This window comes from Arctopsyche grandis, chromosome 4 (assembly GCF_051622035.1).
Source record: "Arctopsyche grandis isolate Sample6627 chromosome 4, ASM5162203v2, whole genome shotgun sequence".
Classification (NCBI taxonomy): domain Eukaryota; kingdom Metazoa; phylum Arthropoda; class Insecta; order Trichoptera; family Hydropsychidae; genus Arctopsyche; species Arctopsyche grandis.
This window is the reverse complement of record NC_135358.1, coordinates 18833812-18970247: the sequence shown is the minus strand read 5'-3', so window position 1 is coordinate 18970247 and position 136436 is coordinate 18833812. Positions and strand designations below refer to the sequence as shown.

Here is a 136436-nt window from a genome sequence, read left to right as displayed (position 1 = left end):
AATTCGTTGAAGAAAAAGACGTATCATTGCCAGAAAAAAATCATAATATTGCCTAGGGATTTGTACGAGAAACAAATGTAACAATAACTGAAATAACAAATGTATAAAGTAAATAAAAGGAAATATTTTTCTAAAAAAAGAAGCAATAAAAGTTTGCGTTATAAAATCAATCCCATCCTGATTTATCGAGAACAAACAAAAAATAAGCGATATTTATTTTAAATCCAAATACCTAAAATTCTGCGAAAAAGAACCGTCCGTGCGCCCTATTTTTTACATTATTTATATTCTCTTTGAATGTGTATTAAACGGCGAAAGATGCGGAACTTTTCATTCGTCGATAGATTTTTTTTATGATGAAAAGAAAAAAAACAGTTATAAAATATAAACCGTTGACGGAAAAAATCAAACGTTAAATTTAATAATTGAAGATTTCTCCAATCTTAAGAGATTTAATTTAATATAAATAATAACGGACAATAAATAGAATCAGGATAACGTTCATATAAATTCACACTTACGATAAAATGACTTGCGAATCTCAAACTGTTGTATCACGTTTCATAAGTACATGTTTTATATGTAAGATTCGCTTTCAGCGTTTGAACCAATAGTGGTATCTGAAACAAATTAAAATAAAACAAATAAGTTTCTACATCAAGTACCCCAGTTCACTGACATGAAGATAAAAGCATTTTCAACTAAAAGAAAAAAAACAAGACTCATTAGGCGACAGCGTTGATTTCCACTGATATTGTAAATGATACAATTTTTTATACAATTATACAATTTTTTAATGATACGAAACACGAACACAATTTTCACTGCGATAATTCAAAACTTCCCCACGTATACGCCGAAAATTACCACGACGACAAAGAAAACCCCCTCAGATGAAAAACTACGATACGCCCAGTAATGAACACACCCACGCAAATTACAAATGTTAAGAAATTCCAACGGTTACATTAAACAGAATATCGAACGAAAAATATTTATCTACAAGTATATAAGAGAATGGATGTTTATCAATGCTGCTAATTAACGCACACTATACAGACATTCTCATAGATATAGAAGAAAACCTTACAATATAAATATATCTGTAAATAAATGATTATCTTTGTGTGAAAAATATCGTTCCGACATCATTTTCAATATTTTCTGGTTTATAAATAATTTAATAATCATTTGTTTTCATTAAATTTAAATTAAATAATAAATCTTGTAATGTGTTATAATATTTCAGTTGTTGAATTCTATATTAAAAATATAATGGATGTTAAATATGTGCATGTTACTTGAAAAATTGGACAACATCTTTTCATTATGTTTAAAATAAATAAAAAATCGTTTCTGGTACAAATAGCAACGGGTAGCAGTCAATCAGGAAACAAAGTTTCCCAAAATAGATAATTCTAAGATAATCTTCACAAAAACAATTCTGTAGCAAAAAATTCGACGCAGAATATATAGATATACAGAAAAAAATCAAACAACATAAAACTTACATACATATGTATGTACATAAAACTTTGATTTATGATTGAGACATATCTAGAAATAGATTTGTATATTCATATTTGTATTAAACATACAAATAATATGTACATATTTTCGATATAACTTACAGGCAAAGGAAAATCGAATTAAAGCGTTGTTTACTTTCACTAGGCAAACTTCAATTTTGACGAGTAATTCGATACTCGGAAAATGCGACGAAAAAAGACTGTTTTGACCTTCTACGTTAATGCCATTTCAGAAGTTCGCGAGATGCTGAACATCGAATGTAGATATATGTATATGTATTTATGAACATACAAACATACAAACATATATGTATGTGGTGTTAACAAACAATAGTTAAATTGAATTATATATGTACATACATTAATAATGAATCTGGAGTGCGTGGAGAATGTGCGTTATTTCACATGATAGCTATATATTGATAAATGTATTATGTACGTATGTATACATTTATACAAGGTATGTACATAGAAATTTATGTACGAGACGATAAATCAATATCAAGAAGGGTTTATCCGCGCAAGTGAACGAGTGTAAATAATATGATATACTTAATATACCAAGTGAGCTACGATGTACGAAGACGCTTATAACGAGATTCGCACTACGAAAAACCTTGACGAACAAACTTGTAAGCGTGAAAAATTTCAATAAAAATTGTGTAATATTAAAAATTATAATTGTGAAACACTATACAATGCAAGTGAATTAATAACATGTAATTTAAGCCGACATTATATGGAAATTATGCATACATAATTGACTGCAATAATTAAAACGATAGTTAAAGTATCATCAAGAATAAATAAAATAAAAAAACGGAGTGTAGAATGCAGTGGCGTAGCCAGGATTTTGTCAAGGGGGGGGGGGGGTTTGACAGGAAAAAAGGCAAGATAATTTATATTTAATTAATATAAAATCACAACATATAAAAGACATAGATAAAGTAATAAAGTAAATACGTAATAAACATATGGTATGAACAAAATTCAAATAAAATAAAAATAATGAATACTTTAAAAAAGGACGAAATTCACAGATCCAATCCAATCCAATCGCGTATTTATCTAATATTTTTTCTGCACTAAATTTATATTTATGAATATCTAATAAAGCAAGTCCATTTAGTCGATTTTCCGACATCGTATTTCTTAAATATGTTTTTCGTCATCGTAGTGTGGCTGTTGTCACCGGAAGTGTTGCTAGAATTTTTAGAAGTATGTAAATATTGGAAGGATTGCAAATTGCAATTGCAGCTAGTGCGTTTTTTGGTCGATTTTCACTAGTCCTTATATATTGCCACCACATTTCCAACTCTCCAGTTAGAATGCAAGGCCCACAAAATATATCTTGGTTGTAAATTTCCCCCGAAGTCTGTATCTTATTTTTTAAAACACTTTTTATTTTTTAAAACACTTTTTCTTTCTGGAGCTTTTTCCATCAGCAAGCAAACATTTGAAATTTTCAAGTATATGTTTACGTCCTAAAAATCTGTCATGGATTTGGGATAGAAAACTATCCAAAAATGGTACAAACGATCAATTGCGACAGGAGTGGGATATTTTGCTGCCGACTGCACTCCGCCAACGCTACGCCACTGGTAGAATGTCTGGAATATTGGATGAATTTTGATCATACTATTACATAAATGCATTTTATTATAAAAATGTTTGGAGTATTTAAATCGTCTATTGCTCAATAAAGCCATCGAAACAATATTTACAATTCGTGGCTCAAATATGATATAACATTATATGATATAAATTTCGCAGAAATACGCTCATGTATTTTTAGGAGGAATAAATAAATGAAAACGCAATAAATTTAATAATACGTACGATACGCCCACGTTTTACTACGGAGTGTTTAAAAGAAATCCAATAAAATAAATTTATTTAGCGAGATGTGAACGACCAGTTAAACCGATTCGCCAGTTGGAAGGAGTGCGAAATTGGCGCAAATGGTCGAGCACGCGATGAGATCAGTTCAATTAATTAACGGTGAGCCGATTAAGGTAGAAACTGGGTGCGAAAATAAAATTCATCGTGACGTAGAAGGAAAGAGCGGAAAAACTTCCGAATTTTGTTGGTCACGGGAAAACGAGAGTTTGGCTTGTGACCACACGACAGCCAGGTGGTTCATTTTTAGCTGACGCGCCGAGGAAACCACTGTAACAAGATGAATCAGCCACAAATATAAACATGGCAAAAATAAACAAACACAGTCGCCCCAGTCGACATACAAATCAAGATTTGACAACCATTTTCAACGTAGACGAGATATAAAATGTGGCACGCTACCGCATTACATTTACCTATGAGTAAATCCATACATATGTATGTACATACATACATATACTCTGGCTTAGTTGTTTCAAACATTTGAGAATGTGGCATTTTTATAATGACTGCGAATAAAAATAGCATATATGTGGAAAAAAATATACAACTGCTTATACATACTAATTACATTCCACAATATTTGAAGTATAATGTACATATGTAATACCGTTTGAGAAGTCGTGGGTTCAAATTTCAGCCGAAATCATTATTAGTTAAATTACATATATGTCGACCTACCTATGCCAGCAAGATTTGGATGATTATACGATCCATATCGATTTTTTAACCTAATTATCGAGAAAAAAGCAACAACAAGCCACTAAGGAAAACTTTTTATTGAAAAATAAAATGCACAGTATAGACTATAGAGAACTAACTTCATCACGTTTTTCGGCTCAACGGTTATTTAATAATAAAAAAAAAATTGCAGCTGAATGTAGATGTAAAAAAATATTCCACCAGATGTTTTTGTTAGTAGTAATAATAACCCGACACTTTTATACTCAATGGTCATCGGAAAATATCTGTTTATAAAAGAAAATTAAAAAAATTCCAGAGTGTTTACAATGTATATATGCATGTACATAAAAACATATGTATCTATGTATATAGTTTTATGTACGTGAAAATTTATTATTAATTTTTATTAATTTCTATAAGAAAAAAATTCAAGACCTACATATGTACATGCATACATAATAGGTAATATGTATGTACATACGTATTATTATTTTCAATACTAAATATCGGTTAACCGGGTAATCCATAAGAAAAATCGCCCGAAACCGGTTACCATTATTTTACGGTTATTTGGAACCTTAAAATAATGGTAATTATTTTAAGATATAAATTTATAATTCGAGATATAAATTTTTGCATTTTCCAACAGGACTATGGAGTATTCTAAATAAAAAAATATGTCTCCAATCTATACTCCAGCCCTGATTCTGGACTTCAATTTCAAAAATAATATTTTTTTTTACACCCGCTTTTATGTGCATACATGGTATGTAGATCAATTCCAATAACAAATGCGACGAATATTGCTGCATTGATGATTCAGTATCATCCATCATCATATTCGTTACTCATAAAACATGCACACAAATTATTAAACTCATTGAAATGCCATTAAAAAATTTAACTCGAAATTGGAACCTAAGTTAGAATGGTTGCGAAAAACTGACCAGGCGGACACATTTAATTTCATATATGCACGAGATCATATTAAACGGGGAGGTTGGAACGTTGCAATTGCATTTACGAATGCACACGCGTACGAGAGAGGTAAATATCTAATGCTATTCGTGTTATGAACTATTTATACACGAGATTAGTTGCATTCGAATGCTACCACTGGGAAATAGGTAAAACATCCATTTTACACACTCTCCAACTGCCGGCACTTGTGCATGATTTATGTATGTATGTATTTCGCTGTTTAAAAGTCACAATAAAACGTTGGCAAATAAAATACGAACGCCAAGTAGATGAGTGAATGGAAGTGCTAAAAATAATTAATACCGTCGTTGCCACACTCTATGTCTATGCAGTTTGAAAGACAAGCAAATGGCGTGTCGGTGATACGCTCCATTTTGCAATTGTACGAATGTGACAGTTTATTGTAAGTGACATTTAAATTTAATTGTGGAGTAGAATAATAAAAATATGCATGACGTGCATTTTTAAGTCCGTTGTACGAAGTTATAATATGTGGACTATATTAATTTGTAAGCACTGCGAGAAGAAACGTGATCAAACCTTTATAATACGTAGTCAACACGTGCTGCAAAATAGAAATAGAAAAAAACTAGTTGTTTGTCTGTATTCTTCAACTTATAAATAATATATAAAATTACATTTATATATGTATGAATAATATTAATACATAATTATTTATTTATTTTACAATTCTGTCATAGTGACATTACGGAGTAGTTCCAAGTTGTCACTATGGCTAAACAAAAAAAGGACAAAATAATAAGAATGAAAATGAACCAAATTAACAGAAAATATGACACAAATAAAACAATAGAACAGATCAGCATTCTTTAGATTAAAAAATCCAAGTTAACAGAAATTTAGTTGAGGAGCTTGATGACCCTTGCAACAGGTGACGAAGGCATCAAATTGATACGTATCACCGGAGAAGACAACAAACTGCGGCATCTAATATACCTGAGTTGGTTGAGTACTTGTATACTCTTAAATAAATTTCAACGCTATAAAGTAATCTAGAAAATATGTAAGTGAAATTTGAATCATCAAGAAAGTGTCACAATATGTATGTACATACATACCTACTCGGAATTAATTTAAATTTATTTTTGATTCCGATAAATATATAATCGACAAACGACAATATTCAAGATATTATATTATATTTTAAAATTCAATTTCTGATATATTAAAATTTTTAATATATACATATATGTACGTATAAAAACACATTGAAATATAAAAATAATGTTTGTATTAAAACTTAATATTTTTCTACAAAAATATCGCTTTTTATATTAAAGTATGTATGTAACATTGTTAATCAGCGTACAATCAATTCGGAAATTAATTGATGACATAATCAGTTAAAGGTAGTTTTTGCCATCAGTCAACGTAACCACTGATTGACAGTTATCACCTCAAACGCAAAATTTAATCAATGACTCGTTGACAACCGTGATTGCACAGGGTAATCCGTTTATAACCTGATTTCGACATGGCAAAAACTAGTAATCTCAGAATGATACATTTCTTCAGATAAATTAAAGTCGGCAATGCAATTAAAAAAAAAAAAAAAAAAATACATGCATACCAAATATAATATATACGTAAGCGATATGAAAATATATTGATGACTTCAAATGAACAATGTAAGTGGTCTTGGCACGGCGAGAGCACTTGGGATCATTTGTTTGAATTAATTCAAACCGGGACCGGTCGAACAAGACTGAGTGGGACTTATCGCACAACGCTTACAAATTTATTCACAACTTGTTTAAATCAAACTCGGCTATAATTGCTGCGATACGAAAGATTGATCGAATGACTATAGAAGGCACGAGAGCGAATTTCGAGTGGTTGCCTAACCTCGCAACGAAAACATTTATACGACGCAAAAATAGATACGGTTTAAAATTCATACGACTACTTTGTAAAAGAAATGCTTAATGAGTCGGCAACCAGCACGGGGAAATGCAGACTAGACAAAGGGTATATATGTACATACATATGTACGAATATACATACAATACTGGTGCATGTCTGCCAGACACGCGAGATATCGATTGTTCCTCGACACTGCAATATCTGAAGGAGTCCAGGAAAACTTGGAAAAGTAATGTAAAAACGTGCTCGTCAATAAGCCTAGTCTGAAGCATTCGGAAATCATTCCTTCCGAATCGCATTATTTATAAACGCATTTGAAGGTTCGACTTGAAGCATGTTGTTTATTGGGGAATTGTTTCCGAAAACACGTTGCGAAATATCGTTTTCTTCATTTCGGAAAACAATTTCACTGTGTCAGAATTTCACTTTGGGTGAACTCACTATGTGAAGATGATTAATGACCTACAGAAAAAAAATTGACGTACAAAAAGCTCACTCCAGTTTCGAACCTTTTATCAGTTGAATAAAGCACGCAGTACAAACATAAAGCTTGTAATGAAGATTGTATAATTTATATATATACATATGTATATTAAGAATCAGAGCACATGCGTATATAATAGTTAATAAAGAGTAGAAAACTCATCAACCAAATTGAAAATAGTAAAATTGAATCATGGCCAAAGAAATATTTAGAATTCATATTTAAAAATAAGCGCAATTCTCGAAAGTGTTTTGTAATTTTAACCGTTTTATATAACACCACCGAATTGGTGAATATTATTCGAACAAAAATTGATACAAATATAGAGCGACAAATTGGATTTTAAAATAAGATCGAAATTATAATTAAAATTCGTACAACTGTTTCATACCTCTTCTTAAATTACATTCGTTTTATTACATAATTCAATTTTGGGTTAAGGGGGTATTCTAGTCTAGAGGCATGAATTTTAGGTATTTTTTCAGGTGCCATAAAAAAAACAAAAAATATTTTTAGTAGCCATTATTTTACCAAATGTTTATTAATGTTTGAAGAATACATAGAAAAAAAAATTCAAAATTAAAAAAGTTACAGGCTGATGAAGTGAGGGGTCTCAAAAAAATGGTGCGCCCTGGTTGACACGATTCCAACCCTCCTAGTAATCCAAAATCAAAAAAGCAAATTAATTCTTAATCCAAACAAATGCTCCTATGGCATGAACTACGGAAAAGTCAAACAAATTTTTTTTCGCAAAATAGCGGCTGTCTGAAATAAAAAGTCTTTTTTTTACCAGTTTTTTTGACTTATCCGAATTTTTTAAAAATAGTAAAAATTGGAATTTTGTCATAGTTCTAGTTCATGCGATATAGGAATGTATAGAGAAGGCTCACACCAAATTTCAAGTAAATTGGTCCGGTAAAACTTGAGATATCATGTCAACCGTCTCGAAAAAAGTAGTTTCGAGAAAAACGCGTTTAAAGTTTCGGGTAAAGCGCCGGTCAGATGCCACGTCACTAAAGCAGCTATATCTCCGAAAATAATTTGAATTTTAAAAAATCCCCCCTTAAGTCAACTAAAATGAATCTTTATAATTAGAGCAATTATAAAGATTCAGACAAGAGAATCAATTTAATTTATTCAGCTGGGGAGTTTTAGCACGTGGTTATGAATACATTACAACTTTATTCGCGTCAGATAAGTGTAATGTTAGAGCGAAATTTATTCATATTTTTATCATAACACCGATATTCACACGTCGTGTGAATTTTCTTCGAAATGGAAAAGGAAAAGTCTGGAAATAAGAATAAGCTTGTATTAGCAGCTTAGATGAGCAATTCATATCAAGCGTGTAAATAAAATCAGAGTTAAATAAACTATCTTTGTTATATATGTACGTAGTATGTATGAATGGTATAAAACACTCGGAAACTGGTTTTTTTTATGTTAGTATACTATCTTATCTCGAAGAAAATAAATTAGTGATACCGAAGGTGACCAGAACACTGTCCGAGGAAATCGTTGAGGTGCTGAAGAAATTTGATACTGAAATCACGCACATTGGAAGCGTGTATTAAACTGAATTTAAAAAATAAAATTCATCCTCAAATTTCATAATAAAGAAATCAGAACAGATATTTTTATGTAAATAATACGAAAATAAAAGAAAATTTAAGGAAATACGATGAAGATCGTGTAATAAGTCTAAAAAAAATGTATACCAAAAACAGGTCTGTGTGAAAAATAAATCGAGCGGAAGAAAATATATAAAGGAAAAACAAGAAAAAGAGACCGAGGATGAAATGCGAAGCAGAGGCGAAAAACGATACTACGAGAAAGCGGAAAAGCGCAATTACTGTAAACTTTGAATTTTACAAGGAAAAACCACGCACGAAAGTTACGCACATACACAAATTGTAAATGAAATGTTTACAGTATTCGCATTTCGTACTAATTGGAGTATCCATCCGTAAATATTTTGTTTTAGATCACTAATGATTAAATTGTGTACATTCAAACAGAAAAACGTGATTCATACGACGTTACGAGATAACAGACACATTCCAAAACGTCACGACGGACAGAATACTACGATGAATGAAAGAAAACCCTGCCAAAAAGATAATGGAAAAAAATAAACAATAATGTTGCCGAAATTTGATAGGGGAGAACGCTGTTAAAAATTCAACTGGGCCATAAAAACATCTACGCACGAGAAAAACTTGAGTGGGCGTTTTGTTATTGAGAAGGAAAATAAGTCCAGGTAGAACATACGGTGTTAAATCTAATCAACGCGAACGTAATGAAATAGGATTATCTCGGGTACATCAACATTACCGCCTGTTTGCGCAATGATTTGATCTTACGGCTACGCAAGCTCCACGGTTGTTGTGCGAAACGTTATTTGAACATGATCGCGTAATTCAATGATAAATGTGTGCATAATACAATGATGCAGTAGGCCATGTTTCTCCAATTAATAATGTTGGAATACATACAATAATAATATAAACCTTGTAGTAACAAGATTAACTAAGGCTGGATCGAGGCAGAACGAAATGCTACTAAATTAACATAAAATACCCAAAATATTATGCATACATTATAATCCTACTATAGTGAGCTGAACTGAAGTGAACTGTTCCATTGTGCTTGTAGGAATGAATAACTTTGGAAAAATCACTACCGTGATCATCAATATATAAAAAGTGGTGGGAAAGAATCTCCGTCCTTCCATAAAATATTTCGCTTTGTTTGAAGATGATACATCTCTTTGATCAAAGAAATTTGCCTGTTACGACGTATGTATGATTTGATGTGGAGATTTGGCGTTAAATGCCAAAATACTGCAGGATTCAAAGAGAACATTTAATGGGAATAGTTAAAAATAGTCAATGCAGTAGTTTCTCGTTGTCTAGACGGGTTAGATAAAAATAAGGGGATGTTAAACAACAGAATCAATGTCAGATGAGATCAATTAACCATATGATTACCAATCTCACAGTTCTACAACAATGCTTTCAGCTATTGTAACTGAGATGAATACGCTCGAAAATTCGAAGCAATCATAATAATTTTACTTAATTTAAAATAACTCACATTGTACGTATTCATTTATACAGAGTTCAGCACTCATTTTAGTGATACAATTCTAACTAACTAATGCATTACAATTGCATTTTAAAAGGAAAAGTAAATTTCAAATCGTAATGCCCAACATCCGGCTAATATAGATAAGCGTTATCCAGACTTGCGAATGAGACCCACAGCGAATGAGCTCAATGCGTATTTTAGTGAATTCGTAGAACCAGAAAAGATATATAAGTATTTACATTAAAATACTACCCAAACATTTTGATTAATTTTGATACACTTGTGTACATATGTATGTATCTAGGCTTTATACAATATACATATTTGAATATGTGTAATTCATAAATAGACTTACAAATATGACAAATTTCATCATGGAAGAAAATTTAACGGCAACGCACGTGTTCCTATATATAAATTTAAATATTATACTATATTCAATACAAAACGTAAACGTTCCATATATGCCAGCAAACGATTTTCGTATATTTGCAATATGTCAACCGTCAACATTTTTCACGTATGAATTTGTATTCGTGAACAGAACTGATCGGCAACTGTCAACTTTTACGAAATCTCATATCGCAATGTGGGTGGGAAATGAAAAAAAATCACGGCGTTATTCCGCTCGCCCTCAATACAGCTTCCGGACAGAAGACAAATGCGTAGTATTAAGATGTACTACAGCCTTCGCAAACTACATCAATTTTCCGGAAAACTCGCTTTTCTAGAGCTTTCAATGCCGTTTGGCTTGTTCCACGGAGTATTCATTGTTTTCCAGTCAATGAAACGATCCAAGTGATGTAAGTTTTCTTCTCTCTGGGAAAACTTCGTTTCGGTATGTTCAATTTCGTAAAGTTGTATAATTGTATAAATATCAGTTCGAAAGATATTAAAATTCTAATCAAAACATGTGTTTGTACATATGAAAGAAAATTGGAAAATAAATGCAAAATATCCTATAGAAATATTCCGTTCAAACTGAATCAAGAATATTTTGGCAAGCCACTTTATGATTTCAGTACCTACTGTAGTTTGCAAAATAAAAAATTAAGCAAATAAAAAGTTACGCCCATTAATTTTCTGATAAAAACAATGCATGAGCTTTACATCGCGACCTTTCGCGATTTTTAGGCGACGATTTTTTCGTGTCAGCTCGTAAGACAAAAAGAGTAAAAAAATGAAATATTAACAAACGATATTTTCCAGATTGAAAAGAATCAATCTTTCCACTTTGGAGACGAGAACAATAAGAGGTGATTTAATTGAAGTCTATGAAATTATAAATAACCATTACAATTTTCCTATGATACACCTTCTTACGTTTAATAATAACAATCATCTGAGAGGTCATACTTTCAGACTCAAAAATTATTAAGGAATCCTTTTTTTGAAATAGAGAGTTCAAAAACCCTTAAAATAAATGGGTTTTTGTAGTTATTATTTTTCCAGTATATCTTTTGTATTTTCTCTATTTTTTTTAAATTGTTTATTTTATTTTCCTCCATTTTGAGTTTAATATTTCTTTTCGGCTACTTTGTTTTTTATTTTATTACATACTAGTGGTTTTACCCGGCTTCGCTCGGTATTTGTAATATAAACCGCTTAAACATGACTAAGCTAATAGTAAACATTTTATTAAAATTATTTGAATACTCATTTGTTTTTTTTATTAAATTGACTGTCACGAACAAGCAAACATATACTGTTTCTTTCGAAATTTTATGTATACCAGAATCCGGCGCCTGCGTCCCCGGAGCCTTCGCTCTAAGAGGCTTCACCCTCGGCGGCTGCGCCCCTGACGGCACCTGCGCCCCCTAGGGCTTCGCTCCCGGGGAAATAAAACTACGAACCAACGAACGAAGGTTACATACATACATATATGCAAAGTCTATTTCCAAATGAAATATTAGATTTATATCATAAATTTATGTATTGACAAATCCCTTGGGTTTATTCCGCCTTTTCCAAGTATTCTTAAAATTAAATAAATGCGAAATTTTAAACAAATTTTTTCTAACTATTCGTACGCCTCTAAGACAACTTGTACATACTTCAGGTCTAAATAATGTTCATCTAGTCGTCGTTTGGCAAACCAAAGATGAAGAGCATGACAAGAACAGCTATTATCAAATAAGCGAATCGACCAAACAATATACACGTTGACATTTCAACTTTTCGAGCAATGTTCAAGCAATTTATTACCATTGAACATTTGAAGTTTACGGAAAAATATCAGACTACGATCATGTATGCATATATGTATGTATGTACGTAATAACGTTACTTCAAGTCACTTCAAACTTCTTTGAACGAAATCAACATTACGCAAATATTAACGTCTTTGCAATCGGAGAACAGTACGCTACTACTATTCGCATAACATGAAACAAGCACGAGGTATTTTTTCAACACGTTTCGCAATAAAACATACCTATACGAACGCATACACACACATCGATAGTCATTAGTGCGATTTGTTTGGACGTGACCGCAACTGCACAAATGTACCTACATATGTGGTATATACTAAAGGTGATTTGCAACGAACAAGGTTAAGCGAAACCATGACCCGAATGGTTCGACCACTGCAATTTTGCACACTATCTAAAGCGCCATCGTCAATAGGAAATGAACCCAACTGTTCCGACTATGCATTTTCGGTCAGGCCGTTAATTTGTATGGATGTCACAGTGAAAACGATGAACCGTAACGTGCTCGGCCCCTAAAAAAATCAAATAAACAATACCGATTTTAATAATCGAAACACAGCTCGTCGGACCCCGAAGATAACGACGACGACCTCCGTGTTCAGTTGCATACAAAACGCACCCGGTAAATCCTTGACAAATCCCGACTAAATGCCAAAAAAAAAATCGATTTCGCATTTGGACACAGTACAAAGCCAGACCAGTCAGTGGCAAAGGATTCATTCGTTCATCGCCCACGTACATAAAACTTCACTTGCGTCTTCTAAGCCAGCGTTTTTAAAAATGCAGTGCGCGTCCGAAAATATCCCCCAAGTGGTCCTAATTAAAATTGGTGCCACTCGGTCGTACAAATTGAGGAATTCGAAGGCGAAGAATGCTTTTGAAAACTCGGCTATATACATATATTATATCTTGATCGCGATTAGTCTATCGCCGATCTATCCCGGATGAACATCTCCATTGAAGGTGTGATAATTTAGATTACCATCTAAAAGCAGTTATATAACCATATTGGTCAATGCTAAAGGAAAATTTAACAAATTGTATCTTTAGCATAATTGTCGGATGCTGCGGGATGATGAGGGTTCGAAGAGATGTTTGATTGCATATAATTTTTTCTTTTCATAAAACACAAATAATACATATATGTACGTAAAAAATTATATGTAATAAATGTATGTTTTATTATATTATGAAGAGGTCGATGAATGAAAAAAATATTTCGTAGTAGTAAAGTCGAAAATTCTTTATGATTTTTTTGTACCAATTTTGAGTCTATCGGTTATGTATTCTCAAGTATTTTTAAATAAATAAATACATCAAATATGTGTATTTGACCACAATTCACGATTCAAATAATGATTTTTTTTTATTTTATATACATATGTATTTATGTATACATACACACTAGGAACCAAGGAGAGGGCGGGGGGGGGAGGGTGACATGGTACAAATTCACGGGGTCTGGCTACTTTTAAGGGCCCGGTCCGGAATATTAAGCGATGTAAGCGAAGCCTGTAAATTCCCTTCTGCACAGCGGTGACGAATTCGTCGAAAAAATTCGCCATAAACAGCCAAGTATACACAATTATTGCTTATTTTTCTTTTTTGGTCACCAAATAAAATTTCCCGCCGGGCCCGAATTTTCTCTCAGTGCCAATGTGTATACATAATTATAGTAATTTTATCTCGTTTATTGCATAATAAGTTTTAAAAAAAATATTATTAATAATTTAGTAATTTTTTTATAGAGATGTGCTTTTCTTCAATTTTTTCCCCAAAAAGAAAAACAATTAAAATTAAAAGGGAGTAACGATTTTGACGGGTAGATGTAAAGTGCGATAAAATCATCAAATTGACAGAAGAGGATCGATCTGGATTATATAACCATGCAGATTTGGCTAGTAGCGATTGACATAATCGTAATCATCGAGAAATCGAGTAAATATTTTTGATTTCGACCGGAATTCTAGGCCACGATCTTTCAATCAGCAGGCGAATGCATTAACAAGTGAATATACATATGTACATATGTATATCGTGACTTAAAAAGTTTAGCAACACAATGCTTATACAATATGTATAAGAATATCAACTCCTTAAAAACACTCTCGACCTGTATACCCTTTTTGACTTGCTACTTATAACCAGAGAAAATCCAGATATGTACATGGAGCTAATGGCAAAGTTTCCCGCAAAAATATAAAACTTTGAGAAGCATCCGACAGCATAGAAAAACAGACGAAACCAGTGCGATGCATCAAGAATATAACTGCCATAATTCACGTTGATGTTCGCGGCACCGTGACACTCCACTCTTTACGGTCGCATTTATTCACACTCTAGTCTAAAAACAAACGAGAAAAATAAGAAAAGCTCAATCTTCTACCCAGAAGAAAGCTCACGAATAAAATACGAATACATTCATACACGTGTGCATTTAAATAGTTCATTGGTGAATGGAAATTAAGTTGTCTAGCACGTGAGATATCGGTGAGGTAACGCGTACAAATGCATAATGGCTAAAATGACACACGTAGAACGCATTCAGAATAATTAATATCGATTTGATATGCATATCAGTGTGGATATTGATTGAGAAACATCCATTCAATGCTATTATATTTGTGATGAGTTATTTGAATCGTAGACAGGACAGATTAATTCGGCAGTCGAAGCATTAGCGCGCAATAATCAAGACTAGACTTTTTTTCCGAGACTATAATGTATGTACGATCGTCACAATAATTCAACGTATGTATAGGCAAATATAAATTTGGAGGATTGCAAACAATGCATATTCGCGTGGATCTCAAATACCGGTTGTTGAGTCAAAGTCGACAGACGGGTAAATAATATTATTAATCCGACACCAAACAGCAGCGATTTCAAAATCCAACTGTCTATTAAATGCAAGTGATGATTGGCACGTATGTACATACATTTTATGTACGCGATACATTTTATCGGCTTGCAAACCTTTCGAGTTCAGGCTCGTAGTATGAGTCTGGAACAATTCGTAATCTCAACAGTTAAAATCTGTGTACATACCAGTGTCGTAACGTCATTGGACTAGAGGGACTAGACTACTCCCCTTAAATCTTTTACTTAAACATTTTAAAAATATCAACAATTAAATTGCAATAAATAAAAATCGTTGTCCATTTTGAAATTGTTCACTCGGATTAGCGAACTTCAGAAATCGGAATCGGCCCTACCTGAGGTAGTGGATTGTTAAGGCGCTCTTCCACCGACTAAGTTGACGCGCACGTATCGTGACTGATGACTAAAGAGCGGACCCAGAGCGCGCTGTTCATTGTTCACATGTTGTAAATGCATTGTTAAAGGTTTGCCGAACCTTTTTTACAAAGCATTTACAATAATGGAACAATAGACGGCGCGCTTCCGGTCCGACCTCTACTGATGACTGTGGCAGAAGTCCGTCAACGCGGCGTATGTGTATTCGTATGCGTCACCGTCCTGTGGCGGTGCGCGCACTCCCATTACAAACCACTTACGTAAGTTGCATACTTGGCGCAAATACGATACGTGCGCGTCAACGTAGTCGGTGGAAGAGCGCCTTTATAGTATGGTCCGCCACGTCGTTCGCATGCACGGACTCTCCGTCTCAATACTGTTCCCTTCGCGGTACTGGTGAATTGTTATGTATAGGCGATTCGTCGAAGACAAAACATTTTTTGACATACTCGTCTCTTCAAGCATTTATGGAATTTTCGCTAAGAATATTCTAATTATTTTGATTCCGAATGACTTTTTTTTTTTGTTAAAATAACATATTTACGCAGAATTTCTCGCGTACAAAAATGGTAAGGGACTCGGCTCACGAAACGATTCCCTCAGAAAAAATCAGTGCGGAACGCGCGGAAACAAATAACAAGGCCTTGGAATGTTACACTCTCTATCGATTGTTCGACAAACAATTAAGAATATTAAGTTTTTTAAACAAAAAATATGTCAATAAGAAATGTAGGCTACTAAGGATATATCTGTGAGCAAAAAGTGAAAAAAGTATACTCATCATTTAAAGACAGATTATAATTCAAACCTAAAAATATATTTTTTTGCCGTTCAGTTTCCAATATTATCCTAAACCTATTCACATTTTCTTAGTTGAAGAAAATCGAAAAAAAAAACTTTGCATCATGTTGTGACATCGCGTCACTACACTGTGCACTCAAAATTAGGTAGAAACTGTCCATACACTTATGGTTATAATTAGAGGTAGGTCCGGAAGCGTGCTTTTTCCAGGAAACAGGGCGTTTTAGGTCTATTTTCCATGAAAAAGGGCAAACTACAAAGCTATAGAGCATATAAAAGGTTCATAGTAAAAATTAACAAAGCACGGCGAACAATGAACAATGAACTGCGCAAAGTTGGTCCGCTCTTTAGTTGTAATATTTGAATATGGTTAAAAATTGAATTAATGTCTAAAAAACCAATGAAACCTATTGAAACACAGAGCAAAGTTCCAGACCCAACAGTCAAATTAGAGTACAAGTGTATTTGATTTACTGAAAGTATACCCATTACATAAATTCAATTGTGTACCACTTACACCCACTCGGTTTCAGGCCATCCCCACCCGAAGACCTAAATCCTCTTTATTTATTCTGCCGCTTTGTATTTTTTGACTTATTTTCTGAGTGTATGTACATATTTACCCAGTCATGATTTTGTGAATACGATAAGGTTCAACTCCCACTGGTCAGAAAAAATTGATTGTAAAAAGTTGTAATTGTAAAACGAAGTCGATATTTTTACACCTCGATAATAAACTTGTTTAATATGCATATGTACATACATATGTACAGTGGACCTTGGATGCAAGATCTGACACGGAATGTTTGATATAAAAATTGCCCTTACTTTTTAAGGTCCGTTTATATTATCCATCACTGTGCGTTAGCAGTTTGGCACAACACTGCATGGAAAAGACTACTTCTATTCATACTATACAGTACTATTTATGGACGAGTCCAAAGAAAAATCGGCTTGAATATACATACATTACAGAGCGTAACGATACGCTGCAATATTTCTTGCATCGCATCGTCGAGTCAATATTGTCACAATATGAGCCGCTATATTTGGAAGTGCACTTTTCTTCATTTGGGAAATATCTAGCAAAATATAAAATATAACTTTTTGCGTTTTACAATATTTAAAAATACTGGTGGTCTTTAATACGTTTATTCTGCTTTTTTGAGATTATGGATATATCGAATTAAAAGTAGTGATAGCAAATTAAGAATTAAGTATAATAAATTAATTAACAAAAAAATATTAACTGTAAATTGGACTTCCCCCATTTTAAAAATACCATCTCAAATAACGTTTCCGAAAATATTAATATGATCATGACAGAACTTTCATTAATGCGGGTGCACTCGCCACTATGACGTCACGCCATGTGTGTATATTCCACAGTGACCAAAGAAAACCAGTTCTGCGTGGTACGTTGCTGCTGAATAATATGAATATATAGTTTAGGTTTTGCTGCTGTTACGGATACGCCACGTACTACGAAACATATGCAAGTGTCCATATTATTATAGGGATTGCAATACCAGTATACCAGTAAATCGGCGAAATTTCACCATCGGTAAATACCAGTATTTTTTTTTAATTGCCGGTATTTACCGTAAGCTATTATATCGCGAATTAAGTACATATATATACAGGCATATTATTGCATAAAAGTCGATGCAAACGGCGTATTGTAGATTAGGTTATTTGGAATTTGTTTAATTTCTGTATTAAATGTGGCAATATCAAATTGATAAACTCACTGGCAACACAGACTAACCAAATCGTAATAAATTCGATCAGACGGTAGTGTCTATTATGATCGATACTTTCAAATGGTCAAAACTTTAAATAAATAAATATGAAATTTGACGGTAAATTGCAATCCCTAGTCGCCATGAAATATGGTAAACGTATTATTCCGCAAAAAGCGATCTCGCGCAAGTCACTAAAATCTCGATCACAGAATATCTGGAACTCGAGTTATCGTTAGTACAATATTTCGCGTGGATAGCTTTCGATTGATGAAGTTTTTGGATGCTAGATGTTCCGTGATCGAGATCGCTTTTTGCGGAATAATCACCGAACCATGGAATATACTTATGTATGTATCCAAGAATATTTTTCGTACGTGTAGTTGCCGATTTGAGCTGTAGACGGATTTTAAAAGAGTCATAGAAGGTCTTTATTTTCAACTCCTAGCAACAACCGTGCAACGTCAACTAGTGTTTAATAAAATATACAACAGCAAAAAAATGTTCAGTATCTCTGATCTTACAACCAGGAGGTATTCCGAATATCTGATTGGAAAACTAGAAATTGGCAAAGGATGCGCAGTAATTATTTACTGGACGTCGTACATCGTTTCGCACAAGCGTGATTTGTTTCGTTAATATTTCAAATGAATGACGCACGCATTAACTAATTATAAACGAAGTTTTACAGTTTATAGCGGGACATAATTTAACCGTGAGACTAGCACTAAATCGAGAGAAAATCCCATTGAATGCTTGTTCGACGAACATCTGCGTGATGGATACGATTAATTTGTGAATTTATTTGTTAGTCGGTTGTGTGTCGCTTTTATTTTATGGATGACGCACAACCCACTGAAAAAGTGCACTTCTAATTTATAAAACAACAACACACGTCACGCGAGCAGATTAACGGTGGAATCGCTAGCGCGTAACCATTGTCAAAAACCCATTGACGAATATACCTACCGCGCATGTCACACATCAGATCAAAGATAAAGGATAAGATATAATTGCGTATTGTTGTATGTACCTACAGCAATTCCAAGAGATTAAACGATGGATGCGTATCCATCATCCTATTTGATCCTGTCGCAATATTTGTTCTCAATGCGAAGACATCATTTATGCGATGTAATCTGATTAACAGCTTTCAGCGTGAGCTCGTAATTACCGTTGAAAACGTGGGATTTCAGAGCTTACCAAGTTGAAGCTTCAAGTTGCACGTATCATATAAAAGCGTACACATATAATATCTAAGCCAAATTTAATTTATATTATTATCTTAGAGGTCTGACCGCACTATACGGCCGTCGACTGCTGCAGCACGACACGACACGGCAAAGTTGATACAAAAGGCAACTCTGTCGCGTGACGCGTAGTGCGTTATATCTCATACAATTTCATACAAACAATATTTGGCCACACGCTGCCGTTCGTGTCGCAGACGCATAGTGCGGTCAGGCCTTAAAAACAGTCCCCGAGCGTAAAATATACCTTAATTTAAGGTAGAATTGAACTTCCATTATTGGCAGAAAACTGAAAAGGAAATGTGTGCGTATGTAATATTATCTTAATAATCCTTCTTCCAGGCAAATCAACAGTTGAAAATGAAGAGTTAGGAAATTAGAGTTCAATTTATTAGGAAACATGCAAATGAGCTACTGTAAGGTATAATTCACAGAATGGTGCTTAAATACAGACACCAAATTGGGGTGTCAGATTCAGGGCCATGCAACAGAGATAGATATCTCAGGAGAGTAGTGGGATTAAACAAGTAACATAGATAAAATAAATTCCTTAAATCAACTTGCAGTTTATATTGAGATACCTTAATAAGTTGGCTGAGACATCTAAGATTTGAATAAAAATTGGCGTACGGACTTGGATACTACATATGTTAACTCACTTATCGAATTTAGAGAAATTTCAGCTTAATACAAAATGAACAGCGTTGAATTAACAGCATATTTAATAAATCTTTAGCTGTGAGACGTTTCGCATTTCCAGAAGATTAAAATTCACATTTAATAATTTTGATGAACTAATTCAAGAAAAAAATTCTAAATAAAAGTGGCTAGATATAATACTAGTGGTTTTACCCGCCTTCGCTTGGTATTTGCAATATAAACAGCTTAAACATGGGTAATCTAATAGTAAACATTTATTTGTTTTTTTATAAAATTTATTTGAATCGAAAAAAAATAATATTCAACGATATCGATGACATAGGAAATTTGATTTCTTTTTGATGCTCAAACCTTACATACTTACAAAGTCTCTTTCGAAATTATATATTAGATGAATATAAATATATATTTATTTTTACCGTGGTGTTATTACGGGATTGTCCCGGGGCCACACCTATGACCAACTTATGTACATATGTACTATATATAAATTTATACTATTATAAATTTAAAATTAAATTCAAATGATGGTGAAAGGTGAGGGTAGGTGGCCAAATTGGAAGGAGCGGTTTCAAAAATTAAATCAGGTAAATTGGCAAACTTTGATAGGAAACGATCGACCTGGAGTCACATATAACCATGGCCGGTAACCCTGGATCAGGGCTCGAGCTCGTGATTCCTCAATTGTAAGCATTATACGCTTACTACTAAGCTGGTTTTGCTGGTTAAATTAAAATATCGTATTTAAATGTATCGAGTCAAAACTGTTAATGCTTCATAGAGGCAGCTGGAGAGTACTTAGAAGGGAATAGGAATATAATAACACGAAAAGAGTTATTTTTAAACAAAAATATATTTTATGCTATTGCTGGCAGTTATAAAGGTAAGTACATAATATGAAAATGAAATAGTAAGCGAAATGGTTTTTAAAACGTTCAATTTGGCAAGCGTTGTAGACTACGCTTCAATGAAACGTCTAGCGGCGGCCATGTATCACTGACAACGACGTTGTAAGCCAATGGAAATAAATATGTATGAATTGGGAGGACATTATGTCATCGCATTAGAAAGTTTTAAAATATATATGTATTAACCAATTATAAAAGTGATGTATCGTTTAAGCTTTGAACTTCGAGGGTTTCTCAAAATACGCGCTTGTGAATACTATTTTAAAATTACATCCGCAAGACTCATAATATTGAACATGTGTACATTAATCGTCTGTAAATCAGCACATACTTATATGGAATCACGATATTTTAAATTTTACGAGGTCAATAACCTAAATGGTCCTACACGTATGTATTTATGTAGGTTCGACCACAACAGAAGTCTGGAAATTTATTCAATTTACTCAATGATTAAAAGTAAATACGAGTAAGTTGTAACACCAGAGTTGCAATATATGTACATACATAGTCATATGTACATAACTACAATTTTAAATTATTTCCAATAGATTGAAAATGTCAAAATAAAATCGGAATCAGGTTTCTAGGTGTACATATAAATGTTCAAAATTATGTAGCAGCAAATAAGTACATTTTTACACCAAAACTTTGAACTTCTTGTTTACGCCAAACAAACTGAGATTGAATATGAAAGAGTAATTTATGATTTTCTTTTGCTTCTTATTGTTGACGACAACAATGAATGTCAATTTCGACAACAATGAAAGTCGTTTTAATTATATGTATGTACATCACAATAGGAATAATTAGAAAAAATAAATTATAATACTTGCAGTCTACAGAATATTTTTTGCTAAAAGGCATGAAAAAGTTTAGTTTTATTCGGCATATATGTACATTAAACCATCTGCACTCGAAGATTTTTTATGTGCTTAAACTGTAAACTCGAAACGTTTTTGAGTAAAAAAAAAAAATACTTAATTTTACTGACGAAAACATACGAATGGTTAATAGATATAGCCACAAAAATTAATAATTAGCCATAATAATTAATCAATGTAGACAATTTTTAAAACAATTAATCAATGTACAAAATATTTCCAAATAACACCCATAATTTGAAAAGTTGTGTCTACTAGAAATTATGACAATTTCTTGCCAGTAGAGCGTTCGAAACACAAAACAAATACTGTGTATTGATGGCGAGTGGCATGGACTCGAATTTCAAATTTTATGACCCGTAAAATGTTGCAAAATTGCACTTAAATGACAACACGTTTTATACTTATACGAATTATCAACTTATTATTAAGCATTCATGCTGAAATTATCTTTGTTATCAATATATAATGGAAATTCAAAGGTTTAGAGTAACCAATAAAAGTATAAAAAATGACACTAACGTAATATGCTCGAATGCCGCCGTAGTGGCGGCATTCGAGTAAAGGCACTCTTCCACCGAATACGTTGACGCGCACGTATCGTGACACGCGGCGGTGTGCGCACTTCCATTACAAACCACGTACGTACGTTACATAATTTGGCGCAAACACGATACGTGTGCGTCAACGTATTCGGTGGAAGAGCGCCTTAATACGGCAAACCTCAATACCGCCGCTATGGCGGCATTCGAGTGCAGAATTAAAGGTAAAAGATTACAAATGATGCTTTACAAAGTCCAATGCACTCAAAGAAGTATGAAACTCTGTATGCTCGGCATAACGGGGAAAGATAGGAACGGAATACTTGGGAGAGAAGTACGACAAGGGTAGTGGTTATAGTGGAGAGAGTGAAGAGATTGAAATCACAATGGGTGGGTCATGTAGCTAGAAGAATGAACAAAAGTAGTGTTAGAATGGTACCCGAGAGGGTGTAAAAGGGTGAAAGGAAGTCCGCAAGGAAAATGAGTGGACGAAATTAGGAAAATGTATGGGGTGTGATAATAAGAGTTTCGCAAAAAAGAGACGAATGGAAGCCTGTTGGAGAAGCATTCATCCAGCAGTGGATGGTGAGACGCTGTAGATGATGATGCATTTAAAATTATTTTGCAAAAGAGAGTTATAGCATATACTTTCTAGAAAAAATGTTTCTGTAGATTGTTTCTATATAACTTCTGTTTCTATACATATATCGATTAATTCAAAGCAAACTGCATCAAGTTTGGCATCAATTATTCAGATATGGGTTCTTATTAAGCATGCACAGACAAACGATAAGAACATATATTTATATACAAAATCTCGCTTTGTATTTGATATAATGATTCTTTAAATATTTTGGGTAACATGTGAATGTTTGTTAAATAAAATTAAATATGTTTTTTATATATGTACATGATTATATAAAATGTGTATTATTCTTGTCTACACATATTATCTGGCCAGTGTCATATTGGGGTAACCTATGAATACACTGGTATATGTTGATTAAAATAAAATAAAATGATAAATATAAACGAAGAATACGGGAAAATATTTAAAGGTAAAATATTTAACATAAAACTTCACTAGAGATACTCATACATATGTATTTAGGTACAAACGTTAAAAATCTTCACAGTAGTTTCGCAAAATAAAAAGACTGATACAAATGTACGGCTCGGAAAATGTACTTTTATCCGACTACTATTATGCAGGTGCAAATAAGAGTACTGTGTGCAATGGAAATGCGTACAAAGGAAAGCATTTCCACAGAGGTATGTATATGCATGTCAATTCAAGTGAAACCGAGCAGGTTACACATCTCTCCCCCAACAATTTTCACAAGAGGGTTTTAGATAATAACAGAGCAAAAAATATCACAAAACATTTTGATCGAAAATTCTCTTTCTCAAAGGAGGGGAAAATCAGAGGCGCGAGCAAGCAGTAAAATATTATTCATATATAAAACGCATGTGTCGAGTGCTATGTGACGATGATTCAAAAATAGTATTAAAAAATGCTCCTGTGTCATCTCACGCAACGTTCACCTACTTATAGACGAGTTGTAAATGCACACATTCACTGCCTGTAAATAAACAATAAAAATTTAACTAAAAAAAATCCGAGAATTGAAATATGATTGACGCATCGGAAAGATAACCCAGAATCCGTGTGCGTATACAGTGTTTGAAAATCGTACTTCCTACCATCATTCAAAATACAAATAAACGAAATGTCAAGAGTTAGAAGATAAAAAATGGGTTATTGTGTTATAAAACTGTGTATATATTATTGTTCGTGACGAAATCTTTACTACATATGTAGAACAGTTCACGAGATAAAACTCATTATTAATTTCGTCATCACGTGTGGAACGCACGTTGAAATTTTGGTTATGCCAATATATGTAAGACGACATTGTCGAAAGATCCGCAATGAAAATGTAATCAAGTCGCGAGGAAACATTTCGAATACTTTGGCTGTTGTATGTACGAAGTTAGAAGCGTGTAACGAAGTGCATAACTGAAATAACCTTACGGGAAATGTGAACTTCTGACCTCCACATATTGTATTCGAGCTGTTAATACCCCAGGGGCTGTCGTAAATCTGAAGTCCAACCCTGTCACGTTTACCTACCCTATATTCAACCATTCGGAAAAACCTTTTTCCAAACCTAATAATAAAATAAATTGAACGTAATATTTTCAGATATGAAAAAAATATGTATATACATATTACCTTAAATAAATATTCATCATTATCATCTACAGCCGCTCACCATCTACATATAGCTGTATGAAGGCCTCTCCAACACGCTTCCACTCGTTTCTGTTTTACGCAACTCTCATCCATCTCACCCCACACATTTTCCTAATTTCATCAACTTATCTTCCCTGCGGTTTTCCTTTTACCCTTTTGCATTCTCTCGGGTACCATTCTAGCAATTCTTTTGTCCACCTTTCGTTCATTCTTCTAGCCATGTGGCCCGCCCATTGTCATTTCAATCTCTTTACTCTATCCACTATGCCCATTACCCTTGTCATACTTCTCACCCACGTGTTTCACTTCCTGTCTTTCCTCGTTATACCGAGCATACAGAGTTCCATAATTATTTGAGTACATTGGACTTTTGTAAAATCTTGGCGTTTAATGTCCAAGTTTCACATCCATACGTCATCACTAGCAAAACGCATTGATCGAAAATCTTTTTCTCCAGACAGAGTGGCATTTTTGATTTAAAAACAACGTTCATTCGTCCAAATGTTGTGGTTGATATGTCTAGTTCTAGTACAAGTATGTACTCGTATGTATCATATGACTTCCGTAATAGCAAATTTTCATTTTTGTCTATTCTTGAACCCAAACTTAGAATAGTTTGTAACGATACAAAAAACCATAAAGAGATGAGTTATCCTTAGTTGCAATTAAATGGAACAAAAAGTCTTATCATTTACACCGCAAAAACGATAGTAATCTTTGTTAGCACACATTGGTGACTAGTAACTAGCGGTTAACAATCAGCGGTCTACAAACTGCATGCTGAACAAAAGCAAATTGCACAATTACCTACTATAAAATCAATCATACACTTGACACAAAAAGTTTGAACTAATGTTCTAGATGAATACAAATGAGTTCATGCGTTAAATTGGACTTATTGTGCCGTGAAAAGAGAATTTGATGAATGGATTTTTTTTTGTTTTGTTAAGAGAAACATTTTAATTTTACATAATCCAAAAAAAAACATTTCAGTTGTTATCTGATCTAACATTAACAACATAATCATTCTCAGTATTTTAAATGAAGATAAAAGATAATTTCCTTGACTTCAAAGTGAAAAGCGGCCGTCGGGAACGTTCCAATCTGTTCTAGAATTCAATTTGAAAAATTATGATCGGATTTGTCAAGTTGATTTAACTTACCTCCGAAAATCTTGTAACAAAACCATGCACACATAAACAATACTGAGCAATTTGAGGAGAGCCGTTCTAAACTGTCAGAAGGGATAAAAAACGCAGTTTGGTAGGCTCATCCTAAACCGGTTTCGAGATACGACGTAGACGGAAAAAAGCGCATTCGAAATAAGCTAGACTTATTATACATATCCAACCGAGAAGACACAAAAAAAATCCATAGCCTTTTTGAAAACGCTCTTAGAGCGAATTTCAAGGTGAATATTAACATCGAAAGGTTTCCCGTGTGTTCCGCATAAAAAAACCCAGAGAACGTGATGTGCAACTATTGAGGCTTTGTTTATAGTATGACATAACCATAATACATACATAAATTACACACCTTCGAAGGCGTATGTGAATGAAATTGCAAATCCACAAACATTGTATATATGTAGTAAAAATCCACACATAGTAGATCTAAAAACGTTTTAAATAAGGCGACACTAGCACTAGCGATTCTCTTGCTTCCTTTTAATGTTGGCCGGGACGCGACAAAAGATCGCCATCAAAAACGTGCTTCCTGCTTCAACGAACGCGTATTTTTGTTCACAAAGTTTTTGTCACGGTCCTGCGCCAAAAATTAGACAAATAGATAATATTGACTAAAACAAAGTTGAATCGAAACCTCAAATTTAGATGCAATCATCATTTATAAACCAGTGGCGTGGCGTGAATTCCTGGTGCCCCCCCTCGCAAAATATTTTAAGGCGCCCCCCCTCCCCCATATATTCATATTATTTACATACAGCAAAATAACTTTCCAAATTAATAATTTATACTTTTTACGTATCTATATATCGAAGTGCATTCATAGTTTAATCTGGACGACCAACAAGCAGTGCAGAATCTGTTTAAAGTAACTGATGGTGAATTTTCCTTAAATACTTCCCACCTGTTAATGGTGACAGCGAAAAATTTATAAATTTTATTGGTTTTAATCATATAATTTTGTTTTATTGTTTAAACATTGAAAAAATATATACAAGAATAAGAGAATTCTCTGCAAATAGGTTGACTAAGTGGCACTGACGTTCAAAAGATGGAAAAAGACGGCAGTCTTCTAGCCCTATTGGCATAGATCAATTATGTATAATAATGTATGTACATACATATAGTACAAATAGGTTGAAAAATAAGAAAAGTTTTTAAAAAAGTTATTTCAAAAAAATTACGGGACAAATTAAAAAATCAGTGAAAAAGGCGCGCTTCGTGGCGGCTCCCAGGTCTCGGCGCCCCCCCCCCCCCCCCGCATTGCGGGGTCTGCGGGCGCGGCAGCTACGCCACTGCTAGTCACACTTGGATATTTGTGACTCCAAGTCGATCATTTCTTATCAGAGTTTGCCAATTTATCTGATTTCATTGTTGAAACGGTTCCTCCATCAAATTGGCAAAAATAATCCTATCCGCTATGTTACAAATATCTGAATTTGAATTATGTACAATATGTAAAAATGTATGTATAAGTTTAAATCCATACATGTCTCTATGGATTAATTAATTGGTAATTTCGTGTTCTTCAGCGATTTATGTAATAAAAAAAATGCTGCAATGTTTGTAATTAATTGTATAGGACGGCGTTTTATGGTCTAGGTACCTGTTAAAACTTCCTGGTATATATATATATATATCTATTTATAGTCGTTCACCACCCACTGCTGGATGTAGGCCTCTCCAACACGTTTCCAATCGTCTCTTTTTTGCGCAACTCAACCCACTCATTTTTAAATTTCGTTCAACCATCTTCTTTGCGGCTTTTCTTCCACCCTTTTACATTCTCTCGGGTACCATTCCAGCACTTCTTTCGTCCATTTTCCTAGCTACGCGTTCCGCCCATTGCCGTTTCAATCTCTTCACTCTGTCCACTATATCCCTTGTCATACTTCTCACCCACGTATTTCGCTTTTAATATTCCCTCATTATACTGAGTATACAGCGTTCCATACTCCTTTGAGGGTGGTAAACACAATTAATCCAGGAATTTTTCAATGCCATAAATTGTACAGCTAAGAAAATTTGCTCCATCCATTGTGATAGTTCCGTTTTCCTGTTACCCCAGTGCCTTTTAACTAAACCGATTTACCTAGCCTTTACCTGTACTATATTAAAATCCAATTGGAAATTTTAGTATAATATTTACCAGCGAGATTAGAATTGGTAATTTTGGAACCTCGGCTAAAAAGGTTGCACTCATTAACCATTCCGATTGATTTTTTTGTAACTCTATTGTAATTTTGTAATTTTTTTGCAAACGAATGTATGACGAACATTGCGAAATCTAGAGAAATTAAATCGTACCTCAAATTTTTCCGTCTAGTAAGGGTTGGAGTGCAAAACAACACGCTATAATAGCTATGATGAAACTTTGTTGTTCGGAAACGGAACGTTACCAGGCGCGACAAGCAATGTATTTATACACATACAATATATATCCATAATAAATTGACCGAGTTTTGCAATTACCTAATGGTCCACGCAGAAATGCGCAAAAGGTAAATAAATAAGGGCAGAGTGCATGACAACGAGGATTTCCCGAATAAACAAATCAAAACAAAGAGTCGGACAGGGCAGGGGGCGGGGGTAGCGGGTGGCTCGGTCGAGAGCGAGAACGAGGGGAGGGGAGGGGAGGGTGAGAGGTGAGGGGTGACAGTAGCGTACCGGTGGGGTGGCGGCGGACCAGTCGACGCTCCGGCCCGGAACTCCTCCACGAGGACACTTCTTAGCTGACGAGGGCAGCTCACTGTGGTCGTTTGCTGCACCTTTTCTGTCAGAATTCACATGAAACAGGCCAGTTTGACACGCAGCGGACCGACGAGCGGCGGCACAACCAACGCGAACGAACCCGATCGACACACTGAGCTCGAGAACTGAGCTTTGCCGGCGCTTAGCTTTGGTCGTAGCCGATTCAAATACGACCAAATGCGCAGCGACTCGCTTTATTCAGTTGAAAATATATTTTGTTCAATTAGCCATACAAATATTATATTAAAAGTTAAAGTTATGTTAAGAGTTGAATTCCTGCGAGAAAACAAACAGTATAATAAATAACCTTTAAAAAATATTGTAATTGTTCTTGATATTATTTATTTTTCGGCGCTATCACTATGCTTGTTTATTTTGTTTTAAAATGAGCGATTGGAAGTTGAGTTGAAGTTACGTACAAATTTTGTCGCATTTTTTTACTAAAAAAAAAACCTAACCTTTTCTAACACAACATGCCAAATACGTACATGTCAGAATTTTTAGACTCGTTGCGAAGATTTACATGTCACAATCTAAACATTTGCTTAGTGATAATGGAAGTATTGGTATTATTGAGCAAAAGGCAACCAAAAGGTTGATTATTGAGCAAAAAGTTTATAAAAAACTTGCTTAGCAACTTGGAAAAGTCATCAACTTGCAGGTCTGTTCTAACATATCAATTTTGTTCTATATTACGCAATAAAACGTTATTTCTGCTTTCTAGACTTCATATATGTAATATATCCATTAAAAACATTTTCAATATATCATTTTGTATATATATATATATAAAATACATACCCATCTTTTGAACCTGACAAAGGCAAGCGATGCAAACTGTGAATTCCAAGTGTAATTTTCTTATAAATGTTCCCTAATTTCCTCAATGGTTGACCAACTTCCCGAGTACAAATGTGTACCTAAAACTTTATTATTCAATCGATATTTTTAAATATCAATTAAAAAAAACTACACTTATCTATCTACAAAATGTATGAATAGGTTGAAAATTAAAAGGAAGAATGAACAAATTAAGGAATCTGCAAAGAAAAACAAACGCGATTTTTTTCGTAACTTTACTAGGTGTTGCAGCAGCGCAGCTCCTATGCATAAACTGCCACTGCAAGTATGTGTTAAATTTAATCATAAATTAAAACCACAGTAATGTGTACCAGTCATGTATCTATTTACTGATGAGACTAAACTACATGGATATGTAGCTGATTTTTCGGAGATTTATATTTTATTTGCAAATATCATATGCGACAATTCTTGCAGATGTATTAATTATGGAATACCGATTTATACAATTTAAATAACAGTATTCTTAAGGTCACTGATAATTTACTTCACTACTGTGGAAAATTTCTAAGGATGAGAAAGTAAAATAAAACACTTAGTATTAGAATAAAAACATTTGCGTTTAGGTGACATGAAATGTATGACCTCAGAATAAATGTGACTTATATTTCCAGAGATAAAATGAGAAAAATTATAAAGTACATAAACAATTTTGAATGGAAAATTTAAAAAAAAACAATGAATATCATTACAAAAAAATATTTGTGTTGAAAAAACTTATTTATTTTCTTATTTGGCAATGATTTCATCATATATTTACCATGCTGCGATAATTTTTTTTTTTAATTTATAGGTATAATGGAAATAAAAATATAATTTCAATATTTGCATAATACGTGTACATTAAAAAAACACCTTTGTGGCTTTGTAATTGAAAGTTGGAAGACCAAATGATTTTCAATTATATTTGATTCAACTACCCAAAGAAGATACATTACATCGTTGAAACATAAAAAAATAAAAATATGAAGAAATTTAACATGATAGAAATGTGAAAAAGGAGATAATAGGCCTGTAAAAGGAGGTTTGTATTGTGTGATTTATATTACAAATAAATTCTTATGCATTGTTTTAGTCTAAAAGTTTATACAGGTATTACAAGAAAAACAAAATTTAAAAATCAGACAAATGTAAAAAAAAATTATAATAAAAAAATTAACAAAATAATACAAATATAAAAAAGAATATCACACGAAGACAGAACAAAATTTACCCTTGTATAATATAAACAATGTGAATCAAATATTGTGAATTGTAAGCTGAGTAACTTCAACTGATGCATGTTACCATCAAAGGACATTTATTAACCCTCACGATTATATTCAACAAAAACAAATACGTATAAATTGCAAAACGAAAACTAGACATGGTCACTGATCAGACTTGTATCTTCTTAATACATTGAAGCATTTGGATCAATTAGCTTCATATCACTAATAGTTCTTACTGCCATTACTGGCCATTCATTCGTACTCGCATCAATCATTCTTTTTCAGTACTGCTTAATCAGACTGTTTTACGCTGGAAATTAATAAAATAACACACTACTATGATACAAAGCAAGGTCACTTCATAAAATAACTTATTGATTTCTATTTATATGTAAAACATATATACATATAAAGTTAACAATATGTACAAGATTATTACATACATACGTACATATATATACACCCATGCCTCGATTTATGAGCGAATTTCATATAATGAAAAATAATATTATTACGTATGGAAATTCTTAAAACTGTCTCTTATATACAGAACTTTTTCACACTAATCAGCAAGCATCCAAGAGTTAGATATATTCTGTAAGTTATGATTTAGATATTTGATCAAGAAGAGTTTTGGAATTACGATTTAAAAAATATGAAGAAAAAAAAACAAAAAGGTAACAATTCTATAAATGTAATTAAATCATATAATCTGATGAATAAAATGGAGTAAAAGTGATCGGGATATTGGATTACAAACAAAAATTAGTCTTATCTTTATCGGAATTAAAAAGTCTTATCATATTAAATAAATAAAATGAACAAATACAGAGCAATTTTTGATGAGGAATACTAACAACCATAAACGATGTTTAATTTGAAAAAAAATCAACCAAAAGTGGGCATGTTCTGTAAATATAAAAAAATCCTCAATGTTTTGCTCGAAATGAGGGATGAATATACATATATTTGAATACATGGCATATGTCATGTCTAAATACTTTCAAGTGGTAAATTGATGAAAATCCACTCCGAATAAGATACGGTCAAGCAAAAAGCAGCCAATAAGAACTTGGTAATTAATAGATAGGAATATTTATGGAGTTTGAATTTTACAGGAACTAAACGCTGCTTTCCCTTAAGAATCATTAGAAATTATCACAATATAAATATTCCTTTTATATTATCCAACATGAAATTGTCACCAGTTATTTACACTTTCAACATGATACAGGTGTCCTTAATACACAAATGTAACAAGTCAAACAAAACAATTTCAATATCAGTCAATGTATATTAACAACACAAAATCACATATCACTTTATAATTTTGTTATTATATATATCCTATAACTTTTCAAGATTCTTATATATTTAAATACACTATTTTTCATTTAGTCACCATAGGAAATTGGTATCCTTTTAACTATTTTAATTTTTATCACATTTTCTCAGATTTAACATTATGTATATCATCACGTAGAGCATCATTTGAAGAAATATGAAAGGTGTGTAAAAAGGAACACTTCTCCTTTCAGACCTGTGGTGTTAATTATCAACAGGTGCGAGGAAAAAAGGGCGGTGGATGCCGCCGGCGACGATTCTAGGAGCTACTGGATGCGTTCATCCCCGAACCAAACATGGCTGCGTTGAATGACTGTGGTGTAGGTGGGTTCAGCTGGGCGCCGTGATGTGGGGGGCCATGATGTGTGGTGTGATGTGGGCCTCCAGCGTTCCCTGTACCAACATTGCCTACACCTACTCCTCTTCCGTGTTTGGGTACAGGGGGTTGTAAGTATTCATGCCTTGCTAAACTGAACACGTCAATACGCTCCTCTTTGCGATACGCAAGACAGGCACGAATAAAACTCTATAAAAGAAAAAATATAATATTAGAAATCTATATAGAACGACACTGTCAGAATACTGACTTATTTTGCTTCGACATTTTAGGTGTGTTATTGATCGTACCTTAGCTTCATTACTAACAGTAGGTTTATTGGCAAATTGAACTTCTGTAGCCTTTAGGATAGTATTTTCTTCTAATATGGTGGCTTGACTTTGGTTATGACCAAAAGGTTTCTTTCCATATAGACATTGATAAAATATTACCCCAACACTCCATACATCCACTTTACTGCTAATTTTAGGTGGATTTTTTCCAACTACGAAACATTCTGGTGGAAGATACCTATAAAAAAATATATGATAATAATTAAATGAAGAAAATTTTATTTATAAGAGTAGTTTTTTTATAGAATAAAAAAGACTTACCAATAAGTACCAGCTCCTTGACTTGTTAGATCCATGCCATGGTCGGGATTATAATTTTCCTCATCCATGACTTTACTAAGGCCAAAATCAGTTATTTTAATTTCACCACAGACATTACCCTCCGTTAAAAGTATATTTCCTGGTTTTAGATCGTAGTGAATGACTGGTGGCTTAATTTCATTTAAATATTTTAAAGCAGAAACAACTTGCATGACAATCGATCTAGCTTCTCTTTCTGGGATTGTTTTGTGCTAAAATGAAAATAGACCATACTTAAAATATAAACATACACACTACAGGTAAAATACTGTTATTTCATTTATAATATGTGTATACCTGTTTTAAATAAAAATCTAAGTCATGTCCATCACAGTATTCTAAAACAGTACAAAACGAATTGGCATCTATTTCGAATACATCATATAACTTAACTACACGAGGATGGTCCAACGCTTTGTGAATATTGTATTCCCGTAAGGCATGCCTAAAAATCATGAAAAGTTTAATTACTTTTGTTCTTGCGCATTCTAATGCCATGTTTACAATAAAAACACAACTGAAACAATTCCGAAACTTACTTGATGTAGTTAGCTTTTTTATCCTCTTTCCAGTCTTTATTCAATTGGTGAACTTTGCAAGCTGTGTATCTTTGTTCCCTTAAATCGAAAGCTTTATGTACTTCACTAAAGCCTCCTTTACCGAGTAGCATTAGCAGAAGGTACCTGTTATTACAGAATATAATATAAAATTACTCCCACAAATTAGTATTTCTTTGAACAATAACTATCCACACTTCGAAATAAATATTTACATAATGTGTACTTAATAATTCCATTTCTTTCAATTAATATTTTAATACTTTTAGAAATATAATCAAATATACCTTTCAGATAAAACAGGATGTGCGCTAAATCGACTTTGATCTTCATTATGTATTCGTTTTAATTCTCGTATATGAAGATTTCTTTCTCTTTCTAATTTTTCCATTTCTAATTGAAGATCAGCATCTTCCTTTTTTAATGCACTTTGCCGGAGCTACAATTCATGTGATATTTAATATGTAAAAAATAAATTAATAAAATTGTAAGTTTATGTAGATATTTCTATTTATATTACCTTTAAAATCTCATCAGCTTCATAATATTCTTGCCACGAAAATGTGGGTAATGGGTCAGGTTTGAGAAAAGTGGGTGGATCAGTACCATTGTGTAAAGTCGCTTGTTGATTGGCATTTGCATTTGCACTTGCAACATTGGCGTTTACTACAGTTCCAGTGCTTGTAGTCCCCGTAGTTCCAGTGGTACCACCAGTATTATTTCGTTTTCCTCTTCCAGTTCCACCTTCAACATTTGAAGGTTTCTTTTTCATTAAAAGCTTTTTTTGCCTATCTATTTCTTCTTTTTCAGCAGTAATTTCTTCTTGCCGCCTATAACGAAAAAAAAAGTTAAATCACTGTATTCCTCAATTGTAGAACAAATATTTATAAAACTATAGTACAAACATACCTAGTTAATTCTTGAAATGCATATCCGTCTGTCCAATTTTCTTGAAAAGTTGCACCCACCCTTTGGGTAACAAATTGTCCTAATCTTAACCTATTCTGCATACATCTTTGTCTAGCTTCTTTTTTTTCTATTGTGCTTTTTTCGTTTAATAATTTTTTGACAACATCAATACATTTGTTAATATGAGACTTATGCTGTTCGATGACCTGAAAATAAAAATCATATGTTGAAAAACATGTATTCATTACAGTACTGACATACATCTTAAGCAATGACTAATAAAAAAATGTTTGTATACCTTCTGTTGATTTGAGACTTGATGTTTAAGTTCTTCAGATCCTCTGGTAAGTTCATCTATTCGGTTATTGCGTAGTTCTAAATCAGTTGATGCTTGCGTTTCAAATTCTTGTATCCTCTGTAGCGTTAAATCAGTTTGTGATTGTTTTACCGCTGTAGAAGGAGATGGATGAGTTGGACGCGACCCCTGAGAAGACGTAGTACAGACTACGGCAGTATTGGTTTTAAAAAATTCACCACCACTTCCGGCGAATAAACTTGACGGCGATGGTGGATACTGAAGAATACAAATTGTACAGTATTAGTTGATTTGGTTTGTTTTAACTTTAAATGCCTTTTATGGGCAAACTCATTATCACGAAACAAAATATTTATATTGTGACATATTTACATACCATTGGGTAATTAGTTTGCTGAGGTGATGGACTTTTAGCTCCTCCGTGTCGAACAGGACTACTAGATGGGGGTTTATTAAAATATTCTCTAATATTCTTATTGTTATCGGCGGCGGAGGTGGCAGCAGTTCGTGGTTTACTAGTACCACTACCACCACCACCGCCGCCGCCACCCCCTTCATCTCCTTTTCGTTTGCGTTTTCTATCTGGAGGTAAGCCTACAACAGTAGGTGCAGCTCCACTAAGAGCACTTCCACTACTTCCTACACTAGTTGAGCGCATGATTCCACTGGGTTTTTCAGGTGAAAGAGCATCTGTTTCCTTGTCACTATGTGAGGAACCTGAAAAAAGTAACAAACCGTTATTATAAAGGTAATCGAGCAAATGGTATGAAAAAAATTCAAACTACTAACCTGTACTCATATTGGAGTCTTGACTATGAATAGGTTGGGCTGCAGTGACAGATGCTTGAGGTGCCATCTGTATTTGAGAACCAGCTGACATCTGAAAAGAAGAAAAAACTATTTTGAACATTTGTTCATGTGGGATTTAAGCGTGGTTATGAAACTAAGTATAGATTATGATGACCGACTTTTCAAATGAGTATTCAGATATTCACTGACATTATTTTTACAGACTGTGTTTAGCTGACGATTACCCGAATACTTGATAAAATTCCAAGTCAGTTGTGACCCGCACTCTTGGAAGTAAATCAATGGAATAATCCAAACACTATCAGCATCGAGCAAATTAATTGATATAAATATTATAACAGATACTAATGCACATTTTGATTTCCACTAAACACAAACGGTAACTACATACTTTGTATTTAAAATAACATTAGTACAAAGTCAATTATCGCAATACAAAGAATTTGTAGTTATCGCTGTTTTGAATCATTTACATATTACAACAGAGATATCTATAATATGCGTAGGTAGAATAAAAATTGAATTATAAAAAAAAGCTTTGTTTTTATATGACATTACTCGGGCAATGTATTTTTTATAATAATATTTATTATAAGTTTCAGATGATTATTAGACAACCAATAAAACAAAAACAACAAAAAAAATTATGGTATAAAATTTTAATAAAAAAAAATGCTTGGATCGTTTTATATAAAAATTCAAAGCTAAGCACATGTATAGGTTAAAATATAGTCGAAACTGAATTTTTCTTCAAATTAGACCAATTTAATTGAATGAAAGGGATCAAAATTGACGAATAAACGAATATCTACAATTTAGCAGGAGCAGCATGTGTCGCAGTTGAGCAGGTAGCGGCAAATTGTAGTGTAGGTGGGTCAACGGCCAAGAAGGCCCTGTCCGTTGTTGCACAGCCTCAAGACTCCATGCAGGAGGACGCACCACATCGCGCTTTACCAGTTATTGTTTATTTTTTAAACTTTTACACAGATTTAAAACAACTAAGATTCCGAATAATAAATAACCCATCTATATTAAGAGTTGTGGCGAACAAAGCGTCTAATTTAAAGTCCACGCAAAATGAAACAATAGGAAACGGAGCGCAAAAAATTTAGAATTCTAAATGCTACTTTCGCGGAATTGTTTTAATTTAAAGCGAATAAAAACGTAGTATTATTCTGTCAGTGAATGCAAAGGCGGTAGCCAACACTGTGTGCACGGTTATATCAAAACCGCACACCATAAACGTGGCAAACAAACCAACATTTATGTACTAAGCCGACTCGCTGTCAACAACGTACACACACTGATTGACATACTTTAAGTAAACAAGTGATTCAATAGCATTTAGAAACGTCAGATATTATAATCTAGAGTCGAAAATTTAAAACATCGAACCTATATTATTCATACGCACATGTGTATGCATCGTACAATTGTACACGTTCACAAGCCAATGATATGCGCGACCGGTGCTAAATTTGGTGCGAGCGTACGACATTTATGCAATTGCAAATAGGCATCGTCTATATATGTACGGTCTCGAAACAACTGATATTTGGCGTTTGGACGTGAGAGAATGTGAATGTTATAAATAAGTTTGAAAAAAAAAAAGTGATATGCGTTACACCTCTACTTGGATTCAATATTGTATTCGTTTTTAATTTTTATCGTTTCATTGCTTCATATTATTTTTACCTATCCTAGTACAGCAAACTGTTTTAAACATTCATCAAACCAGATACAAAAAATCAAAAATCATTTTGGCAGTGGCTGTGGAGTCGCTTCAAAATTTACCGACTCCGACTTCATCCTATCATTCAACTTCGACTCCTTGAACGATTTTAGAAAAATCGAATTTTCTTGCTAACGTATAAAATTGTGAGTAATAAAAATAAAAGCAATTTTCAAAATACAAAAAAATTAAAGGAATTAAAAAAAATCACTAAAAATTGACATGTAACCGAATTTATTGAATTATTGGTGATGAAATAGGTATAAAACAAAAAGTAAGTATATTCATAGTATATATGTGTATAAATTTCATACACAAATAAATCAATTTAAAAAAAAAAATAATAAAAAAAGTACGAAGGAAACAATCGGTTTTGGCTACAACACATCAAATACCACAATACATCAAAAAAGTTTACGATTTTATTTATGACGTAAATTTAAATTTATGAAATAATTATCTATCTATTTTTGATTAATTACAAATAAAAATAAAATATAATTATTCAAAAGATAAATCATTAATAAAATTTTCATATAAAGTCTCTTTCGAAATTATATATTAGTTTTACATGAAAAGAGCTACCAAATATCTCAAAAAAGTTCTAACTTCTACATGTTTCAAACATTTACTTATCAATAAAACTTGAAATGAATTTACAGTAAAATAAGGAAATAAATCCTAACTAAAAAAAATCACGTCTAGAAACAGTAAATCGTTTAGTCAAACACTGAATAATAAAACTCAACCGATTCGACAAAATTATAAACTAGGTCGAGTTTTCAAACTTTGCGCTACTCGACCAGAGAACTGGCAGCGTGTAGACACTTGTGATGAGCGCGCTATCAAAACACTCCGCAACACACGGCGAGCAAAAAAAGTAAGCGCGAAGACGACGATTAAACATGCCGCTCGACTCGATTAAAAGTACCCAATTTGAAAAGCCGTCGAGTACAAAAAGAAAACAAAAAAAAGTGGGCGATAGCATAAAATGGTGCATTTGTAGAATAACAGTGGAGAAAACGCGACGACGAACGAAAGGACTCGAGACAGAAAAGAGTGTGAGGGGCGACGATGGGAGAAATATGAATGGTGAGCTAGGTGTGTGTGCGCGTATCGATTGTGTGTGGGGCCACTGTCTCGGTGACCGGCCGTGTAGTTCCGCAGTTCGCGGTTCGCGGTTCGCAGCCCGCGACTCTTCTCAGACACAATTGACTGACAAAATGGCGGCACGCCCCGCTGGGAGCGCCGCACTCCAAAATCTCGACACTCGTCGGTGACATCCGAGTCCCGAGTCCCGACCCCCGATTCACGCTCGATTCGGCGTCCGAGATAAATCCGATTACATGTTCCAACAATGCATTTTACGTCCGTTTCGCACGTACATGTACATATATCCATCTCTTGATAACCGACTGATCACACAGTGAAATCACTTGATCAAATATGTATGTATGTAAAATGTTGCGCCAAGTATCGCGAAACTATAATACGATTATAGCGTGTTATAAAAATTACCCAATAACAAACGAAGATTCGCGTTTATTTTATTTGAACAGGTTTTTCGCGGACGCCTAGAGGCACAAACGAAGAGGTCGGAGAAACTCGTAGTTTGTTTTCGTTGTTCTTCAATTGAATTTTGACTATCGAGTCTACTGATGTATGTGTGTAAAACAATAATTATTATCTCGCAGTCGCAGCCGACGCGACAAAAACAATATGTTTACATATTTACATGTTGGCACATTTTGATCGTATTTTTAAGTTGGACGATGTTTTGTTACTAATTGGTAAGAGTATGTCATCGATTCAAAAATTGAAGTCAACGCGTTAATTAATTGAATGCGATGTGTACAATGAAAAAATAAATGGACTAATAACGAGGAATGATTTTCCTTCCACACTAACGTTCTATAAAATATTACTGTTATAATGAACAGGAGCGTCTCGTAAGCGTAGGCAAGTAAGGCGGCGCCGAAGAACGGCAAAAAGAATGATAAAAAAATGTATCAGAAATAACTGTAATTGTAAATAGAAATAATTGCATTTTGTTTGTATAATTGTAAAAAAATGTTGAAAACATACGAAAAGTATATTCGATATAGAATACGAGTTCCAAACTTTTTCCGATTGACAACCTCTTTTTATGAAATCCAAGTGAGATATTTTTAATGTATAAAATATATATAAACTATTATTTAAACATCTAAACATGGAGTAAAAATGAAAATTAAACTATAGCCATTATTCAACGATTCACTTTGTGATCCCACAAAAGAAATCTTTCGCGACCCCATTTGAGGGTCATAGATTGGGAACCCATGATATAGAGCAGGTATGCGTTTCAAAAACACATTTCAAGATGTGTTTTGAAACAAATTTACGATATAAAAATGAATTTTGAAATGATCGTACAATAATGAAAAAAAAAAGTTTGTTTGCATCGAATTTCTAGAGGGGGCGGCATTTTTATCTTTGCCTAAGGGCGGCACGTATTATTCACCAAAAACGAACTATTTCTGGCATCCTCTAAAAATAGAGAACTCAAAAGTTTTATATTAAATCCGAAACTTGAAACAATCAACGACGGCGCATTTAATTCGTATCAACTCTGCGACAAACGAAAAAATCATAAACGAACGCGGAAACGACCTTGAATATTTAATGCTCATATGTACATACATACATACAAGAGAACGGCCATTCGTCGAGAATATTACATACATACATACGGATATGTTTATACATATCTAAATATAAAATAGCGTTTAGTGAGCGCATCGGACACGATGTGTCGAGAGACGGTGCGGTGCGGTGGTATGGCATGAGATCGCGGTGAAAATCAATGAGGTGTGGAGTTGTATGTCTGAGCGTATGGAGTGGTGCGGAGTGGAGTGGTATGGAGTTGTGTGGAGTGTGGAGCGTGCGAGTGTGTGTGGACCTTGCAATGCCACTCGCGCGGACATCGGCCCGTCAGCTGGCGGGCGCACGGCATTGCGCCGCGGGACGGCACGCGGAGCGCTCGCCGACTCCGAGTCGCGTCTCGCGCTCTCATCGCGTCTCCGAGTGTCACTGCGACTCTGACTACGACTCCGACTCTGACTCTCCGCTAGGCTCTCTTCTCTTCTCTTCTCTTCTCCCGATGCCGCGGGCTGCGCCGTTGCCGGCCGGCCACGACTGCGCCCGCGACCCCATCGCACTCCCCAGACACGACCGACCGACCAACCAACCAACCAACAGACCGACCGACCAACAGACAGACAAACCAACCAACTCGCTCATTTCATGCCCGTTCCAGTTTATCGATAAGCCGCCAGCGTACTCGCTGCTGTCACACGGTTCAAATGTGCTCTCTTCGACACACTGCATCCATTATACATGTCTCACTTTACATTTTTTCTACGTTCGAATTTATTCTACATATACCAAGCGCAAGTATTGACGGTGTTGATCCAACCATTCCGAATTATACGAGTCGGTTTGATGATTCAGTAAATGAATTGTTATCTTATATTGTAGAATTCTACAATTTTATATTATTATTTTGATATATCATAAACATGTATAATCGGTTTTGTAAATTATTTTCAACTAGTGGTTTTTTAATGATATTTGTAATATAAACAGCTTAAACATGGCAAAACAATCTAATAGTAAACATTAATTTGTTTTTTTTATTAAATTTATTTGAATAAAAAAATATATATATTTGAATATATATATTTTTTTTCGATATCGTCGTCAATAGAAACTTTGATTTATTTTTGATGCTTGCTCCCACTCAAACCTTACATAGTTACATACAAAATCTCTTTCGAAATTATATATTAGATGTAAGTGTAAATACAAAAATGTTTCAATAATATTGTTCATTTCTAGTTAACAAATAAGCATTGAATCGTGCAAACTTAAAAATTGAAAAAGTCTACATTGAACATAACTGACTTCTCCCTAGCATACCAAACGAACAAGGTCGGACAGAATTCGGTCATCGCGCTTATAAAATGAATTTTAAATAAAAAAAATGTTACAAATAATATACACACATCTCACTTAAATCAAAAATATACGAGCGAGTGATAAGATAGTGCCGCGCTGTGGTGGAAGAAAACGCGATACAATATCATCGTAAAGTGTGATTACCGATAACAATAAATATACAATATAAATACATATGTACATTATTATCTGATGTAATGCCATTATCCCTCTAACGCTTCGAATAAACAATATCAACACGCCGTTGACTCATTGGTCATCGAGATATTTCGAGCGCACGGCTATAAATACGCCGGCGCACACAGCGCTAATCGTCCCATTCAAGCTTACAAAAAAAATATATATATACATATATGTATATTGAAAAACAATTAATACAGCACATATAAAGGAGTCGATCTGCGATTAAAAGCGAAAAAAAGGTCATCGAGGTGGATGGGTGTACACGTAGCGCAAAATGAGCGGAAATTTCCATTGACATATTTAGTAGAGGCGGGTGAGTGCGCGCGAGGGGTGTCGAATATCGTATTGCACACAAACACACATGGGAGTATGTGGGGCTCTAAATATAAATGCGTGCGCGTCCGAGACGAGAGCAAAGAGCGGCGCCGGCATTCCAGAACCGGTGGCAAAGAGACGGCGCGCGGTCACGGTCCGCGTAAAATCCACGTAAAACAAATGCACACAGGTAAAAAAAAGCGGTGTGTGGACTCGTGTGGAGTGGAGAGTGGAGTGTGGAGTAGAGTAGGGTAGAGTACAAGAGTGCGCGCGCGGTCTGACCTTGGCACCTCGGAACCGCGCCTCCAGCAGCTCCTGCTTGCGGGGGTCGAGCGCCGCCGGGAAGTGCTCCATCTTGACGCCAGCGCCTGCAACACCACCACACATATTTGTCACGCTGGTTACAATTTCAACACAACTAATAATTATTTTACCACGTACACAATAATGTCATCGTTCGAGCTAGGGAGCAGAGTAATGAGAGGCGGGCGGGCGATCTGGGGTGAGAGGGTGGGGTGGGGGTGGGGGGGGGGGGGGTTCGACGTCAGATTACACATGCGATCACGTGTGCGAGTCGGCGGGTGGGAGGCCGAGCGCACGCACTTTCGCCGAAACTACCATGGCGGACGAAATGAATAATTGGCGAGAAACAACGTTGCCGCGTCGGCGCGATAACCGCACTCTGCACTTACATCACCGAGTGCCGATGCTAGTGACTAGTGACTAGGATTGAACGGAACGGAACTCACCTTTTACAATAGTCATGGTGGGTCGCGCGCGGGCGGGCGGTCGCCGCGGTCGCGGCTCGCGATTGATCGGCAGCCTGTGTGTGTGTGAGTGCGGGTGTGTGAAGTGCGGAGTGTGGAGTAGCCGGTAGCCGGTAGCAGAGTGGTGTGTGGTGTGTGTGGTGTGTGGGGTGTGGGGAGTCAGCGGGCGCCAATGTCGCCGGGTTGCATCGCTCGAGGCGTCGTTGTCGTCGTCGTCGTTCCCGTTCCCGTTTCCGGAGTTCGGGCTCCCGTGGGGGGCCGCGGGCCTCCGCTCGCGTCCCGCATCGGGAGCGCGAAGAGCGGCTCGCACGTGGAGTCGGAGCGGCGGTCGCGCGCCGACTGTAAACAAACGCTCGAGCCGCGCACCTGTCCGCGCGCCGCCACACGTCAAAATATTTAACTTCTGGCGAACACAACACGTATTGCGTGGCTGCACTGCAACGCGACGCAACGCAACAAACCGTACCACAACACCGACTCACTACACTACTAACAACCGACACTCTCGTCTCGCATCCGACTGCTCTATTATATGGCTTCTTTTGCAGCGCAGTGACAGTTGGTAATGCGTGCGTATACTTATCGACGACCGGCTCAGCTGCTCCCTATATGCTATTCGGCTACGAGTACAACTGCCAGATTTATTGATATCCAAGCCGGGACATTTTAATTGTATTCTCCCCCCCCCCCAAGCACAAATATTACAAGAATGATATAAAAACTTTGTAAAAAGAGCAAACTTAACAAATTACATTTAACCCTTTGAATTCTGACCAACGTCGATCGGCGTTTTGCCAACAAGCCCATGGGCCTGAAAAACGTCGATAAGCGTTGTATTTTGAGCATGTACAAAGTAAACAAGAATACTAACCGCTAAGCCTTTCCAGGTAGCATTAAACATGGGTCGTGCAATCCGTGTCATTCATTTGTTAACGTTTATAAAGACTGGTTTACATCGGAATTTCTGAATGTATAACCATAGCAGAATTTCCCGATGGAAATCCCGAGCTGCTAAGTATTTTAGATTATGCCTTGGCGTTTAGATTGTGAGCATTACATTTGACCAGTCACAATGAAGAAGATGTAACTAGTTTTGGAAAAATACATTCATTAATAGACTTTTTTGTTTATTTTATATTGTTGCAAGATATATTAGAGTCTAAACACACATTCACAAAACTCGAAATCTTCGGATTTGGATTAGCTACAGTTTTTATACCTGCTTTCAATTGGATTTCTAAATAATTCTAGTTGGAAATGTTGGCGAAATTTTCAGCGTGGCGGGCTTTCAACAGAAAAGACTAGTCACCGGAGCCTGAGGGGGCCGTGTATTGTTCAAAGGTTGTAAATGCATTGTTAAAGGTTTGCCGAACAATGGATAGCACTGTGACTATCCTACCTCTAGAAAAGACGTCAGCACTCAAAGGGTTAAGTCCCTTCCTTTTATAAACTAGTATTTCCTTTTTTTCCAGATTATTTAGTTATTTTAATGTTAAATGAAATTAATTATATATTGCCAAAGATTGAAAAAAAAATTAATTTCTCAATCTCGCTTTTCTTGCTTTTTTGAGATTCGTGAATTTTTTTGCAGTTCAAAACTGCGGGGATCGGTATTTCTGAACAATGAAAGGTCAATAAGTAGCTATCGAAAACCGGGACATTTGGCTGACCCGAAAGGTCCCTTCGGGAAGCCGGGACGAGAGGCTTGAAACCGGGACAGACCCGGAATACCGGGACGCCTGGCAGCCCTAGCTACAAGACATATTTTTACTTTATCTATGTATGGGTTACACTCACGAATTTGCACAATTCATGAATTGACCGACAGACAGTGTGCCTCCCGTGGGTTTTTGGAACTAAACCAAAAACTACATTTTATTATGTAAAAAATCTGTCTAGGCCAGTGGCATTGCGGGAGGGGGCAGATGACTCCGAGAGCAAGATTGAATAAAGCTTGATGTTATAATTTTCTAATTCTTCAACTATAAAAGTATAATATGTGTATTTTCATTTCTCAATTGTTTATTTATTTTTAGAAAAATTAAAAGTTTAAATAACAACCACGCATAAAATATAATTTTTCATAATTTATTTTGTTGTATTGGGAAAATTAGCAGTTTATTAAATTACAAAATTGATAAAAGAACATAATTATTTTAAGAAAAACCATTAAGAATTTTCGCATATAATATGTGGAATAGAGTTTATTTGAAACCTTTTCAACGTTTATTAATTTATGATAGATATTGATAAGTGTATGTAGTATATGATTTTTAGTAACTTTTCGATATTTGACTATTGCTCCCATGAAAACCTACATATGTATGTAAAAATATTTAGTAAAAAGACGGATTTTTATAATAATAATTTTTTACGATAATTAAATTTCATTTCAATAATAATGTATTCTACAATTGATACGTTTTTTAATATAACGATTAATAAAACAATAAAAAACTACTGTTATTAATATTATTATTACATCTTCTATTTTTTTGTTATTTTTATTCATATCTAAAACTTTTTTCTTATCTATGTATATTAAAAAATTTTAATACATCTTTTAAATAATTATATTTTATTATTATTTATAACAGTAAATTTTCTAAAAATAAATAAATAAAAATAAAGATAAATGTGATATTCGTCTGTCGAAATGTCAAAGTGAAATTTTAATTTATTTTTATAAAAATACTTTCAACTGACAAATTACATGAATAAAAAAAGGCATTTGGCTTGCACCGTTCATGAACTGAGGAATTTGTTTAACGCATTATGCATTTGCAGATACAAAATATCAATAGATTAAGAATTATTTTATTTCACTTCCTAATTACATACTAATAAAACATATTCGTTTTCTTCAGAAGATAAAACGGAAAATGGAAAGCATCCAAATAACTACAGAGCGAGATAAAATTAGGAAACCAAAAGTGACTTATAATCACTATAAGGCAGATGTCTATTAGGGCAATGGCGAATTACACTACACGTTCCAACAGTGCTGAATGCAAGAGATAAGAAAAAGTTTTCTACGAAATTCACAGTAGCCATAAAGCCTCAAAAGCATATTGAATTTGGGACCTCTTCCATTCCAATTTGGCCAAAAATAGCCGAAAAAACCATTGACATTGACGTATCCTTCGATGATGTGCTTATGCATTAATGAAAAGAGATGTAGAGTACTAGGATGACATAATATTTGCAATTTGTATGTATGTCATATAAGGTAAAAGTGGCAAATGCATCCCTATTAGCGAACCACTGTTAAAAAAAAATAGTGTTCAACAAGATTTTTTGTGCTACAAATCAATCTTTACATACAATATATTTCTCCAATATTGTTTAATAACAAATAAAGCAAAAAAGAGAATAATGAATTGAAATCGAGGACATTTGAACGTAAAGCTGTTCTTTATGAATACGCGGTTGCGAGAAATTCCTTTTACGAAAAGTATTTCCATAAGCGAAGCAACAGTAAGTAGCAAGTTGTTTTTACTAGATATGTACATACACAAATATCAAAGATATATTTTAGTCTTGAGAGACTTGAAAGTATATGTATCTACATGTAATATAAGCAAAAGCAAAAACAAGTTTATATAGGCAGGGGAAGTTCTTATCTTGTGCTTAGTATACACATTGTTATCTTCAATTTCGTGAATAAATGTGTATTAAATTGTATTAGTCGGTTGATTGAGATTCAGTATAATATACATCCAATTATAGTTTGTCTGAATTCCTCGTTCAGTTTAGATTTCACGAACGCTATGTTGGAATCCAAATAGTTTACAGACCTGAAAAGATGTTTCACTAGACTCTATTTGTATAAAACGTGTGAAATTGTAGCTGTGTTTACTATCAACCAATTTTTTGCAGATTTTGAAGGCCTTTTACCTCAAACAAACGACATAATTGAATTCAAATTTTATGCAACAAGATTTTTTATGCATATAATAATTGAATTTTCTATCAAATGATGCATGATATATGTAATACTTTAAAAGCAATATTCACATGTTAAGCTCGTAAATATATGTCTCTGATAATAATAAAGAGATAAAAACAATGTTACGCGGCATTGAAATTTCGAGATAGGTAAATGTTTTAGATATCATTCAAATTTTAAAATGTAAAATTTATATTTAAAATAAACTTACATGTTGAATCACGGAAATTTGTCCAGAGTGACATGTAAGCCTTGACACGAAATTTCTAAACGCAAAGATATTTTTATTGAACGACCCAGCTACATACTCGTAATTATGTATGGTAGAAACATCGTTGATACTGAGACGAGAAAAAAATGTAGAAAAGTCAGGTCAAATATCGGGTTAAACGTAAGATGCACCGCGTATCGAGAGACAATAACCGGTTTGTAAGGATAGCGAGATTTTCCCGCAATTCAAGTGCACGGTATTCTCGGAGAGATGCAATGGTGTCGAGCTGGGGTGGGAGGTAGGCGAGGCGAGGCGAGGCGAGGCGAGGTGAGGTGAGGTGAGATGAGACGAGGGGGAGGAGTGCATCTTGCGCGGCGGTGCAACGGGTGCATTGGGCGCGGATGTGCCCGCCGAGAGGCGACGCACCGCATTATTTGAATCACATATTGATCCGGGAGTTGAGGGCCGAGCCGGGAAGCCTGGAACCGGAAACCGCCCGCAATAAGAAAAATGGCCGAACGGAACAACACCGGAGATGGCCCAGCGCAAACGGACGAGCTTACTCTCCACTTACTCATGTTACATTTCAGATCAAACTCTATTCGGTGCCGAGAACAAGTTTAATTCAAAAGCCGACATAACAAAAAAACGACATTTGGGTCATTCTATTCAACACTCCAAATCCCGACAACGTTAAATTAAACGTTTTTAGAAATTGACCCCCCCTTCCTGAACTAGAAAATTAGGGTTTAAATGCCTCACAATTGGTGCATCGATCAGTACTTTTCCATAGAGTGCAATGGCTGTTCATATCAATGAAATGCATACATATATTCGATCGCACGATTCAAATATGCATTGCACAAACTGTATTATACAAGCAAATAATAATAGGCAATGTATCATTTTATTGATTATTAAAAAGATGGAAATAATTCTAAACTACGTAATAGACGGTTATGTAGTATATATTTCGAAATATTCATTGCTAATTAAACATAATACACATAAATTAATCACCCTTCAACCCAGTGGTGTCACCCCATTGGTTTCCATGGGTTTCTGGAAACCCGTTATTTAATCTAAAAATTCATATAATTATTGTCAAAAATTATACAAATATATATGTAGAGTGTGTATATATATATATTCAAAAAAAAATTTTAAAAAATTATTTGGAAACCCGTTGTCCCAAAATTGTGGTGACAGTTTACTTTTGTTCGATTTTTCTTCCACTGTTTTTTTCGACTGATTAAATATGTGTGCTCTTCACGAGAAAATTCAAGTATAATACTTGTGTCAATGTGATAAAAAAAAAATCATTGAGTTTAATAAATCGGAAGTGGGATTTTTTCCTCTTCGAAAGGTCAAAAATGGTATTTTCCACACTACTGAACGTATCAAGCTGAAATTTTATATTTGTATTTTTTATATGCCAACGTGTTTGCTATGCATATTGCATATTTTTATATGCTAAGTTGATAAGGTTTTGTTTAAGATTCGTCAACCGGAAGTAGTAATTTTTTTTAAAACAAAAGTTCATTATTTTATTAATTCATTATCTTCTTAATATTTTATGTTTATAATATTTAGTGATTTTAAGAAATAAAAAAATTTTGAACAAAATCCGACAACCGGAAGTAGAAATGTTGTGTTGTGTAAGTTTCCCTACATTTGCACTTAATTTGTATTGAAAATGCTCTCATAACCGGTATGTGCCAACGTGTATGTATATCGAATTTTGTTTTTTATACTTCTTATATGTTGGTCACATCCGATTTTTTTTTGATGTCAACAATATATATTCAAATCAGATCCGCCAGTACAATGGTGAAAAATAATTGTAATAGACAAGTTTAAAAAATGCTTTTTTGAGAAATGAAATTTGACCATCTTGACGTCTAACGTTAAGTTGCCGTATTTATTTTCCTTTCCTTTCGCTTTGTCAGATTTTAATTGTTTAAACGCCTATAGCTTTTTCTTTTTCATACTACATATATCCTATTTTATTTAAAAATGATAGTGATATATTCAAACCACTAGCGGAGATTCTCATTACAATTACAACCAATTAAATACAAATATGAGGAAGAGATTAATTGATCTGGTTTATTGAAATGATTGACACACGTACGAAAATATGAAAAACCTACGAGAGCAGGGATTAAAATTAGCATCGTAAACAGATGTTTCAACTGGTACACGATATAAAATCGTTAAAACGATGCGTACATACTTTCGATATGCATTCTAAGAATGCGCTTAGTGCCGCAACGAGCACTTCAGGTCAGTGACACAGCGGGAAATTTAATGGCCGCAAGTTTACAATAAGCTCACCTTAACCGTACACGATTAACTTTATATTGCGGCAAACAAACAGAAGGACAACAACAACAAATAATCGAAAACGGACAATTTTCCATCGCCATGTAAAATTATGTAAAATTTGAAGCATTCGTTCGTCGGTCGCGACCGGCACATAAATTGAATTAATTAGATGAGTAGGAGGCGATGGTGGCCATATACGTGCCAGTAAGTATTGTGAGGAGTGTATCTGTATCTGTATGTGGAGGAGAGGAGTGGAATGTGGCGAGGGGCGTTGCTTCCTGCGGGCTCCGGGAGAGCGCATCGTTTCAATTGAACTCGGATGTGCAACCGTCTCGCCATGGAACATAACCAACGTGTATGCACGTGTGTAATGCACGCGTCTCCAATATCGGTGGGTTTGAATTTTCGATGATCCACCACTCTTAAATGATTTTTCGGCCGTGTAAAGCCAAGCAGACGTTCTGCCTGCGTGTGAATGTTTACATGCTGTGTTACATATTGACGATGTATTTACGTCGCTGCACAGCCATTAAACCACACCGTAATTTGAATCGAAACTAAAGATAGAGAAAGCTCGTTTACATCGGATGAGCGTCGGACGAATTGTTCTGACGTGGCAGTGCGGGAGGGGCAAGTTCAACAAAATAGAAAAAAGTGTTTAAGATTTTTAACCTTTGCGAAAATAAACATTATGTTTGATAAGAGTTTGTTGATGTGAGTGCATATGCTTCACTATAATTGCTTGCACATTTATCTCTACGTACGAATGTTTCGTATACAATTGTATAATATACGCGTATTTTTAAAAGGAAATATATACATATACGAGTATATACGTAAAAGGAAAGTCTTCACACGACCTAATCAGATTCATATTATATTTACTACTAGCTGAACTCGGCATGCGTTGCAATGCCACAATAACGAATTCAATTCCCGTTCTCGTTCCCGATGTGTTTCAATAAGTGAATGTTTCAGTTTCAAATTACTACTTAATTAAATTACACTAATGATAATTTATCGGAAAAACGCAGGCGGCGGTTTCCCGTTCCCATTCCCGTTTTTGGCCGATTTTTTTTACAGAAACCATCGCGGGCATGCACACAATAACTCATGTAAGTTTCATCGCAATCGGTTGAATGGTAAAGGAACGCATACGTGACAGAGAGAAAACATTGATTTTGTATATATAGATTCAAAAGTATTCTCAAATAAATTGAGAATAAAACTAGAAAAAAATACATACATAGTAATAACGGAAAATTAATGAATATTTCGTGAGTGTAACCAAAATTAAATGCACAGTTCAATAATAAAAAAAAATTAAACAAAAAGTTTCGATACTTTCACTAAAAATATCAATTTCGTTTCAAAATTATTTCTATACTACATATATACAATTCATAAAAAAAATCTCGAAGTTACACAGACACAATTTTGTCTCAAATAGAACTTTCTCACAAGTCGCACTAATTTCAACGACCGAGTCTAACGTTGTGATTAAATTTAGCTATATCATTATTTCCAGGAATGATTATTTAGATTACCTAAAACGCATTTAGTTTGCGTGTTCACCAGAACAAAACTATCGTGACTATCTATCGAACTAATTACATTTTGCACATGCAAAGAGTCTTGATCAGGTGGGGGCTACTCTAATAAGTTTTGCTTGACAATTTAGCTTTATCGAGGTTTTAAGTTACAGCTAACTTATCATTTTTGATGACAAGTTTCCTTTGTACAATGTTATCATTGCTGAAAATTTGATGAGCTATCAAATTGAGCATCCGTAGCATGCAAATCTGTGTTTAACTTGTGTGTACACACCGTTCACTAGTGTTCAAGTTGCAATATTTAGCAAATTGTTTAATGTGCAACCAGAAGCCTCCAATCCCAACAACAAATTGTACTTGATTTCTATTGGTTTTAAATTTATTTGGAAAATTCGGAGGATTTATACATTTTTAAATCAACTATCAAACTATTTCAAAGTAACATTAAATTAATAAATTTTGACAGGATTTAGTATGAAAAATTCACCGGCAACTATAAAACAAATCGTAAGAAATTTGGTTACGTGCTATGTTAACTAAACCAGGGTTTTACATCAACGATAGCGTGCACCGTTTTTGTATATACATATGTATGTAGATTTTGATAAAAACAATTCGAATATAAAGTTATCGTGTAACTTAACAAAAATTACTTTAAGGTAGCTTTATTCGACAGAACCGAATATTCAGAACAAATAGCCAAGGCGTAGCTCAATTGGAAGAGCTATTGTTTACTAGTAGAGTGGTCGTGGGTTCAACTCCCGGCCAAATACAATGTTGGCAAGATCTTGGTGATTAATAAAACACAGATCGACCGTGTTCTGCTAAAATTTTCCGATTTATCTAGTTAATAGCTTTGAAAGATCCAATAAATCGGTATCCCTCCCCAGTTTATCGCAAAATCGAGTAGCATCTCCAATTTGTTGCAGAATCTTATAAACAAGCTACCTATGTACATACTTTGTAAAAATGTATTTCTCGCAAATTTGTGTATATAAAAGATTGTCCATATATGTCTATGTATACATATATATAAACACACTGAATGGTACGTGATAAGTGTTTTATTTTTAAATACTTTTAAACATGCGAAAAAAAACGCAGCAACACTAGCCCATATACATGGTACACAGTTCCAAAAATCACCCCCTTGAGTGTTTTCAGTGATATTTTATCCTTGCTTGACAGTGATCGATAAGGGTGAATCCCATATTTGAAGAAATGTAGGAGAAACTTGTCATACGGATATGGATATGCATACACGTGCGACCTCCCAAACATGTGCTTTCTGCACGTGCAAGTACACACGAATTGGATTCGTCCCATACCACTGTGTTTTCGCCCTCAGTAAGTTTGGACGTTTTCGTTCGTTCGAAAATTCGTGACAATCGAAAAAATCCATTTCTAATTTCTATGAAGACGATTTCGATTTCGATTCCCGATTCCTTTTTCAGTTGTGATTCCGACAATTGTTGTTGTTTGTTATTGTTATTATATTCATACATATACATTTATTTTAATGCATATATCAATTCGTTTTCCGAAACAACCCGTCGACATATCAATGAGTACGTTGATATTTCATTTCATTTATCTAAATATAATTTCGAAAGAGACTTGTATGCAGTGGTGTAGTCGGGCCAGGTCGCCACCCTGGCACTTTGTTTGATATGAAAATTGTTTTATGAGTAAAATTTAAAAAAAGATTTTGGCTAAATTTAATAACACTTGAGATGAGAAGAATAAGAGGCGACTTAGTCTTTAAAATAATAAACAATCATCATCACTGTCCTATGTCAAAACTCATAACGTTCAATGAAAACACTCCATCTTAAAATCGAATAAATTGATCAGATATTCCATCTTTTCAAGAGTGGTTAAAGTTTGGAATAGTCTTCAAAAAATGTAGTAAATATTCTAAAAGCAAATGTTGCTGTTGACACACACAGATTTGAAAAATCAAAGATGTTGAAGAGGATGTATGGAAGGAAGTTTTTATAAAATATAATAAACATCATAATTTCAAGAAGAATATTTGTTAATAAGCATTTGATTTTTTTCATAAATATTTGAACTACTAATATTAGGATATATGTTTTTTAAGTAATGAAAAAAGTGGGGGGGGGGGGTCATAAAAATTAAACCGCCCTGGTTCTTTTTACTTTATCTATGTACGTACGTAGTAACAATAGATGAAGTTTTGTGATCATGCGAAAATTCGAACTCGAGATTTTGACTGATTCTAATCTCAGAATCGATTACTGATCACGTTTCGTGATCTAGTTAGTCCTATCGAACTGAAACATAGTATTGGTTACTGAAATTCTTATTGACACGTCGTAAATTGTTTTCAAATTTTTAAGTTTACCGGAAATGTTACCTCCCCTTATAGGTATCCCCTTTTTTTAAGTTTTAGAATTCAATTGAAATTTTTACACATGTCATAGAAATAATAATCTTTATAACCCTATATTTTTATCTGAACCGGAAGTAGTACTTTTACTCTAGAGAATCGAGGTTTTTTAGGTTTTTCTCAGAAACCTTTTGGTTTATTGAACTGAAATTTCATATCTAGAAGTTTAAGCGTAATAACTAGTCACCGGAGCCTGAGGGGGCCGTGTATTGTTCAAAGGTTGTAAATGCATTGTTAAAGGTTTGCCGAACAATGAATAGCACTGTGACTATCCTACCTCTAGTAATAACATGTATAAAATTTGGTAAGCATCTCTCAACCGAAAGTGGTAGTTTACTCTTGTTCGAAAGTATAATTCTTGTATCAATGTGATGAAAATAAAAAAAACTAAATTTAATAAACCGAAAGTGGGATTTTTTCCTCTCAGAAAGGTCAAAAATTTTGTAGTATTTCATAATGCTGACGGTATGTGTGAATGTGTCTGTACGGTTCAATATAGAATTTTGTTTTGTGACTTTCTTATATTCCTCAAATACATAGATAAAGTCATGGGTTGGTCACAACCGATTTTTTTTATTTAGCACTAAATCACTGCTTGTATGTAACTATTGTTGGTTCGTAGAAAAACAAATGAATATTCAAATATATTTAAATAAAATAAAACTATTCAAATAAATTTAATAAAATGTTTGCTTTTGGATTGGCCATGTTTAAGTGGTTAATATACCGAGCGAAGCCAGGTAAACACACTAGTTAAAAATAAAATTTCATTTGATTTAGGAAAACATGTACCGTCTAATTTTTTAACGTTCCATACGGTTTACGATTTATTAACATATCTACAACGCATTTTAACGTTTCAAACGTTTGGAACGGTCCAACGTTACAAACGGTTTTCGAGAGCTAGCAACATATAAATAGTAAGTTCGTCGGTTGTGTTCGTTACTAAGTCATTACAAATTGCTAAGCTGAAGCAGCGAAAATCTCCGTAGATATGTGTTTTGCCTACTTGGGTCAAATCGATCGCATGCCACATTGTGTAAAAGCGCTGAACTAAACGATTGCGATGAATCCATAATCTTAACGACTAGCATAGACATAAACAGCATCTAAGAGAAGATATTTTTCTCATACCGTCTACGGTCCGGAGCGACCGGATCATAGGGCACCGGTGGTCGGACACAAAGCCAGACCACGGAGTCACAATGGCAGGATCTGTGGATGTTAAGGGCGGCTTGAAGGAGAGCGCGTGTGAAAGTGGGTGGCGGTCGTGTGTGTCAGGCGGGGCGCGGGCGGCCCCAGTATCGATTTCAGCCGAGGATTGTTGGCTGGGTGGGTGGGTGGTTAGATGGGTGGGTGGCGTGGGCGACGACTCAAATATTTACGGAGCGGCATGCAACGGGGTGCGCGCCACTCTGCGGCGGCGCAATTAACCTGACGAGCAAGCTGCCTGCAACCACACCAACACCAACCCCCTGGCCCTGCGAGGGACACACCATCTAGATATTCCAACGCCACTCTCCCACTGGCTAAGCCCAGGTATCCCGGGTGGTCCCGTTTTTGTCATGGCATACCGCAGGGATTCCCCAACGTCTCCGCAACATGGATTTTTCCCGTTTCCTCTTGGCCCTCTGCAGCTTGTTCGTCCTGAATCGTGAAAGTTAAATCTGGTAACATTTCACGGTGTGATCTTTTTTAACCGGCCAACTTTTGAAAACACCCCTGCGAACTCTCTCAGCACACCCTCGCATGCGCTATATAAATAGCGAACAACGAAATCTAGCGAAAGGGTTAACGACATCTAGAAACATGCACTGCGTACGTATGCATGTATGGATTTATCGAGGACAATAGAATACACGACGTATCCTAAAACCGAATCTGACAGCGAAAAATATTTAGATTCGTTTTAAAAACGTGGCAAAGATGAGATTCTGGTAAACTTTCAAAATTATATCAATCGAGAATCGATATGATTTCAAAGCCTCTGCAAGTGTAAAAAAATAATTATTTAGCACGTGTCAGTTCAAATGAAATTTACATCAAAGCTTTGCAAACCCAGACTGGAATCAAAACACAAGAAAATCCCGACGGTCCGAGGTAAAATTTTGACAAGAAAATAACAAGCTGTATAATATAATCAGGGCTGTGGAATCGGAGCATTTTAAGTGGAGTCAGTCGTAAAAAATCAATCGACTTTGACTCCACTTTTTACTATTTTTTTTATTGCAGTGTGTCAAGTAGTCTCCAACTTTAATGAAGTAAATACACTAATAAATTGAAATTTAGCAATTTATTTGTGATTTTAAATTAACATTATAAATAAAATCGTCGAATTTCACGTATTTTGATGTGTTGTGGACCAAAACCAATTGATTCCTCCGGCTCACACTTTTCGATTTTCGTTAATTTTTATTAAATTGATTTGTTTGTTTTTTGAAATTCATACACATACACTATGAATGAACTTATTTTTTATTTATACCTTTGAAGATCGCTTTTATTTTCATTACTAACAATTTTAAACGTTGGCAAGTAAAGTAGATCTTACTAAAATCATTCAAGTTGGAATCCGAGTCGAATCATAACAAAAAGTCGGAGTCGTTAAATTTTGAACCGACTCCATAGCCCTGAATATATATAATACAAAATAAAAATGATTTTCGTGCATAAATTTTTTTAGTAAAGAAATCGTCACAGTTTCAATATATGTATGCAAGGCCGCCGAGAGGAATCTCGGGCCCCGGGAAAAAATTTGGGCCCTATATCAAACTAAAAAAAGATCTTATAGATATATCTTTAATGTGCGAAAAATCTTTCAGAACTATTAGCAAAACACCTATACATCGGTTGCTATTTTTTAAAATATCATAATTAAATAAGAAAGTATTTTGCAACAGGTACGATTTCACATGGTCAAAAAGAATACGTGGATCGAAAAACCATAAATAAATACATATATTTTTATGTAGAATAAAATAAAAAATCAATATCAGTTGTAAGTCCCGATACGGAGCCCCTCGAGTAGTTCTGGCCCTGGAACTTTACCCCGGCATACCCCCCCCCCCCCTCTCGTCGGCTCTCTATGTATGTACTAAATGGTTAACGATACCGGTTTGCCGGATAATGTCCTGATAATCGACATCTACTGACAAATTTTAGTGCATAGCTCCTTCGTATACGTTTGAAGCCTGATAAAGCTTTTTTGTTACTTGGACGACATCTGACTTTTCTCTACTGGAAATAAGAAATTTGCATACCCTATTATGCACACAAACCGGAAGTCCTATATGACACACGCTATATGACCTATATTTACCTACCGTGACAAATCATTCAAGTCAATCACACCACACATACATACATACATACATACATAAAGATGCATATGCAACACGGTGCACCGAGAGCGCGACTCCTTCCACTTGGGAATACGGCGGCGTTGACGGACACGCTCGAACGCGAAAATCGCTCGATACGATTTTAGCAAGTGGCAGCGAGTGTCGCGATATAAAAAATCAATTGCAGAAGGTCGAGAGGTAAGAGTTTGTGCGCAAAATCGCACGCGTGTGATTGTCAGCGTGCAATCGACCCGTGTCTGGAGGCTGCGGCGGTCAAGGCGGTCCCCCGGCGCGCGCGCCGCACCTATCGCTGCACTTGCAAACGTTCCCCATTTTAAATGCATAATCCGAATCCTAGAATAAAGCTGCATCGGGGATTGATTGGAAGGGGCATCCGTCCTCGTCGGGTCGGTACATTCGGTCGGGGAGGGGTAACGATCGCGTTCGGGTGTGCGTGGTCGCGGGAGTCAGTGGTGCACCACCGTCGTCCCCCGTCCCTCGGTTGCAGCTGCACTTGTGTAAAATGGCCGCCATGTGGGTTATCGCGCGCTAATAAGATTGCCGACGGCGGACCGTATTGATCTCGCCGCCGGGACAACCGCACAATGCGGACACCCGAATAAACACCGCACGCACACGCCCGCCCCTCCTTACTTGCCCAACCCTGATTATTCACCCGCCACCCCCTTCACCTCGTCGACCCCCCTTTCGAGGCTCTTTCCCCCCTCCCCCCTCCCCTCCTCTTCAGTTCGTACCCCCTTCCGGCTTCGGCGTCTTTCTTTAAAGCCGGCTGGTATATGTATGTATGTAGTTTGCTGTGGCCAATTGATGGCCTCGTGTGGGATATGCGTATTAAGAAAGTGGTGGCAGCAAGTGTGATATGGTGGGCTGGCTGGTGGCAGCGGAGAGGATTTGTACTAGAGCTAAGGACGATTCAAGGGCATTCCTTGGGAGCCCGATGACGAACGTTAAATGCGAAAAAGAATATATTTTTTTATTTCAATTTCATTCCAAAATCTAAAACCCGTACACATGCATCAGTGTAGTGCCGTCATTGAACTAGAGCAAGGGTTTCCAACAAGTCGATCGCGAAGCAACATTTGGTCGATCTTAATTATGATTGTGAATTTCGAAAATAATAATGATTTCCATATTAAAAAAAATTAATTCCAATACATATAGAGCGCTTCGAAGAAAATTTAAAATTCTTTTGGAAGAAGTTGAGACACATCTCAAAGATTTGCTTGTTCACAACGTAACGTGGTTGAACAAAGTTCAAGTTTTTGTTAGGTTTCGAGAGCTATTTCCTGAAATAAGAACATTCTTAATTAAGAGAAAGGATAATAATACGACCTACATATTTTCAAAACAAGAAGAGGGAACGGTTTAACAAAAAGTTTACTGACTTTAATGAGTTTCATAAAATTTGCAGTTTCTTATCACCTTTAAATATGAATGGAAATAAAGTCTAGCATGACCATCGCAATAACTTTTCCAATAGATGTGGTAATATTAAAATAACAGTTGATTTAATTGCAAAATGACGTTAAGTTGACACAAATGAAACCTTCTTATATGTATGTGGAATGTATTGAATCCAGAAAAAATACTCATATTTAAACGACGTCTATGAGCAGACTTCGGCGTTGGCTTGGTGTTCTTTCAATAACAATAGACCTCTCCGTTAGTTAACAAAGCAAGAGAGCAAAAAAGCATGGTTGACAATAGTGAACCATTTTCTGTGCGAAAAGCTTCGTCCGAACGTCTTCCTGTTTATGACATATTTATAAAAATAAAACTATTGTTACTACGTACATACATAAAGTAAAAATTATATATCGATTTTTCAACGACATTTTTAAAGAGGATTAATAATGCCTTAACAATATAAAATAAATAGTTCTTAAGTTAATTGATCAAAATAAGAAGACTTTCAGGATGATTGTGCGATTTGACAAGTGGATACCATCCTGCCTCATTTCATATAACATTTTTTTCATAATTAGGTTACAGTGATCTCACAGGTCATTTCAATGCTTAGATAAGTATGAATACAAACAAAAATTACGAGTATACTCAATATAAAACCACACGAAAGGAAGACACAGAATGAGAAAAAGTTGAATTTGAAAAATACATTTTTCAATCTCAACATTATTTATTGGCAGTAAATATGTGTAATATATGTATATGTATGTAAAATCATTGGTAACATCCGTGCCTTTGCTTATTTCTCTAGATATGAAGCAAACATGATGCAGAAGTAAGCGAACGGATACATGTTAGGCATACCTGGATTCAGACTAGCATTTCAAAATACATATTCCTCCTTTTGAAACTACCTATTATAAATGTAAATATATACCATAGAGCGAAGTCGAATTCAAATCACATCGATGTTTGAAATTTAAAAACGTGTCCTATGAAGTAAAGTACGTCGTCTAAAGAGGCTAGACATGCGCAATAATGGATACATATGTGCAGAAGTCGCATTGTACAAAAAGTATTTTTCGAAAATTCTTCGTTCTTTTCTTATTTTACAGAGTGAAATATAAATTTTCCTCATATTTCTTCATGTCGGCAATTTACAATCGATCTAAATTTCCCGCGTGGGGAATACCTAACACATTTTATAAAATCTATAATGTAAAAACGCAAGGGAAAAACCCTGTTAACCTATTTATTACAAACACATACTGTAACAGGGTAGGGAAATATTACTTGTTACAAATAAAATCAAAGACGTAAAAAACAAGCGTGGAGATAAAATAGGAAATATGAATATGTGCAAATTAGCCTTTGTAAATACCTAAATATTTTTAACAGCTGATACTTTTGATTTGATAGTTACATATATTAAAAATTCAAAAACTATTTTTCTTTGATTTTGTGCAATTTCTTTGACAGTTTTATTACAATATATAAATTTAAACCATTTTATATAAATAGGATAACGTATTCACGTTAAATATAACATTCCTATTGGTGGTATTCATCAGCTTTGTGTACACATGTACATACAGTCAATCAGTATAATGCATTTCATATGAGAAATGACTCCTAAATAGATTTATTTATACATACGATAAAATGAATAAAAATAGACATAGTTACAGAATATCAGAACAATGTAAACAGACAGCAGAGGAATATAAAATAACTTCACTTACTATGCCTATTATGATTTCGTTTTTGTAATATTTTAATTCTTATCCAAGGAAATAATAACACGACAGATTCAGTTGCTTTTATAATATTGATTCTATAATTTGAAAGGAAATGGGAGCACGTTTCAAGTCGCAGTATTTGTTCTAAAAATAGATACATATATTTACAATTCATACGTGAACTCTATATGTAAAATTCAAGGTAAGTAAGTGTCTAGAAAAACTATTTTCTGTAAAATAAAATAATAATAAAAATAACAATTACATCGGATTCTTGCCAGCAGTTCGTCTAAAACAATCTCATGTAAGGTTGCCTTGTTATGCAATTTAAGAAAATTTACCATTTGTCGAGATTTATTTATCTATGTAGTGTATAAATGAGTGAGATGTAAGTTTTAAGATATGCCATTTGTCCAAATATTGGAGTGGGGAGTGGATGCGTCAATGGATTGGATACGATATTATACAAGAAGCATCGCCATTGAAATATGGATCGATGGTGTAAAAGCGTATACCTACCTACAATTTAACCATCTATAAGATGACTTTCATAGTTATATGAATATACTGGGTGGACTGGGCTAATTTTAGTTGACATATGTATGAATTTATAAGACATACGTACACCTTAAATATCACTACACACTACCCACTAGAAGACAACATTCGCCATTTTCTTCGTCTGCGAGCTATGTAAATTTCGATTTGCAAGTACATACATACATATTATGAGTTTTTTTAACTAAATGTATGTTTTTTGTAAAAAATGGACATATTAACATAAAATAAATACTTTATGCTTTCCAATAAACTATTAACAATCCTAAATTTCCGATCTCAGAACTGCTTGCCGTCGAAATACACATATTTATAAATATTAATATAATTAATGTAACATCGCATAGAAATAGTTTTAATAATTATTTTTCTATAAATAAACATTTTTGCTATGGAGGAGTATTTTGGTTTAAAAAGCGTTATAGAATACGGTTATCGCACACAAAAACAACTTTAAAGCATTTATTCAATAGAGTGAAAATCCTAAATACCGATTGAGGCTACGTGTTTCCGATATAAAATAAAGATTTCAGATAAAAGGATGTGGGATAGGGCACAGAGAAATTTAGAAAAAGAGGTGAATGCCCTACTACTATTTCGAATCGATTCGACCAAAGGTGAGTAGATGCTCTCTATGACGTAACTTAACAACACCGAAAAAATCTCCGACCTTTATTAGAGGATTAAGTCGCGGATCAATCAAACCAAAGAGAATGTATCATCATCGATTTGGCTACGAGACACACATACATAGGTATCTCATTTCAATTAACTTGGCAATAAGAAAATCCTAAATCTAGATTCTTAATGATCGTCGAATTTCAAGATCTACAACAATCAGTATTGAGACAATATGCAAACATATTATTGAGTTATTAAAATCATACTATATAAGCAAAACTTACGCAATAGGAGAGATAGGTGGAACGACAGAGTGTCTTCCCCATTGCCCACTTTAGCTTCAGTGTTGCAACTCTTCATGATATTGGTCTCACCAACTAAGCAATTCCCTACCGGCCGCAGGGAAGTTTTACTTCAAAAGGGAGTAGCTCGATTTTAGACCAACTTTGCCAAAAACACCACGCCTCTGAAGCCCGGTTGAAAACACAGCGAGCATCGTCATTTTCATTTGAACCCCCCCCCCCCCTCACCTTCCGCGCAGAAAACCCAGCGAAGAGAAGAGGCAAGGGAAAAGTGTGCTCGCCGAGCATAAAAACGAGAGGGAGGGGGGCAATTTACGATTATACTACGAGACCCCGAAAAACGCAACTGGCAGCGGTGCCAAGTGTCGGAAAAGGCGAATAACCTGAGAGACGCGATCGTCTCGAACCGCCATTGCTCGCTAATTATGCAACGCAAATGGCGGTGAATTGGATCGGCGAGCGCAGTGAATTACACCGAAGGTCATCGTCGTCGTGGACCAATTAACGCGACACGCGCGCCCGGATGGGGAGAGGACGAAAAGGGTGCGGAAGTGCGAGCCAGGATCCCCGGATATACATACATACATATACATATATAAACATCTACATACCCTGTATAGAGGACAAGGACGGGCGCAATGGCAGCCGGCGGGGAGGGACCGAGGCGAGGGAGAGAGGGATCACACCCAAACATCCGTCGGGTGTTTGTAAAATTCTAGGAAGCGAGAGGTGGCTCTGGTGGCGCTCCTCGGCGGGGACCCACTCTCACCCCCTTGGGTAAATGGGAGAACAAATCAATACACGGGCAAGTGGCGGACCGTATCTCTACACGCATTCCGTCATGCCAGGACACCTGATAAAACCCACACTAGAATATGTCAATTACACCAACTAATCGGACAGCGAGAATTGGTCATATGATCGTTTCATATTTGCCGCAATACTATAACGATGCATATTTTAAGCTCGAAGAACTGTTTGGATGTGTTATTTTGGCGAAACAACTAAATCTCTGTATAGTCAGGATAGTGTTGCATACAGTCGCAGTCACATAAAACGCAATACTTGTTCATGCAAATCGTGATTATGTTATGCGCTTAGTGCGACTGAATATGTAAGGGCCGGATGGTGATAATTAGGGCATGATTGAAAATATTATCACCCCCAGATGCGGAACTGAACTGGGCAACTGCTTTATATTTTTCAATGAATTATTATTTTAGCTGAACCCGGCATGCGTTGCAATGCTACAATAACGCATGCAATTGCCGTTCCTGTTTCCGAGCTAACGTCGTGACAATCTGACTTATTCAACGTTTTGGCACGTGCTTCTCGATGTGTTTCGATAAGTGAATGTTTCAGTTTCAAATTAATACTTAATAATCAAATTAAATTACAGTAAGGAAAATTAGTCGGAAAAATACATTTGAAATTATTCAATTGTTTGTTTATTTTACCTTAACAACGCAGGTGGCGCATTTGCAATTATTGTGTTACAATGCCACTCATTCCGGTTTTCCCGTTCCCGTTTTTGGCCGATTTTTTTTACATGAACCATCGCGAGCATGCACAAAATAACTCATAAACGTGTAAGTTTCATCGCAATCGGTTGAATGGTATAGGAAAGCATACGTGACAGACAGGCAGACAAACATTGATTTTGATATTATATAGGTATATAGAAAAAATATTTTATAAACAAGTAGGGAACGATAATATTGATTGTAATTATAAGAACTAATCAATGGAAATAAGAATAAACGTTGAATATTTTCTATGAACCGCAAGAACCCAAATTCTCCCCCTGACTAATTAAAAAGCCAGCTGCATTGCTCGGTGGTGGTTAATGCTAACCACCGAGAGGTTAACCGGGTTCGATCCCATGGGTTAACCTCGATTGAAAATAATTCATTCCGAATGTAATCTGTAGTGCTGCTGGTCAGACTTGGATATTGGTAACTCGTCGATCGCTTCCTATCGAGTTTGTTAATTTATCTGATTTCATTGTTGAAACGGTTCTTACACCAAATTGGTAAAAACCACCCTACCCTATCCACTGTCACCAATATTTGAATATGCTTTTAAAATTTATAATCTCTAATTTTTTTATATACAAGTTCAATACCATTGATATCAGTCATGGGGAAAAAAATTTATTAAAAAAATAATAAAAAGTGTATGTACCAAGGACATGTTTGATTGATTGTTCTTATTATTATTATTATTATTTTTTAATAATGTTATTATCTATATGGGCGTTGGGGATTGCACTATTCTCCCTATCGCCTGGAATAAAAAGTTATTATTATTTAGATATTACGAATGTTAGCAATGCGGTCCATTGGCAACTTGCACCGCTGCAAAAGGATATTGCCCTGGCCAAACTAGGCTTTTTTATAATATGCGAAAATTCTTAATGGTTTTTCTTAAAATAATTATGTTCTTTTATCAATTTATGTAATTTAATAAATTGTTAATTATCCCAACAAAAAAAAAATTGTACTGTATGATTGTTTAAATACAATGATACATTAACAGGTGACACAATTTTGATCTTTATGGTTCGTAATTTATTTTTCAAAATTAAATTTTAGAATTAGTTTCAGTATTATGATGAATTTCATAATGGACGAACTAAAAATGTCTGTAATTATTGAAGATAAGTAGTTAGATAAACTTGGAGTGCCACCTTAAACGATCTCGAGCACCATACGGTGGCACAGGTAGCCGGTTACTGAATAAGGCTGTTGAAATGGTAAGCTGTCAAAATAAATATTTCGAATTGTATAAATGTTGAATATACGAATTTAGAATATCACGATGGTGGAAAATCAGTGTTCACTTGAACTGGAGAATAATAAAAACGTATGTAATTACATAGATCAGTCAGGGGATGGAATGAATGTTTTTGGTCCCTCTCGATTTGAGACATTATTTTAAACTCGAATATTCAGTATTTTAACAATTCGAAATATTGAAATCCTGTTGAAATACTAAAAGTACTAAAAAATCTTTCACGAACATAATACTTTAATCTATTGATCTATTAAATAAAGTATAAAAAAACGAGTCATTGGAAAATACACGCTCAATGTACATATTACGGGTACAAGATTCGAATTTATGGATTCCTACATTAAATTTTGATTCATTCTACATTAAATAATATCAAGCATTCTGGTGGATTTACGTTAGTAATTAAAAGAAATGGTCATATATGTAGTACTGTTTTAGCTACGCAGCTTTTTAATTTGGATTATTTATATGTAATCTATGATCAGGGATCGAAATGAACGGGAAAAATTCAGAAACGTAGCGCTCCCTCTCGTGAAAAATTCAAAATTTCCGAATCCTTTAGTAAATTTTGAAAAAAAAAAATCAATAATAATTGCCGAAAATAATATTAATTGTAAAATGTAAAAGGTAATATTTTTTTACATTATGAGTCAAAATTTATAAGTTATAAATTATGACTCATAATGTAAAAAAATATTACCTTTTACATTTTAGAATTAGATAGTCACAGTGCTATCCATTGTTCGGCAAACCTTTAACAATGCATTTACAACCTTTGAACAATACACGGCCCCCTCAGGCTCCGGTGACTATTTATAACACTCGGGAATCATAATTGTTGACTGCAAGTAAAACGCCTTACATTACAATTCCGCTAAAGGCATCTATGCATCTGTAGCCGAAAACTATCTAAACTATTATTGTGATTTTAGCAAGATCAAAGCAGTAGGTTTTATGATTCCATGTATTACTTTTTTACATCTCATATTAAACATTTTATAATGTAATGATTTAAAAATACAAATAAACTATAACCCCCTCCCCTCCCCCATTAAATTAAGATTTAGCTCTACCTCGAGTATTATTTTTGCTAAAGAAATATTTATTGAAAATCAAAAAATAAAATTCCATATGGGATGCAAATTTTTCCTTTTGTCTCAGTGGTAAAATTTATATTCCCGGCGCTGTTCTGTATACATATAATTTATTAATTTATAATACAATAAAAAAAAATCAAAATCATGCTTTGAAAATTATGAAGCGCTTCCATTCGTGAAAATTTCCATTTCGAGTCCTATCTATGATTACAAATTTAAGCCGCTGTACAAAAGTAATAAGATTGTCATTGTTATAAAGTAAGTGTCAGCAAAAACGATAAAACGATTAATTCGATATTTTCGAGTTAGCGAGACTTGTATGGTCTTCAATTTTTATACGACAGGTGTTGCCGAGTCCATATATAAAGTTGACACAACCATTTCCAAAACTTATCAAGACGTACAGCAATCGAAGTGTATAATTGCCGACAGCCCCCCAAACGATATTTATACCTGGCGAATGAAAAGACCTAAATACGGGTAGAGTAGGTTTATACAGAAAAGACGATCCGCAGATTGTTCAACGGGCAAAATTCTAACGAGCACACACACACAGCGACAATTAGCTAGACGAGCAAAGCGGCAAAGGAGAATTTGAGTCTGGGCGACGTAATGGCACGTTCTGTGCGATTGCCCGATGGGAAAAACGGTAACGTGAAGCGAACGAACGAAGAAGAAAGAGTGAAACATATCGATCGACCGTTTCACGGTTTACGCTAGTGTTGGAAGTAGGTGAGCGATTCGCATCGATAAAGTGGCGGCGGGCCTAATGAGCGAGCGAGCCACATATTGTGAGCCGCTGGCGAAAATAGCCCCATTGCGCCGCTGCAACGAACACACACACATATACCAAAAGTGCACTCACTATGTAAGTACTTCAGTCGAAAACAAACTGGTAGGAAAGATCGATCGATTCAGCTCATCACTGACGAGACGACGACGACGTACATAGAATATATGTACACCCAAAGGTCAGAGGTTGTCCTAAATATTTGAACGGAACTGATTCTAAAAATATATCAAAAACTGAAGGAGACACGAGAAAATGTATGTGTGTGTATAAAAAATGTTCGATAATATACAATCGACTTTCTAAAACGCGGAGAATCTCACCGTCTTTGCATAAAACTGTCATTGTGCTTGTACGGTGGTCGGAATTATTGCAGTCTCGCTGATTATTCGACCTAATTTTTGACGTTTTCTAATACGCGCGGTGGAAACATCCCGATGAAAGAAAGGGTCAAAACGTATTTTAGAAATCAATAATCTCGATTTGTGTATAAGCGCGTGTGCTAACGTTTGCGTACATCGGTGTATGTATGCACGTATACGTTTCAATATGTATGTATGTTGTGTATGCATGTATCGTCAAGTCTTTGTTTTAGTTTTGCGACACGTACGAGTAATAATCGTTCTTAAAATTAATAGATAAGGAAATGAATTTGACTTACCGCCACCGGAGAATGAGTGCCTTTCCGTCATACCTTCGGCTCTTGCCTGTTTCCCATCGAAACCTAAAAAAAATAAAATCAATTGAATATAAAAGATTATTATTATTGACGATTCGCAAGCAACATTTTCAAATAAACATATTAGTTTCTCCAAAATACGAATTTGTCAATTTCAAATACAATTTTAGAACCATTAGAACCAAAAAAAACAATTAAAATATTTTTGTCGATAGTTCATTATTAAATCATCGTGAATAAAACTTATGAGAGAAGACAATACCTACATACATACATATACATGCATGTATAATATTATTTAATCAAAAATACCAAGATAATATTTTTCCACTATCAATAAAGATTCGCCAAAATACCTTGAATATTTTCTATTAGATTAGACATTTATAGCCTCGTTAGTGAAAATAAAACGACTAAAACAAATAAAAAAGAGTTTTAATATGCAGTTGAATACCCTTCAAAATGACTTGCAAATTAACAATATGAATTCATTCCAAAACATAATTTTAGATGGCGGGAATATACGAATAATGCCAAATATAAACATAACACAACTCTGAAAGTTTGGCATAGACGAAAAATAGAAATTAGGGGTTACTGATTGGTTATACAGGCGCATCTGAACATCGAGTATACACACTTAAATTATTTGAGAAATGCGTTTTCGATTTTTATTAATATTCTTCAATGTAACGTCGATACTGTCACTTTACAAAACTGTTTGCGACACTCGGAGGTTATTCACGTAACTGCTGTGTATTTGTATCAGGGCTGCGGAGACGCTTCAAAATTTACCGACTCCAACTTAAACAATTTTAGTAAGATCGACGCAAGAAAGCCAAAGTATAAAATTGTTAGTAATAAAAATTATATCACTAAAAATTTACATGTAGCCCAATTTATTGAATTATTGGTAATTAAATAGGTACAGGAAAATGTGTGGGGTGAAATGGATGAGTTAAGCAAAACAGAGACGAGTGGAAGCGTGTTGGGCGACTTTCATCCAGCAGTGGATGGTGAGCGGCTGTAGATGATGATAATGATGATGAAATAGGTATACACAAACAAATCAATTTAAATAACAAAAAAAATGTTTTTAAAAAACTAACCTCTTCTATATTTTTTTTTATAAATTTAAGACAATATATAAAAAACCTGATTAAGAAATCACCAATTCTCTCCCTTAAGTTTTGAGCATGAGTATGGTGAAGTGCTCAATCTGCCATAGCAAGAGGGGGGCGAAACAAGTGGACGATAGACGTCACCGTGAAAGAAGATGCAGTATTTTCAAACGTGTCCATTACGATTATTTTTCACCATGGTAATGGCGGACGTCATTTCCACTTAAATTATATTTCAAATGACAAAGTTTGAAAACGATCGGATAAGAACCCAAACTTCTTCACACGACCAAATCGTTTGCAAGCTAAGTAATAAAATATAGTTTTTTAAAAACATACCTCTTCTATAATTTGTATATAAAATTATTATTTTGAATAAAAACAATAATTTTATTTTACTACCGCCATCTATGTTCAAAACTAATAAACAAACGATGGATAAACGTCAACGACTATCTCGCCGGGCAGATATCAAACGCGTCTTACAAGATATTTTTGCACCATCGTAATGGCGGAGGATCCATTTACTTATATTGATGACCAAAATGAGCAATATGGCAAAGTATGAAAACGATCGGATAAGAGACAAACTTTTTCCTGAATTGTAATCGTAAGTGAAACGTAAAGGAGGTATGTAATGAAACGTAAAAGAGGTTTGTAAAAAGTATGAAACAATCGGTCTTGGCCACAACACCAAAATACGTTTATATTACAAATACCGGCTTTGTTCGGTATTTGTAATGTAAACCGCTTAAACATGGCCAATCCAATAGTAAACATTTTATTAAATTTATTTGAATAGTTTTATATTCATTTGTTTATTTATTAAATTGAACGTCGCGGAATCTACGACCCAAACAAACATAAATTCATATAAAGTCTCTTACGAAATTATATATGAGAAGATGTAATTCATGATTTTTATAAAGAAATCATTAAATAAAATTTATTACTGGATTTACTTCAATGAAATTAAAGAAAATATTAAAAAAAAAGAGAGTCGGAGTCGGTTGATTTTTTACGACTCGCGACTCCACAGCCCTGATGTTAGTTTAAGTATGAACACTCGATGCGCCCATTAGGGATAAAAAGTTAAGAAAAACAACTAATAAAAAGGACACACTAAAAAAAAAACCACCGTCCAAATTAACAATAGGGGAGTAGCTATACGAGATTGAACTCACCAACTAACAGAACAACCATTTTAAAAGTTTGAGCCCGCGAGCAAAACCGTATCAGGCGAATTTCATCCTGTCGACAAAATCGTAGACCCCAACCAACGACAAAAAAAAAACAAATACGAAGGGTGGATCCTACCCATGCACAAACACTCCATTTACATGCGTGGGTAAAAATTTGAAGAAAGGTGAACCGAACCGAACCGAACGTATGTATGTACGTACCGAGCATAGTCGATGGCGAGTAACAGCTGTTACCGACGAAGAACGTCATTCGGGAACATTCACGATTACGAATCTCGAGGAGGGTGCATTAGAAGCGAACAACACACGAGCATATTATAAATACGTAGGTATACATGTACACGAGACTTTCTTATTTGTGATGGTGTGATATGCGCGTGCGCAGGTAGCCATAGTGTCGGATGTGCTCGTTGTGGCGATGGCATTATGTCGATCGAAGTTCGTCTCTGTATCCGTGGCCCCGTGACGCGGCTACGGACAACAATACACCTACATACTTAAGTCCACCATTTGATGCGACGAAATCAACGCGTTTGACTACGTTTGCACCGCATGCGACACCACTAACTGATCAGATGATGTTCGATGGATATATGTACATGAATGAACGAACTCCGGGACGACATTGTGGAACACATCTGGAATGTAATTTCAATAGACTATAATGCAAAATAATAAGTAGACTTTTCGAATGGCAACATTGCCAAAAAAAGCCCATTCACAATCTACAGTTGGATACGCTTCCATCGTATCTGTTTTGAGCAACTCTCATCCAACTTATCCAAACATTTTTTTCTAATTTCATTCATCCATCTCGCTTGTGAAATATGAGTACAGAAAGAGAAAAATGTTCGGCGGTGTAGTCGGGCCAGGTCGCCGCCCTGGTACTTTGATATAAAAAAAAATGTTTTTCGAGTACAATTAAAAAATATTTTTGCTTATATATAATAAGAAGAGGTATGTAAAAATGAATCTGTCTGTCAATGTGTCTCGAATAGGCTATTAAACCACTGAACCGATTACGACGTAACTTTCAGGATTTGTTGTATGCAGTCCGGGAAGCTGACTGTGAAAAAAAAATCGTTGAAAAACGGGAACGGAAACGAGTGTCATTGCAACGCAATAATTTCATATGCGTTTTTCCGACAAATGGTAACGGGAACTGCATGCGTTATTGTGGCATTGCAACGCATGCCGGGTGCAGCTAGTATTTCATATAAAATTTTGTATACCAAATATTGTGAGCAGACTTTCGTCTTAACATTTAATGCAGAATTTTTTTTAAAAACATCCCAACAACAATCCATTGAAAAAATATAGATACTTTGACTGATGCCGAAATCAAATCTCGGACCATTTTGATTGACTTTTCAAGATAATTAGCAATTGATTTTTTTTTATTAAAAATTTGTAAAACAATATTAGGATATATATTTTTTAAGTAACAAAAAATCGGGGGGGGGGGGGGGTGAGGGGTCGTAAAAATTAAATACCACCATGGTACTTTTTTATTTAGAACTACACCACTGGTTATATTGAAACCAATTAATCATCACACAACTCGGAAATTTCATGAGAAGCCCAAAGCTCCACACATAACTCGGACATTTCATGAGAAGCCCAAAGTTCCACACATAGCAGACCATTTGCGCTTTTAAGGCGCAGCCACACAAGAGGTTTTGCGCATGTAAAACAATGCTAGCATGCCTTATCTATGCTATGGCACCCAGATCAAAAATCAGCCCCTGAATTTAGGAGAAACCTGTAGAAAAAATGTAGGAGAAACCTGTAGAAATAATAGGATCGTACGAATTAACAATGACACGAAGAAACGCCCATTCACAGACGGAGTCTACCTCGACAAGTCGTGCCGTATGATTCTGCGGTAAAGATTAAGGATTATTAAGAAAATATCTTGTTTGGTTCTTAAAACAAATGTGTTTTGGACGAAACATAATATGAAATTAATAAAAAAATACAGTGAGATTTATACTGTTTTAGGACATTGCGAAATAACAAACATGTAAGAGATAAACAAATGAAATTCGGAATTTGCAAGAGCGTAAAATCCGTGAAAATCGATGTTTTCCAATACACGTAACACTAATTATGCATACGAAATTTACAAAAGTAATATGTACATACAAGCAAATAAACGATTGACACGAATGCTGCAAAATAGAATACGACAACTTCAAGAATTCATTCAACAAGCCCAATTTTAACAATGGTAAACTTTTAGAACGTGAAAAAATTGAAATAAAATTATAAAATTGAAGTAATTATTTGTTCTGACAGATAATATGTCGCGTTGGGAACTGAGCAGAGGATTTTGCATCTGAAATCGAAATAAAAATACAATCAAATGAAAAATTACGCAAATTTTGACAAGCAATGAAAAATGCCAGTTTCGCCATATGATTAATTGTTTAAATACATTAATACTCTCATCGCTAAAAGGAAAACATGACAGATCGTTTGACAAGCGAACGATTTAATTTTAATTAAATTGAAACAATTATGAAAATTTAAACGCAGACAGATTTTTGCACTCGTAATTTGGAACAGAAGCGATATATGAGAGAACAGCTGTGCGCCAAATTACGAGAACACTGCAAATTTGAACAGCTTATCATATCCTTTCACAGCCAAAAAACACAACACACAGTACAAATTATAACTTTTTGTGATGGCGATCAACCATCAACGTACGCAGCTTTATGAATAGTGCGAAACCGATTTCATTATAATAACAATGCAAAAATTCGATTAAATTAGGCTAGGATAATATAAAAATGTCTAGTCGTATTTTGCAATACTAGTCGTTAGCTGTAATATTAAGTGCAGACTATTTATAGGGGGTGTTTACTTTGTTTGCGCAATCTGCCGATCGATCACGATCTACCCTACTGTAGGCTAGTCATTTTCTGGTTTCAGCAAATATTTTATTTTATTCGACACAAGTACACTCCGAAATAGCGTGCCAATATTAAAGCGATTTATCGATTTTACAAACACAACGAAGACACTTTCATTTTAAAACTACGAGAACTCTTTCTAGCATTTCCAGCGATTTGAAGTAAATTTTTTTCTGTATGGAGAATAAAATTTCGATAATTCACAATATCGAAAAGTGCTGCGTAGTGTAATTCTATGGATGCACAATGATTTGTTATTCACTTAAAATCTAAAAAAAAAAAAACAACAATTAAGAAAATAAACATTTGAAATCAGTAACTCGTTTTTTATACATTTACAAAATAGGTTCCATAAGATATAAATGGCTTATTTGAGCACTGTTTTCTTACTAATGCTTCATTCTATAGTTATACATGTCACTGTCAAAGTGTATTGCAGGTTGTATATTTTATCTGGTGTTTTAATATAATTCATATTCGAATATAAATCAACTAGTAGACGTTGTTTCTACAGGCGAAAATATAGTTTCGCCTCAAGTAACATACATATATATTCTCTTTTGACAGTTCAGATATTTTATCTATTGCTTTAGGAATCAATGCGATAATATTACTTACTATTACGAACGACGGAAAATATTTCATATCGCGATAACCCTAAGAATGTGTTAAAAACAAAAATGTGACTTTTCGACTTCATGTGACGTTTCACGAAAAGCAGTCATCATTATCATTCACCATTCACTGCTGGATGAAGCCCTCTCCAAAACGCTTCCACTCATCTGTTTTGCGCAACTATCATCCATCTTACCCCACACATTTTCCTAATTTCGTCCACCCATATTCCCTGCGGTCTTCTTTTTACCCCTTTGGATTCTCTAGGGTACCATTCTAATGCTTCTTTTATCCACCCTTCGTCCATTCTTCTAGTCACGCGGCTCGCCCATTTCAATCTCTTCTCACTCACGTATTCCGTTACCTGTCTTTCCTCATTATGCCAAGCATATACAGTTCCATACTTCTTTCGAGTAAATATATTATAACACTTCGACTGCAGCATAATTCGAGTCACACGGAATTTCGCTTCATTGTAGGAAAAAGTGTTTACATGTATATGTATAACATCCTAAAAATCATATAGGATTGTTTATTTACATAAAATTAAAAATAGCAATGAAAATACAGTCGACTCTCTCGTACAGCGCTAGATCTGTGAATTAAAGTAGCATGTTTTTATTATAAAATTTCGTCGAACCGACACAGCGCGTTATGGGAGTAGACTGTTTTTGAAAAGCGAGCCGATTGAATGACAGCTGACATACAAAATGGTAATAAAAAAAAAAAATGCATGCAATTTAGATGAAGTACTGGCTTCTCGATAAGTTTTATCCGCGGCGCATTCCGGAACGTGTACTTGGATGGAGAGGAAACGGATACCGTCGACAATCAATAACACGATCTGAGAAGATTCCGTCGAAGGGAACCGAGACGTCATCGCGTCGACGCGAGCGGGTCACAGTTTTCGCACGAACCAAGAGACGGCGTCGTCGAAAAACGCACCAAGTAATGGATTAGAAGAAATTGAGGAGATTCGACGAAACGGTAGTTGGACCGTTTCATCGAGTGCTCGTGATCGTGTCCAAGGCGAGAGTATGCACGTAGCTGGTCGGTGTTAGGAAGCCGGTGGCAGGGCAGGGCGTGTCGTGTCTGTCAGCGGACGGACATGCACGGTTTTGGGTCTCGACTGTCGACTGTCGACTCTCGTCAAAAGGACACGTGCCAACTCCTCGGAGGGGAGGGGAGGAGAGGGCACGGGGGCGCGGAGGGCGGGTCACAAAGGAAGCGCGCACGTCAATACCTGCTCTGCTCTGCTCTGCTCTCTTCGAATGGCGGACCAACACTACGAGAGTAGACGAGCGCTCGTTTTCACTATTTCGCACAAAAGAAGAGAATGTTTACAGTGAAGAGTGGCGGATTTGCGATTTGCGATTTGCGATTTGCTTAGTTAGGGTTTTATCTGCGCTTTATCGGGCCGGAAAAACAAGTCGCCGGATTGAAAATAGCGGCGTCGATAAGGCGGCGGACGGGCGAGCGACACGACACGACACGACACGACACTATCGTAGGAGGAACGGGATCGCAGACGGCCATTTTTTTCGCGCGCGGCACATAGGCGAGGGGCGAGAGGTGAGCGGGTGGGTTGTGGGGTGTGGGGCGGGGACATAACCTCAAAGTCGGAGCTGTCACTGGTCAGTGGTCGGGTGTAGGTGAATGCAGTGGAGTGGAGTGTACCTGGTCTGCGGGCGCGGCGCTGTCCGCCGATCGATGAGGGGGCGGCGGCGTTGGGCGGGTTGGGGGGCGGCGGGGGCGGGCGGGAAGGGGCGGCAGCAATGACTCTGGACGAGTGGGGCGGCGGCGGCGGCGGCGGCGGCGCGACGGCCACGACCACGGCCACGGGAGTTGGCGCGCCCCTGTGCGGGTTGGGCGCGCGGCCGGCGGCTGGAGCGCGAGCCACTGCGGCGGCCGTCTCTTCTCGCCTCTCCTCTCCTCTGCTCGCCTCTCCTCGCCTCCGCTCTCCGCTCTTCCCGGGTCGCCGGCCACTGCCCGCTAGCCGCTCGCCATTCCCGCTCTCGTTCTCGTTCCCGTTCCCGGTCCCGTTCCCGTTCCCGTTTCCGTTCCCACTGCCGGTTCCGTTCCGGCGATCTCCCGCACTCGCACTCGCACTGTCCGACGCGAGCCAGGAGCCGATCACGACACGCCGACACAACACTCACATCAACGTCAATTAGCGGCGCGCGCGCGCATGCGCACTGCCCACAACAAACACGTTCGCCAACTCCACACTGCACACTACACACCACACTGCACTCGCCCCGCGTCCCTCTCTTTTCCGACCGTGTTTTTCTTCACTTTAGGCCAAATCACATATCACTTCAATTTCGCTCTCAAAACTCTATCCCCGCGAAATCCTCTAAATGACGGAATATATAAATACATATATTATTTTAATTTTAGACACGCTTTTAAGTTTTTTTTTTCTATTATGATAAAATAAAATAATATCATAAATAGCAGCATGAAAAATAGATTGGGGAATATTACACTACCAATATTATCACGCGTATTGCGATCCGGTGTATTGATGGTGTAATAGGTCAGTATCGTGATAATCAGTCGCGAATCCGCGTTGTTTTGAAATTTCGCGATAATAGAATCATGATCTGTATTGATGGTTAGATCGTTAGCTATTAAAAAGTTTTAGACTTGAAATGTGTTCTGAACATGTATATGAACAATAAAAATCTATAAAATTAAATATAATGTTTTGAAACTAGACCGAGGCTCATATTAGTGATTATTTTTTATTCAAAGGGACTTTTTCGTTTAGTTTGGAACTGATTATTTAATGGCGGGGCATAGTGATGATCAATTATTTATATGTATTGTATATTAAACTTTTTCAATGATTAAACTGGCAATGAGCGAGTGACGTAGCTATAAGAATGGAAAAACAGTGGATACGTTTTGGAATGGTACTTGAGAGAATTTAAAAGGGTGAAAAGAAGACCACAAAAAGGGGGTTGGACAAATCAGAAAATTTTACGACATGAGATGGGTGGGAGTTGCGCAAAATAGAAACAAACGAAAGTGTGTTGGAGTGGCCTTCATCCAACAGTGTACGTTGAACGGCTCTAAATAATCTATATGTTTATAAAAATTAATGTCTGTGTGTGTGTCTCAAATAGGCTCCTAAGCCACTGAAGCGATTACGATGGAACTTTCAGGATTTGTTGTATGCATGTCCGGGAAGATTACTGTGAAAAAAAAAATGGGAACGGAAACGGGAAAAACGGGAATGAGTGTCATTCGCTATAATTTCAAATGTTTTCGCGTCGCAACCAGGGTGTTCGCTGCCTGCGTTGTTCCGAAAAATGGGAAAGGGAACGGGAAAGGAACGGGAACAAGGACGGGAACAGGAATTGCATGCGTTATTGTGGCATTGCAACGCATGCAGGGTTCAGCTAGTGATGATATAATTTTTATGATGACGATGATGTAACTGTATTATAAACTGAGTGAGTCTATAAATATAGTTACAAATTACGGAAAGTTAAGTTGTACTTAATATTATTAATAGATTTAAAATGAAAATGGATTAAGATGAATTTTAAAAATAATTAAGATAGATCGTATCAGAAAAAAAAGTTTGTAAAAACCAATAATTGCTAAATTCTATAAATTGGTTAACACAACAAAAGCCCTAATATGTCATTTATATCATAAGAAACCTCGAAAAGAAGATATTGTACGATAAATTAAGATTATAGAATAACTAATTTGGTGTTTGAAAAAGAATAAACATGTATCTATAAAATAAATAATAATGGATGATTTTATTTTATGCTGTTGTCGTTAAATTAAAATATCCAATTATCAGACAAAACAGCATAAAAACAAAATAAAATATAATAGTCGAGTGATGGTTTTCAAAATTAAAACTTACGCTATATACCTACTTTAGAACTTATAGGGGAGATGAATTACATTTATTTTGATGCAGCTGTTTATGTAGCAGCAGCATAGCTCGGACGTTAAGCTTCTGCTTACCGTCAAGAAGGTGCCGGGTTCTATCCCTGAATGAAAATGAATTTTTCAGAGTATGCTGTTGGTCAGACCTGGATTTGTGACTCCAGGTTGATTGTTTCCTATCAGAGTTTGCCAATTTTCTCTGATTTCATTGTTGAAACGGTTCCCGGAAAAAAAATTGGCTAAAAATCCTTCCTACCTACTATGTCACCACTATTTGAAATTTGATGGATGTACAATAAAAATTTATGTACAATTCATAGATGTCTCGTTAATTTGCGAGTTTTTTCAGTGTCTCGCAATTCAACGACTTATAATAAAAAAATGCTGCATTTGTATTTGTAATTGGCCAGGAAGGCGCATTGGGATTTACCTGTAAGGCCTTCCTGGTATATATGTAAAATAAAAAATAAAATAAATAAAAATGTGACACGTGTTAGGATGGTAGCACTGTTAGAGTAATATATGAAATGTGCTATTGAGGAATAAGTATGTTAATCGTCCATATAAGTAGAAAAACCTATATGTGATCATTAAATTAAATTAAAAAATATTTTTAAAATCAGTTATCTTTAAAAAACTTAAGTTAAAGTATGCGCCTATGATGAAACAGGTGAAGTTTGTTACATAATGAATATATGTAGTATTAGAAACTGTTTTGTGTTTGCACTTTCTTTTGTTTTTGTTTCCAATAATACAATTATCTAGCCACGTATATACATATGTAATCTTTTATTTCAAGCCCCCAATGACCAGTAAACGTGAAATAAAAATACATATGAAACATTATCGGTCTTCCCTTTTGAACATTGTTAGTAAACGCTAAAATTTTATTCTAGGTAGATAAATTGTGTTTGTATGCCAGAAAAGAAATATTATGTTCAAAATCGATGACTTCAGTAAGTATTTTTCATAAAAAAATTATCTATATTTTAGGAATATCTATCTCCCGTCACAAAGGTGAAACAACACAATTAATTTAGTAAATGAATTATAGACAGTGGGCTCTCAAAGAAGTCTAATGAAATTTTCAATGACATGATGACCACTCAAATTTTAGATAAGAAATTTCATTTAGTTTATACTTCTTCAATTTTAAGAAATGAATACTGTTTCAGATTACAAAATATATTTTTATCTTTAATTTGAATCAAAGCGAACATAATTTTTTACTAGCCAATATGTATTTCGCAATTGCAATTTAGAGCCTAGGATTAATTAAATTAATAACACAATTAACACATCCTCTATCACAAAGCACACACACTTGCTTATATGTATTTGATGTTTTCCAAACAAGAGCAATGTAAATTTCTAATTTGAATTTGTATGTAATCAAAGACATTCTTCATATTTAATGCACGAAAGATTCACAAAAAATAAGTTTTATAAATAATATTTTTATTGTTTTTTTTTCAATAATCACATATATGTATAAATATAAATAAAAACGAGTATTAGATAGTATAAATAAATAATTCTCAAAATGTGAATATGATCATAAAAAACAAAGATACTTTTTTTATTTGTACCATTGCTTTAAAATCTCTAAAAAAAATAACAAAATCAAAATAATAACATTTATAAAATTGATATTATCTGGCAAGAAAAAAATTGCATTCTTCTCTTAAAAACAACATAACTAGGTATATAATAGAATATTTTCAATGTATTGTCATACACAATTTTAATTCTAAATACATATGCATTATAGTTTGAACGAATGACATTTTTAGAAAAAGAAAAATAAATGGAACAGCATCAATATTTTGAAGATTTGATACTCTTTGATACTAAATATGACGAATAAAATCAATTCGAAATAAAGTTAAAGTACTTATATATGATACAGCCATAAACTTCCTAGAAGCTCCATTATCAGAAGTTTCTTTTAAAAACTCTGTAATTTTATAAAATATTTATAAAAATAAGGAATGCTAAAAAAACTTTAACTGCTACTTAAAAATTATAATATTGTTAGTAAATTCTTGTTTTGAGGAAAATTATGATTGATTTTACAATATTTTTCGCATCATTTGTTATTATTGATTAATTGATATTTACATTTGGTTGTTTACGTCATATAAAATCAATTTCAAAATAATTATGTACTTCGATTATGAATATGTACATATATATGTAGTTATATTATCAATGTTCGGAAACCATGAGGTTTGAGATAAAAATATATATGTATGTGTATGTATGTGCTTGTGCTTGAATCATTAAAATATTTATCACATAACAGGAATTAACCTAATCGACAAGTGACTTTTTAATACATTTAGACTATTTTAGTTCAGTGATTATTAAAAAAAATATAATACACAACAGAGTTTGCATTCATTTGCAGTCACACATCCAAATACTTAGAATTTTTTACTCATTCGTAAGGTCAGAATTAGTATAATTTTGATCAATTACATTACCGATACTGTTGAGCTTGCCAGTGTCAGGGTTTTTATCCATTTCTGAATAATTCGAAATATTATTTATTACTTCTTGAGGATCGACTTTCACAAAAATTCCACTATTATCTTTTTTAATCAACACATTATCACAATAGTTTTCCACATTATTAGTAGTAGGTTTAACATCTTTTGTTGAGGATTCTAGAACTTCAAAGTCTGCTTCTGCTGCAGGTGCATTTTCTGCTTGAGGACTTGGTGTTGTGAGGGTACTCCACCATACAGATAAGGCACCTTTTGCTTGTGATAATGCGCCTCCAACTACACGAGATGTTGAAGCCACAGCACGTCCTGTGTTAACAACAGCTTGTGTCATTTTTCTTCCACTTTCAGTACTTGACATTGTGCTATAAATTGACAGATATTAATTAAGTACAATATTAAAATTCAAAACTATAATACAACAAAACATGATTATAATAAAAAAACGTACTGAGCTAGTCTTAACTTCATATCTGTAACAGATAATTGACCAGCGAAAGGATGTCCCGGTGGCATGTTTGTAAACATATCAGTTACTTCTCTTTCAACTTCAACAAGCCATTCTTTATATGCATCTGTCATTTTAAGGGCAGATATGAAGTATGCATTGAAATGATCTATTTCACGACTTCCCTCTGAATTAAATATTCATAGTTAAAAAGCAGTTTAAAAATTAATTTAATGCAAAAGTAAGATTGGAGCATTATGCAAACCGGGTAATAAAGAAGTTCTCAGCATACAAAGTAAATATCCATAAAACTGATCACGAATCCATTCATCGCCTTGAAGACTTCCATGTCTAACTAAATGATCAGCGAATCTTAAATCTTCTGTGGACAATTGTAGTTGTCGTCTGAGATTGAAGTCGGCCGTCTCAATACGCAAATCTGAAGATTCCACTAGCACGTCAAACAATTGACGTTTTTGTTTAAAAAGCACATTTGACGCCCCAATTAAAAACCCTTTCACAGCAGGGTCAGATAAGAGATCCATATATTGTAGAGATAAGTAAGGTAAACATAAATATCCTTCAGAAAACAAATTCAGTGGTAGGCCACATTCTATGAATTCAACACTTGCAGCTAAATTAGTAAGACCGTTGACACTCATGTCTCTCACCATCGAAGGTGTAGAATGAGACTCTGGCAATGTTTTAACACTTTTATATTTTTCACCTACACTGTGACATTTTTCTCTTTCTCCGATATCAATGTTGTCATTAAAAATATAATCTGTCTTATCTAACTTATCAGAATCAATGCTGTTAGAAAGTAATTCATTGTTATCTAATGATCTATCTTTAAAATCAAATGGTTGATCAATGTCAAAGGAGTTAACGTGATCTTGGGTATCGTTATTTATTTTTTCTTGAGCATTGCACAATGTTATTTTGTTGAGATCAGCGGGAGGAGTTGGAGACATTGGACGAGATAATCTATAAAATAACAAAAAAATATTTATATACTTAAAAATAAATGATCATAGATAATGTATAATATAAAAAACCTACACAATATTTGCTGATTTTTTAAGACCATTTTGGATACATTCTGGGAAGAGGGATAGTAGAGTTAAGAGAAAGGCACTGACTGGTCCTGCTGGTGATCCATGTAAGACGACTTTTCTTTGAAGCAATACAAGTTTGAAGATCAGCACTGATTTATGTCGCCATGTCTCAACGAGATTTAATACCGATAAACCTAAAACATAAATTAATCGATGTTATTTTGTAATTTTCATCTGTAATAATGTTTATGAAATTTTACCTTCAAATATTTGTTCCTTGAGGGTTGGGCAGCCATTTAAGTGCCTATAGGCGTCTTCAAGAATTCGAGTACAGGAAAAATCTCCTCTTCTAAACCAAGCTCGTACCACTAATTCAAGTTTTATGGCTAAATGTCCATAAAGAGGTTCTTTTGATATAACACATACGCTTTTCTGAACGGAACTACGAGTCATATCAGACGTGCGTTGAGACACTTGCTGAAATGATTTACAAAACATATTTACTTTTTCTATTAGAACTTGCATATGTTTATATACCGGTTTTTTTACATTGATATTTGATAAAGTAATACTAACCTCGATTGGAATTTGTCGGAAACAAGAGATTGCGTATACCGTGTGCGCCGGCTGAGTTAATCCAGGCAAATGAAAGAAAATCGTATCACTATGAAAATTGTGAGATCCATCAGGTAAAGCTAGAGCTGGAAGATGTCTCCAAGCAGGGGGTAACTCATTTGGCGACCCTGGTATTAATTCTGGATAGCAATACTCAATCTGTTAAATAAAGATACAAAATGTTATTATAAGTTTGTTTAATGACCTTGTGATCCATTAAAAAATACACATAGTACAAATGTGTTGTAAACGTGTCAAAATTGATTATGAATTTGTCTCATTTACGTTAAGTGTATGTTATTGATTGGTGACATAACCTGGCAGCCCTTTTTGTGGTGAAAGCCCACCACCAGAATGTTGAGGATGGGCTCTGAGATGGTCGACATGATGACGAAGACGACTTGAAGTTCGGAGCCAAGAGAAGTGAAAACAATCAGTCAACCAATAGCCAAGAAACACCCACAACAGCCGAACGGCTTGACAGCCGCACGTCACTAATATCGATCGATACTCGACAGATGATTCCTTTTTCTGATTTTGGCCGTAACAACATGCAACGTCACCTACTTATGTCAACATATGTCATATCTTTCTACGCTTTATTTATCTATATTTCTGTGTAGAGAAATATCGGCTCAATGTTATTTTGGCATGCGAGTTATTAAATACTGAAATTAAATATTCCCTTTCACTGTTACATTCGTTGGTTATTCTTCAATTTATTTATTTATTTATTTATTTATTCTAAACAGACCATTGTGGCATAACAGGAATTCCTAAAGCGCCACAATGGTCAAAAAATATAACACAAAAAAAAAAATAACAATTAAACATAAACATAAATACATCCATACATAAACATAAAAAATAGCATTTAATGATAACAGATAAAGTAAAAATATCAAATAAAATATAGCATAAGGAATGCCTTGCACCTACAGCCAGTTTCAATAAATATGTAAGAAACAACTACAAATACAAAACATCCCTGTAAGGCCCAAATGGAAGAGAGTTAATCAAAATTTCACTCATAAATCACAATCAATCATGAAAACAATGATGAGCGCAGACTACCAGATAAATGGGTTAGAGTAATTTCCGACAATTTACGCTCACTAAGGTGGAAAATATCACATTCAGTCTCGGCAGCAACGATTTCATTAAGAAGTCGAATAGCTCTTGGAATAGGAGCCATTCGAAAAAGGACTGTGCGGGCAGGAGGTACAGCCAGCAAATGATGATGTCTACCACGCACATAGTGATTAGGGACATAAAGTCCCAACTGCTCCAGCAAAAACGGGCATGACGTATTACCACGTAAGAGCAGGAGAACGAAACGAGTTAAAGAGAAGTTTCTCCGAAGTTCAAGGGAATTATACCCAAGCATGCCCAAAAGGAAAGGAGTGGGGTAGAGATATGGGTAATACCCATATTCTTTCCTATATAGGAAACGAAGAAATGCTTTTTGCACTTTCTCAATCATCAGAGAGTAATTTGCTTCATGCGGATTCCACACAATCGCATTATACTCTAGCTTACTTCTCACAAGCGAATTGAAAAGCAAGCGAGAAGACAAAGGATTGGAGAATAATCTTGCATATCTCAAAACAAATCCAAGTCGACGAAAGGAAACGTCAGCGACTTTCTTGATATGGTTGTGAAAGGTGAGCTGAGGATCAAAAGTGATACCCAAATCGACAATAGATTCCACACGCTTCAACAAGACGGATCTAATGGAATATCCGTGACAATATAAAAGTCATAAAAACGTTATATAAAAGTCAACGGGTATTTGGATTTTAATGTTTAAAAATAAGATTATCTTCTATACCCTTGAAGGGGTTCATGTCATTACTAACTGTTTCAATTGGCGTTAGTTAGGTGCGCACACAGGATATTTTTCTAGGGGCGGTTCAATCTAGGGCAGCGGTTTCCAAACTTTATGCTACTGCGCCTCCCTAAAAAAAACTTTTTTTTTCCCTTTTTTTTTCCGCGCCTCCCTACCTTTTATTTTTTAATAGATATAATGATTTAGACACGTTTTAAATAATTAACCTTTATTTAAAAAAAATACTGAACACTTCAATAGACAGAATAATAAAAAGGTTTTGCTATGTTTTAACTAGGGTTGCCATACGTCCCGTATATACGGGACATTTCCTGTATTTCATTACTCGATCCCGTATTACAATTTGTCCCGTTTTCTCCCTAAACTTTTCTCCAAAAACAGACTGTCGATTTCTTAAACACTGCATTGATAAGTGGTCCCAATCATTAAAAAAATGTAATGCTTTCGATTGGATGACTCTCAAGCAAGTTCCTGAATGGGGGGAAATATAATGAACCGTTGAATATTTGCAAGTAAGGAACATCGATGTTGGAAACAATGAGCTTCTTTTCAACCAGTTCGTATATTTAAAAGATTATTTAAATAAACATAATACCAACGAAAATTGGGAGACAACGCTGAAATTGAGTATGGAAGAGAAATGGCTGAAGTTTTTTAGAGATACCAAGCATATTTATTGAACAGAAGTCATGTTTAATAAAACTATGTGAGTATATATTTGCCATTCCAGCCCACAATGCCAATGTGGAGAGAATATTTTCCCTGATGTCAACACATTGGTCGGACGAAAGAAATAAGCTGGCAGTTGAGACAGTTGAGGCAATTTTGGTTTGCCAGTATAATTTTAAAATGACTTGCGCCCAATTTTATCATCATGTAATAGAGGAAAACGATTTAATTAAAAAAGTTTAATCATCGTTAAAATACGATTGGTCTAAAAAAGACTAATTTTTTAAAATAAACTATTACCTACCTACTTTTCCATATTTTATTTATGTAGCACTTAAATGTCCCGTATCAATGCTTTACAATTATGGCAACCCTAGCTATAACATAAATTTATACGAACGCGTATATTTATTTTTATATTAAATTACTAATTAAACTACATCTAACACATCAATATTTTATGCGGAGGATGTTGTTGTTTATCAAATCTTGGGGGCAATATGGAGAGTGCCACTCGTAACTCCTTTTCGACTATTAAACTGGCTTAATATTTGGTTTTCATTGCAGCTAGTGCCGAAAAGCCCGTTTCGCATAAATAAAACGTTACAAACGATAGAAGTACTTGCATTGCTTTGCAATACAAAGATTCATACTCTCCACTAAGATTCATCTAAAATTTAATTGTGGTTTCATTTTGAAACTTTTGTTTTACTGAGCTATCGCATGATAATTCTATCAATTTTTCTTTTTCGGTAGTTGTCAGCTCGAATTCGTCTTCTTCATTGTAGTTAAATGGATTCTGTATCCACAAAAACTTTGAGAAATCAAGGTCTTTGAAATAATTGGAAAAATGCAACACTAAACCATTCAAGTGGTCGATAAAAAGATTTTTACTTGCTTCAATATTGGCTGTGGCCCAGAAATCTTTGGAAAGTGAAAACATATCCAACTCATTCTTTTGTAAATTTGATTTCCATAACTTCAACTTTTTAATGAAAGCTTTTAATTTGTCTTTTTGAACAGGTATTTGTGATCCCTGCATTGATTTATTTAAACCGCACAATTTTCCAAAAATTTCAACCAAATATGCAAGCTTAACAATAAAATTATCGTTCGTCCACAAATGTGCCTCTTCGTGTTGGTTTTCTTCGAGAAAGGTTGCTATTTCTTCTTTGAGTTCAAACACCCTTTGAATCAATTTTGCACGGGATAGCCAGCGAACTTCACAATAATACAAAAGTGAGGTATAATTAGCTTCCATAGGACATTGCTCTCAAAGAACTGTTCTTAATGTAGTAATAATTTTTATAACTTTTGTAAAAATGCTGTTCAGTTCCTCGCTCATATTTTTTGACACTAGAGCTGCTCTGTGAAGCATAAAGTCCGTCCAGACAGCATGTGGTGCATTATTTTTGACCAATGCTTGAAGACCTGCTTTGTGGACATCGAGTGAGCTCCGTCGGTACACAGTCCAACGCAATTATTCCACTTTATGTCGTTTTCTTCAAAAAAAAAAAAACTGTCTATTATATTAAAAATTTCAATGGATGTGCTCTTCCCAAGAATGGGTTTGCAAAATAATATATCTTTTAATATATTATTATCCGCGACATATCGAACATATGCAATTAAATAGACATCTTTAGCTAAAACAGAAACTTTTTAAAATCTTCCTCTCCGGATAATTTTTTATAGGAATTAAATGTATGTACATATATATATAAAAAGGAAAGAAAAATAAAAATAAACATTGAATTTTTACTGTTAAGCTACGATATGAAGTTTTATTTATTTGTTGATATTATGATATGAAAATTATTTTTTATTAAAAAGTTTTGGCGCCTCCCCTGGCAATAGTCCGCGCCTCCCCAGGGAGGCGCGCCTCCCAGTTTGGAAACCGCTGATCTAGGGTGCAACATCTTTGGGACTAGTTTAAATCAGTGCTTCCCAATTACTTTCATGTCACGACCCCCTATATCTGAAAGAATTAATTCCCGGCCACAAAATTTTTTTCTAGTTAAAAGGTTTATTTGGCAGCAATTATTACAATTATAATACACATAGTTAAGTCATTTTTTGAATAATCTTTTAATTCAATTTCTCTGTTTTTTCTTATGTTAATTTGAAATGTTATGTATGATTATGTATATGTTTTAGTTTATTACTACCAGCGAACTTGCTTAAAAACATTTTTTTTAAATAAAAACTATACACATGAAACAATTTAATTCGATAGATGAGGTCGCATGTTTTTACATAGCAAATCGATAACGGGTTCAATGTCAGAAATGCTAAGTCACAAAGCATCTTCCAAAGTGTCCGTGGAAAGGCATGACCTTTGCTTATTTTTTAATATAAGTAATGACGAAAATGCTGTTTCGCATAGGTACGTAAGCGCGAAAGGAATAAGAGTTACCAGGGCTTCTTTTCCAATAGCAGGATATTCTTGCTGTCGCCTTAACCAACATTCTGAAATACTTTTTTCATTAAATTCCACTTCAAGCAAATTATCTGATCTGATATCGATCAACTCTTCTTGGGTTGTTCGCGTAATATTTTATTCATATTTTAAGGACTTGGCAAATGGTGCTCTTATCCCATTGTTCCTTTCATCCTCATTCAAGTTTGGGAAATATTTTCTTAAATATATACATTCCCTAAATATGTAATGTGGAAAAATATTCATAAATGAATATTTGTACTTTCTATTGAATATTTTCGGGGCCCCGCGAGAAATCCCACGGCCCCCAGTGGGTCGATTAGTAAATAAAACATTAAAAATTCAAAAGAAAGCGACAACAAATTCAGGATGAATTTGAAAATATTTTTTTAATGAAATGGACTTCAAGGCAGATTGAGCGTCACTCATACAAATACAATATTCTGTGATGGAAGGAAGTGGAAGATAATTATTTACTGTATGAAGATTAAAGTTTAATTGTTTGTTAATTTGTCAGTTATGCTAAGAGGAATGTCAGTATCATAGACGGTTTTTGAAAGATGTCGTAGTCAAGGGGCCCCTATATAAATTTTTATGAAAAAGTAAAAATTTCTACTTTAAAAAATAAAAAATAAAATAATTTCAATTATAGATGTATTATAAAATTATTGTCCAAAATAATTTTATTAGAGGATTTTGGAAATAAATAAACAATAAATAGATAAAGTATTATACATAATATTGTAGTAATATTTTAATTAATTTATTTATTATGATCTGTCAAATATAAATTTTAATTACGTCCATTTGGATAAATTTAACAAAGTGAAAAGTTTTGCAATACGAGCTTTGACTAATAGTTATTGAAAGTTGCTAACTTTCAGGCATTTTAACGAGAAACGATAGAAGCTTATCGCAATCGACGATGGATGTCTCAATAGTTCAGTTTCTAATATTATACCTATACATAGTTAAACATATGCAGTCAGAACAAAGAACAAGTGGACGCATATTTTATAAATATAAATAATTTAGCGATGGAATTTTTCTATAATTTTGAAGGCTATCACATTACAGTGTATATAATATTTGTTATTTTGTGAAACCCAACTGTTTTTTATGAACCGATTTGTCTGCATGGAGAATAAAATTATTGTGTCGTTCGGACGTATTTTACGATGAAACTGTAATATAGGCCACGGTTACAGTTATAATTTTGTTTCCATGTGCGTATAAACTTGTCAGAAAAAAAAGTTAAATTAGTATTTCGACACATTATGTATATAAATGCTCCGAGCGATTTTAAAACTTCAAGGCTTTCCGTCGAAGCACTAAATGAATAATGTTTTTCAAATACAGGTTGTTTCGAATGCACAATTAATTACGATGAGTTTGAAATTAAAAAAGTTTCAGCGGCACCACTGGCGGAGCGCCATTATTCTTTTTCAAATGGGCTTGCGCGTATTCGAGCAGTGTTGCCACCGTGAAGCCACACTACGGCGCGCAGCCAACTGACGCGATAAACGTCCCGGCCAAACTTTATTATGATAATCGCAAAAAGGGATATGGGCTGTGAAATGTGTCCGCGCAATTTATTGTATGGATGGCGACGAACCTTCCACTCCGCATCGGCTATAAAAATGCACTTAATTGCCAGCGCGATTCTGCCGATCGACAAAAAGTGAACCGAGCCAAATCAAACAGGTATTACAAATTATAGGTTCTAAAATATGCTAATTATCCTATTATAAAGGATAACTTTAATGATTTTGTACCACAACGACATATTTCCCTGTTGTTTCATATACACAGAGCTGCCAAGAGAAAATCCAGTCCCTGGTGTAGTGTCGCAACTAGGGATTGTAATTTACCGTCATATTTCATAAACCGGTACACGGGAAATGATTTTTCTTACTGCCAGTATATCGGTGTTAACGGTGAAAAAAGTTTTTTTGTGGATTTGATAACTATGTGGTTACTTTTTCTATAAACGTTAACCTAGATTGAATGGCAAATAATTACAAATATATCTCAGGTGAATAATGTCACATAAATGAATTAAAGTAAATTTGAAATCTTATACATATATATAAAACTGAAAAGGCGTCTGTAATTGGTTTCAGATTGGCTGTGGTCAAAGTTGTTTCTGATTGGCTGGATTGGTCAAAGACGTTCGTGATTGGTCGGTCGTTAAGTAATATTATTTTTTTTTGATTCAAATAAATTTAATAATAAAAAAAATAAGATTTTTTTCTTGGTTTCATTTCATTTCCATTTACCGAGCGAAGCCGGCTAGCACCACTAGTAATATATACATTTTATTTTTTAATTTCAAATTTTTAACTTATTATATTTATTTTTTAAAGTTTGGATCATTTGAAAATTTCGATCATAATTGAAACAACCGTCTGATCGCATTTATTACGATTTGGTTGGTCTGTGTTGCCAGTGAATTTATCAATTTAAAATTGCCACATTTAATTCTGAAAATAAACAAATTCTAGACACAATACACAATTTGCATCGATTTTGAATGTAATATTATGCAATTACATATATGCCTATATATGTACTTAATACGCAATAAAATAATTTCCGTTAACTACCGGAATACATTATTTAAAAAATTACCGATGGCGAAATTTTGTCGATTTACCTGTATTCCAGTTTACCCCCAATTTGACAAAATTTCGTCGTTGCAATCCCTAATCGTAATTAACATATGAATATTCATACATATGTACATGCAAATTTAGTGTTGTAATCCTAATACCTAACAACAATCAGGTACGTACATACATACATACATACATACTGTAAATATTGTAAATATACTGTACATATTTTAAATCTTCGAGGCTAATTAATGTAATTAGCTATAAAAATCATTTTATCATGTTTTAAAAGTCGAATAATATAAAATAAGTGCAAGAAATGAAAAAAATAATGGCCGAAGCAGGTCTGTCATCCCAAGGCTGATATATGTAATTCTCACACTGACCGTTGAGCGCGGCGCGTACTGAATTTTATTTCTCTTTACAGGCACGTGTGAGGCTGTGTACAAGGAGCTTTCCACGAAAATAATTATTTCTATTCATATTGATCAATATTTTTATTTCGTAATGACGCAATTCAAATCGTAAAGGTTTTGAAGAGAAATACGAGTATATCAAATATGTACACCGTAGATTCTGTATATTTGCAGAAATAAAATAAAATAAAAGTTCTGGTCACTTACTAACCATCACAGTGCGGCAAGTGTTAAACTATGAATTTGAGTCATAGTGTTGACAATTTCAGAATTAGGTATAATTTCACGTAAATTAATACATAAACCAGATGACTATAGTATGTCGACCAAACCTTGCGATAAGTATTGTAATTTATGGAAATACACAGACGAGAAACACCATTACGCGGGATATTAAAGAAAATGCATAGAGAAAAAAAAGACGGATTCACTTACTTGAGTTTGCATTCGTCCGCTTTTAATAGCGGCGGTGTAGTAGAAAGATTCTGGAAAACCGTCAAGTCCCTCAGGCGTACCTCTAATGAGTATCCTTCTTATTGAAATCCAGCTCCAGCAACGTCCGCCCTCTGCAAACCCTCTGTAGATATAATACTACCCCATCATTTTCACGACTACACTTCCCGACGAGCCATCGCTACATATCGAAAAATTCACACTACTAAATCGTACACTTTTTTAGAAGGAGCATTTATTTTTTTAGGTTTGTAACAATTAATACTACACATTTGTTAAACAAATTGCTAGTGCTGTGTACGTGTGGAACGCGAGAACTTATGCTGAACGCTACATACATAGTACCTATTAAAGCCAGCACTATTCTGGACTCGTATTCATATTATGGCGCAATGCACGAATTTCGTAAATGCACACAATGGATGTGAGCATAAATACTGAAACTGAGTGTGCAGCATTATGATTTTGCTGAAAATTTTTCGAAAATTTCACCTACGTTATGTGCATGTTCAGCATGTTGGATAAATAATATATGTAAATAATAATACATACATTACTTTATATAATCTAAAATTTCAAATTGCACTTTTCAAAATGGTCTCTATTTTGATGTGTTTAAAGCATACAGCTGTTGGTGTTGAAAAACTATGAATGAAAAACGACACATAAAAACCCAACTGAATAACCGACACATAAAAACCCAAAAAATAAAGTAATCTAATGGTATGACTAGGGAATCCAATTCTGGGACCTATGAATCTCGGGATTAGTAAACTTGATCCCAAAAAACTCGGGATTGATCATTTGATATAGTAATATCTAACGGAATTCTCCACGGGTCAATAGAGATCTACTTTCTTTCGAACATAACTTCTAAAATTATCAGTATGTTTACTGAAGGAACAGAAGCAGCTTGAGAGGAGAAAAATCCTGTTATTTAAAGGTCTTATTTTTTGAACTTTATAAGCATTTTAACGATTGATTTATATTTTATTAAAATACAAGCTGTATGTAAAATACACCCGGTATGTAATGCAATGCTATAATAACGCAAGCAATTCCCGTTCCCGTTTCTCTATGTGTTTCGATAAGTGAATGCTTCAGTTTCAAATTAATACTTAATAATCAAATTAAATTAAGGTAATGATAATTTGTAGGAAAAACGCTGGCAGCGATATGAAATTATTAAATTGTTTGTTTATTTTACCCTAACAACCCATACGGCAACGCGAATACATTTGAAATTATTGCGTTTCAATGCCACTCATTCCCGTTTTTCCCGTTTCCGTTCCCGTTTTTGGGCAATTTTTTTTACAGAAACCATCGCGGGCATACACACAATAACTCATGTAAGTTTCATCGCAATCGGTTGAATGGTATAGGAACGCATACGTGACAGACAAACAGACAAACATTGATTTTTATATATAAAGATTTTTCACCCTTTGAAATGGATAAAAAACTGAAATTTCATATTCATAACAAAGATACTAAGAGTGATTCGATATGGAAATACTTTTTGACATCAGTGCATGTATGTAGCTACAGCGAAGTGTAAAAATTAAAATGCAGTGTTAAAAACTGGTGCAATTTTTAAATTTAAATTAATTAATTAAAAAAAAAGTGCAATGCAGTGATTATAACAGATCCAGACTAAATTAAGAAACACTGAATAATTTAATATTACTTCGGGCACATTTTCATAATAATATTTGAATTCTTTAGTGTTTTATTTTACCTAAATATAATTCTTTCACTTCCACATTATTATTTTCTCTATTAGACCTTGTATTTATAAATTATACACACATTATATTAAAGTAAATGTTGTATATATGGACTAACATTAGTCATTTTTGACCAAATTTATCAATGTAAATTCTTTTACTATTGAAAATAATCACAATCTCAGGATCGTCTAATTGTAATCCGGGTTCGAAATTTAGGCTCGGGATTGGATTCCCTAGGTGTGACCAATCAAAAGTGGATTAGTGAATGGACAAATTAATATAATTTGCAAAACATAGGACACGAAAATTGTTTCATATAGAAAGAAGGTTGGAAAGGTAGATGCGAAAGGCCGACTATGATGAAGAATTTTTCGATTACAAATATTTCCCATTTGTACTCGTAAAACCAGTTTTTCAGCTCTTGTAATAACAAGTTTATATGTCCTGGGTCCTTCATCACTGAAAAGGACCCGTAAAAAATCAATTTCAACTGATATTGTGTAGAAAAAATGTACTTTTGAAAATTTTTCGGAGTACGGTGTATAAAAGTGTGTACTACACTGGGCGTGTATTGGCATAATAATCGTTCTGGAGATATCGAGCAACCAATCGCACGCAGCACTTGTCGCAAAGAAATATATCAATGGAATAGATCTGCAATTTTATCCGTAGGTTTCCCATTCCGATGATATACGACTTATGAGTTGGAAAGGGGAGCGAGAGAGGAACGAGATGGGAAAATGGGGGGATGCGTGCGTTGGAGGGGTGGTGGATCTTGAAAATCCGAAACGCTGGAAGAAATTTGCAAAGCGCGAACGGCATAATAATGTGTCCCCCTAGTCCCGGCCCCCGCTCTATTATTGTTGTGAAGCGGGAAACAATGGGGGCCATACACAGAAATAAAAGCGATTCTAAAAGGCTTACCTACCCGTTTATGTTCGGGTTCCGACAAGGACAACCATCCTGTCCGAACGCACCGTTTTCCCGCTCGAATACCGCTCGGGAAAACCGGGAAAATTTCCCGTAAGTACCCCTCCATAAGGGACAGGTTAAATAAGGTTCTGTATGTTAATTGATGGGCCTTACTCGTTGGCGGTGAACCTTTGAGGGGCTTTGTTCGGCGTGTGCGCTCGGCCTGTCTCGGCGAGGCATTAGTTCTCCCGGTTTATGTTTTCCATAACTTCCATATGTGACTGTTAAGTATACGAGATCAAGGCACTTTATCAAGTTGTGTGTGGAGGTGATGTTCAGGTGGCTTGTATGGCACCGGCGAAGGGGCAAACTATTGTGAGGAGAAGAGAGTTGCTCAGATCCTACAGGGTGACAAACAAGTTCTGCATCTACAGATATAGTAAATTTAATAATTGGAATAATTTTTTTTTTGACCAATGAAATTGCATATTATATTAATTATATACATTTTGGTGAATGCTTTAGAGTTATGTACATACATACATATGTACATATGTATGTAAGTAATATTCACATTAAAAACTTTGGTGACTCTTGAGATTAAATTTTAAATAATGTAAGCATGTCACAATATTTTCTTAAAACCTTTTATATGAGTGAAATACTGTGTGAATTAGAATGTTTAAAATATTAAATTTACATGAATGTTAATTATAATCTTATATACATACCTACTATACATATTTACATATATATGAAACTAAATACGAACCCACGGGTATATGTAAATACGTACATACATATAAATGTTTAATATATATATATTTATATATATATATATATATATATATATATATATATATATATATATATATATATATATATATATATATATATATATATATATCAACTAGTGGATTTACCCGGCTTTGCTCGGTGTATGTAATATACACCGCTTAAAAATGACTAATCTATGTAATAGTAAACATTTTATTAAATTTATTTGATTAGTTTTATTTTATATAAATTTATTTGAATACTCATTTGTTTTTTTTATTAAATTGAGTCTCACGAACAAACATACATATATACTCTTTCGAAATTATATGTATACCAGAATCCGAAGAGAAATCGGGTAAGGCTTCGCCCCCTAAGGCTTCAGACCCTAGGGCTTCGGCCCCGAAGGCTTCGAATCCTTTGAATCGAAAAAAAAATCTAATCGGCGCCTATGAATCGAAAAAAAAAATTGAATGTGTTCCAACCAACCAACCAACCAACGAATGTTACATTCATACAAAGTCTCTTTCGAAATTATATATTAGATAATATGAAAAAACATGTTGAAACATAAATCTGAGAACAGACAGATATGATCAAACATACATATATGAAAAAACATGTTGAAACATAAATCTGAGAACAGACAGATATGATCAAACATATATGAAAAAAATATATATCTGTAAATATAGGTACATATGTATCATTATCATCAACATCATTTACAGCAATTCATCATCCACTGCTGGGTGAAGGTCTCTCCAACTCGCTCGTTTCTGATTTGGGCAACTGTTGTCAATCTTATCACACACATTTTTCTTTCACTCTTTTACATTCTCTTAGGTACTGTTCTAGCACTTCCTTTGTCCAACCTTCATCCATTCTTCTAGCTACGTGACCTGTCCATTGAAATTTCAATCTCTTCACTCTCTCCCCTCTCTCCGCTATATCCAATAACTTCGTCAAACGTTTCACCCAGGTATTCCGGTTTCTACCTCTTCTCGTTATGCCGAGAATACAGCTTTTTACATTTTGAGTGCATTGATCTTTATGTAATATCTTGGCATTCAATATATTACACATGTGGGATTTAGTTTAACCTAGAGGAATGCATGTATGAATGATTAAGTTTGCATGCTTTAGTAGAATGAATCATGAGGTTGGTAACACGTAGGCAACAATTTGGCAGACAGATCGTTGTGGCGCTCCACGGAGTAAACAATGTTGTAAGCCATCCAACGAGTCTCATTTAAATGTACCGTCTATATCTTCTGACAACCAGATCCTACAAATAGTACATATATGACATTTACATAATATTTAAATTAAATAAATTGAATGATAAGAGTGATGATACATTATTGCCAAATTTTTGACACAAATTTAGTATATGTACGTATGGATTTTCGATGACAATAAAAATCTGAGTCTTCAAATAGTCAGAGTGAATAGAAATTTAATGTTGGTAAAACGATAACTTTTTACTTAGTTACCATATTAATCAATCAAGATTCAGTACTTGCATTTAAGTGTGTAAATACGTATTATATGTCGTATAATTGATTATATAAAACGGTGTAACTTAAGAAGTGTTTTATAGGATAATTTTATTGATATACATATTGATGATTGATTAATTATAATACATTTAAAAATATATATGATAAAATACACTGTAGAACGGTCAATGCGATTGTGTAGCATTCACGGTGATAAATTTAATTCGCTAATTTGCGATGGCGTTGATCGTAAAGCTATCTGGAAATGAAAGCCTTTACGATCGGCATTATTAGTATGATATTTCAGCGATTTTACTACCTGTGTGCTAGCGCAAAATTTCGTATTATAAAGCGAGTGCGAGGTGAATAAATACGTCATTGAAATTTGATGTAAATATGTAGTGGAGCGTAGCTGGCGGTCATATTTCATTGCGGCTGAAATCAGAACAATCGTGTGAAATATATTATAATATCATCACCATTTAAGCTCTAATTATATATTAAATGCCGGCGCTGATTGGTGACTCAACTTTGGAACCAAAACGAATATTCATTCAATTTTGAGGATTTCGCTGAACCTAAAAGAAAACTTGAGGAGTGCCTAATTGTAATTGTATTTTATATCAGTACAGGATATTTGACTTTTACGAACAATATGGACTGCGCAAAGAGTGTTTGTACGTACGTACTTGGGTATAAATTTTGATTTTCGGTAAGTCTAAAAAGCTTTTTGCTTTCAGTGGGAGTATTCTAAAAATTTAATACTACGCAGTGTCAGGGGTGGTTATTTAAATTTAATGCCGACATTAAAATTGTTGTTGGCTCGTTTGCCGGTTATCCAATTAGGACCGCTTAGCTGCTGTTCGACTCATTTACGTGCCAAATGTTACGCTTTACAACTTCTAAAATGTATTATTTTTTGACAGTGTATTATTTTTATGTAATTTCATAATCATATTGCACGTTGTTACGACGGTGTTATTAAAGAATTGATGCGAAATTTAAAATGAAGAAATTCATAAAAATGGTTGCAAGCTTTATTCTCGGAAGTCATTATGATGCTTTGTTACAAGAGCGCCCTTGTTTTTGGGTGTTGAAGTATTAAATTTTTAACGTTTCAGTTTTTTCTTAATAACCCTTATCGCACGTGTGAAATTTTCGAGTGCAGAACGTTATTTTCACATTACGGCACGGAGTATTACCGAAAACATGAAATAATTTCGTATCCGCCTGTTCGTTTTGGTGGTCAGCTGCTAAGTGTCGGAGCAAAATGGGAATCTAGCTCGAGGCGGTTACAACATGGACCAAAAAATAAAACAAAACTTTTTAAAAAATATACCCGTAGTGAATAAAGTAGAAACGTAAGTTGAATTATATGAAATAATTCAGTTTTTAATTGAAAATGTTGGAAAATTTAGAATTACACCATTCGTTAATGGTTTCTAGCGCACTAGGAATAATATTATTTAAAAATATTGCATATATGTATATATTACATACATATATTAGCCAGCAACATAACTCGGTGGTTAGCGTATAATGCTATTAACTCAGTAATTAAGGGCATGGATTCAATCCCCGGGCCAGTGTTGCTGGGCAGACCTTGGATATATGTGACTTCAGGTCGATTGTTTCCTATAAAAGTTTGCCAATTTATCTGATATCACGGTTTCAAACAAATTGTCAACCTATCCCCATTTGTTACCATTATTTGAATATAATCTATTCCATTCTATAATCTACTCGTTATTTTGTATCGAATTTATTATGCTTTTCTAAAGTAATTGGCAAATATCTTGATTCTTCACTGCAGGTAGATGTTGTTTATATACCGATAAGGTTGACCATGACATTCTTATTCGAAAGCTTTCTAATATTAGGTTATCTGGTAATTTGATCTGTTTTTTACCGATTATTTAACGAATACAAAACAGTATTTGTATACATATCTTGGGGTATCGGATGAATATCACTTTCATCTGGTTTACCACAGGGGTCCAACATAGGCCATTCTTTTGTTTGTTAATGATATTGGTATGTCGATTAATCACTCTGAATTTCTCCTTTTGAGTTTGGGTATGTCATATGGAGTCCCAATGAAATGAAAGTTTCTCTCTTGATAGAAAGAGTTAAGAAAAGTTTCTTCGATACCTTAACACAAGTATGAATATTTCCCGTATTTATTTCCCACAGCATTTTTACAAGGTATCTTTGGCTTCAACTCACTATCTTAGAAAAGGATTGTTGCCATTTTCAAATACTTCTTTGGAGTATTAAAGGGAAGTATTGACAACCCTTCGATTTTATTGAAGTTTAAATTTTGGGCTCCTGAATGTGGTAGAGATTTGCGTCATCGGCGACTTTTCCAACCTATTATTGCGAGAGCATCTGCTTTCTGTAACTCGTCTCTTGTAGAGGCTGTCTGGTTCCTTAACGTGATAGGTGAGCATTTGGAAATATTTAATTGTCATGTTGATGAACTGGTCGGTTTCATGAGATTTAACGCGAGTCTATTTGAATGAGATGATTTTCTTTTGTAGGACTGGTGTGACGCATTAAAATAAAATAAATCAAAATAAAATAAAATAATTTCAAATTTATAATAATAATGTTATAAATTTATATAAAATACATACATACATACATATATACATATTTGGCCATAGGTGTCGCCTTGGCGCAAAGCCCGTAATACCATCATAATAAATATAAATAAAAAAAATCAAATACTGGGTAGGATAACTCGTAGCACGATAACCCACGAACTAATATTATTAAAAGCAGCAAAAAATTATATGAAGAGAGATAGACAGTGATGTAGAAATTTCTTTATGTTATTATTCTATAAATATTTTTGTTTTTGTTGAAAAATAAAAAACCTTCCTATATTCGTTTGCTTCATATTTCATACTCATTATATCTATTGAATTAAGTACACGTATATAAAATCTATGTAAGAAAATAAAGCTGTTAATATCACATTTTCTATTTAATTCAATTTTCTATGTGGTGTTTAAAAACATTAAAATTCATATATACGTTTTAAATTTGATTAAATTCATTGTTTCCTATTTGTGAAAAATGAAATCTGTTAATAAGGATGAAGGAGTAATTTTGACTACTTTTTATACTTCGTTGCCAGAACGAGTGAAGTTAAGTGGAGTATACTCGACAAGTGCACTCACTACTACGAAAATGGAGCAAAGTTAACCATTTTAATTTTAGCTCTTAGCGAACACTTTTCGCGTAAACCTTAATTTAATATTTGAAACACAAATGGAATTATAGTTTAAATATTTCCTTCTCTTAAAGCTGATCATTGTTAATGAAACATACACATGTGAGTTTTTCACGAGATTATATGGATAAATTTCGGTATGAAGGTCAAAAATTAAGAGAACCTGGTGTCAACTAGAACGTAGATGTTCGCTGATACAATTCTACACAGGCCACCCAATTATTTTCTTCTTGCAGGAGAAGAAGAAGAAAAATAAGATAAAGGCGGTGGGGGATAGCTTTCAGCGTCTCTTTTGTGACCCCAGTTAAAAGATAACATCGCTTTATGGCCAGAAATTGTCCTTTCTGTTCCTGTTACGACAGATAATTTAATTTTAATTAAGTCATTGTGCTATTTGATTTTTTTTAATTAACGAATCAGCTTCCATTAATGTGATTTCGTTCAGATTGATCGTACGATGGATAAATCGAAATAAATATATTTTTATATCTTCACATCAAATATGTATGTATATGTATAATATCTTTACATTCTAATTTTCAGTATCAGCAGAGGTGTAGAATTTTAAAAGTTAATTGGAATGAGTGCAATTAGAAAATTCGTTTTAGTATTGCGCACATTTAGAACTCGCGGTGATTACATCTGTCGGCTGCCGGAATACCGGCAAATATTTTGATGAAAATTTTAATTAAAAACGTCCGGAAAAATGTTGAAGAGTTGAAGATGCATCGCCCGCTTAATTTTTATAGCAATTATGTTATATACATACATCGAATTAAATACATACATATATTATAGATCTACATAGTTCATTTAGTTTCAAAATGTATTGTGTATATAAGCCCTTACAATTGTTTCCATCCATTTAGACATCCTGTCCATTTGTTTACCTATCTGTCTTACAAATGTTTACAAATGTTTAATCCCGACTTCTAGCAATCGGGTATTCATGAAATTGTATTGTGTCTCAGATTTGAATAAAACTTATATGTATACGTACATACATATGCTTGGCGAGAGATGCACCAATTTCATATCGAATCAGGAAAACTTTACACTCTTCACGACTTAACTATTTTTCCACAAAATTTCTTAACAAAACAGATCCATTGCGTCTACCTTATCCCGTCTTCACATTCCTAACCAAGCAAATCATATATGTATTATATATTATATACATAATATCGCTATTATGTGTCTCTGTAAGATAACGCTCGCCGTACTACATATACATAATAGTCGTTTCGATTCGACATATGTACGTCACAGTTAAAACACTGCAAATAAAACGTACGAATATAATAGAAACATCATAACTACGGTGACCATATGTCCTTTATTTAAGAGAACAGTCCTGTATTTCACTGCCCTCTCCTTTAGATTTATTTATTTTCTAAATTTGCCCTTTTGTCCTTTATTTCGTAATATCGACTATCACTAAAAAAATAATAACGCCGAAATATTTAAAGAAGCAATTCATATATTTCTTAAAATAGAGCGAAAAAAAATTACCGGATCGGAGACATCAATCTTTACTAAGTTTGATCCACCTTAACTCGAATATGACAATGAGTTTTGTAGGTTTCTTTTTTTTTGTTTATGAGATATAAACGTTTAAAAAATGCGCAATATTTACAGTGTTTGGCTGTTACAGTCCTTAACTTAAAATTTAGTTTTTTTATGCCAATGTCAGTATTGTCATCAATAGTCGGATGTTTTTCCTATTGGTTGTGATTTTTCAATACTCATGAATGAATATTTAGCGATTTATGATTCATAACAGATCAACAAAAAACTTATATATATTCTATATGCTACCAATGTTTCTTCTAGCCAAATTAGTCTCTTGAACATTTAGCGCCATCTATTGGAAATGTATTTAATCAATTAATTAATTATTTATATATTGTTTCTATGTAGGTAGATATGTAGTTTACCATTTTTTTTCATACTGAACAATTAAATAAATAAATTTAAAAGGTATTTGAAAAAAGTATGACCACGCGCGGATGGAAAACAGAACCGACACATTTCTTTTACTTTTTTAATAGTTTAATATGCCCTAAGCCATGCGATGATATTCCATCGGGCACAACACTAGTACTATATAATTACACTTGCAATAATAAATTTCATGAAATACAATCATTTTTATGCGTTGGTACAATTTAGCGTAATGTACTACCGAGTGTTACGCGAGTCAAAAAAGGTTGAAAGCCGCTGATGTAACATAATGGCCTAATCCGGTCTGATGTATGTACATATGTTCATACATTTGATTTTGGAAACCTCCCCAATGTTTTCTCTTCCTCGTCACAAAGCTGGAAGTCACTTTGATTGTGTTGTGTTGACCGATGGAATTATTTTTTATTAGGTACTGCTTCAACTAATAATAAAGCGTTCATAACAAAATAAAAGATTTGTAGCGTGCGAAGTTTGTGCGTAAAGTGTGGTGTATGTATTCGCGGTGTCGCGCGAATTCGTACGTATGAATTCAAATTGCTGCATATAAAGGGGCGACAGCATAATTTTATGGTCAGACAATTTCCCCCATATTCGGTATGGGGGTTGTGTTTAACCCCGGCGGCAATTCGAGGGTGAAATTTCAAAAATTTTTTCATAATCTCGCGACCGCTAACGCACTCTGCGTATGAGAATGCGCGCTTTAATATTCACCGCGTGCAAAATCCACCCACCCACTCACCCACCCAACTCATATTTCATCGACGTAATTATTACGGACTGCTTTTGATTTCTTTGCGTGTACTTGGATGGCGACGTTGCCAACATATCAGTATTAAAATTCCGAATGCGTGTAGTAATTCCATTTATTGCTTTTGTTCATTTATATGTACATAAATATATATATTGCAATACTGTTTTCATATTCATATATGTACATATGTAGCCAGTATAATATAATGTTAATTATATTCTTATTTGATATAACTAATTAAATGTTGAACTTTGAGTTGCACAAATTGATGTAAATGAAAATGTCGTATTTAAGTTATAGCAGAACATTTTCAAATGGCGATAATCTTCAATATTTGTTCTGATCATAACACTGCTTTGACATATACATATGTACATACATTGATAAATTATAAATTGGTATTTTTATTAAATTTTTAATCAATTTACGCATTCACTAATTAATAGTCTTAACACTAGAAAATTTCTAAAATATATTTAAGGTCTACATATGTACATATGTAAGTGAATGTGGTATATATGTTCCAGTCCAAGTGTACATTTTGTTCATACATTAAACAATCTGGCCAGTTAAAGTGAACCCAAAAGAATAACTTGACATGTATTCTTAATCGTTAGTCTCATCCTTTTTGTATGTTTGCTTACCCTAGGTTGCAATATTTTTAATATTAGCGGAAACGGGAATTATAGCAACGTTGTAATATGGTTTGTATACTTGGTGTTTTAACATCTCAAAGGTTTTGACAGCCAAAATTTTTATGTAACAAATGGTCTATTTAAAGATAGCCTTTGATTGCTAGCACTTATGCTAAAATCAACAGTTCGTTTATGAAGAAACTAGTATGTTCATAAAATAACCGGCTTGAACACGTGGACTACAAATACTATACATATGATAGAACTAAAATTTTTAATAGAGAGTGGTAATTTTTAATGGTTGTTCAGTTGCCATCTGGTAACAAAGTGGATGTTTTACCTCGAAAACTAAACACGATTTTGCTTAATCTTTCCATGTCTTTTGATTTTGGTCTAAAAATAACAATGATATGGGCCTCGACCTAATAGGTTTTATTTTTACATAGATATATACTGGAAGGCTTGACAGGAAGACCCCAATGCGCCTTCGTGGACATTTAATTACAAAAAATGCAGCATTTTATTATTACATAAATCACTGTATTTCCAGAAGCTGAAGAACACGAAATAACAATTAATTAATTAATTAGTTACAGAATTAATCCATTGAGACATCTATGGATTTTAGATTTTTTACATAATTTTTACAAATTGTACATACAAAAAATATAGAAGATTTGTGACAACAGGAAAGTTGATTTTTTGCCAATTTTGAGGAACCGTTTCAACAATGATCAGATAAAATTGGCAAACTCTGATAAGAAACGATCGATTTGGAGTCACATCTAACCAGCAGTATAGCGAATCGAACCCACTGATCACTTGTTGCTAAACATACACGCTACCATTTAGCCGCACTGCTGCTTATAGGGGGGAAAGATATCTTTTTACATTTCAGCTTCACTTTGAAATAATTGATTGCCAGCTGTGTAGCTTTGTGTGTGCTAACAGGATGCAGGCGTTTGTTCACCTACATACATATGTACATATGTATGTATGTACATACTTTAAATTATTTAAAATTTTAAAGCTATATTTGTGTTTTTGCCAGTTTTTATAATTAACATTGCTACTAGAGATGCGATTAGAGTAGCTAATGGTGTTAATTTTAGCCACACGTGTCAAAACTTGGGTTTGCTAGTAGTGGCATGAATAGAATATTGGATAGGTCAACGGGAATTTGCGATTGACACGTGAGACAGCCTTAATTTATATTTGCTCTATCCCAATGGAAATTGAAGCGTCACAACGGTGAATGACGAACGTAAATAAAACTAGCATTGAAGGATGTATTTATGAAGGTGTTTGTGAAACCGATTAGGGGGGATGTTTTCGTGTACGTTTGTGCAGCGTAAATACAGTTTGGTCGGTTGTTAATTGAATTTCCATTTTCTGCTATCGTTTGAAGATAATTTATCTTTTCGGAGAGCTTTTAATGAAATAAAACAAGAGTCTGGTGAAAGCGAGTTGGGCAGGGTAGACGTCAGGCCATGATAGTAACCTCACAACCTACCCTTCGTAATTAATGATGACGTTGTACAACTTGCACCCACCAGCACGCCAGCACAGACTCGAACCAACTTTAATTCCATCCAGTTACGCGCTAATCTCATCGCATTTTTAACATCAGTATTATAAATTAATTAAGCTATCTTACACTTACGTGCGGCTCTTCCAGAAGGAATTCTCGGTTAATTAGTGGGCGAGGCAGCGGTGGGGTTGTTGAGTGGGGTTTTGCAGTCTGCCTTTCCATATTACATACGGCTGTGATCAATTAGTGACCATTACTTGGCTACCCCTTCAAATGGACTAGGGGCTTTAATTTTTTATTAAATTTATTTACGGATAAATTTCTGAAACAGACAATATACAGCCTATTACATTATTAATAACACTGAGCAACAAACAATCACATTTTTGAGTTACCAGAGCGGAGGCTAACCAATCTTTACTAACTTTGACCCACTGAATTCGAATATAATACAAACGTTTACACAATGAAAGCATTTAAATTGCAATTACCCCTCGAGTTAGTACGTTTAGATAAAAAAAAATTAAAATAGAAAACCAATCCCTATAAAGTGGTGAAATAAAAAATTTGTCAAATAAATGCAAAATAGCATGGAGAAAAAATCCGTAAAAAAATACATTTTTGACTTTTAAAATACGCTAGACGATTAATTATAAGTATATTAAAGCAATGAAATATTACAATCAATAGGAAAAACATCTTACTATTGATTCCAATACTCACTTGAGCACAGCAATACTAGATTTTGAGTTAAAAACCGGAAAAGCCAAAAAACTGTAAAACTCGCACATTTTTTTAAACGCTCATATCTCGTAAACGATCGCTAACCAACAAAAATCAATGGTAATTTTTTTTGTTGCTCAGTGTAATCGTTCTTTGGAATTTGCAACAAGTGTTTTGCAAAATAAATCACTGTTTGAATTTTTTTTAATTATATAATTTTAGAAATGTGATTTTAAGGAAAAATTAAGTTAAAATTTGATCTTTAATGAGTCCATGGATCGTAAGTTGACATTCTCTGCATTGATTCATCTAAATGGTAGCGTCGTAGTTGATTTTAGTTTAATATAGCACGATTTATAAATGTATGTATATCGGAATCTTTTCGTAAATTCATGGTGTTATATAAGTACGGGGAAGTTGATCGTGTTTGGGATAAACTCTGGGATTACGTTGATTTCGTGACCAATCTCGGTCGTTTTGGTTTTATTTAAGCGAACCGGACTTGGCTTGTTTCTACCAAATCAATTCGCATTAATGTCAAGTTCAGATTGCACGGTCTTTCAGCATCGACTTTACCAAATACATATATATATATATATATATATATATATATATATATATATATATATATATATATATATATATAATATTTTTATTTAATTCGCCATTTTATTTAATTATATCGACAGAAAGGGTGTCGTCGAAAAATAATGAGGTTGGTGATGCATCTAATGCCAATAATTTTCCCCGGGGGAAATTGAACTTTGCCCGTATAATATATGTGGTCTTTGGGTGGATCGGTTTACAATAAACGTAAAATAAAAATAAAAATGGGGGCAGAGTTTCCGTGACGGGGCTGGCCGCAGCCTGCTAGGGGCATTTATCTACTTGAATGGCGTTTCAATTAAGTTTTGAGGGAGGTCTCCTGCTCCCCTCCGAGCCGCTCTGAAGGCTCTATTTGGCCTGTTAATTGCACCCCCAAAAAACGGACGGAAAAGCAAAAAAAAAAAAACTCATCTTAAACACGTCACTCTATCGACACGAAACACTATACGCACGTTCACAAATAAATGACTTTTTCAATGTATATACATATAATATAACGGGCTCGACTTTGAATTTTTCATTCCTTTTCTAATTTTAGAATTTTACATCTATGTATTTAAACCATATCAATCTATGACGTTATTTGACTGGTTGAAATTTATTTATAGACACGTCAAACTTACTATAAATAGTAAGAATCGAAATTTATGTACATATGTATGTACATACTTATGCGCATATGTATGTATATATATATGTATATGAACTTGATTTGAAATACGAATGCTAAACTTCCTTTGATATTTTCGAAACGATTACTTATTGTTTCCTTCTACAATCTATTCTGAGTATATTACTTAAATAATAATCAGTTCGATCAATAGTAAAACTGTTTTAAACAATAATTAATTAATACATTAAGTCTAGAAATAAACTGAAATGTGGAAATTATGGCTTAAACATTATTTTTTGAATATACAAAAAGATTATATAAACATTAAAGTTTATATTAACTTAATAAAAAATATTGGAATTGTTATAAGAAGAAAAATGCGTTCCTAGATTGGGTTAAAAAATGAAAATTAATAACTAAGAAAAAAGGTTTGTTCATATGTACATACATATGTAGTATCGAAACTCATAAACATATTATAGAAAATTGTTGGTAAAAAGCATGGTGATATGAGGCTTGTAAAAAATAAAGCATGACATGTTTGAAATACTGACCTCTGTCATTATTTTTATAAAATATATGCCATCTTATTAAAGGTGTCGTTTATTATTTTATTGGAAAAGCCGTTATATTAGAAAGTGATGTGAGTCCACTTTTCTGCATTTCAAGATATTTAACCTTTTTGCGTTTTGCAATATTGAAAAATGCTGTTAGCCCATGTATAATAAATTTATTTTGTTTTTCCGAAATCAAATTACATAAAGGCAATGATAACAATTTTTGAATTAAATCAAACGGAAATAGTGTGCAACTGAAAGTGGACTTACGTCACTTTAATTTATAATGATATATACATATAAACAAAATATAAAATTTATATTTTAAGTGAAGCGTCAATTAAGTTATGCATACATGATGTAGTTTTCTATAGTAAAGATACTACGATAAAACCATTTCCATTGCCTTGTGAATCGAATTGACGTAATAAGGTAAACTATTTATGTATGTATGTATGTATGTACATATGTACATATAGTCAATTTTAATGCAGAGAAAAAATTCTATTGAAATAATATAAAAATAATCTTGAAATAATGTTGTGATCATTCGTGTGTTATCAAAAAAAAGTGTATTACGAAATGAAAGTTGTTATGATTAAATGAAACTAAATGAAAGTCCGTGAGTAAATGAGAAATTGGTAAATTAGATATTTTGTTTGTTGCTTGAGGTAAAAAATTATTTAATCAAGTTCAAACTGTCTTACATTTATAATAAATTTCTGTCTTTTATATCGCAGCTGTTCGCGTCTGTTGATATTGATTCAATTACATATAACACAATGGTGCGTAAAATATTTCTGATTTTTCGCTTAGCCCCAAAAGTGTACTATTTTTATTCGACATAAACGTAAAAATAGAAGCACTAATTAATCGAAAAATCGCGGTACGAATTCGTAACTTTACGACTTGTCAAAGTTGTCTAATACAAAACTTTTTATGATCTACGAACATTGACGTGCGCGAGCGAGCACGACTGTGACATCTACGAAATGGGTGATCTGCACGAGAAAAAAAGAAAAGTATTCGCACAAGGGCGTAAGGGTAAGTTTACCGCTAAAGCCTTCTGTTTTCACCGAAAGGAATAGGTTTTTCGTAAACAACGTTCTTTACATGTTTCTGACAGGAAATCGATCGCAGAAAAAAAATATATTTTCAATGGTTGCTGTTCTTGTTGTACGATTTTCTCGTTTCGATAGGAATTCACAGAAGTCACGTTAAAATAACTTATGTATGTGCCCGTAGAAAAAAAAGCATATAGTTTTCCGACAGTACGGAATCGTTCCAATTCTTATGACTACACACACACAACTATTTATAATCAACTATCATGGAGTACACAGTATCATCTAAGAATCAATATCATATTAAAATCACAAAACAAAAAAAGATTCCTAGAATTTAAAATCAGACGAAATAATACACATAATTATTTAAACAAAATAAAAACAATTCTCACTTTTTTTAACGGTTGAAGAATTTGCGTAAATATTTACATAATTGTATCGGATGTGGAATTAATATCTGAAAACTTTCGTGCTAATTGGTCAATGAGTTTGAATATTTTTATACATTTTATTTTTATTTTTAAAACAAATGAAAAAAAAGTCACTTATTTTTTATACGTAAAAAAATGACATTTTACAACCAAAACTTTGTTTTGCGTGAAACATATATGATAAATGATTTTATATCGTTAAAATTTGAATAAAAATTCAATTGTTTTAATATAAGGATGCCACTTATGTACGTACATACATATGTAAGCATGTGTTTTAAACTTTACCAACGGGCTTATGTACATGTAAATAATCATCTTTTACAACAAACAAAGTGACTAGCAATCGGAATGAACGTAAAAGTAAAAAAAGGGCGATTAACGGGAAGTAGCCTTTGAAAAAGTTGTGGCTCGTTTTTGCCACGGGCCATATGGCAACAGTGGCCATTTAACTGGATGCAAGCGAGGGGTGAGTGCAACGCTCAACGCATTAACGTCAAAACAATGACGTGAGTTCGCCCCTCGCATCTGTTCGCCAATAACTTTTTTTTTGTTTTTAGTTTCGCTTCTTTCACGAGAATTTTCCGCATTTTACTCCGGCTTTGTTTTGCAGCTTCAACCAGTACCAACACCGCTACTTACTGACGGGGATGCTGTTTTCGCTGAAACTTCATTTGCTGCACTGAACGAGGTCGGCGATACAATTAATGATGTGCAATGCAGGGCAATTCGTGCAATGCAATTCGAGAAAAGATGTATTGGAGAATTTATCCGTTGCAAATGTCGCAACCATTCATCAAATGCTTTGTATAGGTATGTATGTATGTAACGTTTGGGTGGTAGAATCCGTGACGTTATCGAAAAAATCAAATTTTCTATGACGATGATATCGATATTGATTTCGATTCAGTTTTCGATTTCAATTCCTTTTTCAGTTCCTGTTCCGGATTCCTTTTTCAGTTCCAGATCCGGATTCCTTTTTAATTTTCAGATCCGGATTCCTTTTTCAGTCCCGGTTTTGGATTCCTGTTTCGGTTCAGGTTCCAGATTATTTTTCAGTGTCGGATCAGGATTATTTTTTCAGTTCCGGTTCCTTTATATGTATATTATACTAGTGATTTTACCCACTTTTTTAGCTCGGTATTTCTAAACAGCTTAAACATGGCGGTTTATATTACAACTACCGAGCGAAGCCGGGTAAAACCACTGGTATATTATATTAAGAAGTATTTTTCCAGTAACAAGTGAGGACATAACTAACTTAATACGTATTGAAATCTTTCGAAATCCTGTCAAAAATAAATCGAATATGAATCAGCTTGTTTTTATTTCAAACAACAGAGCGTCTTCAAATCTACCAAGTTGCATTATTAGGTTAAAACAGCCAATTTTTAACTTAAAGCTTTCTGCCACTAAACCGATGATATTTTATTTTATTCATACATATACATATGTATGTACATATATCAGGAAAGCCTAACAGGTAACCCCTAATGCGCTTTCTCGGCTAATTACAAACAATTATATAGTATCATAGAGACAGAGTGTGTAACATTTTTTAATATCAGAAAATTCGAGATGCTTATTTGCGAATTTGCGAGAGATCAATAAGATATCTTTTATGTACATTATTTATACAATGATGCATAAAAGAAACGAAAAAAAAATGTATATACATACATATATATACAATGTACATACATACATATGTATATTCATATTCTCTATTTATTTATTTATTTTTTAAAAACTGAATCGTTATCATATGTGTAAATATATATTTATCCACTATATATAATTCACTTAATTTATTTATTATATATTAATCAATTTATTAACCATTATATCGATAGCTTGGTATAGAGATATTGTATGTCCATTTTTGGACTTGTATCAAATTTTAAGTTTGTATCGAATTTTATAGTAAATATATACAATTTTGGCCGTAAATTTTGCCTTGGGGAAACCTGCAATGGTGCCATAGTAAATAAAAAAAAAAATACTCAGCATAAATAATCAGCATGTTGTCATTTATCACACACTCACGAATAACACAACTCGCATCCAGGTTTGAAAAAGAATGGTTGGTTACATATTTTTAGCAAAAAAAGAATATAATATAAGAAAAATGATTGTATGGCACAATCTAATCATAAGTTTTAATGTAATACTTTTATAGTTTTTATAACCTCATGCTGTTTTGGAGATACAAGTCAAACGGATAATTTATTTTATGTATTTCATTTATGTCTATCGAGTCATTATAAGTTTCTCCAATTTGTATCAATGGCCAAACGAATTACAGACGCTAATAAAATAAATCAAGATAATAATATAAAAGATGAAAACATACAATAATGTGTGGTTAAATAAATCAGTATTATCTAAGTACATACATACATACATACATATATAAATGTGTGCTATATGTAAGGTATTTGCGTATTATATGTAAATTATAGTTACTGTTAAAATGTCTGAAGGATGCAATGAAAGTTATTCAATCGCATTAATAGCGATTTTAGTGCTTTACGTATTCCGAATCAAATGCTAAACTTCTACTTAAACGCATTACGGTAATTCCATTACAGTTGGAGAATATTCGTTTCTGGAGTCTCGCGTCACTAATTCTACAAGTTTAAAGGATCAACTTCTCTTTCAAAGGCTTTTAACTTTCGATGACGTGAAATTTTGTGTAATTATTCCGCAAGATAGATAGATATTTATGCAAATTTCAAGCTTTGGCAACGCTATATATGCAGTATTCTTAATTAAAAACAGAAAATCTATACACACGAACGCAACGATAAACATACCGAGGGGCACATACACGTGCTTGAAAGTTTCCCTTTCCTTTTGGTCCTTAACATTTCAATCGATTTTCATATAAAGAGGCGAGGCTTTAGAACTAATTACGGCTCAGACTCGCGCCCGTAACTATTTACGACGTCTCCATGAACTGCATACGCTTTACTTCGAAACGTTCATTAAGCCAATTTAGCTCAATTACCGTAAATTTTAAGTTTTGAAACAAATTGAAAAATGTTACATTGTTACCGTAGGCTACATTGAATGTATATTACACATAACTTTATCTTTTCATTTGACTTACTCTGACAGAGGTAGAATTTTATACATTTGGACGAAACATGAAAGTTTCTCTACCAGTTCACCAGTTTTCCATAGTTTGTGTTTAACGAATTAATTTTTCTTGTCTATTCCACTTAGAACTATATCTCGCGGGAGGCTTTATGTTAATAGCTTGAGGATCTCTGAGGTATGTATCTATACATCGCCGCATTGGATCCTTGTAAAGGCACGTCCTTTATAACCAGCTCGAATAACTTTTGTGTGGTGGATTTGTGCAAACGCACAAGTCGGTAACGACAACACACACGGATGAAAAACACATTATGCGTGGCTCATATAAAAGGTTATCGCACAATATAATATGTGCGATTGTATGCGAATTCTCTGGCCCCCGGTTTAGATTATAAATGTGCAAAAGGACAGTGGTGTTATGTCGGAATGAAACGTGTGTTGTTATGTATGGTAAAGTGTAACAGTAAAGCAGTAAACGTTAAAGCAATGCCGAGATTAAGGAGCAAATCTGCTTGTAGACCTCTGCAGCGGGATTATCCAACTTCTTCGTACGCTTTTGTTACAGAGATTTTGATCTGGATGAGCTTCGCTGTTATCTCAGTGAAAATTAAATTTTTATTTCGTTTTGTGTATCGAATGTAACAACAGTATTATTCATCGAATTTAATATGATTTTATACTTTGGTTTGAATAAATAACATTAAAAAAGAGAAAAAATTTAAGCGAGTAGGTAAATCATAATTTTATTGGCAATATTGAACTGCGAAAATATACCGGTCGAAATAAGGCACTTAGCATTAGTTTTCAATAATGATTTATCGAATGGGGCAAAATTACTGGCGGCCAAAATATTATTTATTCATGGACAAATTTCAGAGTTTATATATTATATTTGCGGTAATTATCATTAATAAAATTAATTTTCAGGCGATGTTGGAAACGATTTCGATAATGTGATTGAATGGTTTTATTATTTTTATTGAAGATTTCTGTGTATTATTTAATTAAAAAATAAAGAAATGTTAGATTTTTTAATAATATATGTACACGTTAAACAATGAAGTTTTTGTTTTGCTGTAAAATGTTTGGTTTTGTACTATTATTTCAAGGATGTAGAACTGGTATGAAAAAATTAAACAGTGAATATTGATCTCAAGAGGGTGCGATATTTTATTAAATTCCGTTACGCTTTTTGAAGAGAGAATCAAAATGCAAAATCAAAAAAATCGGTGAATCGAGGATTCTAATATTCTAATGTATTAAAATATGAATTCATTTACATTTAAATTTATATTGTGTATACTGTAAAATCATTAAAAATATAAAACACATTTTACTAAAATATACGAATGCAAAGTTGGTCAAGTTTAATAAAACGAACTATTTAAATATTTTATATTTTTATTGAAAACCATTTTAAATTGTATTTATTTATGGGGAATATATGATTGAACTTTATTTTAAATAGTATTTGCAAGGTACACTGAATTTTATTTCGAATACGTTTAACTTTAAAATATATACTGTTCAATTGGTACGCTCATAAAAATTAATTTTACTAGATAAAAGACAAATAAGGTTAAAAAAATAAAAATCACTTTTATCACAAATAAAAAAACATATATAAAGTAAAAAGAACTATATTAGATATCACAAAAAATAATTTTAGAAGAAAAATGGTTAACGAAAACACTGACGACTTTGTGTGATTTAGTGATTTAAAGTGTAAATAAATAAATTCCAGTGATAATAATCTTTCTCATGTGTAATATTGAATATTTTGAATGTTGGAATGATTTATTAAATGTTGAATACATTTAACTAAAGTTCAATTATTTGTTTTTATATACATACATATGTATGTACACGAGTGTACATTATTTTTGTGAAACTGGATATATGGTCAAAATTAAAGTTCAATTAATTAGCACCTTTTATTTATCTACATATATACAGACAAGGATATACAGAAAGTTAGCAATTAAAAATTAATATCAATCGATATTCTAATTTAATCATGCATAGGTAACATTTTTAATTATTTCGTATCAAAGCAACAAACATGTACATATATAATATATTTTGTTTCTTATGTTTACAGAGGTTGGTCGTTTTACTGCTCCACACTGTCAGCGAGTAATATGTGCCCGTGTAAGTTTTACAACCTGTCCGTCAATAAATCCGTCTTTAGATAACTTTTTTATCGGCTCACACGGTAATATTCTTCTTTTGTACATACACATGTAATTGATACACATATAAAGACTCCACGCCGTGTCGTAATTACCTTGGGCGGATGAATCGGAGGCAGGGGGTGGTTGTATTGACGTAAAGTCACCCCGGCGTGTAGTCGAGCAAAGTGGGCAATAAAAAGGGGTAATCCCGGTGGCGTCTCCTCGGCTCACTAATTTGTATCGTCTGGGCCTTCCACCACAGCAGCCGGAGCCCGAACTAATCCAAGGAGCCGCTCTTATCTGTCGGATTTGGCGAGGAGCTGGCTTTGGTTTGGCTGATTAAGGGGAGCGCGAGCTGTTAACCCAGTGGACCGGAAGTGCAGATAAAGGGCGCGCAACTTGTGCGTGAACCGCGCAACGCTAACAAACTGCGCTGGGATTCGCGAGAACGAGAACCCCTTCCTTGCTAACATACCGGAACAATGCTAATTTTACCGGTTGACTGTGTTGCTTTTTTAACTATGTAGGTTCAATAGTTACGTGAAGATCGATCGTGGATGCATAATATGACGTTAAAATGCGGACATGCTTAGACAATTCCATAATTCCGACATTGCGGGGAAAACTTTAGTTTTTCCACACAAAATGAAATCATTCCATGAATCCAAAGTTTTTTTAGAGTTGCAAAAAAATAAGTATGTCTTTTATATATAGTTTTCTATTTTTATATTACACTTCAGATCATAACGAGGGAAACGGATCGTTATTCACTCGTTGAGGTCCGTTTATATTATCCAGCACTGCATGGAAAAGCCTAGCTATGTTCATACTATACAGCACCGCTTAGTTTGGATGAGTGCAAGGCAAAATTGGCTTACATATACATACACAGTGGTGTAGTGCTAAATAAAAAAGAACCAGGTCGGTGTTTAATTTTTACGACCCCCCCCGTTTTTTTCCTTAATATAAAAAAAGTTGTATCCTAATATTGGTAGTTCAAATATTTATAAAAAAAAAATCAAATAATAATTAACAAATATTCTTACTTGTTGAAATTATGATGTATTTTTTATATTTTATAAAAACTTCCATAATGCATCCTCTTCAACATTTTTGATTTTGCAAAACCCGTGTTTGTGTGTCAACAGCAACATTTGCTTTTAGCAATGCTAAAACCATGTAAAAATGTACATATGTATGTATATATATGTCAAAAAACTATCAAATTTTAGCATATGAATTCAGAGATGACTGAGTTCCCTCATTTTATCTATCCTTAAGTGCGTATGGTCAAATAGTTTAAAGAATGTTTTCTTTCGAAGTTTTGAGTGGTTTTTGATAAAAAAGCCAATAAATTTCATTAAACGTCTTTTAATTTTTGAATGTGCTCAGATTACTATTCGATTGTGGTCATCGAGTATTAGAACGAGAGTCAGCTCACAATATTTGTAATATAACATTTTATATGAAATTTTAGTCAAAATATTTTTTAATTGCACTCGAAAAACAATGTTTATATCAATCAAACTGCCAGGGCGGCGACCTGGCTCATAAAGAAGTACCAGGGTGGTGACCTGGCCCGACTACACCACTGCATACACATTACAGAGCACAATATTGCTTGCGTCGAGTTAGTTAATTGTCACAATATGACGTTTCCGAAAAATATCATATGCACCCACTAGCACCTTGGATGGTACGGTTGCACTCGCCATTATGACGTCACTTCATACTTGTAAATTTTTACAGTGGCCAAATAAAACCGGTTCTGCTTGATACGTTTCGTTGACATGTATTTCTGTATAGTGTGAATACATCGTGTCGGTTGCTGTTGCTTTGATATGCCACGAACACATTACGGAAGATATGAATGTGTCCAGAATATATGTAGAATATACTGAAGAATATTTTTCGTACTGTTGTTTACGTGCTGTTACCGGCTTGAGCTGTGCTGGTATAAACGAACCTTTATTAAACACAAACTAACCAATTTGAAAGTTTGGTTTGCATCTAAATAAATACATATTGGTACATACGTTATTCTAAATGTAAAATTATTGTAAATTCCGATTAAAACATTTTGTACGGAAAAATCGTTTCTCTATTCAAATCATTGGATATAAAAATAGTTAATTTCAGATAAAGCTGTTCTATTTTTCAATGAAGCATCAAACAATTACATGTTTTTCCCTTACTTTCATACCTATACTTACTTAATGCTTGGGCTTATGCATTTTTCATATATTGTAAGCGTATATAAGAAGAAAAATATTTGAAATATTTCAAATTAAATGAATTAACCATTGTTAGGTTACCAAGTAACAGTAATATTGTAGCCAGTCAGTTTTTCGTCATTCGGAGTATAATATGTATGTATATACGTACATACTTTTGTATGTACATATATTCAAATCGTTGAAGAGTGTTCGTTTTCCACAAAATTTAGTTCATGAACAATATGCTGCAATTTGTATTATTTTTAATTTAAAGCGCAGTGATCAATTTGGTTTGTGAAAATAATAACTGGTTTTCAGTTAAAAAATTAATTAAATTATTATCATTTGTTTCAATATCCAAAACTAATTTAAATCTTTCATTTGAAAGTATAATATAATACATAAGTTGTGTTAACTACGTATTTATAATCTTCGTGAATAGTGAAGTAAAAATTAATTCATCAGTTTTTCCGATCCCATCCGAAAGATCAACTTAAAAAGAAAAAAAAACCGACTGTAATACTGTAAAATAATTTCTTTTCATATTTATGTATTTATGTTTATCGATTGAAATTATGTTGTGTTGATTTAATGGTAATTTTTAATGTAAGGTTAGTCTTAGGTTTTTTTCGATTGTATAGGTACATGTAGTTGTGAATTTCCAGATAACTTTTTAATTATTTTTTTTGTACTAAGCGCTATCTAAATTTGATATAACTTAACAGATAGTTTTAGTGCATTCGTTATAGTATTGTCTATGCTGCGTATTTCGAATGAAAGATATGGGTCGATTATTTTGAAAAATGTAGGTAATTATAATGATACGGAGTGTTTTATATGTATATAAAAATATGTAAAGAGTAATGGTTCGATCAAAGATGTGCGTTATATTTTCCGCCGATAAATAAGACTACGTAACGCGACGTAAACGTTTAAAAAGAAGGAGCGCGCGCGAGAGAAAGCTCACGAAAAGGAAAAATCAATCAAAACCACGAGGCGTGAAATAGAGAACAGATTGTTTCGTAGCGGAAAACTGCGAGGAGGTGGTGAGGCGCGGGGGATGCAGGGTGGAGGAGCTTTATCCTCCTCAATATGCCTTCGGGAAAACGCATGATAATCTATAATGTTCGCCGGAAAATGGAAATCATACCTTACTTCGTGAAAAACGTCACTATACGTAAGTTTTCCACCGCGTGTCGGAGCTTTAACAAAATTTTGACATCTCCTTTGAAGGCTGATATCAGCCCATGAAGGATGATTGATTGCCTGAAAATTATTACATTAATTGAATTTATGCACGGAAATATGGGGAAAAAACCGATGCAAACAATAGATTTAGGACACGTAATATATAAAATCTGTATATATGTATGTAGGCATGTATGCATTATATAATATAATTTAAATTGTCATTATATATTAAATTTAACATTATTTTATTGTCATTATTTAATTGTATTTTTATTTTTTTATTACAGTAATTTTAAAATAACATGATTATTTTCTAATTAAACATCATTTATGTTTGTTAGTAAATATTTACGTCCAATTTTCGACATTCCAATAGTAATTTTTCTATATATGTATGTAATTCAATATTTATATTTTACAGCTCAAGTGTCAATTTTATTTGTTCATAAACATACTTGTTTGTTTATACGCGAACCAATTTGACCAGTTTTAGTGTACACAAAAGAACAAATTAATAAACGAGGTATGTATGTACTTTGTTGGGGTCTACGTGACTTGGCAGAATGTTAAATGACAGAAAACGCAAATATCGGAAGGCAAAGATCAAAATCGAAAGATCTTAAGTCGAAAGATCAAAAAAAAAAAAATGGTGCATGGTAAACGGTACATACTCACGTACATACTCACTTAATTTGCGCGAGCAGGATACAACAGGAACAAGAGGAACATGCTTTTCCTCCCGTATTCTGCGCGCGCACATTAATACGGGAGGAAAAGCCTGTTCCTCTTGTTCCTGTTGTATCCTGCTCACGCAAATTAAGTGAGTATGTACGTGAGTATGTACCGTTTACCATGCACCAATTTTGTTTTTGCTCTTTCGACTTAAGATCTTTCGATTTTCGATCTTTGCCTTCCGATATTTGCGTTTTCTGTCATTTAACATTCTGTCAAGTCACGGAGACCGACTTTGTTGATGCACAAACTATAATATTAGGCTTTATGTATTCTCAATCGTTTGTCCGCTCCTCCTTGTATGTATGCTTACCCTGGATTGTGATTTTTTTAAAAACGTTGTACGTAGTTTCCATAAGATTTCCATTTTAAATACTTGGCGTATTGATATCTCAAAGGTTTTGACAGCTCAAAACTTTTGGCGGCTAAAAGTTTCATGCGACAGCTGGTGAATCTATTTGACTGCTAGCATTTTAACAAAAACCAATAGTTCGTGTATGAACAAAATAGCATGTTTATTAAAGAACCGGAGTGAACGTACATATGTACATATACGAGTATATTATAATATGTACAAATATAGAATTACAGAATTTCAAATCCGTTGATATAATCGATTGTAAATATAATGTAAAATATTTGCATATTTCAGTATAAGCGCATTAATAACATATCTATCTCGACCGAATTTATAGTTGAGGTTTAAAATTTAGACTTGAGATATGTGTTTGTTTATTTATACGACGTTCAGTTTTAGCTAAATTGATGATGCTGACCGAACGTCTATGCACTCCTTAATATATGGCAGCGATGCTTTAACCTTTCAGATTCTAATATAATATATCTTTCGAATGCGCAGTTAGTGTCGTTCACCGAATTATCTCGCTTTATTAACGAGAAGATACTTCAAACTTTAACCTGCAATGACTCAGTGCACTTTTTGAAGATTAATCACAGCTACACGTGTGAGCTTGTGTAACGCTCGGTAAGATTGTTCATAAAGAATATGTGTATGTATGTACATACTTACTCGATTCTGGAATACAAACAGCATTCGTGCACAAGAACTTCATTAGGAGAAACTTGACTCACTAATATAAATTGTTTAGGGATCAGGGTTTCTTTAACTTTTTGTTCACATAAGACTATGCAAATATTGTTTTTAGAATAAATTTATAAAAAAAGCGCATGTTGAAATGATTCTATGTACATATGTGTTCATACATACCCTTAAATACACATTTTATCTTTATTTTTTACATACATATTTTTATATACATACATATGTATATACAAATATACCAGGAAGGCTTAACAGGTAAACCCCAAATGCGCCTTCCTGTTCTACATAATTATTACATAGATACATGTAAATCTAAAAAATATCTGACATCTATGGTCAGATATTACAAACATCGTATAAATACGATAAATAACGATGAATAACTTTCATGTAACAATACGAATTTTTTTTTTTTATTCGATAAACAACCACAGAAACATCTATGGTGAGCAATATGGCGAAACCTAAGCTATAACAATAACTAAAGGCTTGCAACAGAAAATTGGGAAGGAAAGGAAGGAAACGCCAATTTTTACAGGAACAGTTTCAATGAAAATCAGAAAAATTGGCAAATTTTGATAAGAAACGTTTGACCTCGACAAACCAAGGTCTGGCCAACAACGAGACTTAGTGAGACCCGTAAGATCAAGTACGAAATAATTCAACATTCACCACTAGACCACATATATATATATATATATATATATATATATATATATATATATATATATATATATATATATATATATATATATTTATATGTAAACTTACAAATAAAATATTTACAAAATCATGAACATTATAGATTTCAATAAAATATTCGTTGAATATGTATGTACGTTACAATAAAATATTCACAATGAAATAGCATACAAGTAAAAGGCCTACATATTTTTCACAAGTAAGTTATCTATCAAACTTGCAGTATATTTATTGAAATATAATATGAGAATTTTACATCACAGTTTGAGATTCCTCAAGGAAACGATCGAGTTCCATTGTTCTCTGTTAGAATCTTATTCGTTTTGTGCAAGTTGAGTTTGAAGACGTGTAGCGTTTCTATGTATCCAATACCTATGTACATTCATATATGTACATTTATGTAGATATGTACATATATATGTATATACATATGTAGGTATATAACAGTTAAATATCTTTTGAGAGTGTTCAGAAATAAGCATTTTATAAATTTAAACTTACTATATGCGCATTAAAATTACATGCGCATGCATGTAATTTTTCGTTTTCCTAGCACCTGGTATTGTATTTATACGAAAATGCATTATGTAAAATGTACAGTACATAGAATGATTATATAAATTATTTCAAAATTAAATTAAGCTCTATAGTTCTATATTAGTACAGTCTGATTATTGTATACAGCACGATTAATAAAACAATTTTTGACAAATAAATGTCTAAATTAATTTGTTACAAGGTAGCGGTTATTATTACACCTGCCAATTCGAATATTTAATGTGTTAGGATTATTGAAGTTATCATAAGAAATAATTCAATGATATACGTATTTACAATATTTCATCTATTGATACTTCGAATTAAGATGGTAAAAGACTCGTTGCATTCTTTTCACTAAATCCTTTCAAAACCAATTCCCTAAAATATGCCTATCTACAGGGTGTTTATCGTATGTTTAACGGAAAGCTGAATGACGTTGATCTATTCGGTATTTCCTTGCATCAAATTCAGGACTGCCATCAGGAAAGTCTTGATTGATTGATCCATTTTCTATTTATAATATATAATCTTTATCCAATAATAATCACTTTATGTTTAGTTATGTACTGTTCTATTTAGACATGTTTTAGTTTTTATTCTTTTCTTTTTCATTTGTTTGTCTCTATGTACTATTTTATGTATGTATAATAATTTGTAAAAATCTATAATTGGGCTCAGATGTTATTTATTTTGTTACATTTATTCTTTATTTTTATGCATTTCTACATCTGTTGTATGTTGATTTTTTAATAAATAAATTATTATCTAATTTGTAGTACTCATTTTTTTCAAGTGCCAATATCAAAATGAGGAATTTTTCCATATCAACTAATCTTTTATTTTTTTGGCATTATCTGACAAAGAAAATATAATAAAATAAACGATTTTTTAAATTATCCCTCTTTTGACACTTTTCTTAATTACTTATTGACATTGGTTGTCAAGCATTTTATTTAATCGATGCATTTTAACATCGAACTGGACTAAAAATCCATCGACGAATATCTTTCAGATTGTTACTGCATTTCAATTTATAATTTAAATGAAAAATTCCTGTTAAATATTATTAAAGTATTTGGAAATATAATTAATTTCGTCATTTGTGAAATTATGTATTATGTATGTATACAGGTTGCACCTTAGAACGATTTAAACATTTTAGCGGGTAATATATGAGGTCATTTACATAGAAACTATGTAGTTGCACTTACTTAGTACACGCTCTGAGACATTTTTTAATAAAAATTTCTGCAAAAGTAATTTATATTTTCAGTTAAATTTTAATGTAATATTTTATATATACCTCTCCCAATAATATCCATTTAAAAATTGATTAGCACAGTTTTCGAATAGTCGTCAAAGGAGCTCCATTCTAGAAGTCACAATTACGTCTATGTAATAGTGTGTGTTGCGAGTTACAAGTTTGTTCACGTATGACAGATGTAAAACATTTCTAAATCAAAAATTATTTACACTACCTAAAAGTTCAGATATATGACAATATAAATATATATTTTTTTTTTTTGGTGCCATCTTATCGATTCCCGATAAATCATCACCAGCGATATCGTTGCTCTTGAGATCATGTACGGGCAATACGGAATCATCACTCCGTCCCCAAAGTTGTGAATTGGGCTTCTGAATCTCTCACATTCAGAACACCAATTCGTGAGGCTTTTTTCGCTTTAAACGCCTCTGCTGCACAATATAAAATGAAAAAAAATGGTTTTTTAAACTTGAAAAAAATCGAGAACTTTTAAGCAAAACTGCAAACGGCCATATTATTTCCTTCTCAAGGTCTCTTTCCCCTATTGAGTTTTCTTATAGCCTTCGGAACTATCAGTTAACGCGAACTGACTCAACTATTGATCTTGGTATACTGTTTAGGAGTGACTTCAAATTTTCGACTCATATTTCTGATATGTGCTGTAGGGCTACCAAAATGCTTGGATTTGTTTTGCGCAATTCTCACTACTTCCAAGATCCAAGTATAATGGTGTTACTTTATTGTTCGCTTGTCCGGAGTATATTGGAGTTTGGGTCTGTAATTTGAGTCCCACTGAAATTAAATTCTCTCTTTTTTTCTTAGATGCCTTTATATGAAGAAATATAAATATTACCCCTATTTATTTCCCACTGCCTTTTTACAAGGTATGCTAGGCTTTGACTCACTAACTTCGAGAAGAATTATTGCCATTTCTAAATATTTCTTTGGAGTATTAAAGGGAAGAATTGACAACCCTTTGATTTGATTGGAATTTAAATTTTCGGCGCCTGAATGCGGTAGAACTTTGCGTCATCATTTACTTTTCCAACCAATTCCTGTGAAAACGTCTGCTTTCAACAACTCGTCTCTTGTAAAGACTATCCGGTTCCTTAATGTGATTGATGGGCATTTGGACCTGTTCAATTGTCATGTTGATGAGCTGGTTAGTTTCTTGAGACTCAACACGAGACTATTTGAATGAATGAATGATTGAAATTTTTATTTTGTTATTTTCTTTCTTTTGTTTTGTAAACTGATGTGACGCTTTGGGGTAGCCTGTCAGGTCACACTGGTCATTTCATTGTTATTATTATTGTAAATAAATAAATAAATATAAATATTATGACGTGTCACTGAACTAATCCGCTTGCCACTTTCGTTCAGTTTCGTCACCCGTGGTGAACCAAGTAACATAATTGCAAGTCTCCAGGTGAAAATGCTCTAGCATAGTAAAGCAGGAGAGTGGTGGCGACTACAATAGCACGTATAATATGTATCTTGTACTGTCGTTCATAAAATTCAATCGACGCCATAAAAAATATTCCATTCATTAACGTCACATCACATTAGCACATTCTAAACGTATTCCGTTTTTGTACAGCATGGCGTAATGATACATATGTATGTGTGTGTTGTGTGTGTGGCATAAGGGTGGGCTCGGCTATTAGGTCCAGCGTCCATTTCGCGCTCGGCTTGTCCGTCCCCGCCACTGGCCAGCCTCTATTAAACTAGATTAATGGTATAACGGAAAACCATACGTTATTAGGAAACCACCGGCCAAACAATTTATTTTGCTACGTTCCCTTCCCCCTCCCTCTCGCCCGTCTCTCCCTCGCAGAAGGAAAACCGGCGAAAACTGATCGCGCGAAAATAATTTATAAATTACTGCGCGTTGTAGCCGCACCGCCGCGCCACCGTCGCGTCCACGTCATATCCGATTCGGCGGGAAAACGCCGGAAGTAATATATTGTCACTCACTGTTGGTAAAAAATAAAATAAAAACACGTGGCGGTTTTTATAAAAAAAAGACCCGTGCACGCAAATTCGATATTCAAACGAGTTTTTTCAAACAAATTTACATTATGCGAGTTGTCGCGAAAAGCATTGCTCATTCACGCACTATAATTTGTAATTTAATGATTAGGTATACAAATTTTCATGCGTGATATCCTTTTTTAACAGTTTGGTTGATTTAAATGTGATCGGTCGCAAGGTTTGGTCGTGATTGAGATTTTTTCGTATTAGTAGATGATGTGAGATGGAATAAATAGAGGAAGGAGACGGAATATACTTATTTATGGCGTAGAATACACACATATACACATATTCGTATGTACATATGTTTTTTTTTATCTTATTATTTTAAAATTAGGTTAAAGTGACATTACAGTAGAGAGATCATATTTCCCAGGACTCGGAACGGGATGCCTCCCCGTTTTTCCCTCAAATAATTATTATAGTCAAGGAATTATGTATGTACAATTTTTGTATAAAAGGAATAGAGACAAAAAAAAAAATCGATGTTCATGCGACGTAGGCTGTTTTTTTTTTTATTATTTCTTAAATGTTAAAATTAACAAACAAAATATTCCAAGAAGAAATTCTCGGATTCTTTTAATTGTAAAAATTATGTGTAAGCGAAAATTTTAATTTTAATTTTTTCTTTTGTTAAGTAATATATTTTTTACCGAAACGTTCATAAAAAATAATATAAATTATTATTGTATCTTACAGTTATTTAAAAATAATTATGTTGAAAGTTATATCACAAACCATTTTTTTCTCAAAAAAAATACCTATTTGTTAAATGCTATTTTTTGAAATAATCGAATTAGAAAGATTGATATAACAGGTATGATTTCACATGGACACAAATAATGCGTGGATCGAAAAATAATAAACATTTAGCATTACAGAAATATATGTATTTTTATGTAGAATAATATAAAATATCCGTATCGATCAATCGAACGTCCCAGCACGGTGCCCCACAAGTAATCTGGGCCCTGGACCTTTGACCCCAGATTACCCCCCCCCTCTCGGTGGCCCTGCCAACATCACATTTATTCTTATTCTGTCGCTTGAACAAGAAAATAAATAATAAGTATTCACATTCATTCATTTTTTTAAACAATTACATATGCAACCATTATAACCAGAAGCATACATAGCTCAGTGGTTAGCGTATAATGCTTTCAACTGAGGGGTTATGGGTTCCATCCTTGGCCTGGTTCTGCTGGCCAGACCATGGATTAATTTCTCGGAAATTTGTTGAAATTAAAAATATGCTTAGAATGTGTTTCTAGTAAATTTGTTTTATGGTGAATTTATTGTTTGTTCCAGTTTGTCCATATATGATGCTATCGTACTGTATAATTTATAACTGTATTGTTATGCTTAGTACTTATGTACAAAAATTTGACGATAGGTGTCGCCTTGGGGTAACCTGTCACCTTGACACCTATGTTAGAAATGTATGTGGAGAAATTGTTAGGGCAGAGCCTGATATCTATAGCTATAAATAAATGTCAATAGAAGCGTTACATTAAAATGCGTCTAGACATTTGAAAAAACTGTAATACATACTGACGAATATAAGTATGTATAAGAACGCTTTTTGTATTGGTAGTCGTCAATTTTATCAAAAAAAATTCAATTTTAGATTTTCATGAAGTGTCTATGGAGATTTATTGCCCATTAAGACATACGTGTAAATAAATTGAATACTTGGAAAAATTTATCAGCGCTGTTTACATATGTACATATGTACATATAATTTATTTATTTATTATTATATAGCAAATTTCTAATGAATTATTTCACAATTTTACAAATAACAATTGCAAACTTAAACTAACAACTATAGTCTAACATACTTAACAAAATTAACAAAACTATAATTAGTAAATCTAAAATAATATAATACAATTCAACATAGCATTTTATCAAACTAAAATAGTGTTAAAGTATACATTCATGCTTAGATGGAAATTACTGTTTTCAATTAGAGATGTGAGCTATAAATAGAAGAAAACATAAACGTATTGGAATATTTTAGTATATTTCAGCTATTTTAGTTTAATTTTTTGTTTGCCAAGAAGTTTGTGGAAAAAAGTTTATTTTATAAGAAAATATTTAATTGGATAAAATACGTAGTGAGCGAAATGAAATATGGAGGAAACGTCGTAACTATTAGCCGCAATTGAATTTATTTCTATGCATTTGAAGTCAATTCATCACGTAAAATATGTCGAGCGTACGTACGTTCAAGTACATATTTTTACAGTTCGGTTAAACGAACCAACGCGACCACCGCGTCGATTCCATTTCGTTCTCGAAACGGTAACGTAAAAATCGTATTTTATGTCGTTTTTGCCGTTGGTATCTTCTCATTCTCTCCCATTCCAGGGCTGGGGGTGATTCGACGTGAAATGTTAAACAATTTTATAAAATACGCGATAAACAGGGAAGAAGTTCATGGCGTTTTCCACTACCGGTGTATATTGTATGTAGTTTCCGCTCTCAGACGATTTGCGAAAAATTCACAGTCATTACGCGTGTAAACTGACCGCCCCGCGGAAAAGTTATTTGGGTCAAGCCGGGAAATGAAATTTGCCAAAGGATTTTCTACTTGCAGACGGCGGAGGGTTGTAGGGGGTGGCAGGAGAGTAAGCGGGGGTGGCCATTTATCTGTTCTCAATATAACCCGGCATCCGAGTGGATTGGCGTGTGTTGTTTCGTTTGCTTATTGAATTTCCCCCGCTCTATTATTTCGCGATACAATCGACCGTGAATGTTTTTATAAATTTGGCACAATGTTCTCGAAAAGTACAGCGATAACATGCTTTTTGTGTAATTATTTCGTTGGTTTAAGTACAATTATTAAAATTTCTAAGTTGAAAATTACATTTGATACAGCATATAGTACATACACATAAGACATGTATATGTATGTATGGAAGGCTTTGTATTTATTTATTCAAAAGGTTTGGACCATTGTGGCATTACAGGAAGAACCAAATACGGCACATTGGCCTAGATAATAAAACAAGAGAGGGAGAAAAACAAAAAAAAATAATAGATAGAACAAAAAGCAAAAGCAAAAAATAAGATAAAAAAAATTTTCAAAAAAAAGAATTGATAAAAAAAACAACATTTAAACACAATCATAAAAAAAACAGTAAAGTAATATAATAGCGGATAAATAAAAATTTAAATGAGTAATAAAATACAAAGATAATTTAATAAGTACTAAAAATACAAAGGAGGGAATGTCTTGCAACTGCAGCCTGTTCCGATAAATAAGAACAAGCTACAAATACAAAACATTTCTGCGAGGCCCAAATGGAAAAGAGTAGATTAAAATTCGACTCTTACATCACAATCAAATTAAGAAATTATTAAATGATTATTGTTTATTACTGGTCACTGACTGTTTGACTAACGTGCGTTTGTCAGAAAATAATTTAAATAATAACCAGCCTGATTGATTATTCATATTCATCTATGTACATATAGTGCACTACTATTAATAAATTTTAGAAGTAGTTACTAACCACTTATATAAAAAAAAACATTTAATTTGTTACTACGTGTAATTATGTGTAATTTGACAGGTATTGATATCAAAATACAAACATACATATGTATTTGTACTCTCCTATCCTTTTATGGGATGGAAAAAAATTAAAGCCAATTCTAATTGAAGGAATTTGATGAAAGTCAAGTCTTGTCAAGTGTAGGTTGTCACAATTAATAATTTAAAAATAGTTATAATGGTCATTATTTTGTTAATTGAATTAATTTTATATATGTTTTAGTTTTAGCGTTCATTTTATGTTAATGGCAATCGTGATAAGTTAATCAGTAATAGTCAATAGTAATCGCCAAAATTAAATAACCACACATATAACTCATTTAAATAAATACAAAATTTTTGTATATTATTTCAAAAAATATATATGGGAATATGATTTTGATATTATACAATAACGGAATCACGTCGTTGCGATATGAATTGAATTTGAGAGTTCGTTGTACATCGTTGAAGAGCAAAACCGTCAACTGACATGAAGGGTAGTTCAATTACAATGGAATGCGTTGAATAGTCGTTATTGTAAGCGAGTTGGAGACTTCGTTGGTCGTATGGAATTACGAGTGGGTTCCTCTTGAGTTAACGAACGGAAACAATGGAAAAATATTGTATTACAAGGGACGAAACAATGGTAGTAATGAATAGTCCCGTTTTATGTACGTATTTTGGTACACGGTGTGGGAGATATGCGACGTACTGCACATCTCTGTGTCGCGCGTTGAGCTTTCCTCGAGAAAAACTGTGTGGAAATTCGCCGGAGTCGACACATTTTCCAATATTGTCGCCGCAACAGCTGCGGGCCAGTCCCACCACATGCCGAGCTCTTTGATTTTTAATACTCTCTCTTCTCCTGGACCATCTCTCTCTCCCGCTTTTTATTTTTTGTTCGGAATCTCATACCCGCGTGCTCTTTTCCCGTTTTTCCGCTCGGCCCCTTCGTCCGGCTCGCCCCTGTTTTCGCCGCAAACACTTTTATATTGCCGGACATATATCACGAGTCCGCTTCTGGACGGCTAGAGATTAAACACGTGTCGACTTAATGATGTGCAATCGTCATTTATCGACAGGACGTGGATTAAGGATCAAATTCAGAGTGCATCTATTATTCAAGGTGATGCCGAATTAAGAATCAAGAAGTTTACTGTTAGTTTCATTTTATCGAATATATCATATTTGTTTAGTAACTTGTCAAATAATGAAATGAAAATTGAGTGAATTTAATGAAACATGCATTAATAACACTTGACATTGAAGTTTGAAAAATCTATATTTTTACTATACATCTAATATATAATTTTGAAAAAGACTTTGTATGTTTGTTTGGTTCGTAGAATCCATGACGTCATCGAACAAATCAAAATGTCTATGCCGTCGTAGTGATATCGTTGAATATATTTTTTTCGAGTCAAATAAATTTAATAAAAAATAAAATGAAAGTTTACTATTAGATTAGCCATTTGTTTAAGCGGTTTATATTACAAACACTGAGCGAAGCCGGTTATAACCCCTAGTATATCATAAAGCATAAATATTGTGCAGGTTTTATTTAACTTGACGGTGAAGAAGTATTCTTATAATCAATTTTGACATATGTATGTATATATGTACATAGAGGCTAAAATTTTGAAAATTTAAATATTTCCGATGACAATATAGTTTTCTACAATTGTACTTACATATGTATGTGCATAAGTATAGGTATGTAGGTACTTTTTAGATTTATTTGATGTCTAAGTATTTTCACTAATAAATTGTTATCAAATTAAAGACAAATCTGGTTAGTGTTTCGTCAAAGTTGCGATCATAAATTTGCAAATGGTTGGCGATTGTTTCAATGCGGATTTAGGTTCGTCTGCGTCCAAACGAAAGTAATTTTTTCGTCAAATCGAGGGCGCTGCCATCTGTTTTTAATTATTCAAATTATGGCAGGTCGTAGCGAGAGTTGGGCGTTTATTAAAAGTCGTTATTAGTCAACTTTTAGGGGCGAATCCCGCTTATTGTTTACGGCTTAGGGAGGCGGCAATACGGGGAAGGGAAACAAAAGCCCTCTACGAAATGCTGGCGGATGTAAAAGCTCCATCGCAACGCGAAATCGTAAAACCGATAAGGGGGAGTCGAACTTTAAGCTCTCTGCAACATATTATATACCAACTGTGCTGAAGAAACATTATAAATAGATGTTGAAATTCGCACATTTACTGAGAAGCCATACGAATTTAATTTGCGTAAAACGATTTTACATGAATTTTCATAGTATTTATGTACATATGTACATATGTACGCATGTACATAGTTGAAATATATTCCGTCTAACCCACATAAGTTAATTAATATAGCGAATTTCATTCCTACTGGTCAAAATATGTATACTAAAACTAAAAATAAGGTTCAACTATAAGTTGATACCGGGTAAGATTTTTGTGAAAACGTCACTGGACTAATAAATTGAGTTGGAAAGTCACTTTTTTTGTTTTGAACACACTCTAATTGTTATCGTAATACGGTACCCATGTCCTTTAATCATAATATTTAGCAAATATGAATGCATTATTGAATTCTAAAGCATTCGTAAAAACATCGGAGTTGTCAAAATTCAACTGTTATATTATAACTAACGAACATTGTTGACAGTGTATGTATTTGCGCTCGTACAGATATAATTTACTAGTTGAATTATATTCGACTATGAATGATCTAAAACGCCAGTTGGAATATATTACAACTGAAAATATACTTCGACTATGTATATATGATAAAGGGAAATATGTATGTACATTGTTCGTAGTTTGATTGCGTATTACGACACGCGAGTGATTTTAAATTTTTATAAAATAGACATTTTGACGAATCCAATTTGGTGATCAAACTGATAAATTAATCGTCTATTATGCATTTATTAATTATTTAATCAAATTTTATAATTAAGTTTCTGACTAGTTGAGTAATGAATAACTGACTTAAAATTTAGATGTCGTTTATTATTCCTAGTATGAAATATGTAGGTACATACATGTAGTTCGCATTTGTTTGTATGAAGATATATGTATTTATTGCGGTATAGTAAATATCAATTCGTTTAGTTTTGAATGTGTGTGTTTTATATGGTCCGTGAAATAATTTTGAATAAACGTGGACGATTAGCACAAGGGACCAGATATTGTTAAAGGCGAATATTATAATTTCTGAATAAGTTAACCCGGGCAAAACCGGGACGAATCTCAGAGATAACTCTTTGTCCCACACTCGAGCGCGCGAAGTTGTTTGCTTACATTTGGTATGAATTAGTGTTATTTCCATTGTAGCTGTAATTTGTGCCCTCGTACCTAAATCACCTGTCGCCGCTTCACATTAATGTAGGGCTTAACCGCGCCCGCGCACAATGCCCAACTGTTAAAATTAACAAATAAAAAAGAAATAAGCCCGACGGAAATTATGGCACATGCCTGAAAAAAACCGTGTGTTTTACACAGACTAAAACATGCGAACGCGTACACGCGACTCCAATTTGCGCACTGCCAAAGCGAACAAAGCCTTCTTCAATATAATAAAATATCATTCATTTTGCATAATTATAACATAAGACCTAATGGTACATTCAATTGAACTGTTTAAATCGGGGTATATATTTTCAAACATTACAAAAAATCTTGCAAACATACAAATTGAAAGGTAAAAGTTTTGGTTCCGGTGAGCTAAATTTCACTAACACGAACATTGAAAGTTCAAATTTGATATTAATTTTTTTGATTTTTAAATACTTTTTTTTATTACTAAATTATGTTCACAAAAATATCGTATACCTATTTTAATAGCTACTGATCTACTTATCATTGTCTATTTTACAATTATAATTTAATTTTGTTAGTAATTATAGTATTATATTATTTTAATGTTAAAGTACAGCATAATAGGAAAAATAGTTCAAAAACCTATTTACTATTAATTTGATATTATAGAAATGTTTGTATGTATGTATGTATATACGAGTCGGAACTTGCGTTCTTTTGAATTTTATATAGGTTTTTGAGCTAATTTATTTACTTTACCTTATTATGTTGTACACTATCATTAACATGGGTTTGCTAAAAATGGTTGCAAACCACGAGACTGCATGCTCATTTCGATTGAATTTTGACTGTTTGAATTTCAGCATGTACGAAAGACGAGATATTCATGGGGTTGCGCAGATGACATTTCGATGTACATTGATGATTGGCAATTCTTAAAATTGAGTTGGATCTTTTTGTCAAAAGCGAGTTTAAAATGGCAAAAGCCGAGACAAAAGTATGAAATGAGCATGCGGCCGCGTGGTTTGCAACCATTTGTGTGACGGTGTGACCGGTGTGACGCTTTGGGGCAACTGGTCATTTTATTGTTGTTATTATTTTAAAATAATAAATTAATAAATAAATTTGTCATTAAAATAAGATATAACTAAAATATCAGGACTGTGGAGTCGGTGTTGGTACTGAATTTTTGATTTATATGATGATTTTAATAAAGAGTCGTCGTTATTATTTTTTTTATATTTCAAACAAGCTAAAATCCTAAGAAAGTTCAAAAATGTTTGATCCGCAAACTCGAACTTATTTAAATAACTAACACGTAGTGGCTATTGAAACTGAAACCTTAACTTTAAAGAGATACTTCTGTGGCCAAAAGTAACTACTTTTAGCGTTGAGTTTGAAAAGTTTATTATTTGAAAGTCTAGCAGCACACAGTTTAATTCATCCTAACATAATAACCAACTATTATGGTGGACACTTACATATAAGGTTTATATGTAATTATTTATTAAATTAAATATAAAATCATAAATTAAATGTTTTTATAATACGATATCAACCTTCGTCCATCGATAAACTGTAAAATAAAGCAATTTAGATATCATTGTTTTTTTGGGTAGAATTGAAATTATTCTACCTATTTAAACTACTTACAATATACATCGTAACTCTTATAAGTTCACTTTAGGTAAAAAAAACGCTTTTTATGAAATATTTTAAATAGTTCAGTTTGTAATTTTAGATTAACGAGGCTTACAATTTAATGAATCTTTGTATGTACGTATGTATGTATGCAAAAGTTGACGCAAACATGCCCCGAGGCCTTTTATTACATACACATATTAATAAGATATATGTATGTAGCAATTACATATATCATATTTAGTTCACTTTTACTCATAGTACTGTATAAAGATACACATATAACATCCATATGGAGAGAGATGGGTAGAAAAAAAATACGCGTGTACCGCTTATATTTACGCGATGCAATGGGGATGTTCTTTTGTCCGTACGTACGGCTCGGGAAGAGACAATCAGTTAATCAGCGGTTGCCGGCGACTAATGGCCCACTTAAGGGCTAATGGCAATCGTTTGCTCGGATCTACTACTAAGCGACTTGCCGTTAATTTTTCTTTTTGCTTTCGTGTGTTTGTGGGGGCTCCCTTCAAATATACGGCGGGGCATAAACGTGGGATTGTGATATATGAGACGGAAAGCGAGACGCGGTACGTATTTTACATTGAGATTTTTTTTGTCATATTTTTCTCGTGTTCTGGTTTGACGAGGGAGGAGGGTTAAAGGTCTCGAAAGTGCTAAGCTCCGGCGGGACAGGACAGTTGGGTGTTATTGGGCAGCTCATCATGAATGCTTAATACCGATTGACAGAACTTAATGCCGGGATCTTGCTGCTCTGTCAGGGTTTTAAAAATATGCGGGATTAATGGAAGATAACCGCTGTACATAGACGTGATGGTCGGGCTTACCAATCCGCATACAAAATTAGAGAGTATATACATACATATACATTTATATAAAGTGTTAGTTAAAATTGACATAAATATCTCGAATAACGATAATACTTATGTCGTTATAATTGATAAGGATCAAACTTTAACCTTAAACAAAATAAGTGAAGAGTACACATGTTTAAGGGGTCGAAAAATATAGTGGAAGAAAAAACTGAGAGTAAACTGCCACTTTCGGTTGACGGATGCTTACCAAATTTTATACATACATAAGTATTAAGTTTAACTTTTAGATTTGAAATTTCAGTTCAATAAACCAAAGAGTTTCTGAGAAAAGTTTAAAAAAACCTCGATTCTCTAGAGTAAAAATACTACTTCCGGCTTATTATTATATCCAGTTAAAAATATTAGGGTATAAAATTTATAATTTCTATTACATGTAAACATGTAAAAAAATGTCAGTCTAATTCAGTTGGTGGCTTGGGAGATAATTGTATTCAAAAACTTAAAAAAAAAGAGGACACATATAAGGAGAGGTACCATTTCCGGTCAACTTAAAAATTTACGTCGTATTGATAAATATTTCAGTAACCGATACTAAGTTTCAGTTCGATAGGACTAACGGTGTTCAAAAATCCCCAAAATACACAGACACACATAGGCACACACACATTTTTTCTAAATCATGAAAATGTGATCAGTGATCGATTCCGAGTTCGAATCAGTCAACATCTCGAGCTCGAATTTTCGCATGATCACAAAACTGAATCTGTTGTTACTACGTGCACAGTAAAGTAATACATTAACAATAATCATTCTAGCTTGGTTTGCTTTTACGTTAAAAAAATCGAAATCATAAGTAGCAGTACTGAGTATATTAATGGTATTATAAGGTTTAATTATTCGAATAGACAAAATTATGTACATATTGTTAATTTCAATGACAATGGTGGCGATGAAGAGCAGTAAAGCTCAGTGGTTACGTTAGTGCTAACTGAATTTATGCGGAGTGTTTTTGCAGTACTGCTGGTCAGACTTGGATATTTGTGAGTACAAGTCGATCGTTTTTATCAGAGTTTGCCAATTTATCTGATTTCATTGTTGAAACGTTTCCTCATCAAATTGGCAAAACCAACCTATATTGTAATGTAGTGTTTGCCACCAGTATTTGAATAATGTTTCAAATTTATGATTTATAAATTTATATACAATGTATAAGTATAATATTATAGGTGTCACTCAGAGGTAAAACCCGTAATTCCGCCATGGTAAAATATAAAAAAATAAAAAAATATATCAATTCTATATATTGTATGATTGTAATTTGACTGAGAAACTTGTAGTTCTACGGAGCGTAGTGATCTAACTGTACGTGGAAATTTTATGTAGCCGTGATCAATGACGGCGATAACAACAATGGGATGAACGATAAAGGCGAGGAATGAACTCGTTAGATTTATGAATATATGATGAAGTGAAGAAGAGGGTGAGAGGTGGGTCTTGAGTCTTTCGGCAGTCGGATCACGCTCGCTTCTCCCGTTGGCCACATCTGATTTCGCTTTCAAAACCAGCCTCATTCTGCCATAAATTGAATTATACGACTCGCACGCATTCGTTTTGCGTTTTCAAAGTTGAAAAATGGACATCGGGTAGATCTGTGTAATGTCAAAGTGCATTGAAGTCAAATGAGCCAATTAATGGATCCGTCTATTATATATTGAATTTTTAGATAATTAAGTACGCTTTTTTTAGTAATTGATTTTAATTTCGTTGATTGGTTCGAGTTCGATTAATTATATTATCTTGAGTAAATTATTCCGCAAATAACTTTTCAAACCAATAATCGGCAAAATTAATAAAGAATCTTTAAATTTCATTTCACTAACTTTATTAAATTTAATTCATAATATTAATTCGAACTCGAAGAAGCACTCAAAGAACTTGTAATATATTTATATAAAATCTATTTGTGCTGTTTTTATTTATATATTTAACCATAAAAACTTTCTAATTTTTCAAAAGCATGTCGAAATATCCTAGTCTGTTTGAAAAATATTTTTTTTATAATGTTTGAATTTTACTATTTATTTAATAATCATTTTATAATAAAAAATGTGTTCTTTCAACAGGCAAATCCCAATGCTACTTCCAGTCCAATTATAAGCATGGATACACAATTTATATAAAGTAATTATTATAGGGAATCATAGAGACATATGTACATACATATATGGATAAGTGGCAGCATTTGAATTTGAGATGCTGAAAAACTAGATTATGTCGACAATCCTAGATTATGGAAAAATTTGCAGTATTTTTAAATCAGCGAATTCTAGACGCTTTCAGCTCGAAATTTTGTTACCAATTTGTTGGAACCATTTCAATTAAATCAGATAAATTGGCAAACTCTGATAGGAAACAATCAACCTTGGACTCACATATCCAAGGTATAGTTAGCAGTACAGCCAGGGAATGAACCCGTGACACAATGGAAAGCATTAAAAGCTAACCACTGATCTATGCAGCTAGTTATATTTTAATGCTCTGGTTTGCCTTCAGTGAATTTTCACCAATTCCCATTTCTAATATATAATTTCGAAATACATTTTGTATGTATGTATATAAGTTTTGGTTCGTAGAATCAGTAACGTAAAATTTAATAAAAAACCAAATGAATATTCAAATATATTTAAATAAAATAAAACTATACAAATAAATTTAATAAAATGTTTACTATTTGATTAGCAATGTTTAAGCGGTTTATATTACAAATACCGAGCGAAGCCGGGTAAAACCACTAGTATTAAATATTTTAGTATATTTGTAAGTAAATTGTTAAACTTTTTCATATCTACATATATGTACGCTTTGACTAACCTAATTTTATTGTATGTAATTATCATTAAATGTATTATTCGAATAATATGTACATACATATGTACATATGTGAATTAATTTTAAAATCAAATGGTATTTCTAATTTATTTTTAAATCTTTAGTATTTATATAAATTTCTGAATTATGCATCTTACGGTTTGTCTTACACGTCTATCTAAATGTTCTATGTAGTGCTTTTGTATTAACGTGTTCGGAAAATTCGACTAATCTTCTTCAAAAGTCAGGTCACGTAAATTCAAGCATTCGGAAAGCCGTTAGCTGTCACCGACACATTGAAATATACAAATTGTACACATGTATACTTTAATTTATGTATATAATATTTATACATATACACACCTACTTGCAATGTGATGTTGTTCTTTGCGGTTGGTGTGTTGGGTGGCGTTATTTTTTATTCGCGCACGTAACGCACATCCACCACGCGTGGAAATGCTTTATCGCCACAGCCTCCCCCGCTGATGTACCACATCTCTCTTACGGCCCGTAATCCGCCAAAATGAATTTTCACTCTATCATAAAATATACTTCCTTTTATTTTCGGCAAATAAAAAAAAAAGAACGCGTTACGGAAAATACCATTTTCACTCTCGACCGCGCCGCAGCCGCAAGGAGCTGAATATAAATGCCGATTCGCAGCGGCTCAATCGAATTACTCCCCTGTCACTACTATATATAGACTATCCAAAAATGAACCAAGTCCTGTGTGAGATGCACGTCCGTCATTGCCGATTTATTTCTCTTTGTATTGAGGTATAGATACAGCACCGGCTCAGATTTTGGAACGATCAATTATGGATTGAAACGTCTACATAGAATTGAAGTTTAAAGCGATACTGATCCTTAAAATTGTAGTATAATTAATATATATGTATATGTATAACTGTGTAACAATTTTAAGTATGTTTTTTGGTAGTTTTTGACTTTACCTAAATTGTTGGAATGTTTTCATACATACATACATACATATCAATCCATCGTTTTTTATCCTTGTTTTATTTCTTTATGTATTTTCAGTTAGAAGAGACTTCGAAAGTATGTTTTATATGTGTACATATATATATATATATATATATATATATATATATATATATATATATATATATATATATATATATATACAAATATTACAATGAATATGTATTCCCTAGTGAAGTTATTCTTTCACTAGTAGATGAATGTTTTTGCCAACTCAGACGGCGAAAGGATGTTACACAAATTGGTACATTGAAAGAAAGAACTGGGAACTGTCCAATTTATGAATAAAACTGCCTTCCGTTCAGGAATCAAATGGTACACATATGAAGGTGTATTTGGAGAAAGTGCAAAAGTTGGTTTAGCATTATCGAATTCACCCTCTGATGTAATTTATTTTATTTATTTTATTGTCACAAATCAATACACACTCGCCATTACAGATTTGCTCCAATGCGACGGGTGTACGTTAATGAAATACATAAACAATCAGAAATCAGAAATACAGTAATACATACATATACAATCAGAATATATAGAATATAACAATTAATCAGAAATAATAATCATAGTGACATCTATGGATTTCAGATTACTGTGTATAATTAATACAAATTATACACAGGCAGATTTTTGTGACAACAGGATTAGATTTAATACCAATTTTCAGGAACCGTTTCAGCAATGATCAGATAAAATTGGCAAACTCTGATAAAAAAACGATCGATTTGGAGTCACAAAACCCCCAAATCTAACCAGCAGTGGCGAGGACACGAACCTATGACCTCAGTGATGCTAAATATATACGCTATCACTAAGTCAAACTGCTAATGATTTTTTTTTATTTTTAAATGCTGTTTATTATTACTAAATTATGTTCACAATACATATTATGTATGTATATCTATTTTAATAGCTACTGATCTACTGATTATTTTCTATTTTACAATTTTATTTTATTTTTGTTAGTAATTGTAGTATTATATTATTATAATGTTAATGTACAGCATAATAGGAGAAAGAGCTCAAAAACTCATTTACAACTCTTTCTAACAAAACAAAACATTTATACACTGAAGAAGATATTGAAATCTTGTATTGGAGCTAAAGAAAAGAAGTCACAACAATAATTGAATTATCAGAAATAAATGTAAAGTATTCGTAATATGATTTTCTAGTGAAATAATACTTTCGCTGTTAGTACGAAATCACTGTAAAATATATAATACATATGTCGGTATGTAAGTATGCGTGTATAGATTTTTAAACAATTTAATTCAATGTGTTTTTTAAGTACATATACAACTTCTAGTAAAATGGAATTCCTCTTACGGTAAAAAAAAAACTGTTTTAAATGAAAAATACAGGCAATTTACTTAAATTAAATTTTTCAAAATAGCGAATTTTAATTCTTATTAACTTTGAAATGAATCGCATATTTTAGAGTGGAAAATATATGAAATAATTTAAATTAAAAGTATTGAATCAATGAAATTTTTCATGATTATTAAAAATAGAAATCTGTGTTAATTAATTACCGTTGCAAAATTTTCAGTACATTTGTAAAGAAATC

The 136436-nt window shown here is 33.7% G+C and overlaps 1 protein-coding gene across 1 annotated transcript; it reads right to left on the bottom strand.

Annotated features, from left to right (window-relative positions):
- Positions 1-30402: 30402 nt before the first annotated feature.
- LOC143910845 (uncharacterized) lies at positions 30403-81723 on the bottom strand. The gene is made up of 21 exons (XM_077429442.1): positions 81493-81723; positions 81137-81334; positions 80821-81037; positions 80565-80754; positions 79768-80489; positions 79506-79689; positions 79262-79419; positions 74310-74450; positions 66759-66821; positions 42487-42572; positions 35955-36045; positions 35542-35882; positions 35148-35423; positions 34850-35055; positions 34461-34770; positions 34228-34379; positions 33923-34066; positions 33681-33828; positions 33345-33595; positions 33042-33261; positions 30403-32940 (listed from the first exon to the last, which is right to left on the bottom strand). The coding sequence occupies exons 1-21, from the start codon at positions 81559-81561 to the stop codon at positions 32674-32676; spliced, it is 4434 nt and encodes a 1477-aa protein (XP_077285568.1). The 5' UTR covers positions 81562-81723; the 3' UTR covers positions 30403-32673.
- Between the last annotated feature and the right edge of the window lie 54713 nt (positions 81724-136436).

Excerpts from the sequence above, each read along its gene's own strand:
- LOC143910845 (XM_077429442.1), bottom strand. The coding sequence starts at position 81,561 with ATGTCGACCATCTCAGAGCCCATCCTCAACATTCTGGTGGTGGGCTTT. Across the intron at positions 35,424-35,541 it reads AGCAAACTAATTACCCAATG|TATCCACCATCGCCGTCAAG; the intron begins GTATGTAAATAT and ends TGTATTCTTCAG. Across the intron at positions 33,262-33,344 it reads CAAGGAGCTGGTACTTATTG|GTATCTTCCACCAGAATGTT; the intron begins GTAAGTCTTTTT and ends ATTTTTTTATAG.